The sequence below is a fragment of the Moschus berezovskii genome, chromosome X, assembly GCF_049115385.1.
Source record: "Moschus berezovskii isolate FMDL1 chromosome X, NW_MosBer_1.0, whole genome shotgun sequence".
Taxonomy (NCBI): Eukaryota; Metazoa; Chordata; class Mammalia; order Artiodactyla; family Moschidae; genus Moschus; species Moschus berezovskii.
The window spans coordinates 96,056,935-96,201,113 of record NC_142488.1 but is presented as its reverse complement, the minus strand read 5'-3'; the positions used below and the strand labels follow the sequence as shown (position 1 = coordinate 96,201,113).

The 144,179-nt window shown below is 41.7% G+C and overlaps 1 protein-coding gene, 1 long non-coding RNA gene, 1 other non-coding gene and 1 pseudogene across 21 annotated transcripts; 2 read left to right on the top strand and 2 right to left on the bottom strand.

Annotated features, from left to right (window-relative positions):
- The first annotated feature begins 14,841 nt into the window (after positions 1 to 14,841).
- TRNAE-UUC (transfer RNA glutamic acid (anticodon UUC)) lies at positions 14,842 to 14,913 on the top strand. The gene has a single exon. It is a non-coding gene; the product is annotated as a tRNA-Glu (tRNA).
- Positions 14,914 to 23,293: 8,380 nt separating this feature from the next.
- Positions 23,294 to 24,874, bottom strand: BEX4 (brain expressed X-linked 4). Its single transcript, XM_088833806.1, has 3 exons — positions 24,736 to 24,874; positions 24,225 to 24,302; positions 23,294 to 23,888 (listed from the first exon to the last, which is right to left on the bottom strand). Exon 3 carries the CDS (start codon positions 23,881 to 23,883, stop codon positions 23,521 to 23,523), a length of 363 nt encoding a protein of 120 aa, XP_088689932.1. The 5' UTR covers positions 23,884 to 23,888; positions 24,225 to 24,302; positions 24,736 to 24,874; the 3' UTR covers positions 23,294 to 23,520.
- A 36,735-nt stretch (positions 24,875 to 61,609) lies between these two features.
- LOC148773396 (E3 ubiquitin-protein ligase RNF168 pseudogene) lies at positions 61,610 to 63,308 on the top strand (annotated as a pseudogene).
- A 30,561-nt stretch (positions 63,309 to 93,869) lies between these two features.
- On the bottom strand, positions 93,870 to 122,699 carry LOC129549525 (uncharacterized). Of its 19 annotated transcripts, XR_016036836.1 has the most exons (12): positions 122,407 to 122,545; positions 120,034 to 120,152; positions 119,719 to 119,912; positions 119,300 to 119,389; positions 117,533 to 117,669; positions 111,702 to 111,750; positions 105,674 to 105,754; positions 100,215 to 100,318; positions 98,373 to 98,670; positions 96,539 to 96,766; positions 95,875 to 95,977; positions 93,875 to 95,620 (listed from the first exon to the last, which is right to left on the bottom strand). It is a non-coding gene; the product is annotated as an uncharacterized LOC129549525 (long non-coding RNA). The 19 variants fall into 19 exon arrangements; XR_016036839.1 differs by lacking the exons at positions 98,373 to 98,670; positions 100,215 to 100,318 and adding an exon at positions 113,701 to 115,613 and having other exon boundaries at positions 93,870 to 95,620; XR_016036837.1 differs by lacking the exons at positions 98,373 to 98,670; positions 100,215 to 100,318 and adding an exon at positions 118,072 to 118,176 and having other exon boundaries at positions 93,876 to 95,620.
- Between the last annotated feature and the right edge of the window lie 21,480 nt (positions 122,700 to 144,179).

Here is a 144,179-nt window from a genome sequence, read left to right as displayed (position 1 = left end):
GCCATGCTCTCCTCCAGGGATCTTCCTGACTCAGGGATCGAACCCGCATCTCTTATGTCTCCTGCATTGATAGGCGAGTTCTTTACCACTAATGCCACCTGGGAAGCCATAATCAACTATACTCCAGTATAAAATAAAAAAGTTTTTAAAAAGATCTTGAGATGGGCTGATAATCCTGGATTATTCAGGTGGCCCCTAAGATGCAATTGCAAGTGTCCTTGTAAAGGGAGGCACAGGGAGAGTTGACTTTAGAATACGGAAACAGAAAGTGTAGAGGTGCAACTACAAGCCAAAGATATCTGGCAGCCCACAAAAGCTGGAGCCTTCAGAAGGAACCAGTCCTGCCAACACCTTTAGTTTAGTCCTGTAAAACCGACAATTTGGAGTTCTGATCTCCAGGACATTAAGAGAATACATTGCTGTCATTTTAAGTCACTAAGTTTGTGGTAATTTGTTACAGTAACAATAGGCAACAAATAAAAACATTTAGAGAATAACAAAAACAGGTCCACGAAATAATTGTTGTTGTTTAGTCACTCACTCATGTTCTACTCTTCTCCAACCCCATGGACTATAGCCCACCAGGCTTCTCTGTCCATGGGATTTTCCAGGTGAGGATATTGGAATTGGTTGCATTTTCTTCTCCAGGGACATCTTCCTGACCCAGGGATCAAACCCACATCTCCTGCATTGGCAGACAGATTCTTTATCACTGAGCCACCTGGGGAGCCCAAAAGAACTGTAAGGGACACCAGTATTTCAGGGGCCTATAATGTAACTTATTGGCTATGACCATAACTGGTGGTGTCAAACAGAACTGGATTCAAATTTAACTCTTCACTTAAGAGCTGTGTGACTCTGGGTGAGTTTAAAAAACTATATACTTAAGTTACCCTGTCTGTAAAATTGGGACAATAATACAATGTATCTCAAAGGACATTGTTGAGGATTAGAGGTGAATATCCAGTCAATGTACCTGCTACATTAAATACTTCATAGTAGTTTCCAAGAGCCACATGTATAAGCATGATTTATAGCTATTATTGTGTACTTTATGTTTTTAATGTGAAGATGAGCCAAACCTCTAGAGTTGTATTAGATTGTCCAGCTCAGTTTAGCAATGTAAGAGACTATATGAGGCTTGATGCCAAGGCCTGCACTTTTAAAAAAATGTATTTATTTATTTTAATTGGAAGACAGTTACAATATTGTGATGGTTTTTGCCATGCATCAACATGAATTGGCCATTGGTATACATGTGTCCCCCCCCCATCCTGAACTTCCTCCCATCTCCTTCCCCACCTGATTCCTCTACAAGACCTGCACTTTTAATAAAGAATGCATCGATCTGGACTGCTGTAGGTGTATATGTGTGTTGCATACATGTATACCCATGTGGCGCTAGTGATAAAGAACCCCCCTGCCAATGCAGGATTCATAAAGAAATGTGGGTTTATTTCCTAGGTCTGGAAGATCCGCTGGAGGAAGGCATCGCAACCCACTCCAGTATTCATGCCTGGAGAATCCCATGGAGAGAGGAGTCTGGCGAGCTATATTACATGAGTTCTCAAAGAGTTGGACTTGATGAATTGACTTAGCACAGCACAGATGCATTGGGAACAAACATGTAAAAATACAGCTTGTTGAGGATGTGAAATGGCACAAAAATCTTTTTCTACTTTAATAGTTACTTAATGACTGTAACAATGAAACCACATTCTCTATTAAGGTCACTCTCTTCTTCCTGATCATTTACATAGAAGTGAATTATGGTTACAAAGTTAATAAATTACCTCTTTGAAGGAACATGAACTTGAAATGTTTTTCAAATCCCTCAGTTCTTTCTGCAGTTTCTAAAGTAAGCTGGTGCAATGTTAATAATCTCAAAAAAACCCCAAAATCCTTTTTTTTCTCAAATAAAATTAGCTTTATGGTATTTATGATTTGAAAAGGAAACTATGCAGAAAAATTTTGAGAATTAGTAAAAATCACACTTTAGATCCCTGCTACCTTGCATAACAAAAGCAAGGTACTTGGTGGGCATTGATGTCTGGGGGAAAAGATAAGAGGCAGAAGGGAGGTGGTAGGAGAGGCAGAGGACAGAAAAGCAGAAAAGGCCAAGGCCTGGTGGAAGTAGGGAAGGGGAATGGATGGAGATCTTCATTAGTAATCAGAGAAGGGCAAACTCCAACCTAAGGCCGTGATGCCACTTGTAGTTCCTCAGATTGGTGAGGACGGGAATGAATGACAGGGTAATGTGCTGACAGGGGATGCCTGCACAGATGGGTGGAGGGAGGGGGAGCATGTATGTGGCAAGAGTGAGGTAGGGGTTCCTGCTGCACAGCCTGCCAACTGAGAGGTTGGTGGGGGCTCTTGGAGCCATTTGTGTGTTGCGGGGGGGGGGTGGTTGGCAAGCTCAGTAATGATGTGAGGGCTTCCTGTGACCAGGAGCCAAAGTGGGCATATGTCCCTCTAGTTCAGGTAATTTTTTCTGCAGTATTCACTCTCCTTTTCCATTGAGGGAAGTTGGCATCTAGCCAAGAGAGGGAGGGGGATGAACACACTTCCTCACAACAAAGCAGGTCTGTGTGAGCAATTGGACTAGGAACTCTGCATTTGTCATGGCATGCAGGAGTGTGGAGGCAAAGGAGGACAAAGATTGAAGTTGGTTTCGGCTGTTTCATTGAGACCTCTTTAACTCCTCGGAAGAAAAATGATGGGCTTCGGGATGGAGAAGAGAAGGCTAGAGAAGAATAGTCACGGAGGGAACATAGAGACTTGAGAATAGTTTGGAAATAATCTGCTGCTTTTATACCCTGTCTACAGGGAAGTGGTGTATAAACATGGAGATGACCCTTGAAATGAAGAGGGAGGAGGTAAAACAAATGGTCATGTAAGGGCACACAGTGCATTAACAAAGACAAACAAATATTTAAAATGAATTCTCTATTCCAACATGGAGGCATTTAATGGCTGGGGACAGGGGAGAGGCAGGGCAGGAAGGGGCATTTTGAGACTTGAGGGGATGGGGTAGGCCAATCTTGAATGAGACCCTTGTCTAGAGTACTGGTCTATTTACCAAGCAGTTCCATACCACACTCTCTCTCATCTGTCTGCAGGTCCAATCATCCATTAGGTGTGTCTCAGTCCAAGGAGGGAAAAAGGAGGAAACTGCTTGTGTCTGTGGCAAGTAGGCATGACACAGTGCTCTGGACTGGAATCCCTGGTGGTGGTGGGGTAAAGGAGTGATATGGTCCAGGACATAACTAGGACTTCACATTGCTTCTACCTGCCCTTCATTCAGTAAAAGAAGAGACTCATAGAAAAGAATAAAGAGGACAATTGTTGAATGAGACTGAGGGAATCTAGAGTTGCTCTTTGGGTATGGAAGAATGGCAAGAACCTGAAGAAAATAGAGGAGTGAATTACAGGATGAGAGGGAATTTAACACTCTTTTCCTTGATTCAATAAAGCAGATGGGTGATGGAATGGACAACACAATAAAAAGATGTCTGGAAGAGACAAAAAAGATTAAGAAATAAATTTAGAATAATGCATTGGAAGCAATGGATAGTCCAGGAAGCAGCCACATTCCATTTAATTCTTTTTGCCTTGAATTTTTTTCCCTATATAATTAGAGCCCGACTTTTATTTTTGATAGGGCTTCCCTTGTGTCTCAGCTGGTAAAGAATCCACCTGCAGAGCAGGAGACCTAGGTTCAATCCCTGGGTTGGGAAGATCCCCTGGAAAAGGGAAAGGCTACCCACTCCAGTATTCTGGCCTGGAGAATTCCGTGGAATGTACAGTCCATGGGGTTGCAAAGAGTCGGACATGACTGAGTGACTTTCACTTCATTTTTGGTTGCATTGTCTAGTTATAACTGTGCTTATCTTATTTTTAAAATTCTGATATTCCTGGTTTTATTTTTATTGAAGTATAGTTGAATTACAATGTGTTAATTGTAATTAACTGTACTAATTAACTAGTTAACTGTAATTAACTGTACTGCTATATGGCAAAGTGACTCAGTTATACATACGTATACATTATTTTTCATATTATTTTCCATTATGATTTAACACAGGATATTGAGTACAGTTCCCTCTGCTATACAGTAGGAACTTGTTGTTTATCCATTCTATATATACCAGTTAGCATCTGCTAATCCCAAACTACTAATCCAACCATCTCCCACCATCTTCCTCTTGGCAACCACCAGTCTATTCTCTATGTCCCTGATTCTGTTTCTGTTCCATAGATAGGTTCATTTGTGTCATATTTTAGATTGCACATATAAGTGATATCATATGGTATTTGTTTTTCTGACTTACTTCACTTAGTATGATAATCTCTAGTTGCATCCATGTTGCTGCAAAAGTCATTATTTCATTCTTTTTAATGGCTGGATAATATTTCATTGTACGTATGAACTACATCTTTGTCCATTCACCTGTCAATGGACATTTAGGTTGTTACCATGTCTTGGCTACTGTGAATAGTGCTGCTATGAACATAGGGGTGCATGTATTTTTTTTAATTACAGTTTTTTCTGGATACATGCCCAATAGTGGGATTGCTGGATCATATGTTAAGTCTATTTTTAGTTTTCTAAGGAACATCCATATAGTTTTCCACAGTGACTGCACCAACTTACACTCCCACCATCAGTGAAGGAGGGTTCCCTTTTCTCCACACTCTCTCCAGCATTTGTTATTTGTAGATTTTTTAAAGATGGCCCTTTCTTGGAGAAAAAGGAACCCTCCTATACTGATGGTGGGAATGTAAGTTGGTGCATCCACTGTGGAAAACAATATGGAGATTCCTCAGAAAACTAAAAATAGAATTAATGTATGATCCAGCAATCCCATTCTCCAGCACCACAGTTCAAAAGCATCAATTCGTTGGCGCTCAGCCCTCTTTATGTTCCAACTCTTTACATCCATTCATGACTACTGGAAAAACCATAGCTTAGACTAGATGGACTTTTGTTGGAAAAGTGATGTCTCTGCTTTTTAATATGCTGTCTAGGTTGGTTATAGTTTTCCTTCCAAGGAGCCAGCGTCTTTTAATTTCATGGCTGCAGTCACCATCAGCAGAGATTTTGGAGCCCAAGAAAATAAAATCTGTCACTCTTTCCACTTTTTCCCTCTATCTCCCTTCCCAGAAGTTCATCCTGTTTGGTGGAACAGTTACAAATGTGCTTGGAAAATTCCCACTTAGAAAAGCACAGACAAAAGTAGTATATAATGACTTTTTATTGGTTCTCAGGTCTGTCCTGATTGAGCACTTCTTACAACCCTAAAGCCTAAAGCAGTACTTTTCATACCTTAGAACACATCATATTCACTTGGCAGACTTGTAGACACAGATGGTTGAGCCCTACCTTCAGAGCTCTGATTCAGTCTGGAGTAAGGGGTGAAAATTTGCAATTTTAACAAGTTACTAGGTGATGCTGCTGCTCTGGCCATTATACTTTAAGAACTATTGACCTACAATAGTAGTTGGTAGCCGTTCAATACATTTGTTAAATAAATGAATGAAATAAATTAATCTTAACAACAAGTATTTGAAATACATTAGAATTACTTTTTTACAAACGGGGCATCTGAGGGACAAAGAAGTGAAGTGAATTGTGCAAGGTAAGAATTGTACCCAATTTTCTTATATCTAAAGTCACGGTTCTTCAAACTTAAAGTTGCTGGAGGGAAGGGATAGTTAGGGAGCTTGGGATGGACATGTACATGCTGCTATATTTAAAATGGGTAACCAACAAGGACCTACTGTATAGCACATTGAACTTTGCTTAATGTTATGTGGAGCCTGAATTTGGGGGAGAATGAATACATGTAAATGTATGGCTGAATCTGTTGTCTGTTTACCTGAAACTGTCACAACAGTGTTAATCAGCTATGCTGCTGCTGCTGCTAAGTCGCTTCAGTAGTGTCCGACTCTGTGTGACCCCATAGACAGAAGCCTACAAGGCTCCCCCATCCCTGGGATTCTCCAGGCAAGAACACTGGAGTGAGTTGCCATTTCCTTCTCCAGTGCATGAAAGTGAAAAGTGAAAGTGAAGCCACTCAGTCGTGTCTGACTCTTAGTGACTCCATGGACTGCAGCCTACCAGACTCATTCGTCTACGGGATTTTCCAGACAAGAGTACTGGAGTGGGTTCCCATTGCCTTCTCCATTAATCAGCTATACCTCAATACAAAATAAAAAGTTTTTTTTTTTTTAAAGAAGGTAAAAAAAATAAAGTTACGATTCTTAACTATGTTTTGCTATGGACTCTGGGTCAATTTAATGGTTTTAACTTTAAGATATTAGAAAAGTTATTACCACATTCCTGTGTTTGGATGTTTTTCCTATTAGCATTGTTCAAGTGTTCAAGGGGAATATTGCAAAAATTCATCACACTGGTTTCCCAGTGCATATAAAAGTTATGCTTACACTATACTGTAGTCTCTTAAGTATGTAATAGTATTATGTCTAAACAAAGTATGTACCTTAATTTACAAATACTTTATTGCTTAAAAAACATGAACTATCATTTGAGCCTTCAGTGGGTCACAGTAGTAACAGCTCTGTTACTACTATGTTACTAACAGTAACAGTAGTAACATAGTAGTAACAGTAGTAAAGATTACTGATCACAAATTGCTATAATAAATATAATAATAATGAAAAAGTTTGAAATATTAAAAGAATTACTGAAATGCGACACAAAGACATGAAGTGAACAAATGTTAGAAAAGCAGTGCCAATAGACTTGCAAACCTTCAGTTTGTAAAAATACAGTGTCTTCGAATCACAGTAAATTGAGGTATGCCCCATATAGATGTAAATATGTGAATGTATGTGTATATATGAATGAGTACCTATCTCTGTGTGTGTATCTATACATATGCAAGTATTGTCTAATTTTTTCCACCCTAATTCTACTTCACTGTAGTTTTTCCTCCCAGAGAGCTTGGGAGCCCAGCACCCCAATAGCAATAAGCACAACTAGAGTCCATATCTTGTCTTCTAAATACTGTTATCCAATAAAAAGAACAAGGACTCTTTGGAGAAATGACTGATTACATGGACAAGGCAAATAAAGAATACAATGGGCCCGGAACATTTTGCTGTGCCGGAAAGCAAAGTGCTCAAAAAATGACAGGAGGGGAGCATACCAAAATGACACAAAGGTCAGTCTGAAAAGGCTCTTTACAAACCTGATAAGAGAGAAAACAGAACAGCTACACTTCCGTGATATTCCTGCCAAATATGCATGACCTGAATCCACTTAAGAAGAAATATTAAGCAAAGCCAAATGGAGGGGCAATGTAAAAAATAACTGAGCTATTATGTTGTGAGAGCCAAAGAAACTTGAGGGCATATTTTATACTGAAGGAGAATAGACATGACAACTAAATGCAACTGGTGATTCTGAACTGGATCTTTTTGCCATTGTTAGAATAACTGCTAAAAACCTACTGGGATCGGAGTTTAGATGATAGTAATATATCAATGTTAATTTCTTATTTTGAGAATTGTACTTTGGTTGTGCTGGAAAACGTCTGTTTGTGGGAAATGTGCACTGAAGATGCTTGGGGTTATGTTTATTTTCTATTGTTGTGTACTATGTTACCATGAGCTTTGCAGCTTAAAACAATGCTTGTTTATTAGCTCACAGTTCTGTAGGTCAGTAGTCTGGAAGGGCTTGGCTAGTTCTCTGTTTAGGTCTCATGAAGCTGACATCAAGATATCGGCTGTTCTGTGCTCTTGTTTATCTGGGTGATCAGAGGAGGAAGCCCCTTAGAAGCTTATTTGGGTTGGTGGCAGAACTCAATCATTAATATTTTGTACTGGTAGTACTTATTTCCCCATCTCCTTGCTGGCTTTTGACAGAGGGTTGCTCTCAACTCCTAGAGGTTTCTCTCTATCCTTGCATTTGGCTCCTGACATCTTCAGAGCAGCAATAGTGATGCATCCAAGCCTTATTACGCTTCCAAATTCTTTGACTTCCCCTTCTGCCAAAGGCCATATAAAACTTTCTCCTTTTAAAAAGCTTGTGTGATTAAATTAGCCCCACCTGAATAATCTCCATTTTTTCATATATGTAACATAATGGTAGGAGATCAAAGTCATAAGGGCCCTCTTCAAATTTTGTGTACCGTGGGGTTAATGGGGTCTCAACCTGGCATTACTTTCAAATAATTCAGGGAAAAAATTCTCTGTACTGCTTTTGCAATTTTTCCATAAGTTTGTGATTTTTCTTCAAATCAAAAGTAAACATGAAGATTTATACAGTGCAGTTCTGGTCCCAAGTAAGATAGAATGAACACTTTCTATCTCTGAAGCCCTGAACAGAGCTGTGAAAAACCAGAGAGAGTGTGTGGTGCAGCTATTTGAACTCTCTGTAAAGGAAATATTAAATGGCAGATGTACTGGTAAAGAATACCAGAATCTGAAGTACTCTCAAATGGATAGATGTAGACAAGATCCAAAATTTCATAACATTATATTCAATGTTCAAAATACAAACCAAACTCACTCAGCATATAAGAAACCATGAAAATCTCAAAAAATATGGGGAGAGGCAATCAACAGACACCAATGATAGGATGCTATCTGTAAATACTTGCTAGTCTTTTAAGCAACTGTTATAAAAGTGCTCAAAAGAGCCATCACCCTTGAAAAACTAATTAAAATGGAAATTATCAGCAAAGAAATAAATATAAAAAAGAACTTAATGGAAGTTTTAGAACTGCAAAATACAATAACTAAATTTTAAAACTGACACAATAGATTTAATGCAAATAGGGAGATAACAGAGGAAAGAGAGCTAATTGGAACATAAATCAATAGATACTGTTCATTTGAACAGCACTCAATATAAAATAGATAAACTCAATAGCCCTACAACTATTAAAGAAATCAAGTTCAAAATGCCCAAAAACAAAACTCTACGCCTAGATGGTTACACTGTCAAATTCTACCAAACATTCAAAGAAGAAAGAAAACCAATAGTATACACTCACTTCCAGAAAATAGAATATGTTGTAGGCAGGATGATGATTCTCCAAATATCCACACCCTAATTGCTGGAACCTATGAATATGTTATGCTACATGGCAAAAGGGACTTTGCTGACTTGGTTAAGAGTTTGGACCTTGAGATGAAGAGATTGCCCTCATTATCCATGTGAGGCAAATCTAATCTTTAAACACAGAGAACATTTCCTATCTAGGTCAGAGAGATGAGATAGAAGAAGAAAGAGAAATTGAAAATGTGACAAGCACTTTACCAGCCATTTCTGGTTCTGAAGATGGAGAAAGAGAGTCAGGAGCCAAAATATATGGTTGGCTTCTGAAAGCTTGGAATGACCTTTAGCTGACAGTCAATAAGAAAATGGGGATTTCAGTCCTACAATCACAAGGAACTGAATTCTGCCAACAGTCTTTGAGGAAAGAAACAGATATTCCCCTAGAACTCCCAAAAAGGAATACAGCTCTGCTGACATCTTTATTTTTGGCAGATGAGGCTTATGAACCAGATAATTGTAAGGTAATATATTTGTATTGCATAAAGCTCTAAATTTGTGGCAATTTCTTATGACAGCAATTGCAAACTAATACAGAAAAGGAAAAAATACACTCCAACTCATTTTGAAAAGGCAACATTACTCTGATACCAAACCAGAGAAATATACTACAAATAAAGAAAAGTAAGACCAATATCTCATATCACCAAATTAAATTTCTCAATATAGAGAAAGAACAATACTGCAACCAAGTGGGGTTTATCCCAAAAATGAAAGGTTAATTCAACAGTTGAAAAATCAAGCAACACAATCCACTGCATTAAGAACCCAAAGAAGAAAATCCAAATGAGCATAGTCATAGATGCAAGAATTTTTTTTACAAAATACAATATCTATTAATGATTAAAATTTTGAATAGAAGTCAATGTCCATAACCTGATAAAAGGCTTCTACAAAATCCTCCAGCTAACATATGGTGAAGGACCAAATATTTTCTCTCAAGACTGGGAACAAAGCAAGGATATCCACTCTCAGCACTCTTATTCAACATCATAATGGAAGGCTTATTCTGTAAAACAGGAAAAAGGCAAAAAAAAAAAAAAAAGAAATAAAAGACATAGAAATTGTAAAATAAATTTTTTTCCCATATTTGTGGATGATGATATTGTCTATGAATAAAATCCCAAGAAACCTATATTGAAAAAGAAGAAATAAAACCAAAATAACTGGACATGAATAACTAAAATACGGACTTCAGCACATACCTCACAACTTATAGAAAAGTAACTCAAAATGTAAAGTACTTAAATGGTAATTTACATTTAAATATATAAAAATGAATTAAATATAAATGAAAGCATAATGTAAATCATAAAATGTAGATGCAAGATATAAGAAAATAAAGATGAACTCCCCAGATAGGTAGGTGTCCAATATGCTACTGGAGAAAAGTGGAGAAATAGATCCAGAAAGAATGAAGAGACTGAGCCAAAGCAGAAGCATCGGCCCAGTTGTGGATGTGTTTGGTGGCGAAAGTAAAGTCCGATGCTGTAAAGAACAATATTGCATAGAAACCTGGAATGTGAGGTCCATGAATTAAGGTAAATTGGAGATGGCATACAAGAGATGGCAAGAGGGAACCATCAACAGTTTAGGAATCAGTGAACTAAAATGGATGGGAATGGACAAATTTAATTCAGACCATTATGTCTACTGTGTGGGCAAGAATCCCTTAGGAGAAAAGGAGTAGCCCTCATAGTCAACAAGAGTCCAAAATGCAGTTTTGGGTACAATCTCAAAAACGACAGAATGATCTCAATTTGTTTCCAAGGCAAACCATTCAGTATCACAGTAATCCAAGTCTATGCCCCAATTGCTAATGCCGAAGAAGCTGAAGGTAAATGGTTCTGTGAAGACCTACAATACTTTCTAGAACTAACACCAAAAAAAGATGTCCTTTTCGTCATACGGGACTGGAATACAAAAGAAGGAAATCAAGATACCTGGAGTAACAGACAAGTTTGGTCTTGGACTACAAAATGAAGCACGGCAAAGGCTAACAGAGTTTTGCCAAGAAAATGCACAGGTCATAGCAAACATCCTCTTCCAACAACATAAGAGATGACTCTACACATGGACATCACCAGATGGTCAATACCGAAATCAGATTGACTATATTCTTTGCAGCTGCAGGTGGAAAAACTCTATATAGTCAGCAAAAACAAGACCAGAAGCTGACTGTGGCTTAGATCATGAACTCCTTATTGAAAATTCAGACTTAAATTGAAGAAAGTAGGGAAACCACTAGACCATTCAGGTATGACCTAAATCAAATCCCTTATGATTTTACACTGGAAGTGACAAATAGATTCAAGGGATTAGATCTGATAGACAGAGTGCCTGAAGAACTATGGACGGAGATTCATAACATTGTACAGAAGGCAATGATCAAAATCATCCCTAAGAAAAAGAAATGCAAAAAGGCAAAATGGTTGTCTGAGGAGGCCTTACAAATAGCTGAAAAAAGAAGAGACACGAAAGGCAAAGGAGAAGAGGAAAGATATAACCATTTGAATGCAGAGTTCTAAGGAATAGCAAGGAGAGATAAGAAAACCTTCCTCAGTGATCAGTGCAAAGAAATAGAGGAAAATTATAGAATGGGAAAGACTAGAGATCTCTTCAAGAAAATTAGAGATACCAAGGGAACATTTCATGCAATGATAGACACAATAAAGAACAGAAATGGCGTGGACCTAGCAGAAGTAGAAGATATTAAGAAGAGGTGGCAAGAATACACAGAAGAACCGTACAAAAAAGATCTTCACAGCCCAGATAATCACGATGGTGTGATCACTCACCTAGAGCCAAACATCCTGGAATGTGAGGTCAGGTGGGCCTTAGAAAGCATCACTATGAGCAAAGCTACGGGAGGTGATGGGATTCCACCTGAGCTATTTCAAATCCTAAAAGATGATGCTGTGAAAGTGCTGCACTAAATATGCCAACAAATTTGCAAAACTCAGCAGTGGCCACAGGACTGGAAAAGGTCAGTTTTCATTCCAATCGGAAAGAAGGGCAATGTAAAAGAATGTTCACACTACCCCACAAATGCACTCATTCCACTTGCTAACAAGGTAATGATCAAAATCCATCAAGCTAGGCTGCAACAGTATGTGAACTGAGAACTTCCAGATGTTCAAGCTGGATTTAGAAAAGGCAGAGAGGAACCAGAGATCAAATTGCCAACATCCATTGGATCATAGAAAAACCAAGGGAATTCCAGAAAAACATCTATTTCTGCTTCATTGACTATGCTAAAGCCTTCATTGTGGGGATCACAACAAACTGTGGAAAATTCTTAAAGTGATGGGAATACCAGACAACCTTACCTACCTCCTGTGAAATCTGTTTGCAGGTGAAGAAGCAACAGTTAGAACCAGACATGGAACAATATACTGGTTCCAAATTGGGAAAGGAGTACATCAAGGCTGTATATTGTAACCCTGCTTATTAACTTATATGCAGAGTGCATCATGCAAAATGCCAGGCTGGATGTTACACAAGCTGGAATCAAGACTGCCAGAAGAAATAACAACCTCAGATATGCAGATGATACCACCTTTATGGCAGAAAGCATAGAAAAACTAAAGAGTCTCTTGATGAAGGTGAAAGAAGAGAGTGAAAAGCTCGCTTAAAGCTCAGCATTCAGAAAACTAAGATCATGGCATCCAGTCCCATCGTTTCTTGGCAAATAGATGTGGAAACAGTGCAAACAGTGACAGACTTTATTTTCTTGGGCTCCAAAATCACTGCAGATAGTGACTGCAACCATGAAATTAAAAGATGCTTGCTCCTTGGAAGAAAGTGAAGGTGAAAGTCGCTCAGTCATGTCCGACTTTTTGAGACCCCCATGGGGTATTACAGTCCATGGAATTCTCCAGGTCAGCATACTGGAGTGGGTAGCCTTTCCCTTCTCCAGGGGATCTTCCCAACCAAGGGATCGAACCCAGGTCTCCCGCATTAGCTATGACAAATCTAGACAGCACATTAAAAATTGGAGACATTACTTTGCCAACAAATTTCCATATAGTCAAAGCTATGTTTTTTCCAGTAGTCATGTACGGATGTGAGAGTTGGACCATAAAGAAGTTTGAGCACTGAAGAACTGATTCTTTCCAACTGTGGTGTTGGAGAAGACTCCTGAGAGCCCCTTGGACTACCAGGAGATCTAATCAGTCAATCCTTAAGGAAATCAACTCTAAATATTCATTGGAAGAACTGATGCTGAAGCTCAACTCCAATAATTTGGCCACCTGAGGCAAAGAGTCGACTCACTGGAAAAGACCCTGATGCTGGGAAAGACTGAAGGCAGGAGAAGGGGACGACAGAGGATGAGATGGTTGGATGGCATCACCGACTCAGTGGACATGAATTTGAGCAAACTCCAGGAGATGGTGAAGGACAGGGAAACATGGAGTGCTGCAGTCTATGCGGTCTCAAACAGTCGGACAGGACTGAATGACTAAACAACAAAGACAGAAGAAAATCTTCATAACTTCCAGGAGAAAATATAGGAGAATATCTGTGATATACAGGTTTTGGCAATGAGTTTTCAGGTATGACACCACAAGAAAATATGTATCCGTATGACACTGATAAAAAAATGATAAATTGAACTTTATCAAAATGAAAACTTTTGGTCTATGAAAGACACTGTTAAGAGAGTTAAAAGGCAAACCATACCGTGTGAAAGTATTTGCAGATCACATGTCTTATAGAATACTTATCTTCTGAATATTTTAAGAACTCTCAAAACTCAGCAAAAGAAAAACATTCAATTAAAAATTGTCAATATAACTGGACTTCTCTGTTGTTTCAGTTGTTGAAAATTCACCTGCCAATGCAGGGGAGATGGGTTTGATCCCTGGTCCGGGAAGATTTTACATGCCAAGGGGTAACGAAGCCCACTCACCACAATTACTGAGCACACATACTGCGATTACGGAAGTCTGAGCGCCCTAGAGCCCATGCTCTGCAACAAGAGAAGCCACAGCACTGAGAAGCCCATGCACCACAACTAGAGAGGAGTCCTTGCTCTCTACAACTAGGGAAAGCCTGTGTGCAGCAACCAAGACCTAGCACAGCCAAAAATAGATGAGTAAATAAACATACAATTTTTAAAAATTGTCAAAATGCCTGAAGAGACTTAACTGAAGGAGATATCCAAATGGCAAGAAAACATAAATGAAAAAATGCTCAATATTGAGTCATTAAGGAAATCCATATTAAAAACACAATGAGATACTAATGTATACTTATTAGGATGGATAAAATTTTATAACCCTCCACAATTGCATATGGTGGTGAGAATGTGAAAGAAGAACTCTCGTGCATTGGTTTTGGGAATGCAAAATGATACAGCTATGTTGTAAAACAAATTGGCAGTTTAATATAAAGTTGAATATATGTTTACCATATGACTCAGTGAATTTCAAACTCATATTCACACAAAAACCTGCACACGAATAATCATAGTAGCATTATTCATAGTCTCCAAAATCTTGGAATAATCCAGATGTTCTTCAACAGTTGAATATATAAATAAATATTGGCACATCTATAAAATGGAATACTACTCAGCAGTAAAAAGAAATACACTTTTGTTTCATGCAACAACATATATTCATATAAATTTTAAGTGCATTACACTAGTTGAATAAAGTCAGACACTAAAGACTACATATTGTATGATTACATTTATATGATGTACTAGAAAAGTTAAAATTATGGAATTAAAATCAAATCAGTGAGGGAATTCCCTGATGGTCCAGTGGTAAGGACTCAGCACTTTCACTGCTGTGACCTGGGTTCAATCCCTGGTTGGGGAACTAAGGTGCCACAAGTTGTATGGCCAAAAAAAAAAAAAAATTAGATCAGTGGGTCAAATGGATTGTGGATAATGGATGTGTTTGATAGCAAAGAGGCTGCAAAAAGGAATTTTTAGGGTGGTAGAACTCTTCTATATGTTATTATGGTGATTAATGTGCATATGCAAACCCATAAAACCATACACCACAGAGTGACTTTTACCTACGCTAGTGCTTCTAAACTGGGAGTGATTTTGCCCATAAGGGGATATTTAGGAGTACCTGCAGACATTTTTTGTTCTCACACTTGGGAACTTGGTGCTACTGGCACCCTAGTAGGTAGAGATTAGGAATATTGATAAACATCCAACAACTCACAGGACAACAATCCAAACAAAAGATGATCCAGCCCAAAATGTCAACAGTACCAAAGTTGAGAAAGCCTTCTACATGGAAATTTTAAAAATCAACTAGAATGTCAGGAGAATACAGGAAAGAGTACAGATGCATCTAACTGAATTACACATGTCTTAGTCTATTTGGGCTTCTATAATAAAACACCACAGGCTGGGTAGCTTATAAACAACAGAAATTTATTTCTCACATTTCTGGAGGTTGGAAGTCAAAGATCAAGGTGCCAGCATGATCGAGTTCTAATGAAGATTGTTTCCTGGGTTGTAGGTTGCTAGTCTCACTGTGTCCTCACATGGTGGAAAGGATTAGGTAGCTCTCTGGGGTCTCTTTTATAAGGACACTAATTCCATCCATGAAAAGTCTGCCTTCATGACTGAGTATCTCCTAATACAATCACATTGCACATTAACATTTCAACAAATTAACTTTGGGGAGACACAAACATTCAGACCATAGCAAAATGTATGAAATCACTTCCTTGAAGTGGATAGGGAATAATGGAGATGACCTAAGTAACTTTAAGAAACAACATTTGACGGGGTGGTAGTAGTGTTTAGTCACTAAGTCATGTCTGACTCTTTTGCAACCCCATGGACTGTAACCTTCCAGGCTCCTCTGTCCATGGGATTTCCCAGGCTAGAATACTGGAGAGAGTTGCCATTTTCTTCTCCACTGGATCGTCCCAACCCAGGGATTGAACCCACGTGCCCTTCATTGGCAGGTGAATTCTTTACCATTGAGCCACCAGGGAAACCCTTTGACTGGGTACTGCAAAGCAAAAGACAAAATTAACTGTATTCTAGTTGGTATATCCATTTCAGAGTGTAGTATAGCAGTTCATTACACGTATAGCCATACACTGCATGTGTATGAAGGTTAAACAAAGACGTTTATATTATATATTGTAGATAGTGGGAGCCAAGTTTCTCATGTCAGAGAAAGAAGTTGCAAAAAGGAAAGGATTTAGTGTCAGAGACATCAATATGAGCTCCTGTGTGTGTGTGTGTGTATGTGTGCATACACAATTAGTTCTGTCCACTGAGAGGGCCTAGACACAATGCTGCCCCATTAGCAATGAACACACAGATATTGGTTTCTAAATACCATTTTCTAATAAAAGGAACCATGAGTCCTTGCAGAAATAGTTGCTCCTAGGATCAGGGCCGGAGAAGGCAATGGCAAGCCACTCCAGTACTCTTGCCTAGAAAATCCCATGGATGGAGGAGCCTGGTAGGCTGCAGTCCGTGGGGTCGCTAAGGGTCGGACACGACTGAGCGACTTCACTTTCACTTTTCACTTTCACACATTGGAGAAGGAAATGGCAACCCACCTCCAGTGTTCTTGCCTGGAGAATCCCAGGGACGGGGGAGCCTGGTGGGCTTCCGTCTATGGGGTCGCACAGAGTCGGACACGACTGAAGTGACTTAGCAGCAGCAGCAGCAGCAGGATCAAGGCAGGGAAAGTACAAGATGAACCTGGAATGTCTTATAGTACTAGAAAGTAAAGAAGTATTTTGTAAAGAATATGCAAATGTATTTGTTTTCCTTTGCTGTGTAACAAATAACCATAAAAGTAGTGGCTTAAAACAGAAATCCAGGCGCGCTCAACTGGATTCCTTGCTTAAGGTCTCAGAATGCTGAAATTAGGGTGGCAGTAAGCTTGGACACCTATCTGAAGGTTCTGAGAAAGAACCTGCTGCTGGACTCATTCAGGTTGTTGGCTGAATTCAATTCATTCAGTTAGAGGACTGTGGTCCCTGTTTCCTTCCTGGTTGTTAACTGAGGTTTTATTTTTTTTTTTTTTTTCAGCTTCTAGAGACTCCTTATATTTCTTGGCTCTTGGTCACCTCCATTTTACAAACTCAGCAATGACAAATTGAATCAATTTCTTGCTTTGAATGTCCTCGACGTCCTTTCCTTTCTTTTCTGCCTTCCTCTTCTGCTACCAGCTAGAGAAGGTTCTATGCTTTAACAGCTCATGTGATTTTACTCAGCAGATCAGGATATTCCAGGATCATCTCCCACTCTCAAAGTCAACTGATTGAGTGTTAAATTATATCTGAAAAAAATCTTCTCACAGCAATACCAAGATTAGTATTTTATTGAATAACTAAAGGACAGGAATCTTGAGGGGAATATCTTTAAAATTCTGCCTAACACATTGGAAACATCAAAGGGACATGAGCCAATACCAAAGAGCTTCTAAAGGACAAAACTGGATCAATTTGAGAAAATCAGATGCTATTTGATTATATCACAAGGAATAAAACATCAAGGTAGCTCAGTGGTAAGGAATCTTCCTGCAATGCAGGAGATGTATGTTCAATCCCTGGGTCAGGAAGATCCCTGGAGAAGGAAATGGCAACTCAATCCATTATTCTTGCCTGGGAAATCCCATGGACAGAGGAGCCTGGCAGGCTACAGTCCATGGGGTCACAAAAGAGCCGGACATGACTTAGCAACTAAACAACAACAGCAATACTGATATAAATTAATGATTAAATAAATAAGGTAGGACTTACTTACAGAATAATTCCAAGTAATAAATGTAGAAGATATGAGGGACATAGAAAATCACCATTAGAACACCAAAGTAGTAATTTGATACAGGTAATACCCACTGATGAATGTTAAACCTAATGGGCAAAACTTTAAGGAAAATCGAGATTTTGCATAGCTTCAAAGTATCTCACCTCCAAATTTTAATTAATAATTGTGTTTCTTTTTATACTCACAAATTCTTTGGTACTTCTTCCTCCAAGAGGTGAAGCTTAACCCCCCCACCCCCATTCTATTGACTATAAACAGAACTAGATGACTGATTTCTAAGAAATAGAGTATGGAAATGGAGAAATAGAAATTTACAGAGGAAAAATTTAGCTAAGGGATGAAAGTAAACACCACCACCAATAAGTCATGTTGATATCATATAATTTATATGAATGATAAAAACAGCTATCAACTCTGTGGTCTTATTCCCCAAATCTCATAGTAATCCCAGTTATCATGAGAAAACATCAGACAAGTCCAAATTGAGGGCCATTGTACAAAACAGCTGATAAGTACTCTTCAAAAAGTGTTAAGGTTATTAAAAAAATAAAATAATGAACTGTCAGAGAATGTAGAAGAACGAGGAGACATGATGACTAAATACAAACGGTATCCTGGATTGAACCTTGGGGGTAAAAAGGACTTTGGGGAAAACTTGTTAACATTTGTATAATGTGTCTAGCTTAGTCAATCAGTTCAGTTCAGTTCAGTCGCTCAGTCGTGTCCGACTCTCCGCGACCCCATGAATCACAGCACGCCAGGCCTCCCTGTCCATCACCAACTCCCAGAGTTCACTCAAACTCATGTCCATTGAGTCGGTGATGCCATCCAGCCATCTCATCCTCTGTCGCCCCCTTCTCCTCCTGCCCCCAATCCTTCCCAGCATAAGAGTCTTTTCCAATGAGTCAACTCTTCGCACGTGGTGGCCAAAGTATTTCAGCTTTAACATCAGTCCTTCCAATGAATATTCAGGACTGATCTCCTTTAGAATGGACTGGTTGGATCTCCTTGCAGTCCAAGGGACTCTCAAGAGTCTTCTCCAGCACCACAGTTCAAAAGCATCAATTCTTCGGCGATCAGCTTTCTTCACAGTCCAACTCTCACATTCATACATGACCACTGGAAAAACCATAGCCTTGACTAGACGGACCCTTGTTGGCAGAGTAATGTCTCAGCTTTTTGTATGCTGTCTAGGTTGTTCATAGCTTTTCTTCCAAGGAGTAAGCGTCTTTTAATTTCATGGCTGCAATCAGCATCCACAGTGATTTTGGAGCCCCCAAAAATAAAGTCTGACACTGTTTCCACTGTTTCCCCATCTATTTCCCATGAAGTGATGGGACCAGATGCCATGATCTTAGTTTTCTGAATGTTGAGCTTCAAGCCAACTTTTTCACTCTCCTCTTTCACTTTCATCAAGAGGTTTTTTTAGTTCCTCTTCACTTTCTGCCATAAGGGTGGTGTCATCCGCATATCTGAGGTTATTGATATTTGTCCCAGCAATCTTGATTACAGCTTGTGCTTCCTCCAGCCCAGCATTTCTCATGATGTACTCTGCATATAAATTGACATACTCTTTTTCCTATTTGGAACCAGATTGTTGTTCCACGTCCAGTTCTAACTGTTGCTTCCTGATCTGCATATAGGTTTCTCAAGAGGCAGGTCAGGTGGTCTGGTATTCCCACCTCTTTCAGAAGGTGAATCTAAATGAAAGGTATACAGGAACTCTCCTTACTACCTTTGCAACTCTTCTGTAGATGTAAAATTATTCCAAAGTAGAAAGTTAAGAAAGGATTATTAGTTTACTTGGGCTTCCCTTGTGGTTCAGCTGGTAAAGAATCTGCCTACAATGTGGGAGACCTGGGTTCAATCCCTGGGTTGGGAAGATACCCTGGAGAAGGGAAAGGCTACCCACTCCAGTATTCTGGTCTGGAGAATTCCATGGACTGTATACCCCCATGGGGTTGCAAAGAGTCAGATATGACTGAGCGACTTTCACTTAATTCTTGTGAGATTTCACAAAGAAAGGAAGACAAAAAACCTTGTAGTCAATTTGCAAAATTTAATCAGAAGTCTCCCCTAAGTTTTTGATTTGCTATATACTATAAATCATACCTCATATCTCGAGGCATACCTCATTTTATTGTGCTTTGCTTTATTGTGGTTTTTACAAATAGAAAGTTTGTGGTAATCCTTCCTTGAGCAAAAAGTCTATTGGTGACATTTTTTTAAAAATTTATTTTATTGGAGGCAAATTACCTTACATTAATATATTGGTTGGTTTTGCCATACATTGACATGAATCCACCCCGGGTGTACATGTGTTCCCTTTCTTGAACCCCCCTCCCACCTCCCTCTTCCCCATATCCTCCCTCCAGGTCATCCCCTGCACCAGCCCCAAGCATCCTGTATCATGCGTCGAACCTGGACTGGTCACTTATGATAATATACATGCTACAATACCGTTCTCCCCAATCATCCCACCTTCACCCTCTCCCAGAGTCCCAAAGACTGTTCTATATGCCTATGTCTCTTTTGCAGTCTCGTATACAGGGTTAAGGTTACCATCTTTCTAAATTCCATATATTGGTGACATTTTTGAAAGAGCATTTGCTCACTTTGTGTTTCTGTGTTACATCTTGGTAATTTTTACAATATTTCAAACTTTTTATTGCTACTATGTTTGTTACAGTAATTCATGATGGATGATCTTTCATGTTTCTATTATAATTGTTTTGGTATTTTTTATCGATAAGGTATTTTTATATTCAGATATGTATTTTTTAGACATAATGCTATTGCACACTTAATAGACTGCAGTATAATATAAACATAATATTGTGACTTGCTACTTTGTGATATTCACTTTATTGCTATTCTGGAATTGAACTTGCAATATCTCTGAGGTATGCTTGTAGTGCTATTATAAACATTTGTGTACAGGTTTTGTGAACATGTTTTCAATTCTCTTGAGTATATACCTACAAGTGGAATTGCTAGGTCGAATGGTAGCTCTACATAGAACTTTTAGGAGGACTGCCACAATGCTTTCCACGGCATGTGCATGATTACACTTTTCCACCAGCAATGTTTGAAGGTTATATTTCTCCACATCCTTGCCAATACTTGGTACTGCTTTTTTTGTTCAAGGTGTCAGCAGGGCTGCATTCCTTACTGAGACTCCAGAGAAGATTACATTTCTCTACTTTTTGAGCCTCTCAAGCCTCCCCACATTCCTTGGTTCAGAAACCCTGTCCTCTATCTTTAAAGTTAACACCACCAAACTGAGTCGTGCTCATGTTACCACTTCTCTTTTTCTACTGTTTGCTTTTTTTTTTGGATAATAGCCTTGCTAGTGAATGCGAAGTGCTGGAGGGGCACATCCCCAGTGGTTCTGCTCTTCTCTAACCTTTCTGCAGATATTGGTCCTCCTGACTGATTTACTTCTGGACAAAATTCTGCCACTCACTTGGAAACATTTGGCCTAATGGCATCCTTTTCAGATCGCTATCAGAAAAGATCTCAATAGGTTATTTACATGAAGCTATACTCGACAAGTTGTGATGAATGTAGGAAACTTCCAAAAATGAAAACGACAGAGAAGGTATCCTATGTGAAAGACTCAAGAATTTTTAGCTTCTTTCAGTTTACAGAGACCCCAGGGGCTGGTTTAAGATGTTAGAAATACATCTTATAAGGTGACATTATTTCTTATATGTAAAACTAAAACAAGCTTCTCAAAGTAATAATTCTTAACACTACTTGTGGGTGATGAACAGATGCTTTTCTTTTTAAAAAATTGCTTGTTGTGACCCACAAAACTGACTTCAGGAGCTGTAATTTGCAGCAACTCTCACTATGAAGAACACTGGATTGAAGGATATTGGAGATTTCTTTCTGCTCTATTCTAAAAATTAACCAGCCTACATTGGAAAGACAAAAAATCAAAACACAGAAAAACAGCCTCAGTCTTGCTGAGTCTGGTCTTCTTCAGCTTGTTGTCAGTTAAAATAGTCAAATAGTCCCCATTTCCAGATGACAAAGTCCTACAGAAAAAGCCCCAAGTCAGACCCTCCCACCAAAATGTACAGCAGAAGGTAACCTTGGTGCTTGGCATCTCAACTCCAGTACCCTCATCTGCCATTGTCCCTACCCTTTCTATAATCAGTCTACTTTAAGGTCTTGTAGTTTTCTAATGCTTTTGCCCAGAATTCAGGAAGTATTCATCATGTTATTACACTTACTTTGTTTACACTTAATGTGACATGATACACATATGTGTTCATGAAATATACATAAAGCTTCCTTGGTGGCTCAGTTGATAAAGAATCTGCCTGCAATGCAGGAGACACAGGAGACACAGGTTTGATCCCTGGGTGGGGAAGATCCCCTGGAGAAGGAAATGGCAACCAGTATTCTTGCTTGGACAATGCCATGGACAGAGGAGCCTGGTGAGCTACAGTCCGTGTGGTCGCAGAATCAGACAGGACTAAGCAACTAACACTTCACTTTTCGGACAGGACTAAGCGACTAACACTTCACTTTCCAACATACACACATACAATAGTGGTCTCTAGTGATATACACTAGAATCACCTGGAAAGCTTACTAAAAACGGGATCATTTGGAGTTCCACTGTGGTTCTGGGCTTCCCTGGTGGCTCAGCTTGTAAAGAATCTGCCTGCAATGTGGGAGACCTGGCTTTGATCCCTGGGTTGGGAAGATCCCCTGGAGGAGGGCATGGCAACCCACTCCAATATTCTTGTCTGGAGAATCCTCATGGGCAGAGGAGCCTGTCAGGCTGCAGTCCATAAGGTCGCACTGTCACACAACTGAGAGACTAAGTAGCACTCTTGTTCTAAAGGATAGAAACCAAAGATCCCACATTCTCAAAGAGCTTCCCCCACTAAGGTATTTTTATGAAGATGATGGACTCACACTCCTTGAAAACAGTAGGACATGCAAGGAGATCGAACCAGTCAATCCTAAAGAAAATCAACCCTGAATATTCATTGGAAGGACTGGTGCTGAAGCTGAAGCTCCAATACTTTGGCCACCTGATGCAAAGAGCCAACTCATTGGAAAAGACCCTGATGAGAAAGATTGAGGGCAGGAGGAGAAGGGGACAACATAGCATGAGATGGTTGGATGGCATCACTGACTCAATGGACATGAGTTTGAGCAAACTCAGGGACATAGTGAAGGACAGGGAAGCCTGGCATGCTGCAGTTTATGGGATTGCAAAGAGTTGGACACAACTTAGTGACTAAACAACAACAATGCATTCTTAAACTTCTATCAGATATTGAATTATGAATATGATCCTTCCTGGTTGGTTGAGGACAAAAAATAACCAAAGACAATTGATATTTTTTATTTAGGGAGCTAGAAGGGAAAAGGTAACATTAACAAAAAATAAAACAATGTGTGTAAGAGGAAGATTGTTTTTAAAACTGCTTTATTAATTTCATATTATGAAAAGAATACTTTTTCTTATAACTGAATAAAATTGCCCTGCTGACAGAAAGTTATACAATGAGACAAAATAGTATTCAGTTAGAAACTGGTAAGTGGAAACACCAAAAGATTTACAGAAAAAGTAACTCACATAAAATACAAGCATGTAGAGCAGAGGCCACTTTATTAACCTCAAGAAAACTCTTAACATTCAAGGTATAAGGCAAAACTCATAATGATTGTCAGGTTCAGGAGTTTGGTAGGGCACATAATATCTCATCTGCTGCTTCTTAGTCTTTCTCTTGATTTCCATCATCTGCCCCATATGCTTTTCTACATTATTTCCCACTTCATTGTGATCAATACGCCTGTTGGGTATAGCCCATCGAAAATTAGGGACAAGTCGTCTAACCCATCCCAGCCTGATATTTCCTCCAGACTTCTGGACTTTGCCCTCTCCCAAGTCGTGTGATTCCTCTCCAGTCTTCAAAGGGGCCTGGTCCCTTCCTTCGTTTTCCTGTTGGGCATCTTCCATGTTGAAACTTTCTATTGCTTGTTCCTCTTTGGAAGCCATTGCTCCTAGGAGACAAAAGACGCAACAAGGGGCTATTTTCTGGGTGGAATGATCAGCACCGAGGACAGAGGCCCTACTACGCACCTCTCAAGATTTCCAGTCCCGGTGGTCAAAGGCTTTTCAAATTTTCCTTTTCCCACCAGAGAGGCCTCCTACGCCCTCTAGGGGGCCCCCAGTCCGAGCACTCCCTCCTCCCGCGCCCCAAGCCCCCCATTTTCACTGCGGATCCAGGCCCAGGTCTCTGCAGACACCAAAATGGAGGACGGGGTTGCAGGGAGCATTTGGAGTCTTAGGGTTTTCCCCACGTTCCCCCCCACCGCCAAACTGTCCCTCGCACCGACCTGGGCCTATCCTTGCTGTCTCCTGCTCCTCCCGATTCTTGCTGCAAGTGCGCCGCCGCAAGACTTCGACTCGCAGACCTGCAGAGGGTCGGGGTGGGGGCAGGGGGCTGCTGCAGCCGGGCGCTCGGCCCCTTCCCCCAGCCACCCCAACCCAGTGTGCCCCGGTCCCACGCTCGGCCGCCCCCTTCCCAGCCCCCAAACGCCGCGCCGACCAATATTTTCTAACCCGAGAAGAACGGGGGCGGGGCAGGGGTGTGGGAAAAGCTCGCTATGGTGCGAGAAGCAGGTGTTAGCAAGGGCCTGCCGCCTTAAGGCCTCCCGGCCCGTCCCCCACCTCAGCCCCCGGAGAGGCCTGCCGCTTTCAGCGGCCAAACGCCGGGTGTCGGGGCGGGAGCGGGGTGGCGTTAGAGCTGCAGTCTCCACTCCGAAGCAACGGACTCCCGAGGAGAGGTCCGCAGGTTGCGTCCGCTCACCCGCGCCACCTTTGAGGACCCTACTCCGGGTCCCTTACCTGCTCTGCTCGCTTCTCCTCCTCTTAGGGGTCGTCCCCGGCCCTCAGGGCCACCCGGAGCAGGTACCAAGAGGCGAGGAGGCGACCGCCGGGCCTGACGCGAAAGCAGGGCGTGCAAGCAAAACTAGGCACTGGCCGGTCACGTGGGGCTTGTGTCACCGCGGAAAGCCACGCCCTCGCACCGCCCTTCCTGCCCCTCGGGTCTCGCAGAGCCCGCGGTGGTGCACTCACACCTTCCGTTGCCCCTCACTCCTCACCGCCACCACCCGCCGCCCTGTGACACTTGTCCAGGAGCCGGCCGCAGAACCCTCCTTTCTTCACGTGTTCCTGGGCCTTTCTCTGCCGACCACCTAAGAGCAATATCTTCCCAGGGGCCGATAGCCATTCCCATTTCTCTTCTAAGGACTTGCCTTTTCCCTCCTCTGCACCCAGGATACACCCCTCCACCTGCGGGGATTTAGGCGCAGCATTTTAGGGGATGCTAAACCCCTCAGCACTGAAGATAATCACACTTTGAAGCAATATTCTAAAAAACAAAATTAATGCAAAAATATCTGTGATGAGCAAGGTGTCCCACCCACTTCAGTCCCAAGCTGTTATTCTCCTTATCATGATTGTCCACCGTTTTCTTATTTTCTCTGTACACAAATGCATGGGGGAGAGGGGAACAGGAAATGAGTCAAGGAGATGGTGTTGTTTCTACTTATTTTCACACCTTTTTGTTTTGTTCCTATTTTTGATTAAAAATTCCTTCTATTTATAGTTTACATTAACTTTATCTTTTATTATGGAAAATTTCAAACATATACAAAAGTAGAACAGTATAATGAAAGGCAATGTACTCATCACTGAGTGTACACAACAACTGAAAATGTATCAGGACAACTCATGGTCAATCTTATTTAATCTAGGTCCCCTTACCCACTTTCCACCCTTAGAGATATCACTTTGTGTACTTCTACAAGGACTCTTTCAATGACAACCATTATACCATTAACGTGTGCTTAAGTCACTTCAGTCGTGTCTGACTCTTTGCGACCCTATGGATCATAGCCTGCTAGGCTCATCTGTCCATGGTATTCTCCAGGCGTGAATACTGGAGTGTGTTGCCTTGCCCTCCTCCAGGGAATCTTCCTGACCCAGGGATGGAATCCATGTCTCCTTTGTCACCTGCGCTGCAGGTGGATTCTTTACCAATACGCCACTGGAGAAGCCCCTTGGCTATGACAATTTGATGGTACTGTGTCTTGGTGAGTGTATCCTGCTTTGTTTGTTGAGCTTCTTGGATGTGTGTATTCGTGATTTTCCTTGAATTTTAAAAGTTCTACCCATCATTTCTTCAAATAATCTTTCTTCCTTCTCTCTTTCTCTTTTTTCTTTCTGCTCCTGAGACTGAGTAATAGACTTATCTTAAAGTTCCCTGATTCCTTCTTCTGCCTGTTTACATTTGATGTTGAACCTTGATATTGAATTTTTCATTTCAGCTACTGTACTTTTCAGCTTCAGGATTTCTGTTGGTTCCTATTTATATATTTTTTTCCTGTTTATTGATATTCCCTATTTGGTGAGACATCATTTTCCTGGTTTATTTTATTTCTTTATCCTTTACCATTTTGATCATATTAAAGACCGTTGATTTAAAGTTTTTGCCTAATAAGTCCAATCTCTGGACTTTCTGAGGAATGTGCATGCTAAGTTGCTTCAGTCGTGTCTCTTTGTGACCCCATGAACTGTAGCCCACAAGGCTCTTCTGTCCATGGGATTCTCCAGGCAAGAATACTGGAGTGGGTTGCCATGCCCTCCTCCAGGGGATCTTCCCGACCCAGGGATCGAACCCACATCTCTTATGTCTACCTGCATTGGCAGGCAAGTTCTTTACAACTAGCGCCACCTGGGAAGCCCTACTGAGGGACAGTTTCTATTAATCGTTTTTTTTTTTTTCCCCTGTGAATAATACATATTTTATTTGCATGCCTCATAATTTTTTTCCTGTTGAAACTGGACATTTTGACTATTACTATGTGATACCTCTGGGAATCATATTCTTCCCTCTCCCCTGGATTTGTTGTTGCTGGCCATTGTGATTTGTAGTTGAATTTTTGTTTAGAAATTTTTCAAAACTGTTTTTGTAAAGTCTTTATCATGTGTGTCCAGTGAAGTCTGTGTTGCCTAAACTTAGTCATCAGCTGGTGTTTGGACAGTTTATATAAATACCTGGAGTCAATGAAAGTTAAGAAAAAAAAGAGAAACACTCTCCCAAGTCGGCAGATTGGTCCTTGCTGGGGAACTCATTCAGTGTTTAGCCAGGCAATTTACAACTCTCTTAGTTTTTACTTCCTACTTCAGACTTTCCCTGGGTGGCTCAGATGGTAAAGAACCTGCCTGCAGTGCGGAAGACCTGGTTTCAATCCCTGGGTTGGGAAGATCCCCTGGAGAAGGAAGTGGCAACCCAGTTCAGTATTCTTGCCTGGAGAATCCCATGGACAGAGGAGCTTGGTGGGCTATAGTCCGTGGGGTTGCAAAAAGTCAGACACAACTGAGTGACTAACATTTTCTTTTCTTTCAGAGTCTGAAGAACATCCAGAGGTGAAAGCTTGGGGTCTCCTCAGGCCTGTAAAGCACATTCCCATTCTGGGCATATATGTGGCCTTCTTGATCCCCCTGTGTATTAGAGAACTTTTAAAGGCCCTTATTCCCCCATGTGTCTCCTTTCACAACCTCTTCCTCCCAGGTTTTTCATTACGTTTATTGTTTATTCTGAGTTTTGTTCTTTGCCCCAGGCAGCTAAGGCAAATATATGAGCCTTTAAATGCTTTTAGCAAAAACCACTTTACTCCTTGGGAAAGCTCCGAATCAGGCAAAACAAAGAGAAACATCTCTGCCAGATGAGTTGAGATCCAGAGCCACAATTCACTGAGAATAAACTCCATAATGCTCCTTCTGGTACTGGCAACCTTCACCAGCTGATCTGGGGTGTTGGGGATGACTACTTGGCAGTTTAAAATACCACAACACTCTAACTGCAATACAGGAGCTTCTCTCTTCAACAGGTTTTCCCCTGGTTGCTGACAAATGGAATATTTCCTGTCATGTCAGTAAACAAAAGATTGTCACAGTCATCAGCAATTGTAGCCACCACTGAAGGTGAGCTGATGAGCCCTGAGGGAACTCAGGGAGGAAAGAATACCTTCCATTTAGCAGCCATCAGACTGCAACCACTTCCTACCCTGAGCCCTAAGGAAACTCAGGATGTGTAAACACAGGATACTGGCCCCAGATAGCTGAGGTGCACATCAAAGGAATGATGACAGTGAGTCCAGACTCTTGCATCTTCCCATACAGAGAAAAACACTAAATTCTGTAACTTGACATATCTGGTTTCTCTAATCAATAGCAGTCTTTTGATGTTCCTGACTACCTACTCTATGTTGCAAAACTCCAATATATCCTAGCTCCTCCCTTACCTCCTTGGAGCAGCAGTTTCTCAGAGCTATTTGGGATGCTGTCTACCCAGCTGCAGCCCTTATTTTGCTCCAGATAAAACTTAACTCACACCTCCCACATTGTGCATTTTTCCTAAGGCAACATTGCTGTAGTTGTTTGTGTTTTTTAAAAATTAGATTCCAGTGTAATGCAAAAGTGTATTCTGACAGTTTTTGGTATGGACTCTGGATTTCTTATTACTCTGCCATTTTTTTGAGATGTCTTCTCTGTATGTTTTTAAACTCTCTACAATATAATGTCAGCATGCAGTCATTTTTCAAAATTAACCTAAGAAAGCAGTACAAGATTATGCTTGATTTTTAGTCATTTTAAAGTAGAATACTCGGTTAATTATAATGTTTGGTACTTTGTCACAAATAAATTTATATAGATGACTTGATTAAAAAACATGCTTTCTGGAATATAGCTATGGGAATTTCATATTTCTAAATATGTTTAAAAGTTATTACAAGGTTAAAAATTATAGATGAATATCAAAAGTAAGTTTTATTACCATTGTGAATAGTAAATATTTGGGTACTGTTTGAGTTCTTCTCAATTAAAAAAATCATTTCTATTTAAAACAAATTTACTTAAGTTTTAAAGGTTACTAGTACATGTTTTCCCCTTTTACCTCATGCTCTTACCATGTCTGGTTACAGGAGCATTCCTTCCCTCAAGTCTCTCAAAAATAATCAGGAAAAAAGATGAGTGAAAAAATAACTACACATGACAAAAGATCCAAAATGATAATGAAAGTGAAAGTTGTTCAGTTGTGTGCGACCCTTTGTGACCCCATGAACTATACAGTCCATGAAATTCTCCAGGCCAGAATACTGGAATGGATAGCTTTTCCTTTCTCCAGGGGATCTTCACAACACAAGGATTGAACCCAGATCTCCAGCATTGCAGGCAGATTCTTTACCAGCTGAGCCACAAGGGAAGCCCAAAAATGATAATAAAACATCATAATGAAATAGAATAAGTCCTAGCAGCATTAAAAAAACACCCATTTGTGCAACAACCTATTTCTAGTCATATGGAAATCAGCACAAGATACAACCACACTTCCTCCATGAGCCAGACTGTGGAGTTATCCAGAAATTACCAACCCACAAAATGAAAGAAGGATTTGCATATTAAAACTCAGAGCTCTACTACTTGAAATATACCACACAGACTTTGATATTGAGGATCCATGTTATTAATGGTCAGTTGATTTTGCAAAAGCGTCAACCTCATTTTTTAGCCATAATTACAGAGACTGAAATGGAAGTTTTCTGACTCTGCATTAGGTATATTTCTTATTACACAAGTATACTTCTTAGTTCAATTCTCCACATCAGGGATTTCTGGGATAAAGTTACAATACAATATCCTTTAACATTCTCCCCTCTCCCCTAATAGACAAGACATGGCTTGCAAAGTAAAGTAAACATCCTAGTGGGTTATATGAAGAGGGAAGCAGGCCATTACAAAAGGAGGGATAAGTCTAGTGAAGTGGGAGAGTTACTTGTCCAAAGTGGATAGAACACATAAACAGCCACTCCACAGGTTTCTTTTGGGGCTATCCTAGATAGAAAGACCCATGGCTGGACCCACTCTGAAGAGATTCATCCCAGGGGTAGCATCTTATAAAGGAAAGAGCACAGCTGAATTGGGAGATGAACACCTGGGTTCTTAATACTGGTTCTGTCATGTGCTCACTGAAGACTCTTGAAGTTCATATGTTGGGAGTTCCTTGGTGAGCATTTTTGTCCACCTTTCCCTTTCATTCCACATTCTCTCCTTTGGCAGCCATCTCAGTTCAGTTCAGTTCAGTCGTTCAGTCGTGTCCGACTCTTTGCGACCCCATGAATCACAGCACGCCAGGCCTCCCTGTCCATCACCAACTCCCGGAGTTCACTCAAACTCATGTCCACAGAGTCGGTGATGCCATCCAGCCATCTCATTCTCTGTCGTCCCCTTCTCCTACCGCCCCCAACGTTTCCCAGCATCAGAGTCTTTTCCAGTGAGTCAACTCTTTGCGTGAGGTGGCCAAAGTATTGGAGTTTCAGCTTTAGCATCAGACCTTCCAATGAACACCCAGGGCTGATCTCCTTTAGAATGGACTGGTTGGATCTCCTTGCAGTCCAAGGGACTCTCAAGAGTCTTCTCCAGCACCACAGTTCAAAAGCATCAATTCTTCAGCGCTCAGCTTTCTTCACAGTCCAACTCTCACATCCATACATGACCACGGGAAAAACCATAGCCTTGACTAGACGAACCTTTGTTGGCAAAGTAATGTCTCTGCTTTTTAATATGCTATCTAGGTTGGTCATAACTTTCCTTCCAAGGAGTAAGCATCTTTTAATTTCATGACTGCAATCAGCATTTGCAGTGATTTTGGAGCCCAAAAAAATATTGTTTCCTCATCTATTTTCCATGAAGTGATGGGACCAGATGCCATGATCTTTGTCTTCTGAATACTGAGCTTCAAGCCAGCCTTTTCACTCTCCTCTTTCACTTTCATCAAAAGGCTTTTGGGTTCTTCTTCACTTTCTGCCATAAGGGTGGTGTCATCTGCATATCTGAGGTTATTGATATTTCTCCCAGCAATCTTGATTCCAGCTTGTGCTTCTTCCAGCCCAGCGTTCTTCATGATGTACTCTGCATATAAGTTAAATAAGCAGGGTGACAATATGCAACCTTGACGTACTCCTTTTCCTATTTGGAACCAGTCTGTTGTTCCAAGTCCAGTTACTTATATCTTCAATTGCCATTCATCCACATATGATTCCTGTATTTCCCTCTCTAGGTCAGTCTCTGATCTAAATATCTTGCTACATTCTTAACATTCCCACTTGGGTATACAAAGATATTGAAAAATCAAGATGGTTCATCATGTTCCCACCAGAAAGGATCCATTATACATTGCTCATCCCAGTTGATATCACTACCTGTCACGCAGATAATCAGGTGAGACAACTGAGAATCACACTAACACCTCCTTCTATATACCCCATCCAGCTCTCAAATCTTTCATGAGTTCATCTGTTTGTTCATTCTTTCATATGTCCTTTTGTCTAGTAGAAAGAAGACTATTGCTGGCTCAAGGGAGAATGGGGATAATCAATCAGAGTCCTAGAGTGATCCATTGCAATTAGAAGGGGCTACTTCAGGAAGTTTTTTCACAGCAGGGAAAGTAGGGAGCATAGGTGGTGAGGCAGGTAAATTGGTATGTTTGGTGCTAGGGGCATATAGACAATCTCTCTGTAATAGCATCTACTTTTCCAAAGAAACAAGAAGCCAAAAGAGCAGTTAAAAATGTTGTGGTCTGAGAGAGTGTTGAAGGTAGATTGTTGTGACACAAGGTTCTCAGATATTGAGAAAGTATATTGACTATGGAAATGTGGTAAAATTGCCAGCTAGGCCTGAGTTCTGGAGAAGGCAATGGCAAGCCACTCCAGTACTCTTGTCTAGAAAATCCCATGGACGGAGGAGCCTGGTGGGCTTCAGTCCATGGGATTGCTACGAGTCAGACATGACTGAGCGACTTCACTTTCACTTTTCACTTTCACACATTGGAGAAGGAGGTGGCAGCCCACTCCAGTGTTCTTGCCTGGAGAATCCCAGGGACGGGGGAGCCTGGTGGGCTGCCATCTATGGGGTCGCACAGAGTCGGACCCGACTGAAGTGATTTAGCAGCAGCAGGCCTGAGTTCTTATCTATATCTTACAATAGCTTTCCTTGTACATTTTTTTCTCACAACTCTCCCTACATTTTCCACCAGGTTCCAGCCACACTGGTTTTTATCTTTTTCTGGAACAAGTCATACTCATTCCCACTTCAGAGTATGCTATTCCTTAGACTAATATCAAAAGATTGCATACACACTCAGCTCATTCTTATCATCAAGGTCTTAGCTGAAATGTCACATCCATAGCATGGCCTTCTCTAGTGACAAAACATGGCACAGCTCCAGGGATCATCATGTACATTGTAGTCAAAGTAAGTGATGATGATCTTTAAAGTCGTCAAACTGGGTGGCCCTGGAAATCCTTGACTGCTCTCTACATAATGTTATTTTTAATCCCATTTCTCTGCTTTATTTTCTTCATGGCACTCCTTGCTCACTGAAATTATAATGGTTATTTTATGTGTATCAAAAAAAGAATGGAAGCCCTATAAAGGGAGGGGCCTTTCCTGTCTTTAGCACTCAGTAAACAAGTGCTGCATGGCTCGATTGTTACCTACCAGGTACACCAATATAGAAACAGATAAAGTTGAATGGCAAAACCAAATTCCTGAGTTCTAGACTCCAGGGAAAGTATTTAGCAGGTCTGGGTTAAGGTCTTAGAAGTTGCAATTTTAACAAGATCCCAGCTGATTCTTATAAAAGTGACCTGTGCCTCATGCTTAGGCCAATGCATATCTTTTAAAATGTTGTTTTCCTCATTCTCAGACATAAATTGTGGCAATATTTTCTTAGGTCGGTCTCTCAAAGTAAAAGAAATAAAAGCAAAAATAAACAAATGGGACCTGATCAAACTTACAAGCTTTTGCACAGCAAAGAAAACCATAAACAAAATGGAACAACAACCTACAGACTGGAAGAAAATCCTTGCAAATGATGTGACCAACAAGGGACTAACTTCTAAAATATACAAACAGCTCATTCAAGTCAGTATCAAAACAAACAAACAACTCAATCATAAAATGGGCAGAAGACCTAAATAGACACTTCTCCAAAGAAGACATTCAGATGGCCAATAGGCACATGAAAAGTTGCTCAACATCGCTCATCATTAGAGAAATGCAAATCAAAACTACAATGAGGTATCACCTCACACTGGTTAGAATGGCTATCACCAAAAAGTCTACAAACAATAAATGCTAAAAAGAGTGTGGAGAAAATGGAACCTTCCTACACTGTTGATGGCAATGGAAATTGGTGCAGGCTCTGTGGAGAACAGTATGAAGGTTCCCTAAAAAAAAATAGAGTTACCATATGATCCAGCAACCCCACTCCTTGGCATATATCTAGAAAAGATGAAACCTCTTATTTGAAAAGATACATGCACCCAAATGTTCATAGCAGCACTATTTACGAGTCAAGATATGGAAGAAACCTAAATGCCCGTTAACAGATAAATGGATAAAGAAGATGTGGTACATATATACAATGGAATATTACTCAGCCATAAAAAGAATGAAATAATGTCATTTGCAGCAACATGTATGGACCTAGAGATTATCATACTAAGTGAAGTAAGAGAGAGAGAGAGGGACATATATGATGTCAAATGTAGAATCTAAATAATAGTACAAATGAAGTTATTTACAAAACAGAAACAGACTCACAGACATAGAAGACAAATTATGGTTACCAAAGGGAAATTGGGGGGAGGGATAAATTGGGAGTATGGAACTAACAGATGCAAACTGCTGCTGCTGCTAAGTCACTTCAGGTGCAAACTACTATGTATAAAATAGATAAACAATAAAGATGTACTGTATAGCACAGGGAGCTATTTTCAATATCCTATAAAAACCATAATGGAAAAGAACCTGAGACTTCCTTGGATAAACCTCTGTACTTTGAATTCAGGGAGCATGGGTTCAATTCCTGGTCATTGAAGATCCTTCATGCTGTGGGGTGTGGCCAAAAAAAAAAAAAAAGAACCTGAAAAATAACATATATATTTCTGATTTAACAAGAATGTAAACATTTGCCTTTTGCAATCCCTTTTATTTTCACTTCTTTAAATTATTCATTAACTGATATAATGTACAAAACATCAAATGAGTATTTTGTACCTAGAAGGTAATGATGAGTTTGTCTTGTATTCTTAATGCTAACATTCCTGAGTAGCTAGGAGGACTCCATATTTTTATCTCGTTTAATCAGTGAGGCTGGTGGAAGGGAGTGGCCTCTCCCAAATGCCTTCATGATGAGAACATCTAACTCTCATTTCAATGTTCTACTTAGCTAAGTCTGTATCACACTGTGTGCTTCCTTATCAGCTTCAGTGCCTTAAGATCAAAGTTCACACACTTTTCTGATGTTAAATCTAAAAGTCAAATAAGACAACTGGAGAACATTTTAAATAGAAGGGTAGGGGGAGATTTTCTTCCTCTACCCTGGACTCGACTGTAGATGATTCAATTAAATGAAAAGGATATAACAACATTCTTTCTCTAGGACTCCATCTGGAAGCAAATTCTACATAACAAATTGGCACAGAAACTCGTGTGGGCATGTAATGAATTTGTATGCTTATCCCTTTATGCTGTTACATTTTCAAGTAATAGGGAATCCTCTAGTAGTCAAACTTTTCCATTCATGTTCAGGACATCTCTTTTAAGGATGGAAGAGGCACTTTAGATCAGATAGAGAGAGACTTCTGCCTTACTAGGCAGGACTACACCCACTCTCAGCTGGAAGAAGTTACAGAAGAAAAAGACCTCTGCCCCAATTCCCAAGAAATATTTTGAGTATGAAGTCTCTCAGTGGGAAGTTGTTAAGGGTGACACACTGACTGAAACCACCCACCCTGACCAGGCACCATAGCAACCATTTGCATGAGTTATTTTATAACAGGAGGTCCTGGTAAGGAACACAGAACTAACAAACCACCACCAACCAGAAAAATTCAGGAAATGTCAAAAGGAGACACCACATGTCCTACCACCTCCCAGAATCCTTCTCACTGTCATCTACCTTGGGTGAGCAATACGAGTGCCACCAGGAAGAACCCTGAATCAGAATTTATGGACAAAGAAAAGCCAGAAACTAATCCCATCACCATAAACCCCAAGACTTTGAGCCACATGGCAGGGCAGTCTTCCTGGGTTCCATTACCCTCCTGCTCTCCACCCAGGCGCCCCTTCCCAATAAAGTCTCTTGTCAAAAAAAATAAAAATAAAAAAAGAATGTAGGGAGAGAAGTGGGAATCAAAGTGGCATCTTCTGAAATGCCCCACTAGGTGTCCAACATTGGTACTTTAAAAATGAGGAAGGCTGAATGTCAGAGCAGTTAAATATCATTTTCAGGTCCCACAGTTAAAAGGGTAAGATCATCTCTGCGAGGGCTGTCTGACTCTAGTGACCATGGTCTCACTACTCTCCCACTTGAACTTCTCTTCTATATGGTGGCCTTGCAAGGATGAGGAATGAATGAGTTTATGCTTTCTGGGTAGGAAAATATTTGTTGAGTGGTACAGGTTACCAGGGGATTTGTACTAATATTTATCTTCCTCCAATTGAAGATTTCTGATAGATAGAATTAGAGCTCATGTAAGAAGTCTGGGATGAAATGTGGATAGGATCCTAGCAGATGCCTAATACATGCATGGTAGCCATGTTTTATTTTACTTTTTTTTTTACTTTTAACAGTTTTATTTTTTTAATTTATTTAATTGGAGGCTAACTACTTCACAGTATTGTAGTGGTTTTGCCATACACTGACATGAATCAGCCATGGGTGTACATGTGTTCCCCATTTTGAACCCCCCTCCCACCTCCCTCCCCATCCTATCCCTCTGGGTCATCCCAGTGTACCAGCCCTGAGCACCCTGTCTCATGCATTGAATAATATACATGTTTCAATACTATTCTCTCAAATCATCCCCCCACCTCAATTTCTCCCAGAGTCCAAAAGACTGTTCTATACATCTGTGTCTCTTTTGCTGTCTCACATATAGGGTTATTGTTACCATCTTTCTAAATTCCATTATATGCATTAGTATACTGTATTGGTGTTTTTCTTTCTGGCTTACTTCACTCTGTATAAAACTCTCACTGTTTGCAGATGATATGATCCTCTACATAGAAAACCCTAAAGACTCCACCAGAAAATTATTAGAGCTAATCAATGAATAGAGTAAAGTTGCAGGATATAAAATTAACACACAGAAATCCCTTGCATCCCTATACACTAACAATGAGAAAACAGAGAAATTAAGGAAACAATTCCATCCACCACTGCAATGAATAGAATAAAATACTTAGAAATATATCTACCTAAAGAAACAAAAGACCTATATATAGAAAACTATAAAACACTGATGAAAGAAATCAAAGAGAACACAAATAGATGGAGAAATATACCATGTTCATGGATTGGAAGAATCAATGTAGTGAAAATGAGTATACTATCCAAAGCAATCTCTAGATTCAATGCAATCCCTATCAAGCTACCAATGATATTTTTCACAGAACTATAACAAATAATCTCACAATTTGTATGGAAATACAAAAAACCTCGAATAGCCAAAGCAATCTTGAGAAAGAAGAATGGAACTAGAGGAATCAACCTGCCTGACTTCAGACTATACTACAAAGTTACAGTCATCAAGACAGTATGGTACTGGCATAAAGACAGAAATATAGATCAATGGAACAAAATAGAAAGCCCAGAGATAAATCCACGCACCTATGGACACCTTATCTTTGACAAAGGAGGCAAGAATATACAATGGAGAAAAGACAATCTCTTTAATAAGTGGTGCTGGGAAAACTGGTTAACCACGTGTAAAAGAATGAAACTAGAACACTCCCTAACACCATACACCAAAATAAACTCAAAATGGATTAGAGAGCTAAATGTAAGACCAGAAACTATAAAACTCCTAGAGGAAAACAGAGGTAAAACACTCTCCAACATAAATCACAGCAGGATCCTCTATGACCCACCTCCCAAAGTAATGGAAATAAAAGCAAAAATAAACAAATGGGACCTAATTAAACTTAAAAGCTTTTGCACAACAAAGGAAACTATTTTACTCTTTCTGAGTCTGATTATTCTCTCCGCAAACTAAAGTTGCTGGACTAGGTAACTGGTGAGGTCCCTTTCTGCTTTGTTTTTATAAGGGCTAAAGATGGCTGCTTAGTTCCTCATCAACACCCCATCCCTCCTTATAGGCTGTACTTCAGCCATATCAGACTGTCTCCTGGCTGTGTACCCCAAGCACATTGGGTACATTTCCTCTTCCATGTTCTTTGCATAGTCAAGAATATCCATATATGTATTCCACTTCCTCTCAACAATCCTACTCCTCCTGTACGATTTAGCTCAAAACTCATCTCCTTCCCTCATGATTCTGACTGGCCTTGCCTGGCACACAATATTTTCTCAAGAAGGACAAAACAAAAGAATGAGGCCATTGCAGTGAAGGTTTAATAATCTTAACGCATAAAAGTAATAAATATCAGGAAATGTGGTTAATTGTATTGGTAACTAGGGAAATGGAGGTGAAAACAATAGAAATGGAGATGAAAACAATAGAAAGCAATATTTCAGAGTAATCAGTTGAGGAAGACTTATTTTAAAATTCTCCAAATACCAAAGTTCTGGTTTGTTTTTGGTTTTACTTTTTGTTTGTATGATACATAAATAGAGAATTTTCACCCATTGCTGGTGGCAGTTTAAAAAGGTAGAAACATTTGGGGGCATAATTTTATAATTTCAAGTAAATCTTATTCATATCCTAAGACTCAGATGTTTCATGCTTAGGCACATAACACCTGGAAACTTATATATACATACATACATATATTCATAAAACACTATACTACTTAAGGAGTGGGGTGAGCATTTTGTAATACGTTTTAAGGTCATATAGCTTGTTAAGAGGATTACTGGGATTCTAACCCTGATTTTTCTCACTCTACACTAGCATACTGACTCCCCCACGGATAGTTGCCTTTTGAGACTCAGGTTTCGGGTTTGTGTAAATTTATTTGATGTGAAAACCCTGGTAGAATCTTGCAGGTGTAAAGGACAGAACCACTAAGCAGGAGGTTGTAGACAAGTTTAGGGTTGAACAGAGAGAGAGGTGTAAAGTAAGAGTTTGAATTCAGGTTGCCAGTGCCTGGCACATAGAAGTTGCTCATAAATATATAGTGAAAGGAGGAATGAAATATCAATATTGGAAAGATCAGTCTCTGACAGTGATCATATTTCTTTCCAACCTTTTCTTAATTGTATACAAGATAAAGGCTTGTTTTATACTTCCAGTTTTAGAATCTACTTTGTAAAAATTATTTTTTAAAATGTTAATTGCTTTGACAATGTGAAATACAAACTTTGGGTGATAAAGTGTATGTAGGTTTATTGATTGTAACAAATGTATCACTCTGAGGTGGAATATTGGTGGTAGTTGGGGGGGGTTGTGTGGGTGTGTGGGAGCACCGGGTGTATGGGAACTCTCTGAACTCTCTGTACTGCTCAATTTTTCCTGAATTTAAAGCTGATCTACAAAATTAAGTCTACCTAAACAAACAAAAATGTTTATTACTTTGTTTTTCTTTCCTTGCTAAAAGAAAGTGCTTTTGCTTCGAGAAAACTTAGAAATTAGAGGTCTTCATCAGCTGGTGACAAGAACTGAAATTGCAACTTGAATCTCATGGTTGAGAAGAACAGATTAGGAAGGGGTGAGGGAGGACTAGGGTTCCCTTAAACTCATATAACAGACTTTTCTAGATGTGAAATGCAGCACAAGACCTCGTGCTTCCATTGCTATTACCTATGCAGTCTCTGAGCCTCATGACAGACAGATCCTACCTGATCATTAAAATTTGGGATGATGGTATACATAGTTTCTAATTTGCTTCCTCCCCTCTTCATGATTAATTATGGACATATTTTCAGAAAAGTAAATCTCTCATTACAAAAACAATTTGCAAATAAATTTAAGACCAGATTCCAACCTCCTGTTTTAAAATGTTATTTTTATTGTAATTACATAAGTAGTAAATTTTGGATGTAAGGTAAATTCAAACAACACAGAAATACATATAATGCCCATATTTTGCTATATCCCTGGAGATATCCATTACTGTAGTTGGTGTATGTATAATTTATATGTAATATCCACTATTTGAAGAGCTTTATAGAAATACTATTTTGTAGGAGAACATTCTCCACATCCAGCCACCCGTAAATGCTGAATTCAGTGTTTACACATTGTCCTGGCAATGCAGAAGAATCAGAAAAACTAAAGATTGTTTATCATCTTCATCAACTTTTAGGCCTTGAACCCTCTATTTTCTTTACTAGGCCTTACATTTTCAACATTAATACAAACTGTCTTATGTTTCTCTTTTCAATGAATAGATAAACAAATATACCAAAACCCCCAAAAAACCCTTCCCTACAAATCAATATTCCTGAGCTACATCCTCCCCTCTCTCTTTTCATTTTCACAAACAACAAACTTCTCAAAACAGCGGGGAACTATTAATATATTCACAGTCTCCACTTTCCAACCTCCCTGTCGTTCCTCAGCCCATCCTTGTCTATTTCCTCTCCATTTAGCTCAATCTGTTCTTAACAAGGTCACCAATGGCATCACTGTTATAGAATCCAAGGGGTTCCTTTCAGCCGATAGGAGCCCGTGTTTCTGATGAAAACAATACATGCTCTTTGTTTCACCTTGATAAAAAATCACAAACTTACAGAAAAGTTGCTGGTATAAAACAAAGGATCCTCTGCCCCACCCCCTTCTCTGGACCATAAGAGAGCAAGTTGCCAACACAATGCTGATGCCCCATAGCTCCCAAATACTTTAGAGTGTATGTTTTAAAGACAAGAATATTCTCCTTTGTAACTAGAAGACAACCATCAAAATCAGGGAATTATCATTAATAATATTTATTACAAGCTAATCCTCAGATCCTGTTCAAGTTTTGCCAGTGGTCTTAGCAATATCCTTCATAGCAAAAGGATCCAGGACAGAGTCTTATATTGTCACGTCTCTTTAGTTTTCCACAGTCTAGTAAAGCTCCTCAGTTTTTTCTTGACTTTGATGACCTCAACATTTTTGAAGACTGTGAGTCAGTTATTTTAAACCCTTTCCTCCCTCTCTTCCCTTTCCATTGCCTACTGCCTTGAGACTTTCAGGGCTACAATTCTAGATCTGACCACCAGGGGTATTTGTCCACATTGACTACATTTTACAGAGGAAAAGCTATAATTTTCTTTCTTTCTTTTTCTTCTACTCTTATTTCAGTGACTCATCAAACTGTTTACTAGTTCCATTATACTTTTCAAGTCTGATTTGTGTATGACTTCTCTGGCATGTGATTAATTTGAACCAACGCTTCACCAAAGAAATAACATAAATGACAAATAGGTACATGAAAAGATGATCAACATTATTAGTCAATATGGAAATGTAAATTAAAATTACAATGAGACATCACTACACCCCTGTGTGAATGGCAAAAATTAAAAATAATGACTACACTAAGTACTAACAATATTGTGCTTGGAAGATTGAACCCTCATACACTGCTGATGGAAATGAAAAATGGTACAACCACTTCAGAACCAGTTTGGCAATTTCTCACAATATCTATCTTATATCTGCTATATGCTCCAGCTGTCCCTAAGTATTTACCCTATAGGAAGAAAGCATGTGTCCATCTAAAGACTTAAATACAGATGTTCATACTGGTGAGCTTCATATTGGAAACAACCTCATATCCATCACCAGATGAATGGATAAAACAAATTGTGATATATGTGTATAACGGAATACCATTCAGCAATAAAAAGAAATTACCTATACAGGCAACAAATGAATAAATAGGCTGAATGAAAGAAGCTAGAAAAAAGTACATTCTGTACAATTCTATTTACATAAAATCATAAACAATGAAATTAATTAATAGAGACAGAAGTCCAGTGGTTTCCTGGGAATGGAAAAGAGCCAGGGGAGGAAGATTGAGGCCAGAGGCAGGTGGGTGTGTAGGTTACAAAGAGGCAGGAGGAATTCACTGGCTCCTTTGTAGTATTAGTTTCATGATATAGACATGAGGTAGGAGGTAGATGGACCTCCGCCACCCAGGAAAAGCAATTTAAGTTCCTTCCCTGTGGACAGAAACTCCAAACTATCAATAGCAGAACAACTGAGAGAGGAGGCTGGGCCCTACCCAGATAAGAAGTAAAAGACCACATATTATTCATTCTTTCTCCTTCAGAGGCACAGGTCAATAGTGGCCTGCCACAGGGACAGGGTTTCTGGCTGCAGCAGACCTGGGAGGTGCAGTGTGTGGCGTGAGTCCTCTTCAAGGAGGTCACCGTTAGCTCCACTATAGAGCCACCGAGCAGATGACCCACAAACTGGAGACAAATTATACCAAAGAAGTTCTCACACTGTTGCAAAAGTTCTAGGGCCCACAACAGATTTCCCAAACTGGGGATGCAGCAAAGGGACTGAGAACTCCCAGGGAATTTGACTTTGAAGGCCAGTGGGATTTGATTACAGAACTTCCCTAGGACTGGAGAAACAGACTCTTGGAGGGCACAAAAAAACCTTGTGTGTACCAGGACCCAGGAGAAAGGAGCAGTGACCCCAGAAGAGACTGAGGCAGACTTGCCTGTGATTGTCCGGAGTCTCTGGTGGAGGCATGGGTCAACAGTGGCCTGCCACACAGTCAGGGACACGGACTACAACAGTCCTGGGAGCTGTGGTGTGCTGGCATAAGTCCTTTTGAAGCAGGTTGCCATTACAGCCATTACCCCTACCATAGCTTGGCCTCAGGACAAACTACAGGAAGGGAACACAGCCCCACCCAGCAGCAGAAAACTGGATTAAAGATTTACTGAGCATGGCTTTGCCCAGCAGAGGAAGACCCAGTATTCCACACAGCTAGTCCCTCCCATCAGGGAGCTTGCACAAGCCTATTAGCCTCATCCATCAGAGGGAAGACAATATGGAAACCACAATCACAGAAAACTAATCAAACTGATCATTTGGATCACAGTCTTGTCTAACTGAATGAAACTATGAGCCATTCTGTGTAGATCCTCCCAAGACAGACAGGTCATGGTGGAGAGTTCGGACAAAACGTGGTCCACTGGAGAAGGGAATGGCAAACCACTTGACTATTCTTGCCTTGAGAACCCCATGAACAGTATGAAAAGGCAAAAAGATGAAAGATGAACTCCCCTGGTTGGTACGTGCCCAACATGCTACTGGAGGAGAGTGGAGAAATAGTTCCAGAAGAAAAGAAGAGGATGAGCCAAAGCAGAAAAAATGCCCTGTTGTGGATGTGTCTGGTGGTGAAAGTAAAGTCTGATGCTGAAAAAACAATATTGCATAGGAACTGAGAATGCGACGTCCATGAATGAAGGTTAATTGCAAGTGGTCAAACAGGAGATGGCAAGAGTTAACATTGACAGTTTAGGAATCAGTGAACTAAAATGGATGGCAATGGGTGAATTTACAAATGGGAATCCCTTATGATTATACAGTGGAAGTGACAAATAGACTCAAGGGATTAGATCTGATAGAGTGCCTGAAGAACTATGAACGGAGGTTTGTGACATCTTATAGGAGGTGGTAATCAAAACCATCCCCAAGATAAAGAAATGCAAAAAGGCAAAATGGTTGTCTGAGAAGGGCTTACAAATTGCTGAGAAAAGAAGAAAAGCGAAAGGCAAAGGAGAAAAGGAAATATACATCCATCTGAATGCAGAGTTCCAAAGAATAGCAAGGAGAGATAAGAAAGCCTTCTTCAGTGATCAATGCAAAGAATTAGAGGAAAATAATAGAATGGGAAAGACTAGAGATCTTTTCAAGAAAATTAGAGATACCAAGGGAACATTTCACACAAAGATGGGCACAATAAAAGGCATGGACCTAACAGAAGCAGAAGATATTAAGAAGAGGTGGCAAGAATACACAGATGACCTATACAGAAAAGATCTTAATGATTCAGATAACCATGATGGTGTGATCATCACCTAGAGTCAGACATCCCAGAGTGCGACGTTAAGTGGGCCTTAGGAAGCATCACTATGGACAAAGCTAGTGGAGGTAATGGAATTCCAGCAGAGTTATTTCAAATCCTAAAAGATGACGCTGTGAAAGTGCTTCACTCAGTATGGCAGCAAATTTTGAAAACTCAGCAGTGGCCACAGGACTGGAAAAAGTCAGCTTTCCTTCCAATCACAAAAAAGGGCAATGTCAAAGGATATTAGAACTACCACACAATTGCACTCATCTCACACGCTAGCAAAGTTATGCTCAAAATTCTCCAAGCCAGACTTCAACAGTTCAACCATGAACTTCAAGATGTTCAAGCTAGATTTAGAAAAGGCACATGAACCAGAGATCAAATTGCCAACATCTGTTGGATCATAGAAAAAGCAAGAGAATCCCAGAAAAACATCTACTTCTGCTTTATTGACTATGGCAAAGCCTTTGACTATGTGGATCACAACCAACTGTGGAAAATTCTTAAAGAGATGAGAATACCAGACCACCTTATTTGCCTCCTGAGAAACCTGTATGCAGGTCAAGAAGCAACAGCTATAACCGGACATAGAACAATGGACTGGTTCCAAATTGGGAAAGAAGTACATCAAGGCTCTATATTGTCACCCTGTTAACTGAATTTATATGCAGTGTACATCATGCGAAATGCCAGGCTGGATGAAGCACCAGCTGAAATGAAGATTGCTGGAAGAAATATCAATAAACTCAGTTATGCAGATGACACCACCCTTATGGCAGATAGCGAAGAGTAACTAAGGAGCCTCTTGATGAAAATGAAAGAGGAGAGTGAAAAATCTGCCCAACATTCAAAATACTAAGATCATGGCATCCAGGCCCATAACTTCATGGCAGATATATGGGGAAAGAATGGAAACAGTGAGAGACTTAATTTTCTTGGGTTCAAAAATCACTGCAGATGGTGCCCATGACATTAAAAGATGCTTGTTCCTTGGAAGAAGAGCTTTGACAATCCTAGACAGCATATTAAAAAGCAGCGACATTACTTTGCTGACAAAGGTCCTTATTGTCCAAGCTATGTTTTTTCCAATAGTCATCTACAGGTGTGAGAGTTGGACCATAAAGAAAGTTCAGCACCAAAGAATCGATGCTTTTGAACTGTGGTGTTGGAGAAGACTCTTGAGAGTCCCTTGGACTGAAAGGAGGTCAAACCAGTCCATCCTAAAGGAAATCAGTCCTGAATATTCATTGGAAGGACTGGTACTGAAGCTGAAGCTCCAATACTTTTGCCACCTGATGGGAAGAATGGACTCATTAGAAGACCCTGATGCTGGCAAAGATTGAAGGCAGGAAGAGAAGGGGATGACAGAGGATGAGATGGTTGGATGGCATCACTGACTCGATGGACATGAGTTTGAGCAAACTCTGGGAGACAGTGATGGACAGGGAAGCCTGGTTTGCTGCAGTCCATGGGGTCACAAAGAGTTGGACATGACTGAGGGACTGAACTGAACTGAAGATGGGCCTCAGGACTATTACAAAGCAAGTAGCTGCTAATGGAATGACATTCCACTTGTTAAATCTCTTTCCCATGAGATCAAAGTACCTTCTCTACTTTTAGAGTAGAATCTCACAGGAGCTATTTCTTTTTATTTTCTTAAAATATTTATTTATTTTTGGTTGTGCTGGGTCTTCATTGCTTCACTCAGGCTTTCTCTAGTTGCAGAGAACTAGGGCTACTCTTTGTTGCAGTGCATGGGCTTCTCATTGTAGTGGCTTCTCTTGTTGTAGAGCACAGGCTGTAGAGTGCACAGACTTCAGTAGTTACTGCACATGCGTTCAGTAATTTTGGCTCCTTGGCTCCATAGTTCAGGCTCAGTAGTTGTGGCACATGGGCCTAGGTGCCCCATAGCATGTGGGATCTTCCCATACCAGGGATGGAACCACTGTCCCTTGCATTGCAAGGCAGATTATTAATTGCTGGAAGCCCAGGAGCCATTTAATAACATGTTTTCGTCCAGATCTATGAACTCACTAGAGCCAGATGTCATATTCCACCATGGAGTGAAGCGTTGGGGTCTCCAGAGGACCACTGCCCTTGAACCTGGAGTAGAAGCTCCATCAGCCATCAGGACACAGGTCCTCAGAACCTGCCTCCTTCAGACATCTGATATGAGCAAGGCCATCAGCATGAGGAACCCACTCCAGTACTCTTGCCTGGAATAGTCCATGGATGGGGGAGCCTGGTAGGCTACAGTCCATGGGGTCGCAAAGAGTCAGACAGGACTGAGTGATTTCACTTTCTTTCTTTCTATAGTTCCTTTTGGAGAAGGAAATGGAAACCCACTCCAGTGTTCTTGCCTGGAGAATCCCATGGACAGAGGGGCCTGGTGGGCTACGGTCTATGGGGTTGCAAAGAGTCAGACACAACTAAGCAACTAACATACACACACACACACACAGAGGGGCCTGGTGGGCTATGGTCTATGGGGTTGCAAAGAGTCGGACACGACTAAGCAACTAATACACACACACACACACACACACACACACACACACACACACACACACCAGGATGAAAGCTGCACAAAACACATTCAGCAATCACCATGGTTTACCGGTGTAACCGCGTGCCCTGCACCGTGCTAGGCAGTGGGTTAGTTGACAATGACACTGAAACAACTGGGTAGTGATTGTAACAACCAGATGTTACAAGGAGCTTCCCACCATGGCCTTTTTCTTCTCCTTTCCTCATCTATCCCTTAACAACAAAGTTGAAAAGGAGTAAGAAGTGGCCTGACTTCATAGAGACCTTCACGATCCCACAATAACCACAGGGCCATAGGCTTACTCATGTGTTATCAATGAATGTTCTTAGCGATTCTGTGGGGAAAGCATTCTCATCCCCATTTTACAGAGGGAAAAACTGAGTCTCAGAGAGAGTCGCTACCTGTCTCACCTCTCCGCGCTCCTGCCTTAAGGAGGAAAGTGGCTCAACGACACCCCTGGAGCAGGACACCGCACTCACTGGGGCCGGGCGGGACCCCACGCTTAACCTACGAGACAGCGGGGCACCGAGCCCCAAAGCGGGAAAGCGGCGGCTTGAATGCGGATCCGTTTGTCTCCCCACACCCCAGGGCGATCCAGCTCCCCCCCGCCCCCCGTGCCGGGCCCCACACCCTCAGGTGAGTCCCAAACACCTTAAGACTGAACCTGTGGTACTCCTCTGGTTACGCGTCTCTGCAGAAAAGTCGTCACGGTCGCCATATTTACGTCAGGTTTCCGTGGCAACGGCGATAGGCAGGCTAGTCCGCCACATCTGGAAATGCTTTTTCACCCTCCTTCACCACCCTGGACTTCGGTGAAAGCAGAGCACATTAGCTTTGGCTGCCACCAGAAAAAGCGTACTAATTAGATGCACTAGACTGGGATCAGGGAAACTGGCAAACTCCAGGAGGAGAGTGGACCCAGAGAGGTATCCTGGGGTTCTTAGAGATGGGCGATGAAAGTGAAAGAGGAGAGTGAAAAGGTTGGCTTGAAGCTCAACATTCAGAAAACAAAGATCATGGCATCTGGTCCCATCACTTCATGGGAAATAGATGGAAAACAGTGGAAACAGTGTCAGACTTTATTTTTTTGGGCTCCAAAATCACTGCATATGCTGACTGCAGACATGAAATTAAAAGATGCTTACTCCTTGGAAGGAAAGTTATGACCAACCTTGATAGTATATTAAAAAGCAGAGACATTACTTTGCCAACCAAGGTCCGTCTAGTCAAAGCAATGGTTTTTCCCGTGGTCATGTATGGATGTGAGAGTTGGACTGTGAAGAAAGCTGATCGCCGAAGAATCGATGCTTTTGAACTGTGGTGTTGGAGAAGACTCTTGAGAGTCCCTTATACTGCAAGGAGATCCAACCAGTCCATTCTAAAGGAGATCAATCCTGGGTGTTCATTGGAGGGACTGATGCTGAAGCTGAAACCGCAATACTTTGGCCACCTCATGCGACGAGTTGACTCACTGGAAAAGACTCTGATGCTGGGAAAGGTTGGGGGCGGGAGGAGAAGGGGACGACGGAGAATGAGATGGCTGGATGGCATCACCGACTCTGTGGACATGAGTTTGAGTGTACTCCGGGAGTTGGTGAGGGACAGGGAGGCCTGGCGTGCTGTGATTCATGGGGTCGCGGAGAGTCGGACACGACTGAGCGACTGAACTGAACTGAACTGAACTGAACCCCTCAGAAGGCTTATAGCCGTCATCTGTGGTAGAATATTAAGAGAATGCTTATAATCATGTGATTGAACAATCTAGGAATTTGGAAAGATGTCATTTAAAGAAATATTCAGAGGTGCTTCAGGGAGGCAGGCCTAGAATAATATAATCATTTAATAGGCAGAAAGAAACCTGGTTGATTCCCTATACAATTGGTTTCTGTTTGGGGAATTCTTATTATCCATTCCTGATACTTTCTTCCATGAGGAGGGACATCTATGACCAAAACATTTCTAGCTTCTCTATAATTCACTTCTCTACTATGGGATTCACCTATCTGATTAGTGGCTTTGGAAGGAGGAACACACAGCCCAGACCCTTTCCCTTCAGAGCTCTCAAAGCAAGCTGCCTTTATGGAGCACATGTTTGCTTTGCTCTCAGGACTGTGTCCACAGCTCTTCTTCCCTTCTCTGAGTATTGATGGTTCCCCAACTAGTCCTATGATCTGTTACAGAATGTTTGTGTCTTTAAGGGGTTCCCCAAATACACCCTTTCTCCACATCTGGGCTGTGACCCAAGAACTATGACAAAAGAATAAGAACATCAATTCTATTACTTATGAAGGTGATATTGGGGGAAATGGCTTACATTTGTAGGCAATTGAGCTTCCTTTTAATGAACTCCAGAATCGTACTGACTCAGCCAACTAAAGTGGTCCATGAGGACTTCCATGGTGGTCCAGTAGTTTACTATCTGCCTGCCAATGCAGGAGACACAGGTACAATCCCTGGTCTGGGAAGATTCCACATGCCACCGGGCAACTAAGCCAAATCGCCACAACTACTGAGCCCATGCACCAGGGAGCCCTAGAGCCTGAGCTCTGCAACAAGAGAAACCACCATAATGAGAAGACTGTGCACTGCAACTAGAAAGTAGTCCCCCCCTCCCCTGATGCAACTACAGAAAGTCTGCACGCAGCAAGGAAGACCCAGTGCAGCAAAAAAAAAAAAAAAAATACAACTGTTCCAATTGCAGCAAGTAAGTTTTTAAAAAAAGTGCTTCATGAGACAGTTACAAAGGCCAAACACTACAATGTAGAGCTACCTGCTGCTGGTGAAGAAGCTCTGTCTATATGTGTTCAAGGAAAGGAAACTTTTTGCCAAAGGTCATCCCAGTAGCAAGAGAGTGTTTCGGGAAACAACCTTTGACAATCATTTTTCAAAGTGAGTAAACACCCCTAGTTCTGACTGCATACTCACCAAGCAACTTTTTGAGGATATGGTGCTCCGTGGGTTCATGGAGCCAATTGTAGTAATAATCTCTCAGATCCTTAACACAGGAGATTGCACTGGAGGCTCCTCTTGTGGAGGGGGATTGGAATTAGGTTCTAAATCCCAAGTAGGGTGAAAAACATGCATCATGAAAATTTCCTGTGGAAATCCCTTCAAGAAGGAATGGAAATATTCAGAGATCGATACCCACATATAAACTGACATGCAGTCTATAGCCAAAACTATAATGAAGTCCTACCAAGCCTTCAAGAATCAGTGAATCCCTATCCTAGTCAATGATTCCAGACCACAGGAAAAAAGTATACTCCAAATGTAAGTTTTGAATATTCATTTTTACTTAATAAATTCCCCCAAATAATAGTCATTTATTATCTCTCAGGATTCAATATGTTGGCTTGGCTCAGGTGAGTGATTTTTGCTCTACATGATGTCTGTCACTCAGGCTCACAGTCATCTGGAGGTGTCATTCGGCTGGGACATCCAAGAAAGGGTACTCACATGGATGATTGGTGCTGATTATCTTCTGGAGGGCTCAACGGGGACTGTTAAATTCACAGTCTCCTACCCCAGGGTGTCCTGATTTATCAAATAAAAATAAAGGACACTAAGTTAAATTTCAGTTTCAGATAAACAAAATCACATTATATTTGGCATGCTTTTGCTAAAAATCATTCTTTAGTTCTCTGGAATTCAAATTTAATTGGGTGTCCTGATTTTATCAGGCAACCTGACACAAGGAGAGCTTTTGGAGGAAAACCAAGGTGCTGGTAGTGAAGTAAGGCTGTCTTGTCTTCATGATGTGTGTGTGACAAAAAAGCATAGGCTGCTCACCAGAAACAGGTGGTAGAGAGGTTTCCCCCCAAGCCCACTGCCATAGTTAAGAATACAATCAGCAACCTGGGCACATTTTGTTGTGGGTGACAGATCTGTACAAAATGTGTTAGGACACATACTGCTGCAGTGTTCGTCTCTGTTCTTCCTATGTTTACCTTCCCTGCAGCAAGAGCCAGGCTTGATGGCCCTTCCCCTTGTCCCCAAGGAAGTTTGTGACAGGGCTGGGAGCAGAAGCTGTCTTACATTCACATTTCTTCCATCCTTTGTAAAACCTTAAACTCAGTATGAGGATTGGGCTCTTTGTACCTGCTACAGAAGAGAGGGTTTCTGAGAGTCTGGAGAGGGAGAGGAAGAGAAATTTCTTCTACACAGGGATGAGATCAGAGATCTACAAGTCCCTCCAGAAGTAGGGACCTAGCACTGCTCCATATCAATACTTGTGGTGGTTCTGTGGATGGTTCATCAAGACTGGGAAAGCAGAAGTAAGAGAGATTTTCTCCTTTGAATCAAGGAGTCAGGGGATCTGAGGACACTGAGTCATCTATGTTGATGGTTCAATCCTGAGCAGTGTGGTCAGATGGGTCATGATGGCAAGGGTCTACCCTGGCTGCCTCAGGAAGACAAGATCCCACAAGTGGAACTGCTTTGTCAAAGAGTACACACATTGAATATTTTCAGTATTTACTGTTTAGTTGACTTTTACAATCTACAATCTTCTTATTAGTATTTAGCACACACAACCATATGACAAGAGAACCTGTTTTTGTAGATCTGAATCCATGATGGATTTTACACTTTTATTGCTTGCTAATTTGATATCCTGGTACTAAAATGTTAGATTATTTTAATCTTTCTTCATTTTATGTCCCTATAAGTGGCATATTTCATATTTGTGCCCAAGAATATATCCTGGAATAATTCCAGAATTTGAAAGAAAATCTGATCAGTGAGTTTATGTTTACACTGCATCCTCTTTAAGTGAAAATGTAGGGCTACAAGAACTTCATATACTGCTGGTGGAGGACAGATTGGTACAACCTCTTTTCAGAAACATTGGCAAATTGATGAGAGAAGAAAAAGTAAGATCCCCATCAGCTGCTGCACTTTTGGACACTGACTGCAGAACATCTTGGGCACTCATGCTCTGGGAAATACATAGAAAAATGGTCAAGGCCACATGGAATCTTATCAAAGCAGTCCCATAGGCACTTTATTAGAGAAATCTGGAAAAAAATCTATTTTCAGATTTAAAAGAAGGTTGTCAAAAGGAATTTTCTCTAAGATGCAAGTGTGCTAAGTCACTTCAGTTGTGTCCGACTCTTTGGGACCCCGTGGACTTAGGCTGCCAGGCTCCTCTGTCCAAGGGGTTCTCCAGGCAAGAATACTGGAGTGGGTTGCCATTTCCTTCTCCAGGGGATCTTCCCCACCCAGGGATGGAACCTGCATCTCTTATGTCTTCTGCATTGGCAGGAAGGTTCTTTACTACAGCACCACCTGGGAAGCCCAAGATAGTACTTATATACTTATAGCTGAAACAGTCTAAACTATGCCCACTATGGTAGTACTCACTCCCTATCCCCTCTCTTTGAAGAAGCTGATGGTGCAGATGAAATCCTAGTGCATAGTCAAGTAGGGGGTAATGGATCTGGTGTCAAAATTAAGAGTTTGTGATTCCTGCCTCCTCTATATGTGTACTCTTTTTTATTTGGGGGCTCTATGGGAAACTGCTTCTCCTAATATCAATCTAAAAGGTAAACTAAGGGGCAGTAAAATGACTAGGAATTAAAGAAATAGCTTGATGGTCTTCTTCCTTCACTCTGGATTCCTCAGTAAAGCCATCCTGCAACACAGAAATGGCCTCAGGCTTGCTTTACTATGGAAGTGATGTTGCTGTTGTTTAGTCACTCAGTCGTGTCTGCCTCTTTGCAACCCCATGGACTGCAGCATGCCAGGTTTCCCTGTCCTTCACTATCTCCCAGAGTTTGCTCAAACTCAGGTCCATTGAGTCAGTGATGTGATCCAACAAACTCATCCTTTGTCATCCCTATCTCCTGCCCTCAATCTTTCCCAGCATCAAGGTCTTTTCCAGTGAGTTAGCTCTTCGCATCAGGTGGCCAAAGTATTGGAGCTTCAGCCTCAGTATCAATCCTTCCAATGAATATTCAGGGTTGATTTCCTTTAGGATTGACTGGCTTCATCGCCTGGCTGTCAAAGGGACTCTCAAGGGTTTTCTCCAGAATCACAATTCAAAAGCATCAATTCTTCAGTGCTCAGCCTTCTTTATGGTCCAACTCTCACATCCGTACATGACTACTGGAATAACTATAGCTTTGACTATATAAACGTTTGTTGGCAAAATAATGTCTCTGCTTTTTAACACACTATCTAGGTTTGTCATAGCTTTCCTTCCAAGGAGCAAGCGTCTGTTAATTTCATGGGTGAAGTAACAGTCCAGTGATTTTGAAGCCCCAAAAAATAGTCTGTCACTGTTTCCACTTTTTCCCCATCTACTTGCCATGAAGTGATGGGACCGGATTCCACGATCTTTGTTTTTTTGAATGGTGAGTTTTAAGCCACCTTTTTCACTCTCCTCTTTCACCTTCATCAAGAGGTTCTTTAGTTCCTCTTCGCTTTCTGCTCTTAGGGTGATGTCATCTGCATATCTGAAGTTATTGATGTTTCTTCCAGCAATCTTGATTCCAGCATGAGCTTCATCTAGTCTGGCATTTCCATGATGTACTCTGCATATAAGTTAAATAAGCAGGGTGGTAATATACAGCCTTGAGGTACTCCTTTCCCAATTTTGAACCAGTTCGTTGTTTCATGTCCAGTTCTAACTGTTGCTTCTTGACTCGCATACAGTTTGCTCAGGAGGCAAGTAAGATGATCTGGCATTCCAATATCTTTAAAAATTTTCCACAGTTTGTTGTCAGAACAACAATATGGCAGAATAGAAGAACGTGTGCCTCTTCTCCTGTGAGAACTCCAAAATTGCAACTCGCTGCTGAACAACCATCGACAGGAGAATGTTGGATCCCACACATACAAAAAAAGATATCCCACATCCAAAGGCAAAGGAGAAGCCCCAACAAGATGGTAGGAGGGGCAAAATTGCATTTAGAATCAAACCCCATACCCACCAGAGAAGTTTGGAGGGCTCAAACAAAACCTTGTGTGCACCAGGACCCGGAGGCCCCACAGAGACTGAGCCAGACCTGCCTTTGAGTGTATGAGTGTCTCCTGTGGAGGCATGGATCAGCAGTGGCCTGCTGCATGGACAGGGGCTCTGGCTGCAGCAGACCTGGGTCACCCAGTGTTAGCCACCATAGAGCCACCAAGCAGATGACCCACAAACTGCAGAACAATTATGCCAAAGAAATTCTCACATTGTTAAGAGAGTTCTGGGACCAAAAACAACCTGGGGATCAGGCAAAGGGACTGTGACCTCTCAGGGAATTTGAGTTTGGAGGCCAGTGGGATTTGATTACAGAATTTCCACAAGACTGGGGTAACAGCCTCTTCATGAAAGCAAAAGAGGAAAGTGAAAAATCTGCAAGGGTGGGATGATTTGGGAGAATGGCATTGAAACATGTATATCATCATATGTGAAACAAATTGCCAGTCCAGGTTTGATGCATGATACAGGATGCTCGGGGCTGGTACACTGGGATGAACCAGAGGGATGGTATGGGGAGAGATGTGGGAGGGGGGTTCAGGATGGGGAACACATGTACACCCGGGGTGGATTCATGTCAATGTATGGCAAAACCAATACAATATTGTAAAGTAATTAGCCTCCAATTAAAATAAATAAATTTTTAAAAACCTTCAACATTCAAAAAACTAAGATCATGGCATCCAGTCCCATCATTTCCTGGCAAATAGATGGGGAAACAATGGAAACAGTGAGAGACTACTTTTTGGGCTCCAAAATCACTGCAGATGGTGACTGCAGCCGTAAAATCAAAGACTCTTGCTCCTTAGAAGAAAAGCTATAACAAACCAGACAGCATATAAAAAAGCAGAGACATTACTTTACTGACAATGGTCCATATAGTCAAAGCTATGGTTTTTCCAATAGTCATGTATGGATTTGAGAGTTGGATCATAAAGTAAGCTGAGCACCAAAGAATTGATGCTTTTGGACTGTGGTGTTGAAGATTCTTGAGAGTCCCTTGGACTGCAAGGAGATCAAACCAGTCAATCCTAGAAGATATCAGTCTTGAATATTCATTTGAAGGACTGACGCTGAAGCTGAAGCTCCAATACTTTGGCCACCTGATGTGAAGAACTGACTCATTAGAAAAGACCCTGATGCTGGCAAAGACTGAAGGCAGGGGATGACAGAGGATGAGATGGTTGGATGGCATCACCAATTCGATGGACATGAGTTTGAGTGAACTCTGGGAGTTAGTGATGGACAGGGAAGCCTGGCGTGCTGCAGTCCATGGGGTCACAAAGAGTTGGACACAACTGGGTGACTGAACTGAACCAAACCGAACTGAACACAGTTAAAGACTTCAGTGTGGTCAATAAAGCAGATGTAGATGTTTTTTGGGAAATCTCTTGCTTTTTCTATGATCCAGTCGATATTGGCAATTTGATCTCTGGTTCCTTTGCTTTTTCTAAATCCATTTTGCACTTCTGGAAGTTCTCAGTTCATGTACTTGAAGCCCAGCTTCAAAGATTTTGAGCATTACCTTGCTAGCATGTGAGATAAGTTCAGCTGTGTGGTCGTTTGAACATTCTTTGGCATTGTCTTTCTTTGGGATTGGAAGGAAAATTGAACTTGGTCCTGTGGTCAATTTTTAGTTTTCCAAATTAGCTGGCATATTGAGTGGAGTACTTTAACAGCAGCATCCTTTATGATTTGAAATATCTTAGCTGGAATTCCATCACCTCCACTAGCTGTGTTCCCAGTAATGCTGCCTAAGGCCTACTTGACTTTACCCCAGGATGTCTGGCTCTAGGTAAGTGATCACACCACAGTGGTTATCTTGGTCATTAAGACCTTTTTTTGTGCAGTTCTGTTGTGCATTCTTTTCAATTCTTCTTAATATATTCTGCTTCTGTTAGGTCCAAATTGTTTCTGTCCTTTATTGTGTCCATCTTTGCATGGAATGCTCCCTTGGTGTCTCTAGTTTTCTTGAAGGGTTCTCTAGTCTTTCCCATTCTATTGTTTTCCTCTATTTCTTTGCATTGTTCACTTAAGAAGGCTTTTTTATCACTTTTTTATCCTATTCTTTGGAACTCTGCATTCAGATGGGTATATCTTCCCTTTTCTCCTTTGCCTTTTGCTTCCCTTCTTTTCTCAGCTATTTGTAAGGCCTTCTCAGACAACCATTTTGCATTTCTTTTTCTTGGGGATGGTTTTGATCACCGCCTTCTGTACAATGTTACTAATCTTTATCTGTAATTTTTCAGGTACTCTGTCTGCCAGTCTAATCCCTTGAATCTATTTGTCACTTTCATTGTATTATTAGAAGGGACTTGATTTAGGTCATATCTGAATGGCCTAGTGGTTTTCCCTTCTTTTTTCAGTTTAAGTCTGAATATAATCCTGAATAATTGATGCCTTTGAACTGTGGTGCTGGAGAAGACTCCTGAGAGTCCTTTAGAAAGCAAGGAGATCAAACCAGTCAACCTTAAGGGAAATCAACCCTGACTGTTCATTGGAAGGACTGATGCTGAAGCTGAAATTCCAGTACTTTGGCCACTTCATGTGAAGAGCTGACTCATTGGGAAAGACCCTGATGCTGGAAAAGATTGAAGGCAAAAGAAGTTGGTGGCAGAGGATGAGATGGCTGGATTATTTCACTGACTCAACGAACATGAATTTAAGCGAACTCCATGAGATGGTGAAGGACAGGGAATCCTGGTGTGCTGCAGTCCTTGGGGTCACAAAGAGTCAGACATGACTTAGCAAATGAACAATAAAAACAAGAACTATAGGAAGTTAGGAGAAACTAGATAAAAGGGGAAAACTGCTTTTTAAAATGTGCTTAGTCGTGTAACCTATATTTCACTAAAGAGTTCCCCATTGAGTCCTGTAGCTTCCAGAACATGTCTCAATCCTAATTTCTTTCAGTACTCACATTTCATTCTGTCCAGGGTAGCAAATGTTTTAGATGTAATGAGCCATATTATTTTCAAATTATAATATTTAAAATGTTAAAAACAGTATTACAAAATAATCATTAAATCTTGCTTGACAAGGCAGGAGTAAGTACTTACAAATTATATGGAGTGAGTTTTTATGATATTGAAGCATTTCCAGAGAAGTTCTAGAGTAACACAGGAAAAAGATGTCCATTTCTTCATAGGGGATTGGAATGCAAAAGGAGGAAGTCAAGAGATACCTGGAGTACCAGGAAAGTTCAGCCTTGGAGTACAAAATGAAGCTGAGCAAAGCCCAACAGAGTTTTGCCAAGAGAATGCACTAGTCATGGAAAACACCCTCTTCCAAGAGATGACTCTACACATGAACATCACCAGACGGTCAATACCAAAATCAGGTTGATTGTATTCTTTGCAGCCAAAGGGGGAGAAGTTCTATACAATCAGCAAAACAAGACTAGGAGCTGGCTGTGGCTCAGATCATGAGTTCCTTAATGGAAAATTCAGGACTAAATTGAAGAAAGTAGGGAAAACAACTATGCCATTCAGGTATGATCTAAATAAATTCCCTTATGGTATACAGTGGAAGTGACTAATAGATTCAAGGGATTAAATCTGAGAGAATGCCTGAAGAACTATGGATGGAGGTTCATAACATTTTACAGGAGATGCTGATCAAAACCATCCCCAAGGTAAAGAAATGCAAAAAGGGAAAATGGTTGTCTGAGTAGGCCTTAAAAATAGCTGAGGAAAAAATAGAAGTGAAAGGCAAAAGAGAAAAGGAAATGTAGCATTCCAAAGAATAGCAAGGACAGATAAGAAAGCCTTCTTAAGTGGACAACGCAAAGAAATAGAGGAAAACAATAGAATGGGAAAGAATAGAGATCACTTCAAGAAAACTGGAGATACCAAAGGAACATTTCATGAAAAGATGGGCACAATAAAGGACAGAAGCAGTAAGGGCCTAACAGTAGCAGAAGATATTAGGAATACAGAGAAGAACTGTCCAAAAATGGTCTTAATGCCAAATAACCACAATGGTGTGGTCATTCACCTAGACCCAGACATCCTGGAATGTGAAGTCAAGTGGGACTTAGGAAGCATTACTAAGAATACAGTCAGTGGATGTGATGGGATTCCAGGTAAAGATGAATGCTCTAAAAGTGCTCCACTTAATAGGCCAGCAAATTTGGAAAACTCAGCAGTGGCCGCAGGATAGGTAAAGTTCAGTTTTCATTCCAATCTCAAAGAAGGGCAATGCCAAAGAATGTACAAGCTATGGTACAACTGTGCTCACTTCTTATGCTAACAGGTGGCAGTAGTGGTAAAGAACCCACCTGCCAGTGCAGGAGACATCAGCAAAACAGGTTCAATCCCTGGGTCAGGAAGATCCCCTGGAGGAGGGCATGGCAATCCACTCCAGTATTCTTGCCTGGAGAATCCCTTGGACAGAGGGGCCTGGCAGGCTATGGTCCATAGTGTCACAGAGTCAGACACAGCTGAAGCAGTTTAGTACAGCTGTTTTTCTGGAATCCCCTTGCTCTTTCTATGACCCAATGGAGGCTGGCAATTGATCTCTGGTTCCTCTGCCATTTCTAAATCCATTTGTACATCTGGAAGTTCTCAGCTCACATACTAATGAACCCTAGCTTGATGGATTTTGAGCATGACCTTGCTAGCACGTGAAATGATCTCGATTGGATGGTAGTTTGAACATTCTTTGGCTTTGCCCTACTTTGGGATTGGAACGAAAACTGACTTTTCCAGTCCGGTGGCCACTGCTGAGTTTTCCAAATTTGCTGATATGTTGCATGCAACACTTTAACAGTGTCACCTTTTAGGATTTAAATAGCTCAGCTGGAATTCCATCACTTCCACTGGTTTTTCATAATCATGTTTCCTAAGGCCCAGTTGGCTTCACACTGCAGGATGTCTGGCTCTAGGTGAGTAGCCACACCACCGTGGCTTTCTGGATCACTACTATCTTTTTTGTATAGTTCTTATGTGTTTTTGCCACTTCTTAATCTCTTTTGTTTTTGTCAGGCCCTTGCTATTTCCATCTTTCATTGTGCCCATCCTTGCATAAAATATTCCCTTCATATCTTAATTATCTTGAAGATATCTCTAGTCTTTCCCATTCTATTGTTCTCTTCTGTTTTTTTTTTTTTTCATTATTCACTTAAGAATGCTTATCCAAGACACTTTATTTGTAGAAAAAAATGAAAAATGCATTTAGGAAAAAATCATTCAAAATCCCTGAAACCATCATCTTCATGGAGAAGAATTCCTAATGGTTGAGTATATATTTTTGAGACATTGTATTATATAAATATAACTGTTCATCTTAGAGCATAGTAACGAGGTGATAGCCTACTTAACAACTGCTTTCTTTGGAGCAATACCAATGTGGGCTTCCTATGTGGTGCTAGTGGTAAAAGAACCCATCTGCCAGTGCAGGAGACCCAAGAGACAGGGATTTGATCCCTGGGTCAGGAGGATGACTTCAGGGAGGTAATAGCAGCCCATTTCAATATTCTTGCCTGGAGAATCCCATGGACAGAGGAGCCTGGTGGGCTAGAGTCCATAGAATCACAAAAAGTCATGATTTGGGCCCATGTAATCATAAAAATAAGAATAGAAACACCAATGGCCAATATAGGTATGATAATTCTAAGAATTGTTAATTATTATTGCTGACTCCCTTGGTTCCCCACACAGTTGTAAGTGCTAAACCTGTAGTTGCTCATTAAACCCTCACCACAGTCTATGAGGAGGAGCTACTCTTGCCCAACTTTAAACATCAGGGAAATGAGGCACATTGAGGGCAGGGCTAAGCAGTCACAAGACTAAGATGTGAACAGATTCTAGGTGCCTGCTGAGCCCCACATCTAACTAGTGCCCACTGCTACTTCTCACCTGATAAGACTCACTGTCATCAGGGCACACAACTCTTTGGAAAACCACACACAAAAACAAATTCAAAGTGGACTAAAGACTTACGTGTAAGGCCAGAAATGATAAAACTGTTTGATGAAAACATAGGCAGAACACTCTATGCCATAAACCGTAGCAAGATCCTCTTGGACCCTCATGCTAACCTAATGGAAATAAAAGCAGAAATTAACAAAAGCAATCTAATAAAACTTAAAAGTTTTTGTACAGTAAGGGAAACTATAAACAAAATGGAAAGTCAGCACTCAGAATGGGAGCAAAAGGTATTCCAAACAAAAAAACTGACAAAGGATGAATCTCCAAAATATATAAGCATCTTAGTCAGCTCAAAGCATCTCAGTCAGCTCAAAGCATCTCAGTCAGAAATACAAACAACCCAATCAAAAAAATAGGCAGAAGACCAAAACAGCCATTCTCCAAAGAAGACGTGCTGATGGCCATTAAACACATGAAAAGATGCTCCACATTGCTCATTATTAGAGAAATGCAAATCAAAACTAAAAGGAAGTACCACCCAATACCAGTCAGAATGGCTATCATCAAAAAATCTATAAACAATAAATGCTAGAGAAGATGTGAAGAAAGGGGAACCCTCTTGCACACTGGGGTGGGAATGTAAATTGATACAGCCACTATGGGGAGCAGTATGGAGCATCCTCAAAAAAAAACTTGGAATAAAACTATCATCAGTTCAGTTCAGTTCAGTCGCTCAGTCATGTCCAGTTCCTTGCGACCCCAGGAATCACAGCACGCCAGGCCTCCCTGTCCATCACCAACTCCCGGAGTTCACTCAAACTCATGTCCATCGAGTCGGTGATGCCATCCAGACATCTCATGCTCTGTCGTCCCCGTCTCCTCCCACCCCCAATCCCTCCTAGCATCAGACTCTTTTCCAGTGAGTCAACTCGTCGCATGAGGTGGCCAAAGTATTGGAGTTTCAGCTTTAACTATCATATGATCCAGCAATTCCACATCTGGGCATATACCCTGAGAAACCCACAACTCAAAAAGAAACATGTACCCTAATGTTTACTACAGCATTATTTACAATAGCCAGGACACAGAAGCAACCTAGATATCTATCAACGGATGAACAGACAAAGAAGTAGTGGTACATATATACCATGGAGTATTACTCAGCTACAAAAAGGAACGAATTTGAGTCAGTCATAATGAGGCAGATGAACCTAGAGACTGTTATCCAGTGTGACTTAAGTCAGAGAACACCAAATATAGTATATTAAAGGATATATATTAAATCCAGACAAATGGCACTGATGAACCTATTTGGAGGGAAGGAATGGAGAAACAGAACAGAGAGCAGACTTGAGGACATAGCAGGGGAATGAGAGGGTGAGACGAACTGAAAAAGTAGCACTATACACACACACACACACACACACACTACCATGTGTGGAAGAGACAGCTAGTGAGAAGTTGCTGTGTAACACAGGGAACCCAGACTGGAGCTTTGTATGAACTAAAGGGGCAGGATGGGGTGAGGGGAGTGGAGAGGGAGAGGATACATATACATAGTTACAACTGATTTGTAATGTTGTATGGCAGAAACCAGCACAACACTGGAATGCAATTATCCTCCATTTAAAAAATTAAACTGTCAAACGGAGGTCCAATATTTTCCTCCAATTTAATAACAAGAAATTTAAAGCACTGATTTTCTTGTTATATGGAGGAAGGGGCTTCCTCAACCTCTCATCTCTCTTCCTGTCCCTGAAAAAACATTACCGTTCTAAAGGCTTTTCTGGGGATGTAGTAAGAATGTACTTGCTTCCCTGCCATTTTATGTTTTTAACACTTGCAAGAACAATAGACATCTCTTTTAGGTAAAAAAATAAATAAATAATATAATAAAGAGCGGAGAAGCAACCTTTCCCCAAAACATACAACCCCCAAACACCTGCTGAAGGTTTTTATCTGCATTTCATTGTTCAAGAATATATTATATTCTTTCTTATGCAGGCATTCATATATTTATGCATGTAGGCATGTGTTTCTATCCCGATCTACAAAAGGTAAGATCTCATTTTAGTTTTCCAACCCTCCGATCACTAGAGTGGGAAAAAGACATGTCCAAACCGCAATCCCTGAACCTGTGATGAGACCATTTTGGGGAATAAGGTCTGTGGCATGAAACTACAGGAAATCATGAAACTGACATGAAATCATCCTGTATTTAGGATCGACTCTACATCTAATGATTGGTGTCCTATAAGAAAAAGGCGACAGGGAGAGAGCTGTGACCTCACTAGCCCTTTTGAGATTGCTACAGCACCGCCCCCAAGATTGCTGCTGCTAAGTCACTTCAGTCGTGTCCGACTGTGTGTGACCGCATAGACGGCAGCCCACCAGGCTCCTCCATCCCTGGGATTCTCCAGGCAAGAACACTGGAGCGGGTTGCCATTTCCTTCTCCAGTGTGTGAAAGTGAAAAGTGAAAGTGAAGTCGCTCAGTCATGTCTGACTCGTAGCGACCCCATGGACTGCAGCCTACCAGGCTCCTCCGTCCATGGGATTTTCTAGGCAAGAGTACTGGAGTGGCTTGCCATTGCCTTCTCCAGGATTAGGCTTCCCTGATAGCTCTGTTCCTAAAGAATCCGCCTGCAATGCGGGAGACCTGGGTTCAGTCCCTGGGTTGGGAAGATCCCCTGGAGAAGGGAAAGGCTACCCTCTCCCGTATTCTGACCTGGAGAATTCCATGGACTGTATAGTCCACGGGGTTGCAGAGAGTCAGACACCCCTGAGGGACTTGCACTGCGCGAGAGGAGGGTCGGCTCGGAGCCCTGAGAAGTGCGCAGGCGCGACCCCATAGCAACGGTCAAACAAACGGAAGTTCCTCTGCTGAGGCGGCATTCCGTTAGAAGCTTCGGTCTTCGCGGAGTGGTGGCCTGGGGCATGCGTACCTGAGCGGTCTCGGGCTTAGCTGAAACTACGGGAGAAGAACTAAGGGAGAAGCCTCACCTGGGAATGGGGAGGAATGGAACTTGGCGCCTGCCTTCTGCCTCACTAGAGAGCCCTGTGCCCACCACTGCCGTACTTCAACGGTTGTCAGTGCCTGGGGACAGTCAAGGTTCGTTTCCCTCCGTTTGGGATCCTTGTCTTTAACACGGACAGGTACACCGCCTTCTGGGGTCGTACTGTTTACCTGGCCCACAGAACCTTTTTACTTAAAGACATTCAGTGCTCCCAATCCTGGAATTCTGGTATTGATGTTGAATACACCTTATTAGCATATTCCGATGGCTGTACCCAAAGACACCATCCCTTCCTTGTCGGAATGCCAGTGCCACATCTGTCTGGAAATCCTCATTGAGCCTGTGACGCTGCCTTGCAACCACACGCTCTGTAAAGCCTGCTTCCAATCGACTATGGAGAAGGCAAATTTGTGCTGTCCTTTCTGTCGCCGCCGGGTCTCTTCGTGGACTCGGTACCACACCCCAAGAAATTCTCTTGTCAATATGGGACTGTGGACGGTAATTCAAAAACACTATCCAGAGGAATGCCGCCTTAGAGTCTCTGGGCAACAATCGGAGGAAATCGTTGATGACCATCAGCCAGTTCGTCTGCTAAGTCAGCCTGGGGAATTAAGAAGAGAATATGAAGAGGAGAGAAACAAGATGGAGGCAGAGCGACAAGCCATTCAGGAGGAAGAAAACAGAGCCAGTGAAGAATACATACGGAGATTACTGGCAGAGGAGGAAGAAGAGGAAAAGAGACAGGCAGAAAAAAGGTGCAGAGAGATGGAAGAACAACTGAAAAGTGATGAAGCGCTGGCAAGAAGGCTAAGCCTTGATATTAGCAATGTCTGTGAGGAAAGTGTCCCGGCTTTCCGCTCGGATTCCAAAACATCGAATCCCGTCACAACCAAGTCACAAAGGAAAAGGAAGCGCAAACAAAAAAACACTGGCGATATTCAGAAGTATTTGCCACCGAATTCTCAACTTGAGTCAGCGTCACAGTCTGAAGTTGTAGAAGAAGACAGGAAAACCTCCAGGTCCAAGGGAACTAACAGCAGAGATAGGAAGAAGCCTACAAGGCAAGACACAGAAATTGAGGAAGATATGCCAGCACTTTCTCCTCAGATATGCCTTGAAGTTCAAAAGCAAGATGCAGAAGCTTCAGTGGAGTCACCTAGACCTCACTTATGTGCCAGTGGTGGAGAATGGTACCTTGAAGGAAAAGTGAGAACAAAACAAGGCAGTCCTGAAAGAGAGTTATGTGTCATCAGTCATGAAGAACCTAAAGCTGGAGTTTCCTCTTCTGGAGAAGCTGCAGTTAAGCCTTATGGCAAAACAGAGAGTGGATGTACAGTGTCAGTTATGACGCAGACACTGAAAAATAACACAGCTGTGACAGAAAATGAGGAGCCTCGCCTACTGAACAATAAAGATATCTCCAGAGCAAAAAATCAGGAATCTGTGTCTGAAGCCGTCAGCGATCCATGCTGTTCTACAAAAAGGAAAATGTTCCTCAAAGCTTCCTCAGACCAAGAGTAAACATGTCCACTTTACCAAAAACGGATAGATTTGGAACGTCTATTTTTTGAGAGACATAAGCAAGAAGAACAGGATAGGTTATTAGCATTGCAGCTTCAGAAAGAGGTGAATCAAGAACAAATGAGGCCAGCCTGGCTAAAAGGATCCCCAGATGAATATCAGTTACGTGCTCCGTCTTCACCTGCGGGCAAATTATTAAATGGACAGAGGAAGAATGCCAAAGAGAGAAGCTTCCAAAGACAAAGTGATCTAGAGCATCCAGTACCTCACAGAGCCTCAAAAAAAAATTGGCAACCTTCTTTTAAGTTCCAGTTGTAACATTGTTCAGTTAATTCAAGAAAGTACCCAGTTCTACTACAGATACTTATAAATAAAACGATTCATTCCCTACAGCCTGGGAAGTCAAAGTATTTTTCAGATGTTTCACAGAAACACAAAGTAATGCTTGGGTAAGAAGAGTGTTTACAACCTAGTAAAGCTGGATTGTGAAGCTCTATCTTAGATGATAAGTTTTTCATTAGTGCTGCTCTGTGGGCACACTCATTGTCCCTAGTTAAAGGCCTGTGTGATTTCAGGGGCAGAGTATACAGATGTGTTTCTGCCAATCCCAGTGGTAAGCAAGAGTTCTGCGCCTTTCATTTTTTAATAACTGTGATGGACTAAGTTTAAGTTGACAGTCTTTGTGGATGTAAACATGCCTTGGCCAACTCCCAAGAAATCTTCATGTCCATGCATTTCCCCCAAGATGCATATTTTAGTGCCTTTGAGCACATTTTTGTCCTGACTAGTAATGAGAGCAACATTATGATATACCAAGTAACTAAGGAAGCCAGGCAGAGTTTAAAATCTGTTTTCTTGCAACTTTCTCATTACATTTTTGACATTTCAAACAACATAGTCTGTGGAGTTTTGTTAAGCAGTCTTCAGTAGCTAATATGCTCACTAACAGCATCCCCAAATGTTCTTGTAAATAATCAACACACTGCATTCTATATTTCTCATGCCTACTGTGAGAGAAATTGCAATAAAGATTTATAAGGTGAAATAAATATATGTATACCATTTCTTATTAGCAAGGTTTTTAAAATGGATCGTCACTTTCAGTGCTCACAGCATCCCTGTGAGGTAGTCATCGTGACTAATTCCCATTTTATAATAGGAAAACTTACCAAAAAAAAATAGGATAACTGAGGGACAGGGAGAAGAACTTGGGGGAGAGGGAAGAGGTTACCCGAGAAAAATACAAAAAGTTCGAAAGAGAGGCAGAAGTGTGTGTTGTTGTTTAGTTGCTCAGTCGTGTCCAACTCTTTCGTGACCTTGTGGAATGTAACCCGTCAGGCTCCTCTGTCCCGGGGATTCTCCAGGCAAGGACACCGGAGTGGGTAGCCATTTCCTTCTCCAATGCGTGAAAGTGAAGTCGCTCAGTCGTGCCCGACTCTTAGCGACCCCATGGACTGCAGCCCACCAGGCTCCTCCATCCATGGGATTTTCCAGGCAAGAGTACTGGAGTGGGTCGCCATTGCCTTCTCCAGTGTCATCTCTATAGAACCCCCTTAATTTACAGCGAGGAGGAAGGGCTGACTGGAGTCATCAGAAACCCCTGAAAGAGGAGCTGGGCCTGGGATAGTGGGCAGGACCTAAGGGGGCTAGATGGAAAGGAGGGGATGGGGAGTCCATCCTGACTGGAGTGAAGAGTGGGGCTGCCAGGTGAGCAGACAGGGCTCAGAGGTAACTGATGGGACATCCAGGGATCTGAGGCCATCCCGGTGTAGGACTGATTGGGGAAGGACCAGAGTTGCCATGGGACACTACACAGCCCCTTTATACACTGATATGGTGTACAACGTTGGTTAGGAGTAAAGTGCCCCGTGCTTCCGACACTGGTCTACAGGGCAGAGAAGGACCAGGTCCACTGACAGTAGGAAAGTCGAGCTGATGCTAAGTTCCCAGAGCCTCCTTTAAAGTAGGAAGCAGGCATAAAGCAGAAGGATTCATGACTAAGGGTCCCCCACACCTTCTGGAGATAATACACCCCCTTTAGTTTCTTTCTGACCCCAGGTCCCATGGACTCCATCTGCCAGTGAGGTCCTGTCTGCCTCCTGGAGTCACATTCCTAACCAGTACACTCTGTCCACCCGTTATCTCTCCCCACACTCTGGTTTGTTCCATCTCTGCATCGTCCCTGAGATCACTCAGGCTTTTCTCCTCCTCTGTTGCCTCAACCCCTTTCATCAGCTCAGTGAGGTCTATCACAACACTGTGCTTTCCTTCACCCCTAGTATGATTTATTCCTTATAATGTTTCTTTGAAGAGTTCAATGATTTACACTCAGAAGTTATATAGCTAAGAGACAACCAAGTGTAATACAAAGATTGAGCTGAAGTCTTCACAGTGAAGACTGTACAAAATCTCTTATTTCAAGGACATAAGAAAAATGAACAAAAAGAACACAAGGCTCCTTTCCTTCAGAATCTCAATAAAAAATAGTCCCTCAACAGTTAGTGAAATTGTAGGTGTTAACATATCACGGAAAACAGATCTTGTGCTAATATTAAAATTAACACCCAGGCTTTTGTATAGATGGCATTTATTATAAACAGGAAAATATATGTAATGTCTCAACTATAAAACTTTCATGCTAAAGTGTCTCTAACATGAGCTGCTTTACTATTTCGAGACGAAAAAGTTTCAGAACACCACAGTAAGCAATCCAACACTGACAAACTCTAGTGATCAAAGACATTCTCTTTTAGTTTATGTAAAACAATTCATAATTACAGAGAGAATGTCCCAGTTGTGTATAGGAGGAGACAAGCCACTTTTCCAGACCAAAAGGCACTCAAGACTTGGGATGAAATGAGGGCTGATCCAATCCAGCCAAGTGGAGCTGCTTCCTTTAAAACAGTGGTTACATATTCTTCAGCTTGAGCCCTCAAAGACAAAGGAAATTAGAAAACATTCCCTTCTCTGTAAACCTACCTTGGGCTCCCCAGGTGGCACAATGGTAAATAATCTACCTTCAATTGCAGGATACACAAGAGACACAGGTTCGCTTCCTGGGTCAGGAAGATAGCCTGGAGTAGGAAATGGCAACCCACTCCAGTACTCGTGCCTGGAAAATTCCATGGACAGAGGAGTCTGGCAGGTTACAGTCTATGGGATCGCAAAGAATGGGACACAACTGAGCATGCACGTGGGCGTGTGTGCGCACACATACACACACACTCACTTCACCCATACTGGTCAGTCTCATTGCTTTGCTCAAGTGAGTGGAAGGCAGATCAGTTCCAGTTCAGAGCCACCATGTTCCCATGCAAAGCTGCCATGTGGATGATCCAGACTTAATATTTTTCCTGAGAGCCACTTGCCACACAACTTCATGAGATGATCAAGACCGTATACTTTGAGACTGCTTCCTGACTAGGCTCCTTTCAGGACAGACACTGACAGTGCCATTCTTCATGGGGCCAAGTAGTTTTTCTTGGTCAACTCCTGAGTCCCCATGGCAAGGCAAGAGGAACTTGAGAACATTTGTTGCTGGACTTTAGTGGGAGCATGAGAGAATATGCGAGAGTAAGTCTTCTTCACTCCAAAACCACTGAGGCTACTTCAGTGTGGTGCTGGACTTAACTGGCCCAACTCTTGTGCACCAGTTTTTCCCCCACACTTCTTATTTTTTTTTTCTATTTTGTCTTCATTTTGTTAAATGGCAGGTATTGGATCCCACCCTCAATGAAATGAAAACACTATGTAGTGGGGAAGAGAAATAGGGCAACATTTGTATCAGAAAATATAGGCTTGAAGAGCATGGCACTATAAATGCTTGCATGACCAGTCTCACTAAACATGCTCGGGGGTGAGAGTTCAGCATCAATGTTTTTATGCTTTTTTTAACCTTTAGAAATTAAACACAACTTTTAACATAGAACAATTCAACAGTAATGAGTATAACCTTGAGTATCGACACTGTTGTGCAAATTAAAGGTGGGTGGTTTAGTCCAGAGCTGGCCATCCTGATATCAATCCATGGCACTTAACAGTACCTGTCATCACATTTGTTTATAACAACCCCTTCATGTTCTGGTGTTAAGGAGAAAACTAGTATCCTACTGTGACATTTGCTCTCGCTAAAACATCTAGCAATCAGTGTATGTAGCTAAATTTTCTGTTTCAAGGAAGAAAGAAAATATTATCTTTTTCTAGAAGCTATTTCACAATCACCTGATTAGTGCAAATGTATGATAAAGCTTCTTCCAGGCAGATGGTGTCTGAGCATCGCATCAAATGACACAAGTGACAATCCTGGCAATGAGAATCACACAGCTTCTTTAAAACCAAACATCGTGAAGAAGGTTAAAGGAACAAGGGGTCAAAGTCCTATTCATACCCTGGATTCTGTGCTAATTCTGAACAAATCGCACCTTTTGTCCTTGTGGTAATCACATCCATTAGATTTCTGTGAATTTGTGGAGTTACAAGATGTGAAATAAACCAATGCAATAATGTAACTAGCCTCCAATTAAAATAAATAAATTTTAAAAAAGCTTATAGTATACTTATTAAAAAAACTGTAAATGACCACTCTACTCTAAAACCATGAATTCTACATAAAGAGAACAATCCCTTCATGTTCGAAAGCTTTTTTTTCATTGACGTTGCAAGGGGAAAGTGGCAGGATGTGAGAATGCAGCACAGCAGTAAGATGGGTGATGCCGCCTGGCCCAGCGCATTCTGACCTCAGCCCCATCCTGATGTTCCATTGCACATTCTGTATTCTCAGGAACAGCAGAGGATGGTGGCAAGCAAATCTGCTCGCTCTCACCCATTTCTTCCAAGAAATGAGACAGCGGTGTCTTGAAGAGCACATGTATGGTTTCTTAGATTGTGTCGCTTCTCCCCGTCTCCCATTCCTGGCAGAAGAAAACTCAGATCTTTTGACTTGAATATTTGCCCGTTGAGTAAAACCACACCATCACCACCCACTTTTTCTGTAAAGATTTATTGATTTCTTTATGGTTGTAATGAGTCTTCTCCAGTTGCAGCGAGCGGGGCCTACTCTCCAGTGGTGGTGCAGGAGCTTCTCATTGCGGTGTCTTCTCTTCTGGCGGAGGACGGGCTCTAGGCACGCAGGCGTCCGTGTTTACAGCATGTGTGCTCAGCAGTTGCAGTTCACGGGCTCTAGAGTGCTGGCGCAGTAGTGTTGCATGGGCTTACTTGTCCCACAGCATGTGGTATCTTCCTGGACCACAGATCGAACCAGTGCGTCCTGCATTGGCAGGTGAATTCTTCACCACTGAGCCACCAGGGAAGCCCACCACATGATTTTTAAATAAATTAAATGAAGACAATGCAGCAGGATTCATTCACATAATGGGAGCATCGACAGGTCCCAGAGTTAAGCTCGACACATTCTCCCAACCTATGCTGCCATGCATGGGCTGGTGGTTTTGAAGAGGTCCTGAACTACAGCTGAGGACAGGTTTCTGTGACTGTGTGTTCCACTTCCAGATAACTTGGGCTTCTAGACCCCAAACAGCACATGCTGCCAACTTGGGCTCAAGTGGAGCCCATCCTGATTCAAGGCTTGAGTTCTGGAATGCTGCAGAACCTGGAAGCAGAAAGTTTGCATTTTCTGGGAAACAGAGACAAGACACTATTTTGTCTTGGAAATGAATTTTCTTCCTTGTGGTTCTTTTCCTTCTTCCCATACCTTTCCTCCTGGCTCAGATGCAGCCAAGGTGGATGGGACCCCTTGCCTTCTGCCTCCTCCTCCTGCTGCATGGAGCCATGCACTTGTGTGGGGGCCCTGAAGAGAAGTGGGCCTTGGGCAGGCTGGACCTAGCTTTTGTGCACTTATTTCTGCAGAGTTAAATCCAACATCGTGACCACCTCCCACACAGAACTGCATTTGTTGACTAAACCACCCCCTTATGTTTGGGTAATTCTGTGCTGTGGGAGGCACATGGGTTATTCCTATCTTACTACTCAAGTGTGCATTTTACTGTTGTCCACACTAACTGACCTTTTCAAACTCTGTTTAGTAGAATCTCTGCACAGGATCTCCCCTGGGATATAATAGTTTGTTTCTGTAAATAGAAATGTGTTATCTGGAGAGGTTCCTTCATACACAGTTGGCCCTATCACTTTGGATTCTTTTTTATTTAATTTTTATTTAATAAATGGTACAAAGCACAATGCCATAAACATTAACAGTTAAAATTTCACCAAATGAAAAAAATACTATAGAATACACAGTTGCAAAAAGCTATAAGTTATTTTACAACTGCCTCAAGCTGCAAAAAGAAAAAAATCCCAATGCCATACCTAAGTTATCCCTCTCTTCTTTTCTTCGTAGCTTTTGTGCTTTACCAGGTGGGCCCACAATGCCCCTGCCATTTATCTTAAATTCATCTCTCTGCCAACCTCTGAAGATGGGGATTAACAAAGATACAAGGGATAATTTCTAGGCTTCCCTGAGTCCTTTGACCTTAGAGAAGAAATATTTAATAACCATGGAATCGATCTGACAAAATCAGATAGGAGGTGCTAGTACAGTTTGGAACATCACATTCAAATAGAGCTATGTTTCAAGGAAAGAGAAAAAGTCATTGAAGTCAAAGTAACCAAATATCCAAGGAGGTGATGTTCACTTCCCAACTGCCTGTTTAGGATATGGAGAAAATGTGTATCCTTATCTGTCATTAACTCATTGACTTGTACATTCATATTAATAAATACTATGTGCCCCAACAGCGGTGAGTGTCTGCACACCTAGCTCTTCCCACTGGTGTGGTCAATGAAGTCCCTGTATCATCTACGATTTGTAGAACAAGACACTTTCAGTTTTCTGCTACATACATTGAAACAACATCCTTTAGTATCATACTGCATTTTGGGGGGTTGTTTTTTTTTTTTACCATGTTGCATGGCATGCAGAATATTAGTTCCCCAACTGGGGATTAAACCCATGCTCCTTGCAGTGGAAGTGTGGAGTTTTAAGCACTGGACCTCTGGGGACCTCACTGGTATTATATATTTTGCTTCTACTCTTAAACAGAATTTGGAAATCTCAAGAGGAAAAGGAAAGTATTTAATCATATTTTGGGGCTGTTTTTCCTTCCAGATGTTTCTAGATTTATTCTTTTACTACTTCCTTTCTGTTTCGTCTATTCATTCTTCAGGGTGTTCAGTTCAGTTCAGTTCAGTTCAGTCGCTCAGTCGTGTCCGACTCTCCGTGACCCCATGAATCACAGCACGCCAGGCCTCCCTGTCCATCACCAACTCCCGGAGTTCACTCAAACTCATGTCCACAGAGTCGGTGATGCCATCCAGCCATCTCATTCTCGGTCGTCCCCTTCTCCTCCCGCCCTCAACCTTTCCCAGCATCAGAGTCTTTTCCAGTGAGTCAACTCGTCGCATGAGGTGGCCAAAGTATTGCAGTTTCAGCTTTAGCATCAGTCCTTCCAATGAACACCCAGGATTGATCTCCTTTAGAATGGACTGGTTGGATCTCCTTGCAGTCCAAGGGACTCTCAAGAGTCTTCTCCAACACCACAGTTCAAAAGCATCAATTCTTCGGCAATCAGCTTTCTTCACAGTCTAACTCTCACATCCATACATGACCACGGGTAAAACCATAGCCTTGACTAGATGGACCTTGGTTGGCAAAGTAATGTCTCTGCTTTTTAATATACTATCAAGGTTGGTCATAACTTTCCTTCCAAGGAGTAAGCACCTTTTAATTTCATGGCTGCAATCAGCATCTGCAGTGATTTTGGAGCCCAAAAAAATAAAATCTGACACTGTTTCCACTGTTTTTCCATCTATTTGCCATGAAGTGATGGGACCAGATGCCATGATCTTTGTTTTCTGAATGTTGATCTTCAAGCCAACCTTTTCACTCTCCTCTTTCACTTTCATCAAGAGGCTTTTTAGTTCGTCTTCACTTTCTGCCATAAGGGTAGTGTCATCTGCATATCTGAGGTTATTGATATTTCTCCTGGCAATCTTGATTCCAGCTTACGCTTCTTCCAGCCCAGGATTCCTCATGATGTACTCTGCATATAAGTTAAATAAGCAAGGTGACAATATACAGACTTGACGTACTCCTTTTCCTATTTGGAACCAATCTGTTGTTCCATCTGCTAGTAAAAACTTTCTCTTAATCTTTCTTCACTTGAGAATGCCTTTTTAATCCCCAATAATTTCTGAAGGATAATTAAGCTAGATACAGGATTTGAGGTTGTCAGTTCCTTTATTTCAGCACTTGGAAAATGTGCACTTCCTTGTGGACCACATCATTTCCGATAAGAAATTGCTGTCCTTTATATACCACTTTTCTCCTTCCCTGGTGGCTCAGATGGTAAAGCGTCTGCCTACAATGGGGGAGACCCAGGTTCAATCCCTGGGTCAGGAAGATCTCCTGGAGAAGGAAATGGCAACCCACTCCAGTATTCTTGCCTGGAAAATCCCATGGACGGAGAAGCCTGGTAGGCTACAGTCCACGGGGTCGCAAAGAGTCAGACACGACTGAGCCACTTTGCTTCCTTTTCTCCTATAGGTAGTATGTTGTTTTCTTTCCCTGATTTCCCTTTTGCCGTTACTTTTCTGAGCTTTGACTATGATGTGTCTTTTCCTAAACTTCTTTAGGTGTACTCTGCTTTGGGTCCACTCAATTTCTTAAAAATATAGATTTAGACACATGTGTAATCAACTAATTTATTTTATAGATTATTATTTTTATTTCTTTATTTTTGGTTGCACTGGGTCTTTGTTGCTGTGTGTGGGCTTTCTCTAGTTGCAGTGAGTGCGGGCTACTCTCTAGTTCTGGTGTGCAGGCTTCCCATTGTGGTGGCTTCTCCTGTTGCAAGCATGGGCTCTGGGCTCACAGGCTTCGGTAGTTGCAGCTCGTGGGCTCTAGAGTGTGGGCTCAGTAGTTGTGGTGCACCGGCTTAGTTGCTCCTCAGTGTGTGGGCTCTTCCTCGACCAGGGATGGAAACTGTGTCCCCTGCTTGGCAGCTGATTCTTAATCACTGGAACACCAGCGAAGTCCCTGGTCAATTAATTTATGACAAAAGGAACCAAGAATATACACTGGGGAAAGGACAGTCTCTTCAAGAAATGGTGTTGGGAAAATTAGAAAACCACATGCAAAATAATGAAACTTGACCAGTATCTTCAACCATACATAAAAATGAACTCAAAATGGGGTTAAAGACTTGAACATAAGACCTGAAATCACTAAACTCCTAGAAGAAAACAAGCAGTACACCTCTTGACATAGATCTTGGCAGTGATTTTTCAATCTGACACCAAAGCAAAAGCAACAAAAATAAATGGGACTACATCAAACTACAGAGCTTCTGCACAGCAAAGGAAACCATCAACAGAATTAAAAGACAACCTACTGAATGGGATAAAATGACTGCAAATATCTGATAAGGGGCCAATGTCCAAAATACACAAAGAACACATACAGCTCAATAGCAAATAATAATAATCCAATTTAAAAATGGGCAGATCCGAAGAGACATTTTTCCAGAGAATACATACAGATGGCCAGGAGGTACATGAAAAGTTGTTAAACATTATTAATTGTTGGGGAAAGGCAAATCAAAACCAAAATGAGATATCACTTTACACTTGTTAGAATGACTGTTATTTTAGAAAAGACAGGAAATAGCAAGTGTTGGCAGGGCCGTGGAGCACTTTGTGCACTGTTCGTGGGAATGTAAATAGGTGCAACCACTCTGGAAAACAGTCTGGAGGTTCCAGAGAAATTGAAAAAAAAAAAACACACAAGAACTATCATAAGACCTGGCAGTTCCACTTCTGGGGATTTATCCAAAGAAAATAAAAACACTAATCTGAAAAGGTAATTGCATCCTCATGTTCATTGCAGTATTATTTACAGTAGCGAAGATAGGGAAACAACGTAAGTATCCACAATGTGTGAATGGATAAAGACAACGTGGTACAGGTACTTAATGGAATATTATTCGCCCATAAGAAAGAACAGAAATCTTTTTGCTTGGGATAATATGGATGGATCTTGAGGGCATCATGCTAAGTAATTCAAACAGAAAAAGACAAATACTGTTTGATCTCTTTTATGTAGAATCTAAAACAACCCCCCCCCCAATCAAGCTCATAGATACAGTGAACAGTTTGGTGGTTACAGTAGGTGAGGGGTGGGGGGTGAGAAACATGGAGAACCTTTTTTAGCTTAAATAAAGAACTTTAATTAAAAATGTAAGTTTAGAATTTTTTTCCAGATTTGACGATTAGAAAATCCCATGGATGGAGGCCTGGTTGGCTGCAGTCCGTGGGGTCGCTAAGGGTCGGACACGACTGAGCGACTTCACTTTCACTTTTTGCTTTCACACATTGGAGAAGGAAATGGCAACCCACTCCAGTGTTCTTGCATGGAGAATCCCAGGGACGGGGGAGCCTGGTGGGCTTCCGTCTATGGGGTCACACAGAGTCGGGCACGACTGAAGTGACTTAGCAGCAGCAGCAGCAGCAGCCATTATTTTTCAAATCCATTTTCACCCATGCATTTTTTTCTCCTCTCCTTCTAGAACAAAAATGAGAAGCATAGTATATCCTTTGTTAGATCAATGGGTTCCTGAGACTTTGTTCTTTTGTAAAATACCTTTTCTCTTTGTTGTTCTGATTGTATAGTCTCTAACATACTGTCTTCAAGTTCACTGATTCTTTTCTCTATTCTGCTCTTCAGTCTATCCATTGAGCTTTTAACATATGTCCATCTGCAGATGAATGGATAAGAAAGCTTTGGTACATATACACAATGGAGTATTTCTCAGCCATCAAAAAGAATGCATTTGAATCAGTTTTAATGAGGTGGATGAAATTGGAGCCTATTATACAGAGTGAAGTAAGCCAGAAAGAAGAACATCAATACTGTATATTAACGCATATATATGGAATTTAGAAAAATGGTAACCTGAACCCTGTATGTTTCAGTTCTAAACTTTCTAATTGGTTTTCTCTATATCTTGTGTTTATTTGCTGAGACTTGATTTTTTTTCATTTGTTGCAAGAACATTTGTAATTATTGAAACATTTTCATAAGGTCTACTTTAAATTCCTGGTCAGATAATTCCAACATCCGAGCTATTTCTGTGTTGGTGTCTGTTGATCGCTTTTTTTCAATTTGAGATTTATCTGATTCTTGGATATTGTATCCAGATTTTGAATAAGGTGATTTGACACTCTGTATCTTATTTATTTATTTTTATTTATTATTTATTTGGCTGTGCCAGGTCCTCATATTGAAGCCCCTTTACATTATTAGAATAAGCTCCATAATTTTGAACTGTGGTGTTGGAGAAGACTCTTGAGAGTCACTTGGAATGCGAGGAGATCAAACCAGTTAATCCTAAAGGAAACCAGTCCTGAATATTCATTGGAAGGACTGATGCTGAAGCAGAAACTCCAATACTCTGGCCATCTGACGCGAACTGACTCATTGGAAAAGACCCTGATGCTAGGAAAGATTGAAAGCAGGAGGAGAAGGGGACGACACAGGATGAGACGGTTGGATGGCATCACTGACTCGATGGGCATGAGTTTGAGCAAGCTCCAGGAGTTGGTGATGGACAGGGAAGCCTGGCATGCTGCAGTCCATGGGGTCAGAGTCAGGACTGAGCCATTGAACTGACTGACACAGAAGTCTGGTAACGGAGGTATGTTGGTTCCACCTTGTGACAAAAGCCTGAACTGCAGCTTAAACATTTGGGAACAGGAAAGTGGCACAGAGGGTTAAACTCACCAGACAGAGCTTTCTAGAAGTCTGGATGGAAAGTGGGGAATTGCTTGGGTATGGTTATACTGATGGCCTCTTTCTGGCCATTTCATATAAAGGGAATCATATAAAACGAGATCTTCTGCATATTCGGGTTTTCACTTGGCGTAAATTTTTCAAGGTTCCTCTAAGCTGTAGCGTGTATCAGTACTTCATTTATTTTATTGCCAAATAACATACCATGTTTTATTTATTCATTCACAAATTGGTGAATATTTAGGTTGCTTCCACCTTTGGCTATTATTAACAATGATTTCCATTCGTATACTGATTTTAATATTTAAATGTCTCATTGGATTTTAAAAGGTTACTTTCCATTTATAGTTATTATGAAAAATTGGCTATATTCCCCATGATGTACAGTACATCATTGAGTCTATTTTATACCCAATAGTTTGCACCTCCCACTCCTACTCCTCCACCCCTCTTTTGTTCCTTCCCACCCACCACTGCTAGCCATGAGTTTGTTCTCTGTATCTGTGAGCCTATTTCTACCCTATTTGCTAGTTTATTTTTTGGACTACACATGTAAGTGATATCATATAGTATTTGTCTGTCTGTGTCTGACATTTCAGACAGAGCATAATGCCCTCCAAGTCAATCCATGTTCGTTGCTTGCTGCAGGCATTATTTCATTCTTTTTTTATGGCTGAGTAGTATTCCATTCATTGGAAGGACTGATGTTGAAGCTGCGACTCCAATACTTTGGCCACCTCATGCGAAAAGCTGTACTCATTTGAAAAGACCCTGATGCTAGGAAAGACTGAGGGCAGGAGGAGAAAGGGATGACAGAGAATAAGATGGTTGGATGGCATCACCAACTCAATGGACATGGGTTTGGTTGGACTCCGGGAGTTGGTGATGGACAGGGAGGCCTGGCGTGCTGCGGCTCATGGGGTCACAGAGTTGGACACAACTGAGCGACTCAACTGATCTGAAACATTTCATCCTCTCTCTCTCTCTCTCTCTCTATATATATATATATATATATATGCCACATCTTCTTTATCCATTCATCTGCTGATGGACACTTAAGTTGCTTCTATATCTTGGCAAATATAAATAATGCCATGAACATTAATGCACATGTATCTCTTCATGTTAGTGGTTTGGTTTTGGTTATATACACAGAAGTGGAAATGCTGGGTCATGCAGTAGTTCTATGTTTTAGTTTTTAAGAAACCTCCATACTGTTTTCCACAGTGGCTGCACCAGTTTACACTCCCATCAACAGTGTACCAGGGTTCCTAAATCTCCACATCCTAGGCAACATTTGTTATTTGTGGGGCTTTCGTTAAGGATAGCCATCTGACAGGTGGGAAGTGATATCTCACTGTAGTTTTGATTTGCATTTCTCTTATCATTAGCAATGGTGAACATCTTTTCATGTACCTATTGGCCATGTGCATTTCTTCTTGGGAAAAATGTCTCTTCAGTTCTTATGCCCACTTTTTAATTGGTGTGGGGTTGTTTTTTTAATGTTGATTTGCATGAGCTGCTTATGTATGCAGAATATTAATCCCTAATCAATCACATCATTTGCAAATATTTTGTCCCATTCAGTAGGTTGTCTTTTCATTTTGTCAGTGGTTCCCTTTGCTGTGCAAAATCTTTCAAGTTTAATTAGGCCATATTTGTTTAGTTTTGCTTTTATTTCCTTTACTTCAGGAGATGCATCAAAAAACAAACAAACAAAAAACATTGCTGCAATTTATATCCAAGTGTGGTCTGCCTATGATTTCCTCTAGGAGTTATACAGTATGCAGCCTTACATTTAGGTCTTTAATCTATTTTGAGTTTATTTTTCTGTATGTTAGGGAATGCTCCAATTGTATTCTTTTATTTGTAGTTGTCCAGTTTTCCCATGCACCATTTATTGAAGAGACTGTCTTTTCTCCATTGCAAGAACTCTCTGTTTAACCGTCTGAGGATCTGTCACACCGTTTTCATGACTCTGACAATCCTGAAGAGTACAGGCATGTTTCGTTATTTTTCTCATGATTAGACTGTGGTTGTGGATTTAGGGGGAAAATATACCACAGAGTTGAAGTGCCCTTCTCATCACATCATATCTGGGAGGACATGGTACCCACATGACATCACTGAATCATTGGAGAGGTTGACCTTCGTCACTGGGTTAAGATGCTGTTTGCTGAGTTCCTCCAGTGTACAATAACAGTTTTCCGTTCACCTACTCTGTTCTTTATAAGTGAATCACTACGTCAGCCCTGCCTTCAGGGATAGAAGGGGAAAGGTTCATCTCATGGAGGGAAGGTATCTATTTGTATTATCTTGAATTGTTTAATCAAGAAAAACTATCTGCTCTTTTTATTAATTCATCCATTTATATTAGTATGGATTTGTATATATTTTTATTATAAAGTTGGTGTTATTTTACTGAATGGATACATCCTAAAATTGTGATTTCTGTAATGCAGTACAATATTTTGACTTAAGAGCCAGGAACCTGCCAAAGACTTATCACCACCCTTACACTGGTATTTCAAAACTAGTATATTGCTTAATTGGGGTATAACAGACAATACTTTAGGTGACACATTTAACTGTGGCAAAGTGTGAGACATAATTTTAGATGATTTCATTGCATACTTGGAAATCTTTAACAAAGAAATGAAAACAGGTACATCAGATTTTATTTAAATGACCATTAAAAAATTGCTAACATGCCTTAAATTTCTTTGCAAAATCCCTTTCAATGAAGCAAGAATATGGGATGTAAAAGGGAAAGTGTATGCTTTATTTATAAGTGCGATGTCTAAGACAGCCTTCACACTGACTGATTCTATGGAAGGTATTTTACAATTTGAGCTTTTTGGTAACTGATAGCATGACATTATAATCTCTGTCTATATACAAGCAAATGAATTCTGTCCTGGGGACAGATACCTCCTGGAGAAATATCTGTTTGTCTACATTTGACTCATGATCTATGCATGTGACAAAGAGGTGAATATTGATACTGTCATGGTAAATTTAAAAGTGTGGGAGAACACAGCCCGTTAGATAAGGGATGAAGATTGAGTCAGAGGGCAGGTGCAAGGAGATGTGAGTTGAGTATCAAGAATTCTTTGTAAAATTTTGGTGCAAAGGGAAGAATATAAATCAAGAGGACAGTAACTAGAGATGCGGACAGAGGCTCACAGCATTAAATGAAGTTGTAAAAATCACCATTTATAGAACATTTGAGCAGGTTGAAATGTTAATGAGAAGGATCCATCTCTTCTTAGATGTAACATCTCAAGGTACCACACCAGGTTTCCCACGCCTTACTTCCTTGTTTCCCTTCTGGAGACACCTAAGACTTACCCAAAGAGTGATGTAGAGTTTCTTCCTAAGGCCCATCAAATGGAAGAATAGATGGATGCACAATGTGTCAAGATGTGATAAGAATTTAAGATCTTTATCCATGAGTGTGGAACTCCTCAGGCAGATGACTGAACCTGTGTGGTGGGTGGTTGAGAGGATATAGCTCCTCAGGACTCTGCAACTGAGGCAGCAAGATGGGAGCCCTCAATTTCAGAGCTCAGCAGCAGATTTAGTCAGACTACCACACCTTACGTCCATCCCTGACCTGAGCAGGTGAGTGCAGACAGGCTTGCTTTCCATCTGGGGAAAGGGACCACTGTCTGCTCAGAAGCACGTTGTGGTCTAGCTGTGTGCCATTTAGAAAGACTTGGGAATGAGCAGATCCAGTTCCTTTCTAATCCTGAACTCAACATACATCACAGAGATATTCTCAACCTCTTTCCAGAGATACACAACCATTGGGGGCCCCCAGAGTCCGCACACACACACACACACACACACACACATGAACACACAGCTGGAACTTGCAGGCAGTAGCATTAGGAGAACCTGCAGGCTTAAGTGACTGTCACTCATTGTTAGGTTTCCTATGTAACTAGACCTATTTGCAGTTAAAAAAAAATGACAGTTATGACTGACAGAGTCCTGTATAGGAGGAAAACTTTTATTTTCAATAACCTTGATATGCAGTTAAAAATGATGGCAATAGATTTTTCATTCATCACATCGGAAAGTATAACAACAAACTATGGAGTATTTCGAGTGGGTGAGCATGAGGGGAAACCTACACGTTCTGATACCGCTGGTGGGGCCCTCAATCAGTACATCTTTCCAGGTTGATTTGTCAGTGTCCATTAAAGAGTCTGTGCACTTCCTGTCTGTATGTATTTGGGGACTGCTCCTTCAAGTATTAATCCTCAACAGGAGAATCGTCCCTCTATTAGAGAGTGCATATTCCTTATGACATATAGGTTGTCTGGGGACTCTGCTTTCAAAAATACCTATAATAGTTTAAACATAGTTCCTTTTTCTTTGTTTTAGCTTTCAGTTCAGTTCAGTTCAGTTGCTCAGTCGTGTCCAACTCTTTGCGACCCCATGAATCACAGCACGCCAGGCCTCCCTGTCCATCACCAACTCCCGGAGTTCACTCAAACTCATGTCCACAGAGTCGGTGATGCCATCCAGCCATCTCATTCTCTGTCGTCCCTGTCTCCTCCTGCCCTCAATCCCTCCCAGCATCAGAGTCTTTTCCAGTGAGTCAACTCTTCGCATGAGGGGGCCAAAGTATTGGAGTTTCCGCTTTAGCATCAGTCCTTCCAATGAACACTCAGGACTGATCTCCTTTAGAATGGACTGGTTGGATCTCCTTGCAGTCCAAGGGACTCTCAGAGTCTTCTCCAACACCACAGTTCAAAAGCATCGATTCTTCGGTGATCAGCTTTTACCGAGGTATAATTGATATGCCAAAAAATTACACATGTTTAATATATATATATATATATATATATATATATATATAGAGAGAGAGAGAGAGAGAGAGAGAGTCCCTTGTACTGCAAGGAGATCCAACCAGTCCATTCTAAGGCAATAAAGTGACGTGGGGTAATGGTTTTGGTGGTTTCTTTCTCAAACCATACGGAGCTGGTCCAGTGATTGTTTCCTTCTTCCTAAACTAATTGACAAGTTACACCAGCGAAGAGATAGGACACAGAAGTTAATACATAATGGAAACTTCTACATTTCTCTTCTGCTTAATATTTCCAATTGTCATCATAGAGTAATGTTATTTGGATTATGTCAAGGGACGCTCCTAGAAAGGAAGGATGGGTATGGGATAGGAGGGGAACTAACATCTATTGAGTGTCCTATGTACAATATGCTGTGTATGACATCCGACATATTTTCTGCTTTTGCTCCTCAGAACAATTGTTTCCATTTTATAAATTAGAAAAGGCACACTCAGAAATATTATATAATTTCTAAGAATATTATATAATTTCTAAGAATTATGTAAAATATCCTACTTAGAGATCACAGAAATGCTAATCCTGAGGCAGTGCTCTCCTCATGTAAAACACTGCATCCTTTTTCCTTTGTGGTGATGCGGGGCTTAGGGATAAGTATTTTGAACTGAGTATTTTTTCCTTGACAATCATGCATGTATGGATGGGTACTAATACTTTTCTTTCTTCAGGTGGACATTTTCAATAAATATAACATCTAGATCTCTGAAGAGAGATCTTCTGGGACATGGATTTTCACTGGAGTGTCTGGCAAATAATATTCACCCAATAAAAATGCATTGAGATCACAAGTCCATGGATCAGTGAGTGCATGGAGAGCTCCTACGACAAAATACCAAAGTGGACAAAATGTGTAAACAGTTTACAGATGAAGAAATTAAAATGGCTGATAATCATAAAAATATGTTCTCACCAATAATTTAAGGAATGCTAGTAAAAGCGTCTAAATATCCTTTCATTATCTATCATCTGACAAATATGAAATATATGAAAAACAAAAATCAAGAAAAAATTCACAAACATTTGAAAACTGACTTGTGTGTATGGGGGGGCGGGTTGGGGAGGCTCAACTTCAGCATAAGTCAAGGAAACAGAACACAGTCAGAAATAAATGTAAACATTATGAACAAAAGTTTAGAGGTGGGTAAGAAATGACAATGCTCTGACACCTTATGAGAGAATTTAAACTATTGAAATCACATCCCAGGGAAGACGGCAGGGAAATTTTTACACAGGTACACAGGTACAAAAGTAAGCTGGTAAGAGGATATTTGCTGCAGCATTGCATGAAATAGGAAAGAAAAATGGAACTATAGGAAGCTGTCCAAATGTCCATAACTATGTAAGTAAAAGGCTAACAACCATTTATACTTCTCTATGGGCTTCAAGGCAAAATGGAAAAAAAAAAAAAAACCCTGAAATTCCAGAGTTAACTACTGATCAGGAAGAAAACAAAGCTGTGTCCCTGATTAACTGAAATCCCCTAAAGTCAGTCCTGGAGGAAGGCATAGCAGCCCACTCCAGTATTCTTGTTTTTGCTTATCTGGTGGCTCAGCAGTAAAGCATCCACCTGCAATGCAGGAGACGCGGGAGACATGGGTTCCACCCCTGGCTTGGGAAGATTCCCCTGGAGGAGAGAAATGGCAACCCATTCTACTATTCTTTTTTTTTTTTTTGGTTTTTATTTTTTAGTAATTAATTTATTTTTTATTGGAGGCAAATTATTTTACAATATTATATTGGTTGGTTTTGCCATACATTGACATGAATTCGCCCAGGGTTTACATAAGTTCCCCCTCCTGAACCCCCCTCCCACCTCCCTCCTCCCTTTATCCTCCCTCTGGGTCATCCCCGCATGCCAGCCCCGAGCATCCTATAACATGCATTGACCCTGAACTAGTGATTCATTTCACATATGACAACATACGTGTTTCAATGCCATTCTCCCAAATCATCCCACCCTCACCCTCTCCCACAGAGTCCCAAAGACTGTTCTATACATCTGTGTCTCTTTTGCTGTCTCTCATACAGGGTTATCATTTGCATCTTTCTAAATTCCATATATATGCGTTTGTATACTGTATTGGTGTTTTTCTTTCTGGCTTACTTCACTCTGTATAATAGGCTCCAGTTTCATCCACCTCATTAGAACTGATTCAAATGTATTCTTTTTAATGGCTGAATAATACTCCATTGTGTAAAGGTACCAAAGCTTTCTTATCCATTTGTCTGCAGATGGACATCTAGGTTGCTTCCATGTCCTGGCTATTATAAACAGTGCTGCAATGAACATTGGAGTACATGTGTCTCTTTCAATTCTGGTTGCCTCGGTGTGTATGCCCACGAGTGCGATTGCTGGATCATATGGCAGTTCTATTTCCAGTTTTTTGAGGAATCTCCACACTGTTCTCCATAGTGGTTGTATTAGTTTGCATTCCCACCAACAGTGTAAGAGGGTTCCTTTCTCTCCACATCCTCTCCAGCATTTATTGCATGTAGACTTTTGGATAGCAGCCATTCTGACTGGTGTGAAATGGTATCTCATTGTGGTTTTGATTTGCATCTTTCTGATTATGAGGGATGTTGGGCATTTTTTCATGTGTTTGTTAGCCATCTTTATGTCTTCTTTGGAGAAATGTCTGTTTAGTTCTTTGGCCCATTTTTTGATTGGGTCCTTTATTTTTCTGGAATTGAGCTGCAGGAGCTGCTTGTATATTTTGGAGATTAATCCTTTATCAGTTGCTTCATTTGCTATTATTTTCTCCCATTCTGAAGGCTGTCTTTTCACCTTATTTATAGTTTCCTTTGCTGTGCGGAAGCTTTTGATTTTAATTAGGTCCCATTTGTTTATTTTTGCTTTTATTTCCAATATTCTGGGTGGTGGGGCATGGAGGATCCTGCTGTGATTTATGTCGGAGAGTGTTTTGCCTACGTTCTCCTCTAGGAGTTTTATAGTTTCTGGTCTTACATTTAGCTCTCTAATCCATTTTGAGTTTATTTTGGTGTATGGTGTTAGGAAGTGTTCTAGTTTCATTCTTTTACAAGTGGCTGACCAGTTTTCCCAGCACCACTTGTTAAAGAGACTGTCTTTTCTCCATTTTATATTCTTGCCTCCTTTGTCAAAGATAAGGTGTCCATAGGTGCGTGGATTTATCTCTGGGCTTTCTATTTTGTTCCATTGATCTATATTTCTGTCTTTATGCCAGTACCATACTGTCTTGATGACTGTGGCTTTGTAGTAGAGCCTGAAGTCCGGCAGGTTAATTCCCCCAGTTCCATTCTTCTTTCTCAAGATTGCTTTGGCTATTCGAGGTTTTTTGTATTTCCATACAAATTGTGAGATTGTTTGTTCTAGTTCTGTGAAAAATATCGTTGGTAGCTTGATAGGGATTGCATTGAATGTATAAATTACTTTGGGTAGTATACTCATTTTTATAATATTTATTCTTCCAATCCATGAACATGGTATATTTCTCCATCTATTAGTGTCCTCTTTGATTACTTTCAGTAGTGTTTTGTAGTTTTCTACGTACAAGTCTTTTGTTTCATTAGGTAGATATATTCCTAAGTATTTAATTCTTTTCGTTGCAACAGTGAATGGAATAGTTTCCTTAATTTCTCTATTTTCTCATTATTAGTGTATAGGAATGCAAGGGATTTCTGTGTGTTGATTTTATATCCTGCAACTTTACTGTATTCATTGATTAGCTCTAGTAGTTTTCTGGTAGAGTCTCTAGGGTTTTCTGTGTAGAGGATCATGTCATCAGCGAACAGTGAAAGTTTTACTTCTTCTTTTCCAATTTGTATTCCTTTTATGTCTTTTTCTGCTCTGATTGCTGTAGCCAAAACTTCCAGAACTATGTTGAATAGTAGCGTGAGAGTGGGCACCCTTGTCTTGTTCCTGACTTTAGGGGAAATGCTTTCAGTTTTTCACCATTGAGGATAATGTTTGCTGTGGGTTTGTCATATATAGCTTTTATTATGCTGAGGTATGTCCCTTCTATTCCCACTTTCTGGAGGGTTTTTATCATAAATGGATGTTGAATTTTGTCGAAGGCTTTCTCTGCATCTATTGAGATAATCATATGATTTTTATTTTTCAGTTTGTTAATGTGGTGTATTACATTGATTGATTTGTGGATATTGAAGAATCCTTGCATTCCTGGGATAAAGCCCACTTGGTCATGATGTATGATCTTCTTAATATGTTGTTGGATTCTGATTGCTAGAATTTTGTTAAGGATTTTTGCATCTATGTTCATCAGTGATATTGGCCTGTAGTTTTCTTTTTTTGTGGGGTCTTTACCAGGTTTTGGGATTAGGGTGATGGTGGCCTCATAGAATGAGTTTGGAAGTTTCCCTTCCTCAGCAATTTTCTGGAAGAGTTTGTGTAGAATAGGTGTTAGCTCTGCTCTAAATTTTTGGTAGAATTCGGCTGTGAAGCCGTCTGGACCTGGGCTTTTGTTTGCTGGAAGATTCCTAATTACAGCCTCTAGTTCCGTGCTTGTGATGGGTCTGTTCAGATTTTCTATTTCTTCCTGGTTCAGTTTTGGAAAGTTGTACTTTTCTAGGAATTGGTCCATTTCTTCCAGGTTATTCATTTTATTGCCATATAATTGCTGATCAGTTCAGTTCAGTTCAGTTCAGTCGCTCAGTCGTGTCCGACTCTCCGCGACCCCATGAATCACAGCACGCCAGGCCTCCGATAGTATTCTCTAATAATCCTTTGTATTTCTGTGTTGTCAGTTGTGATCTCTCCATTTTCATTTCTAATTTTATTGATTTGGTTCTTCTCCCTTTCTTTCTTGATGAGTCTGGCTAGTGGTTTGTCAATTTTATTTACCTTCTCAAAGAACCAGCTTTTGGCTTTGTTGATTTTTGCTATGGTCTCTTTTGTTTCTTTTGCATTTATCTCTGCCCTAATTTTTACAATTTCTTTCCTTCTACTGACCCTGGGGTTCTTCATTTCTTCCTTTTCTAGTTGCTTTAGATGTAGAGTTAGGTTATTTAGTTGACTTTTTTCTTGTTTCTTGAGGTGTGCCTGTATTGCTATGAACTTCCCCCTTAGCACTGCTTTTACAGTGTCCCAGAGGTTTTGGGTTGTTGTGTTTTCATTTTCATTCATTTCTATGCATATTTTGATTTCTCTTTTGATTTCTTCTATGATTTGTTCATTATTCAGCAGCGTGTTGTTCAGCCTCCATATGTTGGCATTTTTAATAGTTGTTCTCCCGTAATTAAGATCTAATCTTACTGCATTGTGGTCAGCAAAGATGCTTGGAATGATTTCAACTTTTTTGAATTTACCAAGGCTAGATTTATGGCCCAGGATGTGATCTATCCTGGAAAAGGTTCCGTGTGTGCTTGAGAAAAAGGTGAAATTCATTGTTTTGGGGTGAAATGTCCTATAGATATCTATTAGGTCTAATTGGTCTATTGTATCATTTAAAGTTTGTGTTTCCTTGTTAATTTTCTGTTTAGTTGATCTATCCATAGATGTAAGTGGGGTATTAAAATCTCCCACTATTATTGCATTATTGTTAATTTCCCCTTTCATACTTGTTAGTAATTGTCTTACATATTGCGGTGCTCCTATGTTGGGTGCATAAATATTTATAATTGTTATATCTTCATCTTGGATTGATCCTTTGATCATTATGTAGTTTCCTTCTTTGTCTCTTTTCACAGCCTTTGTTTTAAAGTCTATTTTATCTGATATGAGTATTGCTACTCCTGCTTTCTTTTGGTCTCTATTTGCATGCAATATCTTTTTCCAGCCGTTCACTTTCAGTCTGTATGTGTCCCTCGTTTTGAGGTGAGTCTCTTGCAGACAACATATATGGGGGTCTTGTTTTTGTATCCATTCAGCCAGCCTTTGTCTTTTGGTTGGGGCATTCAACCCATTTATGTTTAAGGTAATTATTGATACGTACGATCCCGTAGCCATTTTCTTTATTGCTTTGGGTTCGAGTTTATACACCCTTTCTGTGTTTCCTGTCTAGAAAAGATCCTTTAGCATTTGTTGGAGAGCTGGTTTGGTAATGCTGAATTCTCTCAGCTTGTGCTTGTCTGTAAAGCTTTTGATTTCTCCTTCATATTTGAATGAGATCCTTGATGGGTACAGTAGTCTGGGCTGTAGGTTATTTTCTTTCATCACTTTAAGTATGTCTTGCCATTCCCTCCTGGCCTGAAGAGTTTCTGTTGAAAGATCGGCTGTTATCCTTATGGGAATCCCCTTGTGTGTTATTTGCTGTTTTTCCCTTGCTGCTTTTAATATTTGTTCTTTGTGTTTGATCTTTGTTAATTTGATTAATATGTGTCTTGGAGGATTTCGCCTTGGGTTTATCCTGTTGCGACTCTCTTGGTTTCTTGGACTTGGGTGATTATTTCTTTCCCTATTTTAGGGAAGTTTTCAACTATTATCTCCTCAAGTATTCTTTCATGGTCTTTCTTTTTGTCTTCTTCTGGGATTCCTATGCTTCGAATGTTGGAGCGTTTAACATTGTCCCAGAGGTCTCTAATATTGTTCTCATTTCTTTTAATTTGTTTTTCTTTTTTCCTCTCTGTTTCATTTATTTCTACAATTCTATCTTCTAGCTCGCTTATCCTGTCTTCTGCCTCTGTTATTCTACTGTTCCCTCCAGAGTGTTTCTGATCTCATCTATTGCACTATTCATTGTATATTGACTCTTTTTTATTTCCTCTAAGTCCTTATTAAACCTTTCTTCCATCTTCTCAATCCTTTTCTCCAGGTTATTTATCTGTAACTCCATTTTGCTTTCAAGATTTTGAATCATTGTCACCACCAAAATTCGAAATTCTTTATCAGGTAGATTCCCTATATCTTCCTCTTTTGTTTGTGTTGGTGGGCATTTATCTTGTTCCTTTACTTGCTGGGTATTTCTCTGCCTCTTCATCTTGCTTATATTGCTTTGTTTGGGGTGGCCTTTCCCTCTTCTGGCCGTTTGTGGAGTTCTCTTTATTATGTAGTTTTCTCACAGTGTGTGGTGTTGGACGGGTGACTTATCAAGGTTCCCTGGTTATGGAAGCTTGTGTCGGTGTTCTGGTGGGTGGAGCTGGATTTCTTCTCTCTGGAGTGCAATGAAGTGTCCAGTAATGAGTTATGAGATGTCAGTGGGTTTGGAGTGACTTTGGGCAGCCTGTATATTGAAGCTCAGGGCTAGTTTCCTGTGTTACTGGAGAATGTGCGTCGTATGTCTTGCTCTGGAACTTGTTGACCCTTGGGTGGTGCTTGGTTTTAGTGTAGGTATGGAGACGTTTGATGAGCTCCTATCGATAAATGTTCCCTGGAGTCAGGAGTTCTCTGGTGTCCTCAGGATTTGGGCTTAAGCCTCTTGCCTCTGGTTTTTGGTCTTATTCTTGGAGTAGCCTCTAGACGTCTCTATCTGTCATTTCCAAGGTGGTTCCCTCTGTTTTAGCTTCTGTTTGCTGGTCTCTTCAGTGTCTAATTTCCACCCTGATACTAGGGGATGGGTGGACACTTTTTAAGGCTCAGTTGTTCAGTCCTGTTCTGGGAAGGGAGGAATGCTGCAGACGAATATTTCTGGCGTCTGTGGGGAGTACTCGCAGCGTCTCGGCCACACTGGGTTTGCCCCTGCTCACAGCACGTATGCTGTCCCAGTCTACACCGCACAGGCTCTAGGTTGCTCTGCCGGGAACTGTCCGAGGCCGGCGCTGGGTTGTATGCACTTCCCAGGTCTGAGCGGCTCAAGTTCAGGTTCTCAGGTACTCCACAAAGGCGCAGACTTGGTTGGGCCTGCGTTTTGTGCCTTCCCTGGTCCGAGCAGCTCAGGGGACCAGGTGTTTGGCGAGCGCGGTCTCTGCGACTTATCGCCTCCCCAGTCCCCGCCACTCAGTTTGCTGGGTGTACAACCAGCGCACCTTCTCAGGGGGATATCGACCGGCCCGAGCCCAAGAAGTCCTGATTAGCAACAAGCCTGCCTGCAGTCTGTATCAGATGCCTTTCTGGGGCTGCGGTTGCCCCCTCCGGCTCTGGCTGCCCTCCCTGCCTGTCTCGGCGGGGGATGAGGGATGGGCCGACTGCAGCCGGCTTGCTCTGCTCAGTCCTTTATTCTGTGAGCGGGGCTGGCCGAGTCTTAGGTTAGAGCTTTCCACCTTTTCGTGGGGAAGCTATCCCACAGTCTGCTTTGCTCTCCCCAGTTCTCTCAGATTGTTCTCGCGGCATTCAAGCCCAGTCCTCTCTCTAAGCAGTTCAGCCGGCTCCTCCCTGCCCAGCCCCCACTTGCTAATGGCGTATGCAGGCGTCTGCGCTGCTTCTCCGCTGGGAGTTACCGTTTGGCGGGTAATCTGTGGGTTTTAAAAAAATCTTAAAGAAAAAGAGGGTTATGTGGCCCTCTGAGCTTCCAAGGCTCGCCACAGATTCGCCAGTGAGAGTGTTTCCTGGTGTTTGGAAACTTCTCTCTTTTTAAAGCCTCCCTTCCCGGGACGGAGCTCCATCCTTACTTCTTTTGTCTCTCTTTTTATCTTTTATGTTTTTTCCTACCTCCTTTCGAAGACAATGGGCTGCTTTTCTGGGTGCCTGATGTCCTCTGCCAGCATTCATAAGTTGTTTTGTGGACTTTACTCCGCGTTCAAATGTTCTTTTGATGAATTTGTTGGGAAGAGATTGGTCTCACCGACCTATTCCTCCGCCATCTTGTTCCTTCTCTCTACTACTCGTGCACGGAGAATCCCACGAGGGGCCTGGCAGGCTACAGTTTACAGGGTCGCAAAAAATCAGACAAGACTGAAGCAACTTAGCACACACTCACGCAAAGTCAGTACTCTGTTCTGAATAATGGTCATAATAATGGGTAACTTGAATAGCTGCTAGGATTAAAGGACATGAAATATAAAGTACAATTCCTTAAAATACATCTGCACATATCACTTGCCCTCCCTGCAGATCACCTGTCTCAAGGGCAATACCTGAGCTTCTGCCCGAGCCCCACCCCTCTCTTCAGGGGTGAGCCAGTGCATGGGGCCCGGACACCAAGGTCAGCTGGCAGAAGGGGCAGGATTTCATCTCCTCTGTCCTCTTCCTCTCCCAGTGGGATAGGTGAGTGAGTACTGTGGGACAACAGCAGGGGTGAGTGACCATTTCTCCAGCCCTGAAAGCCCATCTTCTGAAAGGGTGGCTGCTCTGTGTCCTCAGGGAGAGTGAGGGATGGGACCTCATCCCATCCTGACACTTACCTGCAGAGGTGACCCAGGCTCTGTCAGCCTGAGCTTGGGCATCTGTGACTGGGACTCGCAATACCTTTGTCACAGAGCTGCCCTGAGGGGTAAATGACGAAACCTGTCCAGAGTGTATAGCATGTGGTAGGACTTCAGTTCAGTTCAGTTCAGTTCAGTCACTCAGTCGTGTCCGACTCTCCGCGACCCCATGAATCACAGCACGCCAGGCCTCCCTGTCCATCACCAACTCCCGGAGTACACTCAAACTCATGTCCACAGAGTCGGTGATGCCATCCAGCCATCTCATCATCTGTTGTCCCCTTCTCCTCCCGCCCCCAACCTTTCCCAGCATCAGAGTCTTTTCCAGTGAGTCAACTCGTCGCATGAGGTGGCCAAAGTATTGCAGCTTCAGCTTTAGCATCAGTCCCTCCAATGAACATCCAGGATTGATCTCCTCTGGAATGGACTGGTTGGATCTCCTTGCAGTATAAGGGACTTCTTCAGTGCCCTTTAAATGTTAGGGTACAGCAGTGGGGTCTATCTGAGCCCTGGTCCTAAGGAAGGCACGGTGGAAAGTCATCTCTCACTGATTCTCCTACAGAGATTACATGCATCTAGGGGAAGGGAGCAAACAACTCTCTGACAAGTGCTGACTTGAAGGGTTTGAGGTAGCAGGTTCTCTTGAATTTTTGGTGTTACAGAATCTCCTAAGAGCTGCTCCACATAATACCTGTGTGCTGATCCTAATCCAGTCTCCACGCTGGGAAGACAGGCTTGCCTTTGACTCACCTGGTGAGCTCAGTGAGAGATGGCACCAGGGCAGTGGGCTGTGATGTTTGTCTAACTTCTGCTCCTGAACTGCTCCCTATGCTCCTTACATTGGTAAGAAATTCGAGACCTGTATTCCATTCAAAATGGCAGGGGTCCTCAGATCATTTCAGCCACGTGCTGCCTCCTTTCGAGGCAAAAATCCACAAATTACTACCATCGCTTTGATAGACAAGTATCCATTCTTCCAGTCACTCATAGCTAAATATATATTGAGCTCAAACCCATACTCTTCATTAGAAGTATCCCGTTAACTCTGTAGTGGAAATATCCTGTCAGAGGTTAAATGTGAGATGACATGGCTCCTGCATGTTAACTTTTATACGTTCAAGGCATTGAAGATGTTAAAAACAATTCTCCTTTGGATCCCTTTTACCCATTTAACCACAGACCTCTCTCCCCCACTCTCCTGTCCTTCAAAACCAAAGTTCCAGAAAGCATTTTCTGCATGCCTTGTTAACATTCTTCACTTCCCGCTAACCTCTTATCTCACTGTACTACTGAATCTGTCCCCATGATTGCAGTGGACGTGCTCTTACCAAGGTCACTAGGTAAATATGTTAGTACATGAATATTGCTTTAACGATTCCCTAAGTATACATGGACGTCCCTGGTGGTTCAGTCAGTAAAGAATCCGCCTTCAAAGCAGGAGACTAGGGTTCAATTCCTGGGTCGGGATGATCCCCTGGAGGAGGAAAGGGCAACCCACTCCAGTACTCTTGCCGGGAGACTCCCATGGACAGAGGAGCCTGGCGGGCTACAGTCCATGGGGTCACAAAGAGTCGGACACGACTTAGCAACTAAACCACCACCAGCAAAGTACACACGCTTATGCAGACTGCTTCTGTTACTGAAACAAGTCTTTGACTGTTTCCCAGGCTCTGGAGCGTGAGGTACAAACCCTGGCTGTCCTGTTCTCTAAATGCGCAGCCCTAGGCCAAGTTCATTCCGTGCTTCATTCCGTGAGAATTCCGTGAGAGTCCCTTATACTGCAAGGAGATCCAACCAGTCCATTCTAAAGGAGATCAATCCTGGATGTTCACTGGAGGGACTGATGCTAAAGCTGAAACTCCAATACTCTGGCCACCTCATGAGACGAGTTGACTCACTGGAAAAGACTCTGATGCTGGGAAAGGTTGGGGGCGGGAGGAGAAGGGGACGACGGAGAATGAGATGGCTGGATGGCATCACCGACTCTGTGGACATGAGTTTGAGTGTACTCCGGGAGTTGGTGAGGGACAGGGAGGCCTGGCGTGCTGTGATTCATGGGGTCGCGGAGAGTCGGACACGACTGAGCGACTGAACTGAACTGAACTGAGGCCAAGTTCTCTCTGTTCCTCAGCTTTTCGTCTACAAAATGGAGATGAGCAAGTGTCTACCTCATAGGGGTGCCTGGACCATTAAATGAATTGATATGGGGAATACTGTTAGGACTTTAAAATGTAGCCATATTTAGTTTTCATGTATATCTTTATTCGCATTACTATCCCCACAGGCACAAAAACAGGATACAGAGTGGTGTTTATTCACAATGACATTTGAAGTATGTGGTTAGCGAGTGTGTTCGTTTCCTAGGGCTGCCGATACTAATGAACAGGAACTTCATGACTCAGAACAAGAGAAATTCATTATCTTATCGTTTTAGAGACCAGAAACCTGAAATCAAGGTTGTCGGCAGGGCCAAACTTCCTCTGAAGCTTCCACAGGAGTCTCCTTCGTTCGTCTTCCAGCTTCTGGTGGCTCTTGGCTTTCTTGGTTCATGGGAGCATAACTCCAGTCTCTGCCTCTGTCTTCGCATGGCCTTCTTCCCTGTGTGGGTGCAGTCTCCCTCCTTTCTCTTATAAGGATGCCCGTCTTGGGGTTTAGGAACTGTCCTAAATCCAGTCATCTCTCGAGGTCTTTAACTTAAATGTACCTGCAAAGACCCTATTTCCAACTAAGGCATGGGGGTGTTATGATTTGGAATTATTGGAGGGCACACAATTCAACCACTAGAGTGACATAAGCAAGCTACAAAATTAAATGTAAGACGAGACCTTGTGTTTTGTATGTAAATATATAAATGTATGCGTACATCTGTAAATATATAAAACCTGCATAAGAATAAATCTGGAGCAATTCTGGTGGCACAGCTAAGATCCCACATGCCTTGAGGCCAAAAAACCAAAACATAAAACAGAAGCAATATAGTAACAAATTCAATAAAGACTTTTAAAATGGCCCAAATCAGAACAAAACTTTAAAAAAATATATGTTCCTATCTATAAGAGTTGGGATTAATCTTAGGTAAGGTAGTTGACTGGCAAAAGACAAAATAGCATAGTTGTTATTGTTAAAGGTTTAAAATTCAGAAGGAAGATATGAAATATTAATAGTTATATAACCAATCACACAGCAAAACTATTCACAGAGCCAAAACTACAGTACATGCAAGGGATATAGGAAGAAATGCACTAATAATAGATGATTCTAACATACTTCCCTTAATCCAAAATAGTCAAGTAGAGAAATATTTACTCATTGCAGAAAAGACTTAAACAACACAGTCTCAAGAGTAGATCTGATAGATGAACATACTGACTGTGAAGGGTCTTAGATAACACACTTTTTAGATGAATATGGAACATTCAGGAAAACTGACTCTATCTGAGGCTGGTAAACAAATCTTCAGCCCAGATGGAAATACACATTAAAAATGGCAGAATTTGATGACGATAATGTTAACAAAAACACAACATATCAGAATCTAATTAAAGCAGCAATGAGCAACACTAGTGCATGCTCAGTCGCCTAGTTGTGTCTGACTCTTTGCAACCTCATGGTCTATAGACAGTCGGGCTCCTCTGACAATGGGATTTCCCAGGCAAGAATACTGGAGTGGGTAGTCATTTCCTCCTCCAGGGGATCTTCCTGACTCAGGGATCAAACCTGCATCTCCTGCTTGGCAGGTGGATTCTTTACCCCTGAGCCACAAGGGAAGCCCTACAAAGAACCAGGCTTCCTTGGAAAAAATGTCTGATTGCAGGTTTGCGTAGGGATTGTACCAGATGAATCTGGACCAAACTCTCATACGAGAAAACACAATTAAGGCACAAAAGTCAACCAGAAGGAGCTCACACAGGCTAAAGGCAGAACAATCAGAATGTCAAGTAAAATAATGACTGCTGCTGCTGCTAAGTCACTTCAGTCGTGTCCGACTCTGTGCGACCCCATAGACGGAAGCCCACCAGGCTCCCCCTTCCCTGGGATTCTCCAGGCAAGAACACTGGAGTGGGTTGCTATTTCCTTCTCCAGTGTGTGAAAGTGAAAAGTGAAAGTGAAGTCGCTCAGTCGTGTCCAACCCTTAGCGACCCCACGGACTGCAGCCTACCAGGCTCCTCCATCCATGGGATTTTCTAGGCAAGAGTACTGGAGTGGCTTGCCATTGCCTTCTCCATAAAAATAATGACTACAGTATATTAAAACACATCAGATATAGAAAAATCTACAGCTCGTAACGCCATTCTAATGGGAAAAAAAGTCCACAGAAACCAACTTATTGCTCACCTTTGGAGGATCCTAAGGAAACTACCTGCTGTTCTGAAAAGTGAAAAGACTGTAAAAGAATTAAACATTCATCCTATCCTCCCATGCAACCTAATAGTTGATTAGGAAATTCCTTTTATAAAGGAATTCCAACTAACAAATGCATACAAAATTTTGCAACCTTAAATGAAATGCAGATTTGGCAATGGTATTTGGAGGCCACAAACTTCAGGTGAAAAACACATGGGAAATGTTACAATGGTGGTAGCGGGCTGACAATACATGAAACCAGTGATTAACCTTAGTGTCACAACTGGAGAGACAACTAGACACAACGAGTCTCCTGGAAGAAGGCTATGGAGTAAACTCCACCACACCTGAGGTATGCTTGCCAAAAATATGAATTGATATAGCCTCTGCATCTAATCACCGATCAAAGTGGGAGGGGACAGAACAACATAAACAAAACAATAGGGACAGAGTCAGCAGACTGATAGTTTAGCGGGTACAGAACCCAACTGCAATGCAGGAGGCACAGGAGACACGGGTTTGATCCCTGGGTTGGGAAGATCCCCTGGAGGAGGAAATGGCAACCCACTCCAGTATTTTACCTGGAAAATTCCACGGACAGAGGAGGCTGGTGGGCTACAGTCCATGGAGTCGCAAAGAGTCAGACGTGACTGAGCACAGCAGACTCTAGAATGCAAACCCACACAACAAAAGACATAGCTTCTTATGCAAATAAATTGGAGGATGTGATGGTTAATTTCATGTGTCAACCTGATGGGGCCACAGAGTGCATACACATTTGGTTAAACATTATTCTGTGCATCTATGGGGGTTTTCCTGGATGAGATTAACATTTGAACGGGTGCATGAAGTAAAGCATATTGGCAGCTTGTTCCTGCACTCAGACTAAATGAAAAATGGGCTCTTCTTGGGTCTTGAGCCTCTTGGCTTTTGGATTGGAACTCACACCATTGGCTCCCTTAGGCCCAGGGCTTGCTGAACATAGATCGTGGGACTTCTCAGCTTCTATAATGACCTGAAACAATTCCTGAAGTCAGTCTACTCCCCCCTCTATAACAGGCTATTGGTTCTGTTTCTGACTAATACAGATTTTGGTACCAACAGTGGTTTTAAAAGGAGAGAAATTTAAGGTTGAGTTTTCTGAACTGGCCTGGGGGCAGGGGGAGGTTTCTGGAATTGGCTCTCGAATCTGATCATATTTAAAGGTGCTATATTTCCAGTAGTAAAGAGAGCCCTGATAGTCCATGCTGTGATCTGGGAATGGATATAACATAAATGTCACCACTGCAGATACCTAAAAGAAGAAAGGATGTGGGTGACTGTGTATATGATACTTTCAAACATTTTTGCAAGATAACAAATATAAGAAGATTGGCTGATTGCCCCTAATGTCACTAGACAAAATGGAGAAAGAAAAGGATGAGCTCAGAAATTGGAATTCCCAGCTCAAGTGCCACAAAAATGGTCTGTAAGCTTTCATTAGTGCCTTGAAGGAGACCCTTATTTCCTGTAACCAGAAGGTGAGACTTTTCAAAACAAATGCAAAACCTCATCCACCACAAAGACAAGCCACTGACTGGAAGAAAATATTCATAAATCATATATCTGATAAAGGACTGCTGCTGCTGCTGCTGCTGCTGCTAAGTCACTTCAGTCGTGTCCGGCTCTGTGTGACCCCATAGACGGCCTCCCCTGTCCCTGGGATTCTCCAGGCAAGAACACTGGAGTGGGCTGCCATTTCCTTCTCCAGATAAAGGGCTACTATACAGAAAAAAGAATCAAAAGTCAATAGGAAGAAAACAGACACACTCATAGATAAACTGAGAAAAGATTTCAAGAGCGACTTCATCAAAGAAGACATAGAATTGGCAAAGAAGCACATGAAACTATTCTCATCATTATCATTGTGCAAATATAATTGAAAACTACAATTAGCTACCACTACACCTGACAGGGAATGCTCATGAAGAAAAAGAATGACCAAATCAAGTTTTGGCACGACTATGGGACATGGACCTCTCACACACTAATGGTGGTGATGAAAATGGTGTCACCACCTTGGAAAACCGTTTGTTCGTATCTTACAAGGTTAATCTTACATCTACCATATGATCCAGCTGTTGCTCTGGTAAGGATGTATTCTAGAGGAAGAAAGCATATGTACATGCCCAGACTTACACACCAATGTTCATAGCAGCTTTATTTAGAAGAAACCCACTTGGAAACACCTCAAATGTCCCTCAAGAGGTGAATGAATAAAGCAAATTGTGGCATACGCATATACTGGATGGGTGGCTCAGACGGTAGAGAATCTGCCTGCAAAGACCCGGGTTTAATCTCTGGGTCAGGAAGATCGCCTGAAGAAGGAAATGGCAACCCACTCCAGTATTCTTGCATTGAAAATCTCATGGAAGAAGGAGCCTGGTGGGCCGCAGTTCAGGGTGTCGCAAAGAATCAGACACGACTAAGCGAATAACTCTTTCAGATACTGGATTGCTGCTCAGCAATCAAAAAAAAAAAAAAGAGCTATTGACACATACAACAAAATAGATAAATCAAAAAATAAATAGGTGTCCAATTCTAGTCTGATATGTAAGGAGTTTTGAAGCCAGCACTCCATCCTAATAAGTACAAAGGCAAACTAAAAAAAAAACAACAACAGCTCTTCTCAGATCAGAGAGGTGAGGCCACAAGTCAAATTTCTGTCTCCAAAATTAAAGAGACAGGTGAATACTGAGAATACAACTTACCAAAGCAAAACCATCAGCAGAAACTTCCATGGGAACCAGTATCAGTGTAGGAAAACCAAAAAATATAAATGTTGGGGTCTCCCGAGGACTGCTGCCCTTGAACCTGGAATAGAAGAAGCTCCATAAGTCATCAGGACACTGATTCTCAGAAGCTGTCTCCTTCAGACAACTGAAATGAGCAAGGCCACTGGCATGAGGGTGGCACAGGGAGACACACCCAGCACACGATATAATGGGCTTCTCCCAAGGCCCCTTTCTTCTCCTTTTCTCGTTTGTCCCCAGAGAACAAAGTGGAAAAGGAATAAGAAATGGCCTGAATTCATGCAGACATTCATGATCTCACAATAACCACAGGACCATGGGTTTATTCATGTGTTATCATTGAATGGTCACAGAGACATTGTAGGTAACACATTCTTACCCCCATTTTACAGAGGGGAAGGCTGAGGTGTAGAGAGAGTTGCTACCTGTCTCACCTCCTGTGACCCTGCCTTTAGGAGGAAAGTGGCTCCAGGACACTGCACTCACTGGGGCCAGGCGGGACCCTTTTTACCACCAAGACAGCGGGGCACCGAACCCCAAAGCAGGAAAGAGGTGACTTGGGTGTCCATCCATTTGTCTCCCCACACCCCAGGGTGAGCTCGTGCCCACCGCAGGAACTTACTCTCCCAACTCAGTTCCAAACACCTGAAGGTGAAACCTGCTTTCCGCGCCAGGCAGCCTCTGTCTATATTAAAATATCACGGTCGCCGCAATGACGTCAGGTTTCTACGGCTCCGCGGTGTGCAGCCCTGTTTACACCTGGAATGTCTCCTATGTTGTAACCATCATTTGCAGTCTTGACAAGCTGCATCCTCGCAGTCATCCAACACCATGGGTTCTGTCATCTGCACTGGGGCATAAAAATTCGTGAATACCCAACACGTGTTTGACACATCCTGCATCCATCCATCTATTCACCCAGTTAACAGGTATTAAGACCAAAGTTTATATGATCTCTTTGGTTAAGTTTTAGGCTTCTCTAGAATAGCAACAGGAAATTAAAGTGTAGGAAAGCAGGTGTGGAAAATTCAGTTGTTAACTCTAAGAAGACATGGCTCCCTCCCTTTAAGATTCCAGGCTTCCCAGATGGCACTAGTGATAAAGAACCCGCCTGCCAAAGCAGGAGACATAAGAGACACGAGTTCGATACCCGGGTCGGGATGATTCCCTGGCGGAGGGCAGGGCAATTCAGTATTCTTGCCTGAAGAAACCCTTGGACAGAGGAGCCTGGTGGGCTACAGTCCGTAGGGTCGCAAAGAGCTACCTGAAGCGAATAACTGAGGACAAATAAATGCATATTAAGATTTCAACCAGCTCAAGTTTCTATTTGATGATTCTAAAACATGCTTTCAGCCCTAGCTCCCTCTCCACATTTCTAGTTACTGTCCTCTTTCCATGGATTCTCTCTCGCACCGAAGTTCTACCAAGAATTCTGCACACTTAATTCACATCTTCCCGCACCTCCCTTCCCTCATCTAAAGGGGCTGTGTTCCTCTGCGCTTTCACTGAAATTACACTTGCCAACTCAACAACCACTTGTTTGTCACACTTATACAACAGATCCAGAATGTTGAGAGGATTTTTCAAACACAGGCAAATACGGTTATTTTCTCAAGAGAAGAGGCTTGCAGGACTTCCCTGGTGGTCCAGTGGCTAAGACTCTGCTCCTAATGCAGGGGGCCAGGGTTCAATCCCTGATCAGGGAAATAGATCCCACATGCCGCAACTAAATGAGATCCCACATACAGCAACTAAGACCCCATGTAGCCAAATAAATATGTTTTATAAAAAGAGAAAGAGACGAGAACTTCCCTTCTGTAGTTCAGAATTCAATTACTTGACTACAGATGGGGAATCACATTACAGGACAGCCAGCTATCCAGAAGCTCAAGCTGTAAAATACATTCCATAGAGTAAGAGTGAGATAACATGAAGGCTGTGCTTTCAACAACAGGCTTTCAAATGAAGCACAGTTTTTCTCAGACATATCTCATAATTTTACTTCAATGAAAGTGATTTTGCAAATATGTTAAGTGCAAGTTAGCAATAATTTTTATAGTCACTTCAAGAACCTGTGTTTTTTCCATTTATTTCTTTCTCAAGAACTTAGCATGTAGGGAATAAACTTCTCTGAAATTATATTGTTATTCAAACTCTGCCATGAAAATATATTGTTTGAAAGAACTGTGCGATATACCATATTTGGACACTATATTGGTAGGGATAGGGACCTCTTTTGCAGTTTTCTGTTAAGTCAAAATTCTTTTACTGGGTTGTAGAAATTATGATGCTTGACATTCTCTGGGGATGTATCCATTAAATAAGAAGAATAAAACCCAACCTACAAAAAGTATACATGAATCCATATTGATATCAACAAATATTTGAATTAATGAAGAAATGGTGTTGAGAATAAACGTCTTTATCAAAAAATTCCAAATAATATATGTAAATACCATTGCCTCCATGAAGTGTGCCTGCGTGTGTGCTCAGTCGTGTCTGATTCTTTGTGACCCCATGGACTATAGCGTGCCAGGCTCCTTGGTCCTTGGGATTCTCCAAGCAAGGATACTGGAGTGGGTTGCCTTTTCCTCCTCCAGGGGATCTTCCCGACGCAGGGACTGAACCACCGTCTCCTGTATTACAGTTGGATTCTTTACTGCTGAGCCACTGGGGAAGCCTGATTGCCTCCATGAAGTAACCCATAATTCTGGCTTCTACCTCTGAGGGCAGAGAGGACTTAGTGACTGACTTCTGAAGGATAGAGAAGGCAAATGGAAAAAGTTACTGTACAATGGAGAAACTGGACAAACAGCACGTTAACCCAGTGAAGCAGGTCATCATATCCAGTGACTCAGTGATGTCATGTGGGTACCATGGTGATAAGAGGGGCACTTCAACTCTGTGGTATTTTTCCTCAAAACTGATAACCACAAATAGTCTAGCAAACTGCATAATCACAAGTAAACTAAAAAACAGCCTGTACTCAAGACTGTCAGGGGCATGAAAACAGTGTGACAGTTCCTCAAATGGCTAAACAGAGAGTTACCATATGACGCAGCAATTGCACTCCTAGGTACAAAACCAAGAGAAGTGATGACATATATTTACATAAAAACTTGCACACAAATGTATATAGCATTGTTATTCAGAAGAGCCAAAAGTGGAAACAACCCAAATGTCCACCAACTAAAGAGTGTGTAAGTAAAATATTGCATACTATTTGACAATAAAAAGGAATGAAGTACCGATATATGCCATAAGACCGGTGAATGTTGAAAACAGTATGCCAAGGGAAAGAAGCCAAATATGCAAAAAGTCACATAGCATATGATTCTATCTACATGCAATGTCCAGAAAGATGTCATCAATATAGCTGTACCCAAGGGAATCCCCCCTTTATACCAGACTTCCAGAAAGCTCTTTGTTGTGGCTCTTTGCCACAGGCCCTCCCTCCCACCTTTCTGTCTTGAAACGTTCAGGCTACAGTTCAGGCATCTGCCACTAGGTGGCACTAACAAATCGCCACTTTCAATTTTCTTACAAACGAGTTTATTCAAACAACTACCAAAAATTAAAGTTCAGCCTCTGAATATATGTACAGGATGAAACTAATTCTGTTAGAAAACACTGATAAGTGTAAAAGAAGGCGGTAGAAAATATACGCTGGGGCCTGCACAAGATGAAACACCAAGTGGCAGCAGCAGTTGGTGGTCGGGCAAAGGGCAGGAAAGAGGTGACTGATGGCGTATGGGACCTTGGATCCTGGTGTGGGCAGCCTGAGCGGTAGTGTTCAGTGTCCCAGCAGGGGATGACAGAGTGTGTGAGAGAAAGAATGGGCAGCATGTGCAGCCTGGAGGGTAATGGGGGTTAGCACGTGTTCTCTGGTAGGGACTCTCTGTAGAGTCCACACTGTTCATTAGCAAACATTAATAAGAGAAGAAATAAATCAGTGCACGCGATGTAAATTTGGAGTAGTCAAGAGCAGATGGAATTGCTTCAACACAAATAAAAATTTTCCAAATAGAATGGCTACCATCATCATCAGTTTCCTAGTTTACTCTCTCCAAATATACTCCTTTTCATTAAAAAAAAGAACAAAAATAGAGATGGATATGATGCCACCTGGCACATTATCTTCCTCATCCAGAGGGGTAGGTGAGTGAGTACTGAGGGACGACAACGGGAGGGGTGCATGACCATATCTCCAGCCCTGGAAGCACATCTTTGGAAAGGGAGGCCGCTCTGCATCCTCAGGGAGGGTGAGGGATGGGACCCCATCCCATCCTGACACTTACCTGCAGAGGTGACCCAGGCTCTTGTCACCATGATCTTGGGCATCTGTGGCTGGGACTCATGGTGCCTCTGTCACAGAGTTGTCCTGAGAGGTGAACGAGAAAACCTGCCCAGAGTATATGGCATGAGGTGGGACTTCAGTGCCATTTAAATAAATGTTGGGGTACAGCAGCCCCAGAAAGATGGTAGGAGGGGCGAATTCATGCTTAGAATCAAACCCCATTCCCGCCAGAAATGCTCAGAGGGCTCAAACAAACCTTGTACGCACCAGGACTCAGGGACCCCATAGAGACTGAGACAGAACTGTGTTTGAGCATCCCCTGTGGAGGTATGGTACGGGTCAGCAGTGGACAGGGGCTCTGGGTGCAGCAGACTTGGGTATGGCATAAGCCCTCTTGGAGGAGGTCGCCATCAACCCCACCACAGATCTGCCAGAACTTACACAGGACTGGGAAACAGACTCTTGGAGGGCACAAACAGAACCTTCTGTGCACCAGGACCCAGGAGAAAGGAGCAGTGACCCCACACGAGACTGACCCAGACGTGCCCCGGAGTGTCCAGGAATCTCCAGTGGAGGCATGGGTCAGTGGTGGTCTGCTGCAGGATTGGGGGCAGTGAGTGTAGCAGTACATGCATGGGATCTTTCGAAGGAGGTCACCATTATCTTCATTACCTCCACCATAGTTTCCGTTCCGTTCCGTCGCTCAGTCGTGTCCGACTCTCTGCGACCCCGTGGACTTTAGCCTACGAGGCTTCTCCGTCCATGGGATTCTCCAGGCAAGAATACTGGAGTGGGTTACCATTTCCTTCTCCAGGGGATCTTCCCAACCTAGGGATCGAACCTGGGTCTCCCACATTGGAGGCAGACGCTTTAACCTCTGAGCCACCAGGGAAGCCCATAGTTTGGCCCCAGGTAAATAGCATGGAGGGAACACAGCTCCGCCCATCAACAGAAAATCGGATTAAAGATTTACTGAGCATGGCCCCACCCATCACAACAAGACCCAGATACCCCTCAGTCAGTCTCTCCCATCAGGAAGTTTCCATAAGTCTCTTATCCTTCTCCATCAGAGGACAGACAGACTGAAAACCACAATCACAGAAAACTAACCAATCTGATCACATGGACCACAGCCTTGTACAACTCAATGAAACTATGAGCCATGCCATGTAGGGGCACCCAAGATGGACGGGTCATGGTGGAGAGTTCTGACAAAATGTGGTCCACTGGAGAATGGGAATGGCAAACCACTTCAGTGTTCCTGCCTTGAGAACCCCATGAACAGTATGAAAAGGCAAAGATAGGACACTGAAAGATGAACTCCCCAGGTCGTTAGGTGCCCAATATGCTACGGGAGATCAGTGGAGAAATAACTCCAGAAAGAATGAAGGGATGGAGCCAAAGCAAAAACAACACCCAGCTGTGGATGTGACTGGTGATAGAAGTATGATGCTGTAAAGAGCAACATTGCATAGGAACCTGGAATATCAGGTCCATGAATCAAGGCAAATTGTAGTGGCCAAACAGGAGAGGATGGAAAGAGTGAACATCAACATTTTAGGAATCAGCGAACTAAAATGGACTGGAATGGGTGACTTTAACTCAGATGACCATTATATCTACTACTGTGGCCAAGAATCCCTTAGAAGAATTGGAGTAGCCATCATAGTCAACAAAAGAGTTCGAAATGCAGTACTTGGATGCAGTCTCAAAAACCACAGAATGATCTCTGTTCGTTTCCAAGGCAAACCATTCAATAGCACAGTAATCCAAGCCTATGCCCCGACCAGTAATGCTGAAGAAGCTGAAGTTGAACGGTTCTATGAAGACCTACAAGACATTCTAGAACTAACACCCAAAAAAGATGTCCTTTTCATTATAGGGGACTGGAATGCAAAAGTAAGAAGTCAAGAAACACCTGGAGTAACAGGCAAATTTGGCCTTGGAGCACGGAATGAAGCAGGACAAAGGCTAATAGTTTTGCTAAGAGAATTCACTGGTCGTAGCAAATACCCTCCTTCTGTTACAGAAACCAGTACTTGAGAAACCAAGCACCCCACTCAGAGAATTGGAGAACTCAGGTTTATTACGCCAGTGGGCCCAGAGGAGTTAACACTCCAAGCTCTGAGCCCTGAACAAAGGGTTCCAGAGTTCTTATAGACAGACTGTAGTGGGCAACACTAGCTGCTAATAGGATGGTTTAAACTAAGGGGCTTTGCATGCACGGGAACAGCAGTCAAGATGGGGAGAGGGATGCCTTGCCTGGACAGGATTGATTAAGCAGGGCTGCGGGTGCTGGGCAATTGCAAAGAGCAGGACAAGGGTGAGTGAGATAAACTCCAGTTCCTAGTATTGCAAGTCCCCACTTTCTGAGACTGCGTGACCTATGTGATCTAGATTTGCAAGGGGCAAGCCGAGTTACAGAGGCAGAAGGAGAAGGAGATTATGTCAAATTTTAACTTTTCCTCTTCATTCCAACAACACAAGAGAAGACTCTACACATGGACATCACCAGATGGTCAATACCGAAATCAGATTCATTATATTCTTTGCAGCCAAAAATGCAGAAGCTCTATACAGGCAGCAAAAACAAGACCAGGAGCTGACTGTGGCTCAGATCATGAACTCCTTATTGCCAAATTCAGACTTAAATTGAACAAAGTAGGGAAAGCCACTAGACCATTCAGGTATGACCTAAATCAAATCCCTTACGATTATACAGTGGAAGTGAGAAATAGATTCAAGGGAGTAGAGCTGATAGACAGAGTGCCTGATGAACTATGGACGGAGGTTCGTGACATTGTCCAGGAGGCAGTGATCAAGATCATCCCCAAGAAAAAGAAATGCCAAAAAGCAAAATGGCTGTCTGAGGAGGCCTTCCAAATAGCGGTGAAAAGAAGAGAAGCAAAAAAGCAAAGGAGCAGAGGAGAGATATACTCATTTAAATGCAGAGTTCCAAAGAATAGCAAGGAGAGATAAGAAAGCCTTCCTCAGTGATCAGTGCAAAGAACTAGAGGAAAACAATAGAATGGGAAAGACTAGAGATCTCTTCAAGAAAATGAGAGATACCAAGGGAACATTTCATGCAAAGATGGGCTCAAGAAAGGACAGAAATGGTAAGGACCTAACAGAAGCAGAAGATATTAAGAGGTGGCAAGAATACACAGAAGAACTGTACAAAAAAGATCTTCCCGACCCAGATAATCACGATGGTGTGATCACTCACCTAGAGCCAGACATCCTGGAATGCAAAGTCAAGCGGGCCTTAGGAAGCATCACTACAAACAAAGCTAGTGGAGATGATGGAATTCCAGTTGAGCTATTTCAAATCCTAAAAGTTGATGCTGTGAAAGTGCTGCACTCCATATGCCAGCAAATTTGGAAAACTCAGCAGTGGCCACAGGGATGGAAAAGGTCAGTTTTCATTGCAATCCCAAAGAAAGGCAATGCCAAAAATGTTCAAACTACCGCACAATAGCACTCATGTTACATGCTAGTAAAGTAATGCTCAAAATTCTCCAAGCCAGGCTTCAGCAGTATGTGAACCATGAACTTCCAGATGTTCAAGCTGGTTTTAGAAAAGGCAGAGGAAAGAAAGTGAAAATCCCTCAGTCTTGTCTGACTCTTTGTGACCCCGTGGACTAGACAGTCAGTGGAATTCTCTAGGCCAGAATACTGGAGTGGGTAGCCTTTCCCATCTCCAGGGGATCTTCTCAACCCAGGGATGGAACCCAGGTCTCCCGCATTGCAGGCGGATTCTCTACCAGCTGAGAAACAAGGGAAGCCCAAGAATACTGGAGTGCGTAGCCCATCCATTCTCCAGCTGATCTTCCCGACCCAGGAACAAAACCAGGGTCTCCTGCATTGCAGGCGGGTTCTTTATCAACTGAGCTATGAGAGAACCCCAGAGGAACCAGAGACAATATTGCCAACATCCGTTGGATTATCAATAAATCAAGAAAGTTCTAGAAAAACACTTATCTCTGCTTTATTGACTATGCCAAAGCCTCTGACTGTGTGGATCACCACAAACTGTGGAAAATTCTTAAAGAGATGAGAATATCAGACCACCTGACCTGCCCATTGAGAAATCTGTATGCAGGTCAGGAAGCAACAGTTAGAACTGGACATGGAAAAACAGACTGATTCCACATCGGGAAAGGAGTACGTCAAGGCTGTATATTGTCACCCTGCTTATTTAACTCAAATGCAGAGTACATCATGAGAAACGCTGGGCTGAATGAAGCACAAGCTGGAATCAAGATTGCTGGGAGAAATATCAATAACCTCAGATACACAGATGATACCACCCTCATGGAAGAAAGTGAAAAGGAACTAAAGAGCCGCTTGTTGAAAGTGAAAGAGGAGAGTGAAAGAGCTGGCTTAAAGCTCAACACTCAGAAAATGAAGATCATGGCACTCGGTCCCATCACTTCATGGCAAATAGATGGGGAAACAAGGAAACAGTGACAGACTTAATTTTGGGGGGGCTCCAAAATCACTGCAGACAGTGACTGCAGCCATGAAATTAAAAGATGCTTACTCCTTGGAAGAAAAGTTATGAGCAACCTAGACATCATATTAAAAAGCAGAGACACTACTTTGCCAACAAAGGTTCATCTAGTCAAGGCTATGGTTTTTCCAGTAGTCATGTATGCATGTGAGAGTTAGACTGTAAAGAAAGCTGAGTGCCGAAGAATTGATGCTTTTGAACTGTGGTGTTGGAGAAGACCCTCGAGAGTCCCGTGGATAGCAAGGAGATCCAACCAGTCCATCCTAAAGGAAATCAGTCCTGAATATTCATTGGAAGGACTGATGTTGAAGCTGAAATTCAAATACTTTGGCCACCTGATGGGAAAAACTGACTCATTTGAAAAGACCCTGATGCTGGGAAAGACTGAAGGCGTGAGGAGAAGGGGCTGACAGAGGATGAGATGGTTGGATGGCATCACTAACTCTATGGACCTGAGTTTGAGCAAACTCCAGGAGTTGGTGATGGACAGGGAGGCCTGGCGTGCTGCAGTCCGTGCGGTCACAAAGAGTCGGACACGACTGAGCGACTGAACTGAACCGAATTGAACTGAATAGCAATGCGGGCTATCTGAGCCCTGGTCCTAAGGAAGGCACGGTGAAAAGTCATTCCTCACTCTTTCTCCTACAGAGATTACATGCATCTAGGGGAAGGAAGCAAACAACTCTCTGACATGTGCTGTCTTGAAGGTTTGAGATAGCAGGTTCTCTTCATTCTTTGGTGTACCAGAATTTCCTAAGAGCTGCTCACAACATACCTGTGTGTTGATCCTAATCCAGTCCCCACCCTGGGAAGACAGACTTGCCTTTGACTCACCTGGTGAGCTCAGTGAGAGATGGCACTGCGGTAGTGGGCTGTGGTGTTTGTCTAACTTCTGCTCCTGGACTGCTCCTTGTGTTAATACATTGATAAGAAAATCTGGGACTCACCCCGTAGTCAGCAGTGCAGGGGCTCTCAGATCATACATTTTCCAGCCACATCACATCAAGATTTCAGCCATGTGCTGCCTCCTGAGAGGCAAAATTCCACAAATTACTACCATTTCTTGACAGACAATTATCCATTCTTCCATTCACTGATACTGTAATATATATTGAACTTTAGGGCTCATACTATTCCATTGTAAGGTTCTTATTAATTCCACAGTGCAAGTAAGAGTGTAGAAAGGACAAATTCAAGGGTTATTTCTGAGATGAGCTTCACATTAACTTTTAAAATTGCTGAAGTTTCGAGGATTTGAAGATTTAAAAAAAAAAAATCTCTCTGTTCTCTCATCAAAAGTTTCAGGAAGCGTTTTCTGCATTCCCTGTTAACATTCTTCACTTCCCACTGTCTCCTCATCTTACTGCACTGTAGCTTCTGTCCCTGTGATTGCAATGAACGTGCACTCACCGAGGTCACAAGCTACCTTTTGGTCACTAAGTCCAATACTTTCTATAAATATATTAATATACAAATACTATAACTTTTTAATGACCATCTAAAATGTGTACACTTGCATAGACTGCTCCTAACAAATCTTTGACATCTTCCCAGGTTCTGGAGCATGAGAAACTGGGTACAAACCCAAAATGCTCTGTTCCCAAACTGTGCAGTCCTGAGCTAAGTCCTTATGTCTCTGTCCCTTATCATTTCATCTATGAAATGTGGGTTAACACCATATCTAATTCATAGTACTGTTGTGAGCACAATGAGTCAATACATAAAAAGCATTTGGTTAAATGTATTTTAGTCGTTTTTATTTCTTTGCTTATATCTTCACTGGCTATGAGCATTTCTACCATCCCTGTGGTATAAACTGATTTTTAATCACTGACTCTGGAGGTATGCTGACAGAAGGTGAGTGGGTCACAAAACTCAATGTATGATGAGAACTTATCTTTTATACGTAAATATGTAAATACAGACACACATGCACAAATGTATAAATAACAGCAAGAGAAAATTTCTAGAGTATGATAAATGTATACAAATAACTGATTCACTTTGCTGTACACCTGAAACTAACACAAAACTGTAAATCAACTAGACTCCAATGACAAGTTTTTTTCTTTTAAAGAAAAGGATAGGATACAAATGAAAATCTTAGCGAGGCTTTTCTTTTCGTGATATGTTTCAGGATATTTTCTTTCCCTTTTTAGTAATTAATTTTTTACTCTACTAAACACCCCACAGCACACACTGTTTCAATCATTTAAAATAAGAAAGTTCTGAGAAATTTAAGCATTCTTAGCCTTACAGGAAACCTACAAGAAAGCAACTCAACTTTAGAAAAGGAACACCCAGAAGCATAGAATGGGAGGCGAGATATTGGGGGAGTCCCTACTGGTAGGACAGGTCACAGGCCCCCAAATTCTACACTACATTAATTATTATCAATATTTAAATCTCTGCTTAGTTAATTAGGAGAAAAACATGGTACTTTACTGTGTTTGACTTTGTGTTACCTTGATTGAAAAAGTAGGCTCTTCTCATCTGAAAGGCAGTAGCGTACACTGCTTAGATGAAGGGCTCAGGGACTACAAACCTGTATTCAAATCAAAGCCCCACCACCTGCTAGCCCTGCCCTCACTGTGCCTCAGTTCCCTCATGCTTAAAGTCTCCTCACAGGTTATAGTGAGGAAGAAACAAGTAAGTATACTTTGAGCACTTATACCACTGTTGGGCACTGAGGAAGTCAGCAATAAATATTTATCATTCTTATCATCCCTAAATGGAACATTATGATTTCTACAGTCATTGTTATTATTGGGTGGGCTTTCTGTTCCCTCCAAATAAAGCTCCTTAAATTGAAAGCACGCCCACCAGTTTTGGCAACCAGTTAGCCAAGTGCAGCTTTTCTCTTAGGAGGAAAAGTGGTTCATACATCAAACATGGAGTCTCTTCAGGTGCTGCCCAAGGGACTAGTTCCTGACAGGGAATCAGCCTACTCTGGATGCCTGGGGGCCACTGAGAAAAATGAGAGCTCTGCAGCTTATTGTGCAACCAGAGATCCTGCAGGACCACAGACATCAGAGAGCGAAAGAGATTACAAACTCCAATGAAGAAAAGAAGTCCAGCAAATCTCTCAAATTGGGAAATTACCTGAACAAAGCTGGAGAATATGCATCCTCCAAAAAGTGTTGTTAAGGCCCCCAGAATTTCCAGCCAGGCTGGGCTGGAGATGATCTTACCCTGTATAAAACTAGTCCATGAAGACTTGGAGCAGGGGACTTCCCTGGTGGTCCAGTGGTTAAGAATCCACCTTGCAATGCAAAGAACATGGGTTCGATCCCTGGTCAGGGAACTAAGATCCTACATGCCATGGAGCAACTAAGCTCGAGTGCCACAACAAAGATCCAGTATGCTCAATTAAGAACTGACAGAGCCAAATAAAAAAAAAAATAGGTTTTATAAAAGACTAAGGGAGAAGACTGCTTTTTCAAATCCCAGAAAATAAGTAATAAAGGCATGCAGAGAAACCTGGCCCAATCAAAGGAACAAAATAAATCTAGAGAAATGAATGATAGATAAATGATCGAAAATTATGTGACAGAGAATTCAAAATTATCATCAAAGACAACGAACAAAATCAGGAGAGTGATCATGAACGAAATGAATATATCAACAGGGATAGAAATTAAAAAAAAAAAAAGAACCAAACAAATTATGTAGCTGAAGAATACAATAATTGAATTGAAAATTTCATTATAGGAGGTGATGGAATTCCAGCTGAGCTTTTTCAAATCCAAAAAGATGATGCCATGAAAGTGCTGCACTCAATAAGACAGCAAATTAGGACAACTCAGCAGTGGCCATAGACTGGAAAAGGTCAGTTTTCATTCCATTCATCTCTCAGAGAAAGGCAATGCCAAAGAATGTACAAACTACCGCACAATTGCACTCATTTTACATGCTGGCAAGGTAATGCTCAAAATCCTCCCAGCTAGGCTCAACAGTACGTGAACTGAGAACTTCCAAATGTACAAGCTGGATTTAGAAAAGGCAGAGGAATCAGAGGTCAAATGGCCAACATCTGTTGAATCATAGAAAAAGCAAGAGAATTACAGGAAAACATCTGCTTCCTTGACTAAGCCTTCTACTATGTGGATCACAACAAACTGTGGAAAATTCTTCAAGAAATGAGAATACCAGACCACCTGACCTGCCTCCTGAGAAACCTGTATGCAGGCAAAGAAGCAACAGTTAGAACTGGACCTGGAACAATGGACTGGTTCAAAATTGGAGAAGGAGTACATCAAGGCTGTATACTGTCACCCTGCTTATTGAACTTGTATGCAGAGTACATCACGTGAAATGCCAGGCTGGATGAAGCACAAACTGGAATCAAGATTGCCGGGAGAAATATCAATAACCTCAGATATGCAGATGACACCAGCCTTACGGCAGAAAGCGAAGAGGAACTCAAGAATCTCTTGATGAAGGTGAAAGAGGAGAGTGAAAAAGCAGGCTTCAAACTCAACATTCAAAAAACGAAGATCATGGCTTCTGGTCCCATCAATTCATGGCAAATAGACCGGGAAACAATGGAAACAGCGACAGATTTCATTTTCTTCGGGTCCAAAATCACTGCAGATAGAGACTGAAGCCATGAAATTAAAATAATACACTTGCTCCTTGGAAGAAAAGCTATGACAAACCTACACAGCGTAATATTAAAAAGCAGAGACATTGCCGACAAAGGTCCATATTGTCAAAGCTATGGTTTTTCCAGTAGTCATGTACAGATGTGAGAGTTGGACCATAAAGAAAGTTGAGCACTGAAGAATTGATACTTTTGAACTGTGGTGTTGGAGAAGACTCTTGAGAGTTCCTTGGACTGCGAGAAGATCAAACCAGTTAATCCTAAAGAAAATCAACCCTGAATATTCACTTAAGGACTGATGCTGAAGCTGAAGCTCCAATACTTTGGTCACGTGATGCAAAGAGCCAACTGACTGGAAAAAACTCTGATGCTGGGAAAGACTGAAAGCTGGAGGAAAAGGAGATAACAGAGGATGAGATGGCTGGATGGTATCACTCACTCAATGGACATGAGTTTGTGTAAGCTCCGGGAGTTGGTGAAGGACAGGGAATCCTGGAGTGCTGTAGTCCGTGGGGTCGCAAAGCGTCTACACGACTTAGTGACTCAACAACAACAACAACAGAATATTTGATCAAGCAGAAGAATCAGCAAACTTGCAGATAGGTCATTTGAAAGCATGGAGTCAGAGGAACAAAAAGAAAAAAACAATTAAGAAAAGTGAAGAAAGCTTAAGAGATTCAAAGTACACCAGGAAGAAGATCAGTATATACATTATAGGACTCCAAGAAGGAGGAGAGGGAGAGAAGAGGGCAGAGAGTTGATTTGAGGAAATAATGGCCACGAATTTCACAAAATGGACATCCAAATTCAAGAAGCTCAAATGACTTCAACTATTTCAGTTCAGTTCAGTTCAGTCTCTCAGTCTCGTCCAACTCTTTGCGACCCCATGGACTGCAGCTCGCCAGGCCTCGCTGTCCATCACCAACTCCCGGAGTTTACTCAAACTCGTGTCCATTGAGTCGGTGATGCCATCCAACCATCTCATCCTCTGTCGTCCCCTTCTCCTCCTGCCCTCAATCTTTCCCAGCATCGGGGTCTTTTCAAATGAGTCAGCTCTTCACATCAGGTGGCCAAAGTATTGGAGTTTCAGCTTCAACATCAGTCATTCCAATGAATATTCAGGACTGATTTCCCTTAGGATGGACTGGTTGGATCTCCTTGCAGTCCAAGGGACTCTCAAGAATCTTCTCCAACACCACAGTTCAAAAGCATCAATTCTTCGGCACTCAGCTTTCTTTAGAGTCAAACTCTCACATCCATACATGACTACTGGAAAAACCATAGCTGTGACTTCAACTAGGATGAACACAAACAAGCATTATGACTAACTGTCAAAAGTAGAGACAATGAGAAAATCTGGATACCAGCAAGAGAAAGTGGATCACCACGTATCAAGAGAGATCTCATAAAATTATAAGTGGATTTCTCAGAAGACTAGAAGGGAGTCGGATGAGACATTCAGTGTTGAGAGAAAAAAATCCCCAACAAGAATACTTTATCTGACAAAGCTTTCCTTCTCAAATGAAGGAGAAATAGAGACCATCCCAGATAAACAAAACCTGAGGGAGTCCATCACAATTAGACCTACCTTGTAAAAATTGCTAAAGAGAATCCTTCAAGTTGAAACCAAAGGATGTGAGACGGTATCATATATACTTAGTAGAAACTGCATTACAAATTTTGAATTTTGATCTTTCCCTGAGCTCAAGATATGTGATACGATACTCTCTTGTAATGCTGGTCAGTGGCATTGAGCCACAGCTCCCAGTCAGTCACAAGATCATGAGGGTAAACAACCAGGACTCTTCCAACCAATCTGTACCCACACAGCCATTTTGCTTTTCACCTCAGACCAGCATTCAATAAAGTACATGAGATATTCAACACTCTATGATAAAATAGGCTTTGTGGTTGATGATTTTGCACAACTGTAGGCTAATATAAGTGCTCTGAGCATGTTTAAGGTAGGTTAGATTTGGTATGTTTGCTGTATTAAATGCATTTTCAACTTACAGTGGTTTTCTCAGGACGAAACAACTATGATCAATCAAGTAGCAATGAATGATTCTAGCCCCCAGACTGAACCCTCTAAGCACCTATCCCACTAAAGGAGACCAGGCGCCTTTGGAGAAATGGATGATTCTAGCTCCAAAGAAGGAACTGTGTACCACATGTGTCTAGACCACACTCTCATACCAGAAAGCACATCAGAAGGACTCAGAAGCCAGCTTGAAAGGGCCTCCCACCGGTCAAAGATAGAACAACTTGACACCAAGGAAAATAATGACTACAATGGACAAATATATACATGCCTGGGAGTCATGATAACAATCTAAAAGAAAAGCAGAACACAAAACCAACTCACTGCTCACCTTTGGAGGATCCCAGGGAAAAGGCTCATTCTTTCAAAAACGGGAAATACTGCAAAAGAATTAAAAACATTAATTCTGCCCTTCCTGTGCAAACTATACCTCAGAGTAACCTAACTGTTGATGAGGGGAAGTTCGTTTTATAGAAGAATTCTGGCTAATAAATGCCTAAGAAATCACAGAACTTGCACATCACCTTTTTACAGATGTTAATGACAAGCAGATCTAGCCAACTATGTTGGGAGGCTACAAAAAAACACGAGGTAAGAAGCAGATGGGATACTTTCTAATGGATAGGTCAGGTTGATAACACCTGAATCCAGTGATCAATTTAGTGTCAGAAGAGACAGCCAGACAGAATGAGCCTCCTGGTGTAAGATTAAAAGATGTACAACATTAAAAGTGAAGCATTCTTACCAAAAAATGTGAACTGGTCAAGCCTCTAAATCTAATCACCACTTTTACAGTAATAGAGGAGGAAGGCAGAGGAATACAAACAACACAATAATAAGGATATAATCAACTGAATGAGGGATATAAACTCCACAGGACAAAAGATGCAATTTCTTAAGCAAATGGGTGGAAGGTTAAAAAAAAAGGAGGCCTTTTTTATATACACGACACTTATGACTTCAGAGAAATCACAGTTAAAACCACAGTAAGATACTATAGCATGCTTACCTGAACATCAAATATGAGAAACATGGAAACTACCAAGTGTTGCAGATGATAGGGAATATAGACTGAAAAGAACCCTTTGACAACTACTTGGCAAATCCTACCGAGCTCAGTCCTACGATGTAGAAATGCCTCTCTTAGGTCCACGCCCAAGAGAAAGAAAATAAACATCTACCCAAAAGCTATGCACAAGATCATTCATAGCAACATTATTGACAGTAAGTCAAAAACTGGGAAATACCCAAACCTCCATTATAAATACATATATTGTGAAATATCCACACAATATAACACTGTACACCAATGAGAATGAATGATCTACCACTACAGACAACAGTAATATAAATCACACACACACTATGTTCACTGAAAGGAGCCAGACACAAAAGAGTATATGCCGTAAGATTTCAGGAATTTTTCTTCTAATCTCCCAGCTGAGTTTGGGGAAGAAGAAGTACCTTTTAATTGAAGGCACTTAGTATTGTTCTATGTTACCTGCAGGTTAACCTCAAAGAAGCATGTATCCTCTGAGTCAAGAAGTGATTTACTACATATACACAGGCTAGAGCCATGTCTGATGGACAAAAAACTGGGTGGTAGACAGGAGTCACCCAAGGGGAAGACCTAACCCACTAACCCTATGTGACACTGGGTAGGTCACCACACTTCCTCTGGTCTCACCTGTCAAGTGATTCAGACTATCCCTGATGCCCAACCAGGAAAACCTCATACATAGAGCAATCAGATCACCATTCGACAAGCACTCTGAAATCATAAAAGGAAAAGAATTCACCATGGGAGTCCAAATAACTATTTTAACAGCCAAATTGTCTAATGCATAGTAACTGTAATAATTATTACTTTTTTGTTTTTATAATTATTATCTTTTCATTTTTCTTAAATAAATACCCTCGATAAATGGACAACAGCTATTGAAACATAGTCTTCATCCAAACAGATACGGTCTCGGCCTAACATCAGTCACTATCAGCACGTCTTTTTCTTCTTCATAACTGTACCAGTTAGCAGTGTGATGGCTCAGACGATAAAGAATCTGCCTGCAGTGCAGGAGACCCGGTTTTGATCCCTGGGTCGGGAAGATTCCCTGGAGAAGGGAATACCGACACACTCTAGTATTCATGACTGGAGAATTCCATGGACAGAAGAGCCTGGCGGGCTACAGCCCATGGAGTCAAAAAGAGTCGGACACGACAGAAGCGACTAACACTTTCACTTTTAGGAGTGTGGGCTCTGGAGACAGATCAGGGCCAAATGTAAGATCTGTCACTTATAAAACGTGTGAGTGTAAATACTTTCACCTCACCTTACAGTCACTGGATCGGCTCCTATCTGGCTTTTTGACCTCATCTCCTACCACTCCACACTTGGTCTGCAGGGCTCCAATCAGTCAAGCTGGTCATCTCCTCCCGGAATAACTGGGGCACACACAGTGAAAGGCTGCTGACAAAAAGGCCTGCTCAGGCCTGGCATCTGCTTGTCTTTCAGGGCTCAGCTCAAATGTCACTTCCTAAGGAAGAGCTTCACTGACAACCCCATGGACAGGAACCTCTGACCCAAAGTTTTCTACTCTATTTATGAGTAGACACTGAACTGATGCCAGAACCAACTGTTTGACGCTTTCCATCCCATGTCCCCTCAGATCTAGACCGAGCCAAGAAACTGGCAATTTCAATAAGCACCTCTGACAATTTTGTTAAAGTGGTCCACGGACCACATCTGAAAAGATCCTGACCTAAACATGTGACATTTGTGTAGCACTACTTTAATGTCTGCCATGTAGAGTTCTAATATGTCTGGGGTTTGTCTGTCAATGCAGTACACTGACCCTTCCCTCCCACCTACAACTACTGATTGCTTTCTCACATGATCACAATTAAACTCCACAATAATTCTGTATGGTTGGGAGCATTATCCTGTTGTATAGACAAGGCATGGGAAAGGGTAGGGACTTACCCAAAGTGTCCCAATGACGGGGCCCAATCGTTTCACTCTTGCTCCAGGAACGTGTCTAGGAGACTCAATATCACAACTGGTTCTTCTCTCATTTCAGTTCAGTTCACTCGCTCAGTTGTGTCCAGCTCTTTGCGACCCCAAAGACTACAGTACACCAGGCCTCGCTGTCCATCACCAACTCCTGGAGTTTACTCAAACTCATGTCCTTTGAGTCGGTGATGCCATCCAACCATCTCCTCCTCTGTCATCCCCTTCTCCTCGCGCCTTCAATCTTTCCCAGTATCAGGGTCTTTTCAAATGAGTCAGCACTTTGCATCAGGTGGCCAAAGTACTGGAGCTTCAGCTTCAACATCAGTCCTTCCAATGAATATTCAGGACTGATTTCCTTTAGGATGGACTGGTTGGATCTCCCTGCAGTTCAAGGGACTCTCAAGAGGCTTCTCCAATACCACAGTTTAAAAGCATCAATTCTTCGGCACTCAGCTTTCTTTATAGTCCAACTCTCACATCCATACATGACTACAGGAAAAACCATAACTTTGACTCGACAGACCTTTCTTGGTAAAGTAATGTCTCTGCTTTTTAATATGCTGTCTAGGTTGGTCATAGCTTTTCTTCCAAGGAGCAAGCGTCTTTTAATTTCATGGCTGCAGTCACCGTCTGCAGTGATTTTGGAGCCCCCACAAATCAAGTTTGTCATTGTTTTCATTGTTTCTCCATCTATCTGCCATGAAGTGACAGACTGATTCTAAAATTCACATTTAAATGCAAAGGACCTAAACTATGAAAAACAACTTTGAAAAAGAACAAAGCTGGAGGATCAAAGACATAAAGAATCATCATACATCTTCAGTAATCAAGACAGTGTGGTACTTACTGCCATCAAGGAAGACAAGGATATCAATAGAATAGAACAAGGAGTCCATTTCTGGACTCAGACAGCTGATTTTCGACAAAGCTGTAATGGCAATTCAATGAAGAAAAGATAGCTTTTTCAACAAATGGGGCTGGGACAGATGAATATCCACGTGCACAAATATAAATTTTGATCTGAGTAATGCACCTCATACAAAAGTCAACTCAAAATTGAGCACAGACCCAAATATAAAACATAAAACTTCTAGAAGAAAACACAGGAGAAAATCCTTGTGACCTTAGGTCAGGTAAGATTCCATAGATGCAAAACCAAAACTACAATCCATAAGTGAACGGACAAATAAATTGGGATCCCCCAAACTTCAACATCTTCCCATTCCAAAGACTCTGTTGAGAGAATTAAAAGGCAAGCCACTCACTGGGAGGAAATATTTGCAAATCGCATATCTGATAAAAGTCTTGTACCCAGAATATAGAAAATTTCACACAGGTAAATAGGAAAACAGACACTCTAACAAATAAATGGACAAAATATTTGAATAGACACTCCACCAGAGTAGATATACAAATGTCAAATAAGTACATGAAAAGACGCTAATCATCTTTTGTCAAATATTCAAAGTCATTAGGGAAATATAAATGAAAACTATGTGCGACCACTATACCTCTCTGAGAAAGGACACAATTTAAAAGACTGACCAAAGTCTTGGCAAGGTTGTGGAGGATGGAACTGTTGTACACTGCTGTTGGCTGTGAAAAATGGTGCAGCCACTTTGGAAAAGTTTCGTGGTTTCCTATAACATTAACTTCACATCCATCACATTATCCAGACATTTACCCTAGAGGAAGAAAGTCTATGTCTATACAAAGACTAATATACAAATGTTAGTAGCAGCTTTATTTAGCAGAGTCCCAAATTGGAAACCACTCAAATACCCATTAACAGATCAATGGATAAAACAAATTGTGGTATAGTCGTATAATGGAATATTAGTCAACATTAAAAAGAAAGAAGTATTTGTATGTGTAACAGAAGGATAAATTCAGAAATAATTAGGTCGAAGGAAAGAAGACAAAAAATATACATTGTATGATTCCATTCATACAAAATTATAGGAAAAGAAAACTAATCTATAGTGACAGAAGGTCACTAGTTATCTGGGAAAGGAGTGGGGTGATGCAGAGAGAGAGGTGGGTAGATCACAAAGGAGCACTAGGATGCTTTTTAAGGTGACGGATATGTTCATTATCTGGACTGTAGTTTTGGATTCACAGGTGCATACCTATATCTAAACATCAAAGCATATACTTTAAATATGTACATTATATTGTATGTTAACCATACCTCAATAAAATATTTGGAATATATCTATATATTTAAAATTCTCTGATACAATTAATCAGTTGAAAGATTCCCACAATTAGGCTCTTATAGTATTTACAGGTTCACTCCATATTTTATCAAATTGGTCCACACAACACATAACCAAAAGAGAAACAATCATGTGCAATGAAATGTATCCAAGTATTTAGTGAAAGCTGATATCCATTTCTATCTGAAATACAGAAATAAAAATATTATATTCTAGGAAAATAATCATAATGGTATTTAAGAGTAACTGGTTCTTTTGGAGAATGAGGCTGAGTATCATTATGAGAGAGTAAACTCTACGATGATAATTTTTACATATGAAGTTGCAAAATTGACATTTTAGACTAACACGTGGACTTCACTGGTGGTCCAGTGGTTAAGACTGCACTTCCACTGTGGAGGGCATGGTTTTGATTCTTGGTTGGGGAACTAAGATTCCCACCTGCCATGAGGTGTAGCCAAACAATAAATAAATACACTAACACTTGAAAATTTTCTGCCTTTTTGAAAAATTTCAATATATGATGCAACAAAAAAACATGGTCAGCAGAGAACAATCTAGATTACAATCTTAAATTGCTAGTAGAGCTAACAACTGTATATTTCCACATTCATCTGAGAGATTCATGGGAAATGATTATTATTTGTACAGTGAAAACTATTTGGTATATTTATTACAAATGCTTGTTTAAGACTAAGTAAGTTCCTTCATCAACTGGACAATTCACTGCTTTTCTCAACCAAAAAGAAAAAAAAGTCTTCTCTCAGATGGGCCTCAGGACTACTACTATGCATGAAGCTAGCACCTGATGGAATGATATTCCACTTGCTAAATCTCTTTCCCATGATGAGATCAAAGTGGCGTCTCTATTTCTAGGCTAGAAGCTTACAGGAGCTATTTCACAACATGCTTTTATCAGATCTAGGAACTCACTTGAGTCAGGCCTCATATCCAACTGAAGATGTGAAGTGTTGGGGTCTCCTGAGGACCGCTGCCCTTGAACGGAGTAGAAGTAGAAGCTCCATCAGCCAGCAGGACACTGCTCCTCAGAAGCGGTCTCCTTCAGACACCTGATATGAGCAAGGCCACAGGCATGAGGGCTGCACAGGGAGAGACACATCCAGCACTCCCCATGGTTTACTGGCCTAACTGTGCGCCACGCGCCGTGCTAGGTACTGTCTTAGTGACAATGACATTGAAACCATTGGGTAGTGATCCTAACAACCAGATGTTACAACGAGTTTCCCACCACGGACTTTTTCTTCTCCTTTCCTCATCTGGCCCTTAACAACAAAGTGGAAACGGTATAAAAAGTGGCCTGAAGTCATAAAGACGTTCATGATCCCACAATAACCAGAGGGCCATCGGCTTACTCATGTGTTATCACTGAACGTTCTCAGCGATCCTGTGGGGAAAGCATTCTTAGCCCCATTTTACAGAGGGGTAAAGCTGAGGCCAGAGAGAGTCGCTACCTGTCTCACCTCCCGCGCTCCTGCCTTTAGGAGGATAGTGGCTCCACGACACCCCTGGAGCAGGACACCGCACTCACTGGGGCCGGGCGGGACCCCACGCTTTACCTACGAGACAGCGGGGCACCGAGCCCCAAGGCGGGAAAGCGGCGGCTTGAATGCGGATCCCTTGTCTCCCACACCCCAGGGGGGTCCAGCGCCCACCGTAGGTCCTCACCCTCCCAACTCAGTTCCCAACAACTGAAGGCGAAACGTGCTCTCCTCGCCGCCAGCGGGCGCTTTTGTCTCCATTAAAAAGTCGTCAAGGTCGCCTTGCTGACGTCACGTTTCTATGGTAACCGCCAGGCTGTAAGTGTGTGCCCGGGCACTATGTGTGCTTAGTCGCTTAGTCATGTCCGACTCTTTGCGACCCCATGGATTGTAAGCCCACCAAGGCACCTCTGTTCACGGGCTTGTCCAGGCAAGAAAATTGGAGTGGGTAGCCATGCCCGTCTCAGGGGATCTTCCTGACCCAGGGATCGAACCCAGGTCTCTCGCACTGAACGCAGATTTCTTTACTGTCTGAGCCACCACTATGTCCCTTCTCAGCAGAATGAAAGACCTTCCCTCTTCAGATCAGCCATCTTAGATGACCCTTCCTATAGGCCAGGTCTGGGGAAATGAGCAATCAGATTCACCACAAAGACATAGGATGGTAATAGATGGTGTTGGAGCAATGAAGGGGCAATGGACACGGGAATACACTGTTGATGCCAAATCAGCATATCCATTTTCTGATGCCCATGTTATTACAGCGGAATAACTTCAATGGCCTTGGATACAGAAGTCCTATTTCCACCAACAAGAAAATGTGAGGTGAGGGAGGGTTTAGGAAAGGATTCCCAAGGTGATTCTTTTTTTATTTATTTTAATCGGAGGCTAATTACTTTACAATATCGTAGTGGTTTTTGCCATACATTGACCTCCCTTCCCATCCTATCCCTCAGGGTTGTCCCAGTGAGCTGGCTTTGAGTGCCCTGTTTCATGCATCAAACTTGGACTGGTGATCTATTTCACATATGGTAATGTACGTGTTTCAGTGCTGGTGATTCTGACCTGCATCCAGGTTAAAGGCCCTAGTTGAGGAGGCGCAGATAAAGAAGCTACATGAGTTCTGCGATCTGTGGGGGACAGACAGCTAATATTCATGAAGCTTAAAAAAAAAAACTTGGCCAAGGGATAGGTTTCTCACCTTGTTGGCTGAATTTACTCCTCACCACAACCTTGCTGGTGAGGTATCAGGATCCTCTCCATGGATGTTAATGCCTCCAAGCATGCATTCCTAACCACAGAGACAGATGGCAAAGAAGATAAAAGTCCAGGCTTCCCACTCAATCTTTATTAACATGGGGAGGGACAGGGATGGGAGTGGAAGGGAAGTGGTGCCTCGTTACTACTGCTTGGGTAAAGTAGAATTTCACTCCCACCAGCCTTCCACTGATACCACCCTGGAAGGTAGGGAAAGACACTTCCTTACTGCTGTCTATGTGGCCTCCCTCGACACTGTGCAGGGCAGTAAGGTGGGTGCTCATTTCCACCAGGTGGGGATGACAGTCCCTCTTTCCCATGGGGTCTTCTCTGATACCATCCCAAAGAGTGGGGGAGGGGTACCTGGTTACAATCCAGTGAGCGTGGAATCCACATTTCCCACTCAGTCTTTGCTGCCATGGTGAGGGCACAGATGTGTTTAACTCTGTGATGTTAGGGCAGTTATTGTCTAAAAGCTTTCTTTCTTTTCTGGTCTGGAGCAATTCTTGCTTTTTCCTGTTGACATTTGTGAGTCACTTGCTCTTCCAGCACCCCACCTAGGACAGACGAGACAGAAATAAAACCAAAGGAATTCAATGCATGTCATACCTTGGGTCCCCAAGTCCCAAGATACTCTCTTTTTTCTTTCTACCTTTCAGAGTTCTATATTTGTTTTACCTGTAATATCCAGAGATGTTAGCTGCACCTTGGAGAAGAAACAGAAGTGTAGGGATTTCCCTGGTGGTCCAGTGGTTAAGAATCAGCCTTCCAATTCAGGGGACACAGGTTCCATCCATCTACATTTTTTTAATTAAAAAATTATTTATTTTAATTGGAGGTTAATTACTTTACAATATTGTGGTGGGTTTTGCCATACTTTGACAAGAATCAGCCACAGGTGGACATGTGTCCCCCATCCCGAATCCCCATCCCCCTCCCTCTGGGTTGTCCCAGAATACCAGCTTTGAGTGCCCTGTTTCAGGCATCGAACTTGGACTGGTGGTCTATTTCACATATGGTAATATGCATGTTTCAATGCTATGCTCTCAAATCATCCCACCTTCGCCTTTTGTTTCTTTGTAGGTCTTTTGTTTCTTTAGGTAGATTTATGCCTAAGTATTTTATTCTTTTCATCACAATGGTGAATGGCATTGTTTCCTTAATTTCTCTTTCTGTTTTCTCATTGTTAGTGTATAGGAATGCAAGGGATTTCTGGGTATTAATTTTATATCCTGCAACTTTTTCAAAATGTAAGTAAACAATACACCCATATAGACCTTGATTCTGGAGATCCTTCCATAGCCTATGTGGAAATTTTCATCATTCTTTATACCTTACTTAGTGTACACCTTTGTGTGGTTATTTGGTACTTTATTCATCCATCACATAACTGATGAAATTTAAGTTGCTGCCATTCTTTTGCTGTTCAAACAGTGCCAGAGTGAATATCCATATCTGTATTTTTATTATATCTAAAATCTTTTTCTGTCACTGCCAATATATCATCAGGATATTCCTATACAAGACCTGTGAGTCAAAGGGTAAAGGTATGTAAAATTCCCCACCATTTGAGTGCGTTTGTTTCCTATGACTACTAAAATAAATTACTACAAACTTAGTGTCCTTAAACAACAGAAATATTATTTCAGAGTTCCGGAGGCTAGAAGTCCAAAAATAGCTTCAGTGGGCCAAAATCAAGGTGTTGGCAGACTTAACTTCTTTCTGGGACTATAAGGGAGCCTCCTTGCCTCTTTCAGCTTTGGTTGGCTACCAGCATTCCTTAGTGTGTGGCTCCATCACTCCAGCATCTGCATCCTTGGCCACACTGCCTTCTCTTCTCTCTGTGTCAACTGTCCCTCTACTCCTCTCTTATAAAGACACTTGGGTTTGCCTTTAGAGCCCTTGTGGAAAATCTAAAGTAATCTCCCAATTTTAAGATCCTTAATTCAATTATCTCTACAAACACCCTTTTCCATATAAGGCAATGTTTAGAGGTTCCAGGAGTTAGAACCTGCTATCTTTGCAGACCATTAAGCCTACAACAGTGAGCGCACCATTTTGCATCCCTGTGAGCAGGGTGCAAAAGGACATGGTTTTCCACATCCTCACCCACTGTGTTGACAAACATCTGGATCATTGCTAATCTAAGAGTAAAAAAAACAGTATTTTACTGTACTGTTAATTGCATCTCTCTTAATTAAAACAGAGCTTCCCTAGTGGCTCAGATGGTAAAGCCTCTGCCTGCAATGCGGGAGACCCGGCTTCGATCCCTGGGTTGGGAAGATCTCCTGGAGAAGGAAACGGCAACCCGCTCCAGTACTCTTGCCTGGAGAATCCCACGGACGGAGGAGCCTGGTAGGCCACAGTCCATGGGGTTGCAAAGAGTCGGACACGACTGAGCCACTTCACTTTAACTTAATTAAAACAAGCCAGAGACTTTTCATAGGTTTAAAGACAATCTATTTTTTTCTGTTAACTTTGATAGGGTTTTCCCATGCTTTTATATTGATAAGTGTTTATATTGGAGGGATAGTAATGCTTTGGTAAAGATGTTAGCTGCAAATGTTTTCCCCAGTGTCTTTAATTGGCTAGTGTATTTTTGCCATGCAGAGTTGTCATTCTTATGTCCTCAAATATGTCCACCTTCTTCCTTAACGCTCCTGGATATTGATGTATACTTAGGAAAATTTCCTCTGCTTCCAGATCATAGAATTCCCCTCTGTTTTCTTCCAATACTTGTATGAACATTTCTTTTATTTTTCTTCTAATACTTGTATGGACATTCCTTTCATATTTCATTCAGAACCTTTTTGGAATGTATCCTGCTATAAGATATAGAAATGGATCCCTTTTTATCTTTTTAACCTGATGGTTATCTAGTTATCTCAAAACCACTTCTTAATGCTCCATCATATCTCCACTGATTTGTAATGCTGCTTTTGTTATGGTCTAAATTTCTAATTATAATTGGGGTTATATCACTATTTTCTATTGTTCCATTAATTTTTCAATTTATGGACCAGTAAAATAGAAATGAAAATAATACCTTACCTTACTTCTACTCACATCGACCTTTCTCTTTAAGGTAGACGGAGTCTTCACTTTCTGTCTGCTGCTGCTGCTGCTGCTCCTAAGTCGCTTCAGTCGTGTCCGTGTCCGACTCTGTGCGACCGCTTAGACGGCAGCCCACCAGGCTCCCCCGTCCCTGGGATTCTCCAGGCAAGAACACTGGAGTGGGTTGCCATTTCCTTCTCCCACTTTCTGTCTATAGGCCATCAATATCCTCGTACCATGGCAATCTGTCCGCACTCCCCACTCAGGCTTCCAGAAAGCTCTTCCAGGTCTCTGTGAGCCGCAGCCCCTCCCTCCCTTCTGCCTCTGCTCCGCTGAGGTTTTTCGAGCTGCAGTTCAGGTTTCTGTCACGAGGTGGCACCAACGTATCACCATCGTCAAACTCGACAAACAAGGTCAACTAGAAGCAAAAAAAGCAATACCCTTTCTTAAAAGGCAGCCTGTGAATGTCTGTGTAGAATGGTTCTTAATTCTATCTGAAAAAAACTGATAGTTGTAAAAGACTATAGACACATGTACTCCGGGACCTGCATAAGGTGAAACACTGTCGGCCGTACCTTGGCAGTGGGTGGTGGGCGGGCAAAAAGGAGCACAAGGCAAGGGGGAAGGTGACTTGAGAGACCAATGGGGCATAGGAGCGGGGTCTCAAAGGCTGTGTCCAGTGTTGTGGACAAAGGGTGACAGGTGGTGGGAGAAAGTCTGAGAAGCCTGGGCAGGGGTGGGGTAATGGAGGGTGAATACCCTGCTCTCTGGGAGGGACCCCTCCACAGTGTGGACCAGTCAACCTACACTGTTGAGGGAAGTGATGGCTGAATAAAAATAATGCAGACTTGTGGTCAACAGCATTTGGAACTGCTTTGAATACATAAGTGAAAGTGAAAGTGAGGTCGCTCAATCGTGTCCGACTCTTTGCGACCCCGCGGACTGTAGCCCAGCAGGCTCCTCTGTCCATGGGATTCTCCAGGCAGGAATACTGGAGTGGCTTGCCATTTCCTTCTGCAGGGGATCTTCCAGACCCAGGGATCGAACCCAGGTCCTTTAATCTCTGAGCCACCAGGGAAGCCCCTTGAAAACGTATGCATTTCCCAAAAAGAGTTGATATCAATGAAAACAAACCATTTAAAGACATTTTTTACTCTTTACAAAATAGTTTCACAGTGTGTGGAGGGGGCTGCGTGTGGAGGGGGCTGTGTGATGGAGCTGGGGAAACATCATTGCACAGCTTCCAGGGAACTGAGAGGGGACAGGCAGAGAGTCCCCAACCCTTTCCCTGCGTTTCATGTACTTTCCGCTCCTCTCACTTTCCTCTCTATTCCAAGGGCTGTCTTATCTCCGTATTCTTCCTTAAAGTGGGACATCACAGAAGGATGTGGACACTGAGCCCCAGAAACAGGATTCAGTAGACAAGAACCAGCTGTGATGTTGAGTCTGCTAGACAGGTTCCCGGAGCAAGAGTGAAGAGATAGGGCCCCATCATCGGGACACTCCAGGTAAGTCACCACCCTTCCCTCCATTGTCTTCTATACAACAGGATAACAGTACCCAATGCTTCTGACCACCCAGGAGTATTGTGGAGTTTAGGTATGTGTCCATGTGGGAAAACAGTCTGTGACTGTATGTGGGAGGGAAGGACCAATGCATTTTGGAGTAATTACATTAACGGAGATCCCAGAAATCATAGAACTCTGCATGCTGCTGCTGCTGCTGCTAAGTCATTTCAGTCGTGTCCGACTCTGTGTGACCCCATAGACGGCAGCCCACCAGGCTGCCCCGTCCCTGGGATTCTCCAGGCAAGAACACTGGAGTGGGTTGCCATTTCCTTCTCCAATGTGTGAAAGTGAAAATTGAAAGTGAAGTCGCTCAGTCGTGTCCGACCCTTAGCGACCCCATGGACTGCAGCCCACCAGGCTCCTCCATCCATGGGATTTTCTAGGCAAGAGTACTGGAGTGGCTTGCCATTGCCTTCTCCGAGAACTCTGCATGGTAGGCATTAAATTAATGCTACACAAATGTCAGCAGTTTGGTCAACATTTTCCCAAGTGTGGTCCATGGCAAGATCCCTGGAGTTTCATTTTAGTTTGGGAAAACTGGCAATGAGTAGATAAATGAATAAGCAGAGCAATTTCATATGGGGATGAGTGTTTTGAAGAAAATAATCACATAAATAGAGCAGAACACTGGGTCAGGGATTACTGTAGATGGAGTTGTCAGTGAAGCGTTCTCTTTCTGTACCATTAGCTTGATGCCTACCGTGTAGTGAAATTCCCATACTAGATTGAACAGGAGTGGCGAAAACAGGCATCCTTGTCTTGTTCCCGATGGGTTGTTACTTTGAGATTTAATTAATAGATGAAATCCCTTTGAACAGTGCTAGGCACAGTAACAGCTCAATAAATGTTAGACTTTGTATAAATATGAGCAACTTGATATTTTCATAGTTTTGATAGTTTTACAGATTTCATATGTCTTTAATAAAGTCTCATTATCTTGTAGCTGCATCCTATTCATCACCTGAGGCATACTTTCTTGTTTTGGGGGTTTTATACGGATAAAATGTGGACATATAATATTAGTTTCAGGTAGACAACATAGTGATTCAATATAAGAACTCAACAGAAGAGCTTCACTGACAACCCTATTCAATGGGAAAAGAAAAGTCTTCTCAACAAATGGTGCAGGGGAAGGTGGACATCCATATGCATAAAAAGGAAGTTACACCCTTACTTTATACCATATTTTAAAGTGAATTCAAAATGGATCTAAGACCTAAACATAAGAGCTAAAACTATAAAACTCTAAGAAAACACTGGAGGAACGTTCATGACACTAGACTTGGCAGTTATTTCTTGGATACAACAGCAAAAGTATGAGGAAACAAAAGAAAACATAAATTGAGCTTCATCAAAATCACAAACTTTTCTGAATCAAAGCACGCTATCAGGAGAGTGAAATGACAATGTACAGAATGGGAGAAGATATTTTTAAATCAAATATCTGACAACAGATTTATATCTAGGATATATAGAAGTTTTGTAACCCAGGAACAGAAAACACTAACAACACAATGCAAAAATGGAGAAAGGACTTGAATACACATTTCTCCAAAAAAGATAAACAAATGGACAATAAACACATGAAAAGATGCTCAACACTAGTCACTAGGGAAATGCAAATCAAAACCACAATGAGAAACCACTTCACATCTAATGGTATGGATTTTTTTCTTAATGGAAACTGACAAGTGTTGGCAAGGTTATGCAGAAACTAGGACACTTGTACACTGTTGGTGGGAATGTAAAATGGTGCAGCCTGTGCAGAAAGCAGGATGCTGGGTTCTCAAGTAAGTAAACACAGAATTACTATATTATCTAACAGTTCCACTTCTAGGCATATTCCCAAAAGAACTGAAAGCAGGGACTCAAACAGATACTTACACACCAAAGTTCACAGCAGCATTATTCACAATAGCCAGAAGGTGGGGGCAACCCAAGTGTCCATCAGTAAGATCAATGGATTTTTAAAAATCTGATATACACATACAGTGGAATATTACTCAGCCTTAAATTGGAATAAAATTCTGATATATGCTGCAACATGGATGAACCTTGAAAACATTATGCTATGTGAAATAATCCTGACCCAAAAGGACAAGTACTGTATGATTCGACTTACAGGAGGTATCTAGAATAGGTAAACTCAGAGACAGAAAGAATAAGAGAGGTTACCAAGGACTGGGGGAAGAAGAAAATGGGGAGTTATTGTTTAATCAGTACAGAGTTTCTATTCGAGATGCTAAGAAAGTTCTAGAAATACATAGTGGTAACGCTTATACAACATTGTGAATGTAAGTAAGGCTACTGAACTGTATACTTGAAACTGGTTAAAACTGAATTCTATCATGTATATTTTACCACAATTTTTTGTAAAAAAGTGTCATTTCAAGGGAAAGAAGGAGGCAAAAGGATGAGAGAAAGAGATGTTACGACAGATGCAAGGATAGAAGTGAGAAAAAGTTTGGAAGTTGCTACCGTGCTGGCTTTGAAGATGGAGGCCACAAGCCTCAATCCATGAGCCAGAAGGGGCCACAAGCCTAGGAATGCAGTCAGCCTCTTGAAGCTGGAATAGGCAAGGAAACTTGTCCTCCCCTAAACCCTCCAGAAGGGATGCAGCCCAGGTGATATCTTAATTTTAGCCCAGTAATACTAATTTTGGACTTCTGTCCTCCAAAACTATGAGGATAGATTTGTTGCCATTGTTTTGGCAGTACAGCTTGTGGGATCTGAGTTCCCCGACCAGGGATTGAACCAATGCCCTAGGCAGTGAAAGCACAGAGTACCAACTACTGGACTGCCAGGAAATTGCCCAGATTTTTCTTGTTTTAAATCTCTAAACAAAAAGTGAGTTGTGGCCAAATAATGGGGTTTTATTCATTTTGAAATCCCCTTGCCTGTTCTTTTTTGAGCTTTCCTTTGATGTAAATAACTAACTTAATCTCTGGCTTTTCATTTTTAACAGAAACCATTTTCATTCCTGTCTGAGGCATCATTTCCTGTCTTATTCCATTCGTGCTGCTGTAAGAAAAATACCAAAAACCACATGGCTTATAAACAACAGAAATATGTTTCTTGTAGTTCTGGAAACTGGAAGTCCGAGATCATGTTGCAAACATGGTCAGGAAAAGGCCCTCCTCCAGGTCACCCGTTTTGCACTGTATCTCCACATGGTGGAAGAAGCTCTCTGAAGTCTCTTATAACAGCATTAAGCCCATTCATTAGAGTTCTGCCCTCAGGACCTAATCAACCCAAGACCCCCATCACCTTAGGAGTTAGGATTTCAACATATAAATTCTGAGGGGACACAAACATTCAAACCTATAGCACTTCCTGTATCAACAAGTTTTGACTCTGTTAACTAATGTTTCTATATCATTAAAATCTGCATCAGTTCAGTACAGTTCAGTCGCTCAGTCGTGTCCGACTCTCCGCGACCCCATGAATCACAGCACGCCAGGCCTCCCTGTCCATCACCAACATCCGGAGTTCACTCAAACTCATGTCCACAGAGTCGGTGATGCCATCCAGCCATCTCATTCTCCGTCGTCCCCTTCTCCTCCTGCCCCCAACCTTTCCCAGCATCAGAGTCTTTTCCAGTGAGTCAACTCATCGCATGAGGTGGCCAAAGTACTGCAGTTTCAGCTTTAGCATCAGTCCTTCCAATGAACACCCAGGATTGATCTCCTCTAGAATGGACTGGTTGGATCTCCTTGCAGTCCAAGGGACTCTCAAGAGTCGTCTCCAGCACCACAGTTCAAAAGCATCAATTCTTCGGCGATCAGCTTTCTTCACAGTCCAACTCTCACATCCATACATGACCACGGGAAAAACCATAGCCTTGACTAGACGGACCTTTGTTGGCAAAGTAATGTCTCTGCTTTTTAATATACTATCAAGGTTGTAGGCTCCTGTTATATGTACATTTTGCCACAAAGACTTTTTCTAAAATATGAACTGACAAGGTTTAGCCTCATTACTAGAACTGAGCTTAATTTTCTATGTCTGCTGCCTATCTTATGTTTTTCTGGTTATAAAGACCATTTTCATTAAGCTCTGAACACACTTAGCATTGTTCTGATGGAACACAATGATTTCTTCTCCATGTGTCTAGAATTTTCTTTACCTTTGCTTTTTGTTGGGTGCACAAACACATACACACACACACACACACACACACACACACACACACACATACTTAATGCTCCTTAGAGTATGGATAATCAATGCACATGATTAAAGAGAAAGTTTGATGAAATATCAAGAAGGGAATAAGGACCAATTCCATTTTACTGGGCATTGAACTGGGATGTACTTTTCATCATGCCAAGCTAACATGGTGGGATTTATCTGTCCAACATGTGTGCTTGAAAGTGAAAAAAAAAAAAAACAGTGCTCAAATTTTTTGAGGAAAAAGAAAGAACACCACCCTGTGACCTTAATTGGTCACCATCCTTTTTGTAATTTGCTCCAAGGAAGGCTGGGTATGCTCACTGGCAGCTCTAGATTCATGTCCATGCCCATCCACGATTAAAAGCAAGCAAGCAAACAAACAAGAGACAAATGCTACACAAATCTGAACATCCCAGAAAGTCTTCTACTGACTCAGTCTGGATGACTTTCCCACACTTGGAGTCAAAGGGTGGAGCTCAGGGCTACAATTCCTGACTGTCCGGGCCAGTGGACAGGCAGGTGGGAGGGGGCTTACATCACTGCAGGTTGCTGTTAGTCAAATGACATATAAAGACAAGCAATAAAGATTTCTGGTTAAAAATGAAAGATTCTAGAGTGGAAAACAAAAGAATAGGATGATGCTAAATGAAATAAAAATACAGACTTTAAAAAAATGAAGCCATATTGATAGAAACAATTATATAAATATTTGAATTAATAAATGAATGTGAGGAGACATATTCTAAATATTGCATACTATAATATAGTATTCTAAGTAGTACCTGTAGATACCCTGTCTCTATAAAATGAACGTGAAATCTGCCTCCCACCTCTGAGGGCAGGGTGGACTTGGTGACTGACTCACTTCTAAGGAATCGAATAGGCGAATGGAAAACAGTTACTGTATGCTGCAGAAACTCAACAACCACCACCTGAACCCAGTGATGAAGGTTAACAATTCTAGTGATTCAGCGATGTCATGCAGGTACCGTGTCCTCCCAGATATGCTGTGATGAGAAGGGCGCTTCAACTCGGTGGTATTCTTTCTCAAAACCCACAACCACGGTCTAATCATAAGAAAAAAACAGACTGCCTGTACTCTTCAAGACAGTCAAAGTCATGGAAACAGTCTGTCAATTCCTCAAACAGTTAATCAGTTACCATATGACCCAGTGATTGCATTGGTACACAGCCAAGAGAAATGGCAACATTTGTCTACATAAAAACTTGTAGGTGAATGTATGTAGCATCATTATTCATAACAGCCAAAAGCGGAAACAACTCAAATGCCTACCAATTAATGAATAGATAAATCAAATGTAGGGTATTATTTGGCAAGAAAACAGAAATGAAGTACTCGTACATGCTACAAAAGGGATGAACCTTGAAAACAGTATGTCAAGTGAAAGAAACCACATATCAGAAAAATATGTGGAGCTTGTTATAAAGAATAACTCTATTCTTTAGAAGTGAGAATAGTGTGACATTTCGTCATATGAAATGTCCAAAATAGATGAGTCTTTGGAGAGAAAGTGGGCTTGGGATGGGTATGGGCTTTAACTGAATTCAAGCACAATGGGGCTTTTTTCCCCTTTTTAATTGGAGGGTAATTGCTTTACAATGTTCAATTGGTTTCTGTCATACAACAATGTGCATCAGCCATAAATATACATAGGTCTCCTCTCTCTTGAATCTCCCTCCCACTCCCCACCCCATCCCACCCTCTAGGTTGTCGCAGAGGACCGGGTTGGGCTTCCTGTGTTATACAACAAATTCCCACTAGCTATCTATTTTACATAAGGAAATGTATATATTTCAGTGCTACTATCTCATTTCATCCTACCCTCTCCTGCCCTGTGAACACAAATCTGTTCTCTATTCTCCATCTCTATTCCTGCCCTGCAAAGAGGTTCATCAGTACCATTTTTCTAGATTCCATATAGATGCATTAATGTATTTGCTTTTCATTCTGAATAATAAGTTCTAGGTTCATCCACTTCACTAGAACTCACTCGAATTCATTCCTTTTCGGGCCTTAGTAATATTCCATTGTATATATGTACCACAATTCTTTATCCATTCATCAGTTGATAGACATCTAGGTTGCTTCCCTGTCCTGGCTCTTGTAAATAGTGCTGCAGTGAACACTGGGGTATGGTGTTTTTTTGAATTATGGTTTTCTCAGGGTATATGCACAGTAGATCATGGCATCTGGTCCCATCACTTCATGGGAAATAGATGGGAAAACAGTGGAAACAGTGTCAGACTTTATTTTTGAGGGGCTCCAAAATCACTGCGGATGCTGACTGCAGCCAGGAAATTAAAAGACGCTTACTCCTTGGAAGGAAAGTTATGACCAACCTAGATAGCATATTAAAAAGTAGAGACATTACTTTGCCAACAAAGGTCCGTCTAGTCAAGGCTATGGTTTTTCCCGTGGTCATGTATGGATGTGAGAGTTGGACTGTGAAGAAAGCTGATCGCCGAAGAATTGATGCTTTTGAACTGTGGTGCTGGAGAAGACTCTTGAGAGTCCCTTGGACTGCAAGGAGATCCAACCAGGCCATTCTAAAGGAGATCAATCCTGGGTGTTCATTGGAAGGACTGATGCTAAAGCGGAAACTCCAATACTTTGGCCACCTCATGCGACGAGTTGACTCACTGGAAAAGAGTCTGATGCTGGGAAGGATTGGGAGCGGGAAGAGAAGGGGACGACAGAGATAGAGATGGCTGGATGGCATCACCGACTCGATGGACATGAGTTTGAGTGAACTCCAGGAGTTGGTGATGGACAGGGAGGCCTGGCATGCTGTGATTCATGGGGTCGCAAAGATTTGGACACGACTGAGCGACTGAACTGAACTGAATGCACAGTAGTGGGTTTGCTGGGTCATATGGTAGTTTAATTCTTAGTTTTTTTTAAGGAATCTCCATACTGGTCCAGAAAAACATCTATGTCTGCTTTATTCACTATGCCAAAGGCTTTGACTGTGTGGATCACCACAAACTGTGGAAAATTCTTAAAGATATGTGAATACCAGACCACCTTACCTGCCTCCTGAGAAATCTGTATGCAGGTCAGGAAGCAACAGTTAGAACTGGACATGGAACAACAGACTGGTTCCAAATCGGGAAAGGAGTACATTTAGGCTGTATATTGTCACCTTGCTTATTGAACTTATATGCAGAGTACATCATGAAAAACACTGGGCTGGATGAAGCAGAAGCTGGAGTCAAGACTGCCAGGAGAAATATCAATAAACTCAGATATGCAGATGACACCACCCTTAGGCAAAAAGCAAAGAACTAAAGAGCCTCTTGATGAAAGTGAAAGAGGAAAAAAAAAAAAAGAAAGTGAAAGAGGAGAGTGAAAAAGCTGGCTTAACGCTCAACATTCAGAAAACTAAGATCGTGGCATCTGGTCCCATCACTTCATGGCAAATAGATGGGGAAACAGTAGAAACAATGACAGAGTTTAGTTTGGGGGGCTCCAAAATCACTGCAGATAGTGACTGCAGCCATGAAAGTAAAAGAGGCTTACTCCTTGGGAGAAAGTTTATGAGCAACCTAGACAGCATATTACAAAGCAGAGACGTTACTTTGCCAACAAAGGTCCATCTAGTCAAGGCTATGGTTTTTCCAGTAGTCATGTATGCATGTGAGAGTTGGGTATAAAGAAAGCTGAGCACCAAAGAATTGATGCTTTTGAACTGTGGTGTTGGAGGAGACTCTTGAGAGTCCCTTGGACTGCAAGGAGATCCAACCTGTCCTTCCTAAAGGAAATCAGTCCTGAATATTATTGGAAGGACTGATGCTGAAGCTGAAACTCCAATACTTTGGTCACCTGATTCGAAGAACTGACTCATTTGTAAAGATTCAGATGCTGGGAATGATTGAAGACGGGAGGAGAAGGGGACAACAGAGGATGAGAGGGTTGGATGGCATCACCGACTTAAGTTTGAGCAAACTCCGGGAGTTGGTGATGGCCAGGGAGGCCTGGCCTGCTGAAGTCCATGGGGTCTCAAAAAGTCAGACACGACTGAGCGACTGAACCGACTAACTGACTGATACACTATTGGTGCCAAATGGGCATATGTATCTTTTAAGGCCCATATCATTATGGCTGAATAACTTGAATGGCTTTTGATACAGAAGCCCTATTTACACCAACAAGGGAATTTCATATGAGGGTTTAGAAAAAGATCCCCAAGGTGATTCTAGCCTGCAGTCTGGGTAAGGGACCCTGACTGAATGAGCAGGTCAGGACCACATGAGTTCTCTAGTCAACAGAGGAAAGAGCTACTATTTACGAGGCAGATTGTTTAGAGGGACCCAGATCTAGATTCTTCATGTTAGTGACTAGATTTCATATCACAACACCCCTACTAGTGAGGGGTCATTATCATCTCTTCGTGGATGTGTGTGACTCCAAAGCATGTGCTCCTGAGCGCAGAGAAAAACGAACAAGAGGTTGCTCCCCATGCCAACTGCCATAGCCAGGGGTGGAAGCAGGCAGCCTGGGCACTTTTAGTTGCTGATGGCAGAGCTTTAGCAAAGGTATCAGGACATGTACTTCCGAATTGGTTAATCTTTGCCCTCCCTGTGATTACCCTCCCTGCAACAGGAAGCCAGGTCTTGGGCTCCTGCCCCTTGCTGCGTGGGAGGTTTATAACAGAGCTGGAAGCAGAAGTCTGAAGCCAGTGTTTCTTCTGTCCTTTGTGAAAACTTATGGAAATGATTGGGCTTCCCTTGGGGCTCAGCCAGTAAAGAATCCACCTGTGATTCAGGAGACTGGAGATGCAGTTTGATCCTGACTCAGGAAGATACCCTGGAGGAGGGCCTGGGAACCCATTTCAGTGTTCTTGCCTGGATAATCCCTTGGTCCATCCATGTTGATGCAATTGGCATCATTTTATCCTGTTTTATGGCCAAATAGCATTCTATTTTATATATATAGATATATATATACGTATATTTTATATACATATATATATATATACTACATCCTCTTTATCCATTCATCTGCTGATGGATGTTTAGGTTGCTACCATGTCTTGGCTACTGTAAAATGTGCTGCTATGAATATTGGGGTGCATGTATCTTTTCAAATTAGAGCTTTTTTCCAGATATATGCCCAGAAGTGGAATTGCTGAATCACATGGCAGCTCTATTTTTAGTTTTCTAAGGAACTTCCAGTATGTCAGCAAATTGGGAAAACTCAGCAGTGACCACAGGACTGGAAAAGGTCAGTTTTCATTCCAATCCCAAAGAAAGGCACTGCCAAAGAATGCTCAAACTACCGCACAGTTGCACATATTTCACATGCTAGCAAGGTAATGCTCCAAATCTTTCAAGCTAGGCTTCAGCAGTATGTGAACCAAGAACATCCAGATGTGCAGGCTGGATTTAGAAAAGGCAGAGGAACCAGAGATCAAATTGGCAACATCTTTTGGATCATAGAAATAGCAAGGGAATTAAAAAAAAAGACTGCTTCATTGACTAAAGCCTTTGACAGTGTGTATCACAACAAAATGTGGAAAATTCTTAGATATGGGAGTACCAGACCGCCTTACCCATCTCCTGAGAAACCTGTACGCAGGGCAAGAAGCAACAGAACCAGACATGCAACAACGGACTGGTTCCAAATTGGGAAAGGAGTACAAAAAGGCTGTATGTTGTCACCCTGCTTATTTAAATTCTATGCAGAATACATCATGTGAAATGCCAGGCTGGATGGATGAAGCTCAAGCAGGAATCAAGATTGCTGTGAGAAATATCAACAACCTTGGGTATGCACGTGATACCACTCTAACGGCAGAAAGTGATAAGGAGCTAAAGAGCCTATTGATGAAGGTGAAAGAAGAGAGTGAAAAATCTGGCTTAAAACTCAACATTCAAAAAACGAAGATCATGGCATCCAGTCCCATCACTTCATGGCAAATAGATGGGGAAACAATGGAAACAGGGACAGACTTTATTTTCTTGGGCTCCCAAATCACTGTGAACAGTGACTGCAGCCAAGAAACTGAAAGATATTTGCTCCTTATTAGAAAAGCTATGACAAACCTAGACAGCATATTAACTAGCAGAGACATCACTTTGTTGACAAAGGTCCATATATTCAGAGCTATGGTTTTTTTCACTAGTCATGTACGGATGTAAGAGTTGGACCATAAAGAGGACTGAGCACCGAAGGTTTGATGCTTTTGAATTGTGGGGCTGGAGAACTCTTGAGAGTCCCTTGGACAGCAACGAAATCAAACCAGTCAATCCTAAAGGAAACCAACCCTGAATATTCATTAGAAAGACTGATGCTGAAGCTGAAACTCCAATACTTTGGCCACTTGATGCAAAGAGCCAAGTCACTGGAGAAGACCCTGAATCTGGGAAAGCTTGAGGGCAGGAGGAGAAGGGGGCGACAGAGGAGATGGTTGGGTGGCATCACGGACTCAATGGACATGAGTTTGAGCAAACTCTGGGAGACAGTGAAGGACAGGGAAGTCTGGCATGCTGCAGTTCGTGGGGTTGCAAAGAGTCAAACATGACTTAGTGACTGAACAACAGCAAGGAACTTCCATATTACTTTCCCTCTTGGCTGCACCAATTTACATTCCCACCCACAGTGTAGGAGGGTGCCCATTTCTCCACACCCTCTTCAGCATTTGTTATTTGTGGAATTTTTATTTATTTATTTATTTTTAAAGTTTTTATTAGAATATTTGTGGAGTTTTTAATGATGGCCATTCTGAACACTGTGAGGTAATGCCTCATTGTAATTTTGATCTGCATTTCTCTAATAATTAGCGTTGTTAAGCAACTTTTCGTGTGCAGTTGGCCATTGGTATGAATAATGACCTATATATTACTTTAAAATTATACTATAGTTACACATTTGAAAACACTATGAATGGCAATTTTTTATTCCCACAGCCTCCTCCCCCAATTTGGGATTCACAGAGATCTAGGGAGGAAGTGACTATGAAGACGCTGCTGAGTGGGTTTCTAAAAGCATGGTAAGTAGTGGAAAACCACAGCAAAATATAACACTGACCGATGGAGTTTTCAATACAGTAGCTATAGTAGATATCTATGTACACTTCAGTGTATATATAATACACAAGGCAAATATACCATAAAGGGGGTGGTAACAGGAACCTATTAAGGTGAGGTTTCTACATATCAACTGAAGTGGTAACATACTGATTCTGAATAGACTGTGAAAAGTTAAGTAGGTAGTTTATAATCCACAGAGCAACCACAAAAATGTTATACAAAGAGAGACATTCAAAATCAGAGTAAAAAAATTAAAATGAAGTACTCCAAGGCATTCAGATAAGCCAGAGGAAAGCAAGAAAGGGGAAACAGGGTAAAGAGAAACAGAGAGGACCAACGAAACGTGAAAAATAGTGGTAGATCTAAATCAAAACATACCACCAATAAATAATTGTCCATGGCCTAAATACATAACTAAATGAACTAGATTGACAGAACGGATTTAAAAAACAATAACGAGAAACACAAATAATGCTCCAACTATATGTTGGCTACGAGACTCACTTCAAATATAGTGACATAGGTAGCATAAGAGTAAAACGATGAATAAAAACACACCATGCAAACACTGATCAGAAGAAAGCAGGAGAATCTATAGATTATATGATCAGACAATGTCAACTTGAAAACAAACATAGTTACCAGGGATAAAGAGGGTCAGTCGATTCACCAGGAAGATACAATAATATAAATATGCATTATAGCTAACAACAGTCTTAAAATACTTGAAGCAAAACTGAAGGAACCGAAAGGGAAATAGACAAATCCACGATTATAATTGGGATCGTCAACATTCCGCTCTCACTAATAGATAGAATTAGTAGGCAAAAAATCAGCAAATTTATAGATGAACTGAACACCACCATCAACCAACTAATTTTAATTGACATTTATAGAGTGGTCCACCAGAAAACAGCAGAATGCACATTCTTTTCAAATGCACACAGAACATTCAGCAAGATTGACTATATCCTGAGTCAAAAACCAAATCTTAATAATTAAAAAAAACCCTGAAACCAAACGGATTGTGCTATTGGAAATAATGGAATAAAACTCTAGAAATCAATAACAGAAAGGTAATATGGAAATCTCCAAGAACTGGGAAACTGAACAACACATATTTAATTCATGGCTCAAAGAGGAAGTCTCAAGGGAAATGAAAAATACATAGAACAGAGCAGATTCATGTCAATGTATGGCAAAACCAATACAGTAATGTAAAGTAATTAGCCTCCAATCAAAATAAATTAAATTAAAAAATACATAGAACAGTATTAAAGTGAAAATAAAAGCAAAAACCTACAGTTATCAAAACTGGGGAGTCAGAAAACACATAGATCATTTTCAGGTTGACTACAAAAAGACACAGGAGATATTTTCGGCATAATGGAACTCTCGCATATCCTGGTTGTGTTGTGGTTATACAATTGTATGTAATTTTCAAGGCTTACCGAACTGGACACTAAAAGAAGTGAATTTTATTTTCTTTAAATTATACCTTAATGAAAATATTTTAAAAGAAGCATCGTGTTAAGTGAAGAACATAAGTTCAGTTCAGTTCAGTCGCTCAGTCGTGTCCGACTCTCCGCGACCCCATGAATCACAGCACGCCAGGCCTCCCTGTCCATCACCAACTCCCGGAGTTCACTCAAACTCGTAGCAGACCAGTATTATTCTGTGATTCCAATTTCATATCTAACGAGTAAATAAAACAGTTGATGAGTACACCAATGTATCTACTTACCTACGTGTATTTCAATATACATAGAAAACTGTATACCAAGTACCAGTCCAACAGTAGCAGTGGTTACCTTTGGGGAGTGGAATGCAAAGGATTTCACTTTGTCCAGCTGTGAGGCATTTTAAGCCACACATAAATTATTTATATTTATAATCCATCATGAAACAGTATATATGGAAGATATTATGATAAACAGTGAGAGTACTGAGCAGCATAAAAATAATATTCATTATACACTTAAAACACATTTGTCTAACTCTCTGATCCACTGAAATTAATGTAGGAATGATAATGAGCTCCATACGGTTTGTAATCTAAAAAGGCAAAAAATAAAATGAAGTTCAGTGGCTACAGCTAAAAAGTTAAATAAATGTGATCTATGTTCCTTCAGAATCATAGTTCATTTCAACCCTGAATATTCATTGGAAGGACTGATGCTGAAGTTGAAGCGCCAATACATTGACCACATGATGTGAAGAGCCAACTCATTGGAAAAGACCCTGATGCTGGGAAAGATTGAGGGCAGGAGGACAAGAGGGTGACAGAGGATGAGTGGGCTGGATGGCATCACAGACTCAATGGACACAAAGCTTGAGCAAATTCCAGGAGACGGTGAAGGACAGGGACGCCTGGTGTGCTGCAGTCCATGGAGTTGCAAAGAGTCCGACATGACTTAGCGATTGACCAACAACAAAAGGGAAGATGTTCTATCCTTGGTGAATAATAATAGTATCTTTTAAGAACACCAAATGATCAGGAACTGTGACTGGGTATGATTGTAATAGAGAAAATGTTATGGGGGAATATGGGCCTCTTGTCCATGAACAGTTTCTAGTTAGGTTCTCTCTGGATTTTGTGATATCCTGCTCTTAATGGCAGTGTCATCTTTTAATGGTTGTGCCCCACCCCCTGCCTTCCTCTCTATATCATGATGATAGAAGACGTCCAGAAGACCCTGAGCCTCATTATACATTCATTGTAACACATTAGCATGCTAAAGGGCACACCCACAGGCTCCATGACAGTTCCCAGGCCAAAAAAGGCCAAAATCGGGTCTTTGGCCCAATTCTTTACACTTAGTCTATGAAATTACCCCATAAAAACTAACCACCCTATATTTCGGGGCCCGTTCTCATCTTCTGAGATGGCCCATGCTCTGTCCTCGGAGTGTGTCTATCTGTCAAATAAATCCACTTCTTACTTATCACTGTGCTTCTCACTGAATTCCTTCTGCAATGAGACATAAACAACCTGAATTTCATTGTCCTGAGATCAGGTATGCGGATTCAGCTAGAAGATTTTGGGTTCGAGTCCCCTCCTAAGCCAGAGATTGTGGGTTCAAGTTCCATCTGAAGTGCAGGTCATGTGGACCTGAGTCCCAATCTGAGGGTCACAGTTTCAAAAACTACGGTTTCAAAAACTAGCCAGAATGGCTATTATCAAAAAGTCTACAAATAATAAATGCTGGAGAGAGTGTGGAGAAAAAGGAACCCTCCTACACTGTTGATGGGAACGCAAATTAGAACAGCTACTATGGAAAAGAGTATGGAGGTTCCTTAAAAAACTACAAATGGAGCTATCATATGATCCAGCAATTCCACTCCTGGGCATATATCTGAAAAAGACAAAAACTTTAATTCAAAAAGATACATGTACCCTGGGGACATCCCTGGAGGTCCAGTGGTTAAGACTGAGCTTCCACTGTGGGAGGCACCGGTTCAATCCTGGTTGGGGAACTAGAACCTGCATGCCATGTGGCACAGCCAAAAAGAATGTTAAATTTGGGGGGACTTCCAGCGGTTAAGAATCTGCCTTTCAATGCTGGGGACACAAGTTCAGTCCCTAGTTATGGACCTAAGATCCCACTTGCTGTGGGGCAACTAAGCTCACCCACCACAACTACTGAGCCCGCTCACTCTGAAGCCCACATGCCACAACTAGAGAAGCCTGTGCACCACAACGAAGACCCTACACACTGCAACGAAGACATAATGTTTGAACAGGTATTTATTGGACATGGCTTCCTTGCCAGGTTCCTGGGGAAAGACAGAGAGGATGGAATGCTCAGTCGAGAAGGACAGACATTTAATGTCTCTAAGAGTGAGAGAGAATGGCTGTCTCAAACGTATTTTCCATTTTATACATTGTACGAAAATGAGGCCTTATGTAGAGGCAGCATCTCATTGGATGATACGTCATACAGAACCTGAATCACAAAACATAGGGAGTTATCTGTGCTTGCGATCTACTATGCTATGTCTATCTGTTCATCAAAATCTGTTTTCAAAGTGGCTTTTCAGGCACGCCTCTGTTCAATGAGAGAATTAGGGAAATGTTCAGCCACCAAGCACACACATTTAAAGTGCCTTGGACTGAAAGACAAGCAGCTGTGGTGCTAGTGTTGTCCATTTATATACACTGTACGCAAATGAGGCCATGTGAACAGACAACATCTGATTGGACGAAACGCTCTACAAGAAGCCATGTCAAGAAAATCCCAGGAAGTTAAGTGTGTCTGGAAGTGTTACTGGAGTATTTCTCTTTGTCTCTCCTTCTCCGATGTGGAAGGTACTTTCTTGAAGCCCTGTCTCGGAAAGACACATATAGAGGAATGCCCAATCAGAAATAACAAACGTTTACAGTCTCAGATGAAAGAGAACGATGTTGGCAAATGTTTTTACCCTTCCTATATGCAAAAGCGGAGAAGGCAATGGCAAGCCACTCCAGTACTCTTGCCTGGAGAATCCCATGGATGGAGAAGCCTGGTGGGCTGCAGTCCATGGGGTCGCTAGGAGTCGGACACGACTGAGTGACTTCACTTTCACTTTTCACTTTCACACATTGGAGAAGGAAATGGCAACCCACTCCAGTGTTCTTGCCTGGAGAATCCCAGGGACGGGGCAGCCTGCTGAGCTTCCGTCTATGGGGTCACACAGAGTCGGACACGACTGAAGTGACTTAGCAATATGCAAAAGAGGCCTTGAGTAGATGCAGCATCTGATTGGATCACATGCAATACTGGTAACCGTGTCACAAAACCCGAGAGAGTTACCTTTGCTTGCAATCTCCTGGGCTATCTTGATCCGTGTGCTATTCTCTGTTTTCCAAGTGGCATTCTTGATGCCCTTCTGAGCAAAGATAGAAGAGTTCTCAGTTACGAGCACAGACGTTACAGTATCCCTGAAATGAAAGAGTAAGTCGATGGGGATCATAGTGTCTATTTATATATGCTGAATGCAAATGAGGCCTTGCACACAAGTGCCATCTGACTTTATGAAATACAACGGAAGGAAAACTTGTCTAAAAGTTCCAGGAGTTATATGTGCTTGCACTTGTTACTGGGCTATCTCTATCCGTCTAGCCTTGTCTGTGTTGGAAGTGGGTTGCTTGCCGGCCTCCTGGAGAAAGAGAGATAGGAATACTAGCACCACTGCCGCTTTTCTCTTTCTATCCAAGGCACTGTAAGTAAGTCTGCGTCTTTGGTAGCTGAACATTTCCCTGATTCTATCTTCGTCCAGAAGGGCGGCTGAAAAGCCACTTTGAAAACAGACTGTGTGAATGGATAGAGATAGCATAGATAACTCCCTAGTGTTTTGTGACTCGGTTTCCTGTATGGCATTCCATCCGATCAGATGTTGCCTCTGCACAAAGCCTCATCTGCACATAGTGTATAGAAAGGGAAAACACTTTTCCAACGCCTTTATCTTTCAATCCAAGATAGTGTAAATAACTTTCCCGTCTGTGTGGGCATTCCTCTATATCTATCTTTCCCAGGAAGGGCATCAAGAAAGTCACTTGCACAACAGAGAAGGACAGACGCAGAGAGATACTGGCTATCTATGTTACATATGGTAACGCATGTGTTTCAGTGCTATTCTCTCTTTAAAATCATTAGTTCTTTGAAAGATTACCAGTTAATTTGAAGGAGCCATCTCATTTCAAAAGTTTGTCTCATGATCTAACAAAAAGATACTTGCTTCCTTCATAAAGATATTTATATTCTCCTAAGAGAAAAAAATGAGAAATGACTTTTCACAGTGCCTTCCTTAGGACCAAGGCTCAGACAGCCCCTACAGCTTTCCCCCAACACTTAAAGGCCACTGAAGTCCCACCACGTGCTGTCCACGTGAAGGTTTCCTCATTCACCCCTCAGGACAGCTCTGTAACAAAGATATTGTGAGTTCAAGTCACAGAGTCCAAGCTCATGGTGACAGAACCTGGGTCACCTCTGGAGGTAAGTGTCCAGATGGGATGAGGTACCATTTCTCACCCTCCCTGAGGACACAGAGGAACCTCCCTTTCAGAAGATAGGCTTCCAGGGCTAGAGAAATGGTCACACACCCTTGCTGTTGTGGTCCCGCAGTACTCACTCACAAATCCCTCTGGGTGAGGAAGAGGACAGAGGAGATGAGACCCTGCCCCTTCCGGCAGCTGACCCCAGTGTCCAGGCTACATGCGTTGGCTCATCCCTGGGGCTCGGGCAGAAGCTCAGGTGTTGACCTTGAGCAGGTGATCTGGAGGGAGGGAAAGTGATATGTAAGAAAGTACTTTAAGGAATTGTACTTTATATTTCATGATCTTTAATCCTAGCAGCTATTCAAATCACCTATTATTATGACCAACACTCATACCAGGGTACTGATTTTAGAGGAGATAATGTGAACCAGGGAACACTTTTGATAGTCTTCCTATGCAGCTCACTCTGGAATTACTCTAAACTTTTAACATCTTGTCTTTATGCCTTCTGGGCTCTGAAGGATTTAACTCCCTGTAGAAGGCTATGGTTTTTCCGGTAGTCATGTATGGATGTGAGAGTTGGACTGTGAAGAAAGCTGAGCACCGAAGAATTGATGCTTTTGAACTGTGGTGCTGGAGAAGACTCTTGAGAGTCCCTTGGACTGCAAGGAGATCCAACCAGTCCATCCTAAAGGAGACCAGTCCTGGGTGTTCATTGGAAGGACTGATGTTGAAGCTGAAACTCCAATACTTTGGCCACCTCATGCGACGAGTTGACTCATTGGAAAAGACCCTGATGCTGGGAGGGATTGGGGGCAGGAGGAGAAGGGGACGACAGAGAATGAGATGGCTGGATGGCATCACCAACTCGATGGACATGAGTTTGGGTAAACCCTGGGATTTGGTGATGGACAGGGAGGCCTGGCGTGCTGCGGTTCATGGGGTCGCAGGGACTTGGACATGATTGAGCGACTGAACTGAACTGAACTGACTGAAAATGATATTACATGCTCTCGAAGTGCCGTCCAATGCTTTTTAGTATTATGATCTGTAAAGTTTTAAAGTCACAACATGATTGAAATTGAAAAGCAGATTCTAAATTTTAAAACCCAGAGAAGTTTGTGAAGAATTTGGGAGGAATACTTGCAAACTATACCCCAGATATTGGGTTAGTATCTGTGATTTGTCCAACATCCTTACTTTCAAAGAGATTGGCAAATAATTTCAACTGAGATTCACATAAAAAATACAGAGAAACAATGAACATGTTAAAATATGCCAAAATCACAAGGACTAATATTATGAAAATATTTTTTAAATCCTATGAATTAATATTAAGTGGAAAAGAAAAGATATGAAATCTCTTGGAAAAGACCATGAGAGTGTGCAAGTGTGCTTTCACCTACAGGTCCCTGGAGAGGAGGCACCATCCTATGACAACAGCCCCCTTTAGGTTGGGGGGTAGGACTAGGACTGGTGAAAGAGGTAGGATAATTTCAATTTATAAATATACTCATATATAGTGTTTGAAATGCTCTACTCAGGAAAACCAGTATGTGGGTAAAACTTTGAAAGCAGAAAATACTTGTGAACAGAGTGACAAAAATTACTGTGTACTATTCATTACTTTGTGAAAGCATTCCTTGTATTCAATTTCATGGGGAAATGAAGTAGAGTTTCAAACTGAACCGACTGTGTGTGTGTGTTTCTGTCGCTGTCCCCTCTGGTTCTACTACATCAAATACTCACTCACAGTTGCAGCTTTACCCTCGGTTCAGACCGGAGGTGGACTTCCAATCTCAGGTTTACAAATGTCAGGAAATGAAATGTTTTAACATCACAGAAAAGTGATGGATAGAGAGGATTGCTCCAGTTACGTGAAAATCCAGAAAACCCTGGCTGTTGCCATTCAGTCAAGCTCCCAAACTCCATCTCTCCCTCCTACTTGCTCAGCACCCTCTCTCCCAGCACTCTCAGAGCTTCCATACTGGATTTGGCCCCCATGTGGCATCATAACCGTCTCTTTGTTTGTTCTTTTTTTAACGGAAAGCAGTACAATTCTCAGAGTGAAAAGATGTGATGAAACAGTTTGTTTACAACGATATAAATTCTATTTGGCATATTGATACGTATATTAAATCAGTTCTGCTTGCTGTTGACCCCAAGTGTGCTTACGTTCATTGATTCATCCCTCATCAGAGTCACATGATGTACAATGTGGACCACAGTGGAAGTCTGTCTCAGGGAGCAGGGAGCAGGGAGCAGGGCATTCACCCTGCATTATCCCACCCCTGTACTTGCCACCAAGTCTTTCTCCCACCCCTAGCTAGTCATCTTCTAGCTAGGATAGTGGACACAGCTGCCCAGAGGCCGATCTCATTCGCCAACCTCACTCATGTCCCTGGACCAACACTGCCTTTCACCCACCACTGTCTGCATGCACTTCTGCCACCTGGTATTTCATCACGTGTAGGCTCAGAATATGTTTTTACAGTCTTTTACATTGTCAGGTTGTTTTTTTTTTTTTTTTCAGACAGCATTGGAATCACTCTGTGCTTACCAATCATAGGTTGGATTTTAAGAAAGGGTATTGTGTTTCGTTTGTCGCTCTTTAATAAATAAATGTCTTTGTAGAGAGATTTGAAAATGGCAGTGTACTACTGCCACTTGTGACAGAACATTAATTGCAGCCTGAAGGAAGGATGTAGGGACCTTTGGGGGCTTCACAGGTGGCACAGTGGTGAAGAATCTGCGTGCCAAGCAAGAGCGGCAGGAGACATGGGTTCGATCCTTGGATCGGGAAGATGCCCTGGAAGAGGAAATGGCAACGCACTTCAGTATTCTTGCCTGGAAAATTCCATGAACAGAGGAGTCTGGCAGGCTATAGTCCGTGGAGTCACAAAGAGTGGGACACAACTAGACACGCATGCACTCGAGCCCAAACCCACCAGATGAAACTTTCCACAAGTCTGGGTAAAAGGGGGAAATTCCCTGGGTAC

What these genes read in the sequence shown, in the direction of transcription:
- BEX4 (XM_088833806.1), bottom strand. Translation starts at nt 23,883, where the DNA reads ATGGCTTCCAAAGAGGAACAAGCAATAGAAAGTTTCAACATGGAAGAT.